We start from the raw sequence: 144,179 nt of genomic DNA, 5'->3' as shown, positions 1-144,179 counted from the left end.
AAGTTGGTCAAAATTTTATTAGCAATTACCAAGTATAAGTAAATACCAACCCAATTAAGTAGTAGAACAAAAGTGATAACAACACCTGCGATGCAATGCATATGACAAATTGAATTTAGTTTCATAAATTAATCATGTGAGGGTCCGAGCTGCTCATGACCATGAGCACGATTGATATACCAATTTTACACTCTACAGAGGTTGCACATCTTTACCCACAAGTCATGTTACCCATCTGCCAAGAGAAGGCCAATCCCATACACCTCTACCGAGGAGGCGAGGCAGGGTAACATTACGAGGCCTTTACAAAGTTCTACTAGCTTCATAAAACCCGCTACAGTTTATAGGAAGCTCTAATGCAGGGATCCCTCGCCTGACCGCCATCGCAACAAAATCAAACCAAGGACCTCCCTACACTGACCACTCCCCTACTGCCCTTGCCCCTTTCGGGTAAGGTAGTCATCCACTAGCTTTCATAATTATTCAGCCAAGGGCGTCCCATACCACCCTTGTGGTAGCACTGTTTTCTCGGGTGGTCGCTCCATGTTCCAATTAACATATTGATCTTAACATGAACAGTAATAATAATCTGATAATAAAAGTGTGATCACGAATAATGTATCTCCATACCCAAAACCACATAAAGAAATAGCATGCACTACCCAAAAAGTTTAGTGGAGTCAAGGTATAAAGATAATCAAACTAGGGTAACCTAAAGGGTCCCATCAAAATTAACCTATGCAGATCATTATGATTAATAAGAACATGATTGGGTAAAAGAAGTGATCAAGGGCACAACTTGCCTAGGACTTGAGATTCCAGGTACCAAGATGATCTTCAGATCCTCGTGACCTCACTGCTAGTCGTAGCAATACAAACAAACAGTGTGTCGGCAAAATTAACATTACATCAAACATAAGTACAAACTGAATAATAATGATGTACGCGAAGCTACGAGATCGTGGGTTCGCGAACCACTAAAATAAGAGTTATGATTAAAGAATTATGATTTATGGTAGATCAATGTGATTTAAGTATTAAACCATATTATAAATTAATTAGTATACATCATATGGGATAATATCTTATAAATAATTAAGTCAACTTTAATCTAAGTCATTATTTGATTATAAATCATCTTTTAGGCCAAAGATAACCATAAGATCATGATACTATATTAATATTAGAATAAGCTAATCCATAAAACATAGATTAATCAAATTAGTTACCTAATATAAAAGTATGGGATGTCATATAATCAATGTTGCTACTGCATAGTAAATATTTATACGAAGCTAACGCAACTTGAACAGATTGAATCAGAGTTAAAATGAATTAGTTATGATTTTATGAAGTTTTAAGTGGTAGATACAACACAAATCAAGCACATAAATTTAGCCTTATGTTTCATACTAAACTAAGGTTACCAGAGGATGAACAATATTATTATGAATTTATTACAACTAGAATGGATCAATTTGGAGTTACAGATTGCGAGTTATGAATTTCTGAAGTCCTTATGTGTTTGGTACAAACATAATTGCGTGATAAATTTTAATATAGTTTCAACGCTAGAACAGTGTTACTTAGTGATAGACAATATCATTACCAAATTTTAGGAACTGGAATGAATTAAAAAGGAGCTAGTATGAATTTTCTATGAATTATACAAGTTTCTCCAATTAATTTCATACTAGAAATCAATTTCCATATTTATTTATTCATTTCACTGACTTCTGGACTGCGCGCGTAATAAACAGAGAGTGCAGGTGAAAGGGAAATAGGGTCAAACCTTTTCCTAAATGATTTTGGTGGTTGAAATGCCCAACACAAATAATTGGACTAACTAGTTTGTTCTAGATTATATATTCTACAGGTGCCAAAGGTTCAACACAAACCAATAAAAAGATCAAAGTTAGGGTTCAAAAGAAAGGAGCAAAAGAAACTAAAGAAAACCTTGGTGTGGCACACCGGACTGTCCGGTGTGCCATCGGACAGTGTCCGGTGCACTAGGGGCGATCGACTCAAACTCTTCACCTTCGGGTTTCTGGAGAGCCACTCCGCTATAAATCACCGGACTGTCCGGTGGGTCACCAGACTATTTGGTGTGCCAGCTGTAACACCTCAGGTGTTACCATGGCTAGAGCACACCTTGGTACTAAGGACTGTGATCACATGTGATAGAAACTTAAGGAGAACATAAGAACCTTGGAGACCATGTGTTAATCAAGATTGTTAATGACCTAAGAGCATCACTCAAGCTTTTGTGCACTTACTACCTTGGGCAAGAGGAGGGAAAACCCTAGACCTCTCTTGAACCCTATCTTCCAAAGCCATGGTTGAGAGGGGGGGGGAGAATAAGCAATTGTGCAAACCATGAGTTAATCTTTAACCAAACTTTAAGTAACTTTATAACCAGCAATTGTGGGAAGGAAATATTGCAAAAAGACCCCTGGAGAAACCCCAAATCCATTCCCTAAGTGGAGAGAGAGCTAGAGCTCTCTAATTCTCTCTAAGTCAAAAACTACACCTACACTAAAGATCAACCGTGTTCACCTTGAAGATGGCACCAAAACCACCTATTTTCTATACCAAAAATGTGGCATACCACCTAGGGCACCCACTGAAAAAAGTTGAGCCCGAGACCTTGACGTTTGACATGCCTTGGCATGGTTTTTGTCGCGAGGTGGGCAGAGTGACATACCTGATTTGGCGACCAAAGATCTCCCTACCTAGGCCATGTCTGCCATGGCGACTCACGGATGAGAGACAGCCCTAGGTGCCAGGAAAAGACTCGCGTCGGATTTTTGCCAAGATTCGCACGTTAGCGACTTGGGCGAGCTGTGGAACACGGGCAGAAGAAAAGCTCCACGTGTTCGACGCGCTCTGTGCACGCCAGAGCACGCCCGCGCGCGCCCCGCGTCGCGCCAAGGGCCAGCCAACGCCATGACCCGCGCCCGCGCCTATAAAGCCCACTCAGGCGTCGACCACACTCTTCCGCGCATGCTCAAACCTCACCGGAGCTCAACTCACCGTCGTTTGCCCGTGCACGGCGTGTCCGCGGCCACCCGAGCCCCTGCCGCCGTAGACCGACCAGCCCAGCCTTTCCCAACCCCGTCCAACCCTCGGAGACGAGTGAGCACACCTCGGTGAAGCTCCCCGAGTGAGGAATCGAAGTCTGCTTCGCCGGAGAGGCCAGTCCACGGTCGCCGGAGTTCACAACCCCGCCGGAGTGCGTGGACCGGGTAATCCACTGAACCATTTTCCGATTCCTTGTGCACACAGTCCATACGTCACCCCGTGGAGCTCACCGTGCCATTGGATTGAACCAGATCGCCGTGATTTGGCCGGCACACCCGCCGCCGACGAGGACACCCGCCTGTGCACGTGGACCGAGCGAGTCCGGCCATCCCCGCCATCGAGTCGTACATCGCTGTGACCGCCAGAGCCTCCCCGAGCCAACCCTGCCCCTCGCCGGACCTCCCTCGCCGCCGGTAAGCCGCACCACCCTTTTCTTTACCTGCGGGTACTGTTTAAACCTAGGGAAGGACCGCGGGGGAGAAGGAAGGAAGTCTGGGGGGTTTTGTGAAATGTCAGAGACTCAAATGAATAGTAGCGCAAGGGTATAACTGAGAGAGTTAGTTTGGAAATAACCCAGGGTCCTCGGTGTAAACTGCTTTTCCAGGAAACCTTTATTAAATCTGATTTTAAATTTGAACAAAACTTTAATAATTCATAACTTCTGTTTTATTCATCCAAATTTAGTCAAACCAATTTTGTCAGACTCTAAATAATGTAAACTACTTAGGAAAAATATAAACCCCCATGTACTACAGAAAACTTTAGGGTTCTGATTTAATTATTGTTTTAACCAAAAGCTAAATAATAGGGATAAAAATAGTTGCACTATTTGACTAGGTTTAGAAAAATTTGGAGAAATTTATATCCACCTACTGACCGGTTTAAAAATGCTAAACATTCCTGTCCAACCCATTAAGTTAGTTTTTGCCATTTAATTTACAATATGCTTAAGGTTAAGAAAATATAAAAGGTGACTTAAATAATGAACCAGAGGGCACCCCTATTTTTGTTAGAGTACTTATTCAATGTAGTTTACTAGAAAAATCTATTATACCCTGGTTTAGTATGAAATAAGTAGGATGCCTTTTATTTTAAGAAAACAAGGAAAACTTAAAAAAACCCTACAAAAATAACCCCAAGGTGGAAACATCCCAAACCTTGGGATAATTAATATTTTGTTAATAAGAACTTAGGAAAAATATGAAATCTGCTATTTGACATTTTTCAAATAACAATGTAGTAGAAAGTGCCTTCTTGGCATTTAACTTTAGAAAATCACAACTCAATGACCATCCCTTAGCTTTCTGTGATTTTTGGCACAGAAGCCTATTATTACTGTTAGATACCAACAAAAATAACCCTTAGGGCAGAACCCAACCCTAATTAAGAGATGTAGTGCAAAGTGGCCCATTTTACCCAACTTTTGTTATTTTTGTATAAAGCATAGCCTTTTTATTTTTAAACCTCAAATTCCTAGAACAAGCTATAATGACCAATGGCAACCCACTGTAATTTTTACAGAATTTTTGGAAAATATTAAACCACTGTCTTAGTTCAAACCTACACTAGAAACCATAAATAGAAAATAAAGAAAGGGAAAAATGAATAATAGGAAATTAGTGTCATCCTAAAACCCTTTATAACTTGTCCACTGAAATATATAGAGGCAATGCCAATTCCCTATGCATGTCCCTAGCAAAACCTAAACCAAGAGTGATAATCATAAACCACTAAAAGCCACGTATGACTAAGAAACCCTAAGTTACTCATTAACTTAGTTTTTCTTCCTTTAGCATAATGTTATTAAATCCTGCATAATTATGACATACATGTTCATTGCATCTCGATAGACTGTAACCTCGCTGACGGAGAGTACGTCCTCGTGCCGGAGCAAGGAGCTGCCCAGGAGGTAGCCCCGGATCCAGCACCCGAGTCTGCACCAGAGGATCTGCCTGCCACAGCCTTGGAAGGCAAGCCCCGGTTTATGCATAACCTGTTATTTATGCTATTTTACTATACTTAATGATTGTAGGATTGATTGTGCACTTAAGTGTAGGAGTTGTTTGAAACCCTAGTTGCATGATCTCAGGAATCCCATTGAGATGAATACTAGTATGCTAAGTCGAGTAGCTGCTTTATTAATTAGGATCTCGGTAGAAGTCGAGTGATTTTTCCAGCACTCGCGCGAGGTCAGGAATTAGCTGTGTCCACTTTCTTATCATATTGATGTTGGTTTGTGGGCAACAATCCATGGGGATTGGTTGTCTACAGAATAAAAATTGGAATAAGGATTAAGGTGTGGTACCGTGAGTCAAGCGTTTGAACGTACTAAGCACATGCCGAGAAATATGGTAAATCAGTAAGCCTAGTACCTGATTGAACCTGGCAGTAGACTTTACCCCTCACGCGACCTGAGACGTGGTCTCCCATTCCGGTTATGGTGGGTACAAGTGCGGTCACTGCACGACGGCAGTTGGGGTCAGTGAGGCATTGTACGCCAAGGCAGTGAGCCCTGATCTACTGACGGGGAATCGATGGGGACGGTTGATGTGCGTGGGGACGGAGTGCCTCGCCACGTCATGTGTTTAGGTTTACCATGCAAGGATAAAAACTCGATTCGAATCGTCTGCTTCTCGCAGCTAATGAGACTGCTTGATCCATGCTGCTACATTGAGTAACAAGTGGAAATATGATGAGTTGATATAAGATGTTGATTGCTAATAATGTTTGCTACTATGTATGAGTAGATAGTACACATTTAGCCTTAAGAGAGTCACACTTAAATTGACAAAGTTAAAACTTAACTTAGAATCTCAGCTAGTGCTTTTGGCAACCAATCCCCACAGCCAAACAGCTGCATGTCTAGAGGTAGAGGAGTAGACTCCTCACACCGGGTAAGTCTAGCTGAGTATTAGTATACTCAGCCTTGCTTGTGGCATAATTTTACAGGTTCTCTGGAGGACATGGTTGCTGGAGTGACTTGGCCGTCCATCTTGCCACCGGGTTGGACTGTCGAGTGGGACCCTACCTCGGCTGAGGAGGAGCATGAGGAGTGATGGGACAGGCTTCCCCATCTCTCTGTTTATTTACCGTTAGTTTTATTCCGCTGCACTTCGAACAATGATGACTACTTTTGCAAAACTCCGATGATGATGTAATAATTTAATACTCTTTAATGCATGGTTTTATGCTTTATTGTATTTGCTCTGTGACTCACCATCGAGTGAGATTGTGGTACTTGATCCTGTCAGTGGCCGTGTCGGACTAGATCCGAGGGATTGACGGGTTATTCCCATTTAAGTGTGGTCTAGCCTTTAAGGCGGGACTTAGGCACTTAAGTTGGAATAATTCGGGCAGTTCCACCACAGCTGGTGTTAGGGACTTGTTCTCAAATGCTATGAATTAAGAACAAGGCAACACAGAATGTTAAATGCTAGTGCCCTTCGTCCTACGAAGCATTATTTCCCTTAGGATATAATGATCTTCAGACGAAGGTTATGAAGGACATACCTTCATAATCGCAGTATATGTTAATAAGAGAAAAAACATATGAAATATAAGGGACAATATAAACAATCATTATCAACTCATTTTATATTACTATTATGGAAAAATAGAAATGATATCCAATTACAAATGTACCTTCGGCTTAAAGGAAGGTAAAAGAGTACAAGCGCGACGCAAGAGCAAAATGCCAAGTCCGCGTGAACAGTACGGGGGCACTGTTCACCTATTTATAGGCACGGGACACAGCCCATATAAAATTACACCCATGCCCTTTACATTTGGTAGTAATTCTATAGTAATCCACCGAGGTCTGAATAGCCTTTTCATCTTTAAGTCGGTTTCCTTTTCTGCTATCACGCCGAAGCTTTCCTGCTCACATCTTCGGCGCTGCATCAACCTTCGTATTATTTGGGCTTCTCCTACTGTGATGTCCGAAGATACCTGTTCACACATTATACTCCAGAAACACTTGTTAAATCATGTTTTTGAGGACCTTCGGAAGCCGAAGGCCCCCAACAGTAGCCCCTCGCAATATTAATTTGTTAGAATGATAAATTTAGATTGCGACATGGACGAAGGCCTTAAGCCGAAGGTCCGAAAAAACACCTTCCCTTTGCTAGAATAGCAACATTCACTGACAAGCGGGGTCTTTCAATTTTCAATGCACTGGGCGTATAAATAAGAGCATACCGCGAGCTCATTTGATACGCTCTCTTGCCAGCTGCTCTTGCTTACTCAATTTTTAGCTCTTGCGCACCAAGACTTGTTTAGCTTTTTAAGTTTTTAAGCTTCGGCTTTGAAAACAGTTTTTTAGCGTTTTCGAAGATGTCTGAAGATAAGAAGGCTGCTGCCGAGATGAAGCTGAGTCTCTCTAAAGAGAAGAACCTGGGGTTTCTTATAGCAATGTCGAAGACCAATACAGAAAAAATCACCAAAGAGATTTTAGAAGGTTTATCTGAAGATACTGATGACAGCGACAGTTATGATGTGGATAGTGGTGAAGACTCCGAAGATCGCCCCTGGCGACCAAGCCATGCGGTTTTTGGCAAATCAAGTATCAAAGAAAATCATCTTGTCAACATGAGGGGAAGATATTTCTGGGACTTATCCATTGTGAGAGCCGACGAAGGAGAGAAGACTTGCCCGTCCCCTGAGGAAAATGAAGTCGTAGTGTTCCGAAGCTTTTTAAAAGCTGGACTACGATTTCCCCTGAGCAGCTTTGTCATAGAGGTGCTGAAAACATTTGAAGTCTATCTTCACCAACTTACCCCCGAAGCAATCATAAGGATGAATATCTTCGTGTGGGCTGCGAGAAGCCAAGGTCTGGAACCTGACGCAAAAAGTTTTTGCAACATACACGAATTGTTATACGAAACAAAACCCTGGGGTAAGGAGCAGTATCACAACAACTTTGGCTGCTATAGCTTCGGCTCTCGCTCTGGGTCAAGCTGCCCAGTGCCGACCTTTCGCAAGAGGTGGCCTGGCGACTGGATGACGGAATGGTTTTATGTGAAAAATGATTTGAACTCTCGAGAAGATATAAAGAAGGTCATTATGCGCCCCATCTGGCAAAGCTTCAGCCTGCGAAGACCGAAGGTGGAAATGAACGAAGCAGCCGAAGAATGCCAGAGAGCCTTCGGAATTGTTTGCTCTTTTATTGGAACGAGGGATTTGGTCCAAGAACATATTGCCTTCAGAGTATGGCCGCTCACGGAAAAATGGGAAATGCCGCAAGAGACCATAAAGGAGGCTGACGAAGGTGGACTTATCAGGCTGAAGTATACTTTCAAGTTCGGAGATAAATTCGTTGAGCCAGATGATGACTGGCTAAAAAACATTGAAAATGTAAGTGATGAACTACTTGGGGCTTATTCAAATGCCGAAGATACTGCATTGTCGGCAGCCTTCGGAGGCCGGAAAAAGAAAAGACTGAACCGAGTGTTCGACGCCATCGGGTTTGTCTACCCTGACTATCGTTATCCCATTCGAGGGCAGAAAAGAAAAGGCACGACTTCTGCGAAAGAAGAAGCTACAGCTGTTCCTAGTGAGCCAGCACCGAAAAGAAAAAGGATAAAGGTCCTGACACATCGGCCACGCTATATTGAACCAGCCTCGGTGCCTGAGTTCACCGGAGAGACCTCTTCGGCCACCGAGGCTGAAGAGCCAACCTTGCTGCCAGAAGTCGCAGAAATGGCCGAAGCGCCAACAACAACAGAATTGGAGGAACCAAAGATTTTATTACCAGAAACCAGAGAGATGGCCGAAGCGCCATCGACAGAAAAGATGGAAGAAGCAAAAGGATCAATTGAGGGATCAAAAATATCAGAAATTTTAAGTCCTTCAGTAGAAATTGAAGTAGCAGGAATTAAGAAGGGGCCAATAGTGACCCCAAAAAGAAAAAGAATGGTCAATGTGCTAGATGTTCTGGAGACAATTAAGTCCTCAAGCACAACTCCGAAGAAGACTGTTGAAACTTCCGAAGCGGAAACTAAAATTTTTGATACTCAAGCTCCAAAGCAACAAACTGAGGCTGAAGCTGGGCCTTCAGAGCCCACGAAGGTAAAATCCTTGGAAACCGAGGAAGAAAAAATGACGGAGCCAATCTTTGTTGAAGAAATCAGTGCTGTTGCCCCCGAAGCATCCCCCAAAGTTCTTGATTATATTGTTCGACATGCTTCGGGGAAAAAGTTGTCTGAAAAAGAAAAACAAGAGGCCCAGTTTTACGCCCAGAAACTGAAATATCCAAAGGGGGCGTTGATATTCAACGGCAGCGGAGAAGAAGACTTCTTGTATTGTCTCCCTGACAGCAAGGAGATTTCTGTCTGCCGGGAGATGAGCAAGAGCTTTGGATTCCCAACACTAGAAGACGGGCTCTCGGTGTTGTCGAAAAACGAGCTGGCCGACAGCTTGGCGTATAATAGCTTAAAGGTACAAAAAATGAGGTCTTTGTATTTTTTCTTGAAACCAAATTTTTTTCGTTTGCTTAAATTTATTGACGCACACACATTTTTCTTTGCAAGGCCTTATACTTAGCAATGCCCTCAGGGCCCAAAAATATGCCGAAGACGAAGGATGTGCTATGGCCCTAAGCAACCTTCGTTCCGAAGTAATTGAACTAAGGAACGAAGGTCTCGAGAAAGATAAAATATTACATTCATTGATAAATAGAATAAAAGAAGACGAAGCTACTTTTAAAGGTCAAGCTGAGGCTCAGAAGCGTGAAATTGAAGATCTTCGAAAACAACTAGCCAGAGCTAAGGAGGAACGCATACTTGAAGAAACGAAGCGAGAACTTAGCGACCAATGGGCAAATCATTTAGAAGGAACTGTTGAAGAGCTCCGCTCGTCCAAGAAAAGATGCTATGTCAAATCTATGGAGTGTGTTAAGAAAATGAAAGCTAGCTTCGCCAGCGTTGGCGCATTCTCGAGCGAAGAAAACTTTACAAGAGGCAACCCCGAAGGTCCCATCGAATGGATTAATCATGAAGCTGAGGCCTTTGAGGAAATTTTAAATAGCTGCGGAGACATATGTGCTTTTTCGGGTGCCAGGGGGATTGCCACCATTTTGGAGAAAAAGGGCTGTGAGCATGTAAATATTTTAGCGCAATCCGAAGCTACCTTGTCCTTCGAAGATGCAAAAGATCCTTCAGCCGAAGCTAGCATGGTTGGTGGAAAATTTTTCACCGATGTCTGGGACAATGGTGGTCGAGAAATGGCCCGAGAAATTATCCAAAAAAGCGAAAAGGGCATCCATGATGCTAGAAAAGTGGCAGAAGCTGCTGAGAAAAGCGCAGAGCCCGAAGGGCAAATAGGTATTAACTAATGGTTTTTATTGTGTTGTAATTTTTAATTTTAAACTTCGTTCGCAATTTGTAATAGCAATATAGCTGTATCCTGTCCTCCCTCAGATCCTACTAAAGCGTCTCCGGGCCCTCCCCCGAAAGATGACGATGAAATTAAAAAGATGGCTGAAGCTATCATGGATCAGGTTGTCAATCAACTCCTGAATGAAGCTGCGGAAGTAGTACTTAGGGAAGACTAAGTGTTATTTTAAAAACTTCTGAAATGTAACATGTGTGATATCTTGTAACTCTGAATGTAATATACTTGTTTTTATGGTTCAATTCTTTACGATGCATGAAATTTTACATACGTACCTTTTTTGAGTCTTTGACGAAAAAAACACATTCCCTTCTTTTCATGCTTCGTGAAGAAGAATTTTCATTTATCACAACAAAATACTCATAGTGTTCTGATGAAGAATATCCAAGCTTCGTGAAAATATTCTCCGAAGCTACATTCCGAAGATCAATATTGTATCTCCTTGTGACTTAACATGTTTTCCCTTTTTCAAAGCATTCTTCCGAAGATCGATATTGTGTCCCCTTCTTGTGCCATATGCAGCATGATGTATGATGCTTATGCTATGCGAAATGATATGATGATGTTATGCTATGTAAAATGGTATTTATTCCGAAGATACACGCACATCCCTGCAATAAAACACACAATCTTTTTAAATCAGCGTTGACTTTTCGCTCTAAGCCTCCCTTAGGAGCTTCTTCGCCTTTTACTTCAGCGGAATCAGCGTTTATTTTTCGCTGTAAGCCTCCCTTAGGAGCTTCTTCGCCTTTTACTTTCGGCGGTATTCGCATTGACTTTTCGCGCTTCGCCTTTTACTTAGGCGGTATCAGCGTTGACTTTTCGCTGTAAGCTCTGCATTCCCTTTGGAACGACTTTGGAGCAGAAAACTTACACTGCGCTCCCTTTGGAACGGCTTTTTGTAACTTCAGCAAACTTACTCTGCGTTCCTTAGAACGACTTTTTGTTGCTTCGAAGAAGTCATACCGTGCCTTTTAAAATAAATTTTTGATAATTCGAAGGTCCTCTTTGCTATCGCAAATCTTTAAGCTTCAACAGCTTAAGCGTGTGGGGAAGATATATTTTGCTTGTGGCAAACAATGAAACTATTACATGAGATCTAGAAAGTGTCCTTTATTACACAGAAAATAAAACTGAATGGAAAAGACTACTATCAAGGTAGGATATTTGTCAATAAATGTGCTTCGACTCAGGCACAGTGCTATTGACTGTGCGAGCTTCGGACTGTTCTCTGAAGTCCCTTTGTTGTTGAGCATATTGGCCCCCTTCTGGCTGCTGGCCTTGTTGCATCGGTGGTGGAGGCGGAGGCTGTTGCCAGGAAGCTTGAGGTTGACTCGCCGAAGCAACAGAAACTGCAGGGTGGTTGCCTACATATTCTGGGATATAAGGCGAATGATACGAAGCAGTGTGCATGACCTGCTTCGGCTGACCCTGTTGTGCTGCAGCTTCGGCTATCTCCTTTTGCTTCTGGATGGTAACATGGCACATCCTGGTGGTATGGCCCTTGTTTTCACCACAGAACAAGCAAAATATTCTCCTTGGTTGATCTCCAAATCTTCCGCCGAAGCCCCTGGCGCCTCTGCCTCTTGGAGCTGGCGGCCGGAAGGAGCTTTGCTATTGCCCCGAAGCCTGTGAGGAGCACTGTGGCCTTTGCTGCTGACTCCCCTTATCATCATTTTGATTAGAGTTGTGAATTGACCTAACATGCCTCGGATAAAATCTTCCTCCGAAGCCCCTAGTCATTTTGGAAAACCTGAAAGCCTCCTCCCTTCTTTGACGAAAATCGTTGTCGGCACGAATATACTCGTCCATCTTCTGGAGTAGCTTCTCCAAAGTTTGAGGAGGCTTCCTGGCAAAGTACTGAGCTGAAGGTCCTGGCCGAAGTCCCTTGATCATGGCCTCAATGACAATTTCGTTGGGCACTGTTGGTGCCTGTGCCCTCAAACGCAAGAACCTCCGGACATACGCCTGAAGGTATTCTTCGTGATCCTGGGTGCACTGGAATAGAGCTTGAGCAGTGACCGGCTTCGTCTGAAACCCTTGGAAGCTGGTTAACAACATGTCCTTCAGCTTTTGCCATGAAGTGATCGTTCCTGGTCGAAGAGAGGAATACCAGGTTTGAGCAACACTCCTGACAGCCATAACAAAAGATTTTGCCATGACTGCAGTATTGCCACCATACGAAGATATTGTTGCTTCGTAGCTCATCAAAAACTGCTTCGGGTCTGAATGGCCATCGAATATGGGAAGCTGAGGCGGCTTGTAGGATGGAGGCCAAGGTGTAGCCTGCAACTCAGCAGACAGAGGAGAAGCATCATCAAAAGAAAAATTTCCATGATGTAAATTCTCATACCAGTCATCTTTGTTGAAGAAATCCTCCTGATGAAGGTCCTTATGCTGAGGCCTTCGGTTCTGCTCATCCTGAGTAAGATGACGAACTTCTTCAGAGGCTTCGTCTATCTGCCTTTGCAGTTCAGCTAGCCTGGCCATCTTTTCCTTCTTCCTCTGCACCTGTTGATGAAGCATCTCCATGTCTCTGATTTCTTGGTCTAGCTCATCCTCTGGCGGTGTCAGGCTGACAGCCTTCCTCTTCTGGCTTCGAGCCTCCCGAAGGGAGAGAGTCTCCTGATTGGGGTCCAGCGGTTGCAGAGCTGCAGCCCCAGCTGCTGAAGCTTTCTTCGGCGCCATAGCGAAGGTTTATGATTGCCGAAGGTGTTCAAAACTCAAAAGGTGGAAGTGAGTTCACCGGAGGTGGGCGCCAATGTTGGGGACTTGTTCTCAAATGCTATGAATTAAGAACAAGACAACACAGAATGTTAAATGCTAGTGCCCTTCGTCCTACGAAGCATTATTTCCCTTAGGATATAATGATCTTCAGACGAAGGTTATGAAGGACATACCTTCATAATCGCAGTATATGATAATAAGAGAAAAAGCATATGAAATATAAGGGACAATATAAACAGTCATTATCAACTCATTTTTATATTACTATTATGGAAAAATAGAAATGATATCCAATTAAAAATGTACCTTCGGCTTAAAGGAAGGTAAAAGAGTACAAGCGTGACGCAAGAGCAAAATGCCAAGTCCGCGTGAACAGTACGGGGGCACTGTTCACCTATTTATAGGCACGGGACACAGCCCATATAAAATTACACCCATGCCCTTTACATTTGGTAGTAATTCTATAGTAATCCACCGAGGTCTGAATAGCCTTTTCATCTTTAAGTCGGTTTCCTTTTCTGCTATCACGCCGAAGCTTTCCTGCTCACATCTTCGGCGCTACATCAACCTTCGTATTATTTGGGGTTCTCCTACTGTGATGTCCGAAGATACCTGTTCACACATTATACTCCAGAAACACTTGTTAAATCATGTTTTTGAGGACCTTCGGAAGCCGAAGGCCCCCAACATCTGGTATCGGAGCTTGTACCACCACAGAGGAATCAATAAAATATAAATACCATCCTTTTCCGAAGTAAAACTTGATAGAAACAATGTTGGATAGATAGTAGGACGAGTAGGATAGACCTAGGACGTGAAGCCTTAGGATGATAGAAGGGTAGCTAGGTGGCTAAGTGATTAGGCCCTACATGACACTTTAAGGGACGAGAGTTCTTCCCTATTCCCTTTTCATTGCTGTGAGGTCGTTCAAGACGAGCATGCATGCATTCTTAATTAAGCAAATGGATAATTGAGTAAAGACTTAAAAACAAAATGATGACCAACTAAGTATCCTAATACCGTTTTTTAAATATAGTTGGAGAGAAGCTAAGTTTTATTTTGCTTGTTCTTTTTATAATTCTTTTACTTTTACTTACGCTTAACCGTACACAGAATGGCTTCCCACGGATCCTCAGACGACGGAATTGCGCTGTCCCACACTAACGGGCTTGCACGAGAGGGCTTTCCCCGCATTTTGTGGGAGGTACTTCAGGGGGCCGGATACACAACGCCTCCTCAGTACGCGGTGCAGCAGTTCGAGAAGCATCGAGTGCCCCGCTGTATGGTGAGGATGACCCTGGAGCCTCATCCCCTACAGCCAGGCTGGCGTTCATTGGACTCTGAGTCTTTTGGATACCGGGCTGAGGACACGATAGAGGCGATTGCTCTGCACGGGTTGACCACTTTCTGCGGATTCCATCCCTTGGAGCTGTCTACCCACCCCATTGGCTTGTTCCCCGCGGAAAGGGAGGACGACCCAATGTGGAAGGATCGGGTGGAGCATGCCAAGGACATCTGGGCCATCTACCCAGGACAAACTGCACACTTGACCGTACGGTGCATGAATGCTCTGTACCGTCTGCAAGTGATGCGTGGTGAGGCGATGTCCCATCTGATGGCACTATTGGAGGCGACAAAGATCACTTTGGACAACAGAGAGGAGCTTGTGGTTGATTTGTCCACTGAGATGGTGGAAAAGGATTTGCAGGTGGAGCAGCTATCCAATGATATCCAAGAGTTGGAGGAATTAGTGGGGACCAGGGAGAACACCATCGAGGTTCTCGAGGATCAGCTCCTTAACACTCAGCAACAGCTGGCTGAGGCTAATGAGCACCTGGATATGCATCACCAGGAGATCCAGGACATGGAAGCCAACGAGGACGTCGACATTGAGGGAGGAGAGGAGCCTGCCTCCAGCGTGGACACTGCTGGCTCCGGGAGACCACCTTCCCCTGAGTCGAGTGTTGCCTCGTTCGCTCACTAGGTGTCAGGAATAGAGTTAGAAGTCGGTGATGGTAGGACTCCTCGCAGCTAGCTTAGCTTTTGCACCCATAGGGTACTAGGCTAGGTAGAGTTGAGTCTTTTTGGGACCATTGATGTAACCGTGATAAACATTTTTGGAAGCTTGGTTGATGGATGATGTCAGTTTTAAATTTGGAAGGAAAGTTTATGCCTTTTGAAATCCTTTTTGGTTTATGTCGGAATCTATCAATTTGCTTTTGACTCTTTCGCCGCGATTAAACCTTGAACTTGGAGATATGGTATTAAGTATATATGTGATTTTTCAGATGGCCGGGAGACAGCACCGTGGCCAGAATGAGCGCGTTCCTCCACCGCCGCCACTGCCTCCCACTCTGTAGGAGCTAATGGCTCAGCAGAATGAGATCTTGAGGCAGCTAGCTCAGCGTCAGCCACCACCTCAACATTATGGTGGTGGGGACCATCAGTGTCACCCCGCGGCAGCTACCTACCAGGAGTTCCTCAGTACCCAGCCTCCATTGTTCACCAGGGCAGAGGACCCACTTGATGCAGATGTGTGGTTGAGGGTAGTGGAATCCAAATTCCTGCTACTCCATGGAGCTTGTTCAGAGGTCACTAAAGTCAGGTTCGCCACCCAGCAGCTTCGCGGACCCCCAAGGACTTGGTGGGACCATTTCCTCGCCATGCAGCCAGAGGACCGAGAGGTGGAATGGAGAGAGTTCAAGGCAGCTTTTAGGGGACACCACATACAAGCCGGGATTATGGACCGAACGCTCAACGAGTTTCTGGCACTCACTCAGGGCAACATGACAGTTTTGCAGTATGCTCAGGCTTTTAATGACCTGTGCCAGTATGCTGGGTATCATGCAAATACGGACGAGAAGAAGAGAGACAGGTTCAGGATGGGGCTCAGCACTAAGCTCCGTGACCGTCTCAACACCGTCAGGGCCAACAGCTACAATGAGTTGGTCAACATGGCTATCTCCCAGGAGGACTGCATCACAGCTCGACAGGCAGAAAAGAAGAGGAAGACCCCTGTGGCAGGACCCTCCGCTCAGCCACAGTGCTTCAGGATTGTGTCCGACACTCAGAACAGGGGACCCCAGCAGCAGCAAGGGAGGTGGGTGATCCGACCCCAGCAGCAGCCGCAGCAGGCACCCCGCCGCACACAGTTTCCAGCTCAAAGGAACAATCAGCAGCAGCAGCAGTCTCGCCAGGCAAATGATAACAGGTGTTTCACATGCGGCAACACCGGACATTATGCCAAGAATTTCCCCAGGAACCAGCAGAGGCAGGGGCAGAATGTTAATCAGAATCAAGGCAAGAGGCAGAAGGTGCAAGTGAGGCGGGGCAGGCTAAACTTCACCACCATGACTGATATTCCAGAGGGAGCACCCGTCATGACTGGTATCTTTACAGTTTTGAATTATCCTACTATTATTCTTTTTGATTCTGGTGCATCGCATAGTTTTATCAGTGCCAAATTTAGTGCCAAGTGCCAGTTGCCTTTTCACCACACCAATGGGGGTATCACAATTTCAACACCAGGGGGTAGGATTGCCACCTATCAAGTCAACAGACATGTGCCCATAAAGTTTGGTAGTCTAATAATTAAAACCACCCTCCTCATTTTGGGTTTGGATAGCGTGGATATTATATTGGGAACTGACCGTTTAACCAGGCACCAAGCAGTTATTGATATTGCAGCTAGGGCCATTGAGGTGCACTCACCAACTTGTGGTGAAACTACACTATATTTGCCCGACCAGGGATGCACCCGTTCTTGTGCCTTCGTTATGATAGAATCCCCAGTGGAAAAGATCCCAGTGGTCTGTGGCTACCCAGATGTTTTTCCGGATGAATTGCCCGGGATGCCGCCTGACCGAGACATTGAGTTCGCCATAGAATTGCAACCCGGGACTGCTCCTATCTCCAAGAGACCCTATAGGATGCCTCCCGCGGAATTGGCAGAACTGAAAAGCAATTGCAAGAGTTGTTGGACAAGGGGTTCATTTGCCCAAGTACTTCACCATGGGGATGCCTAGCCTTATTCGTGAAGAAAAAGGATGAGAGTTTGAGAATGTGTGTTGACTACCGCCCTCTCAATGCGGTGACTATCAAGAACAAATACCTAGTGCCCCGCATTGATGTTCTGTTCGATCAGTTGGTAGGAGCCAAGGTATTCTCCAAGATAGATCTTCGCTCAGGTTACCATCAGATCAAGATCCGTGCCAGTGATATTCCCAAGACGGCTTTCTCAACCAGATATGGGCTTTATGAGTTTTTGGTGATGTCTTTTGGGCTGACCAATGCCCCGGCCTATTTTATGTACCTAATGAACTCAGTATTCATGCCAGAGTTGGACAAGTTCGTGGTCGTTTTCATTGATGATATTCTGGTCTATTCCAAGAATGAAGACGAACATACTGAGCATCTGCACATCATGCTTCAGCGGCTACGCGATCATCATCTTTATGCTAAGTTGTCTAAATGTGAGTTTTGGCTGAAGGAAATTAAATTCTTGGGTCACACAATTTCTCAGGATGGGATATCAGTTGATCCTGAGAAGGTGCAAGAGGTAATGGATTGGAAACCCCCGACTACAGTGAGGCAAATTCGGAGTTTTCTGGGATTGGCAGGGTATTATCGACGATTTATTCCGGATTTCTGCAGAATTGCCAAGCCAATGACTGAACTGTTAAAGAAGGGAGTCAAATGTGATTGGAGCCAAAAGTGCGAAGATGCCTTTCATACTTTGAGGCAGCATTTGACAACAGCCCCAGTGCTGGCTCAACCTGATAACACCAAGCCATTTGAGGTTTATTGTGATGCTTCTGGTACGAGATTGGGATGTGTCTTAATGCAAGATAACAGAGTCATTGCTTATGCTTCCCGAGCACTCAGGCCCCATGAGCAGAACTACCCTACACATGATCTAGAGTTAGCAGCTGTGGTTCATGCCCTTAAGATATGGAGACACTACTTGATGGGAGCTCACTGTAACATCTACACTGATCACAAGAGTCTCAAATACATCTTCACTCAGGCAGATCTGAACATGAGGCAGAGGAGATGGTTGGAGTTAATCAAGGATTATGATTTAGAGGTGCATTACCATCCTGGTAAAGCCAATGTTGTGGCAGATGCCTTGAGCAGAAAGGCCTAGTGCAATTGTATGAACATGGATGTGAGAGTTACCACCCTGTGTGATGAGTTGTGCAAATTGAACCTGGAAGTTGTTTCTTCAGGTGACTTAAACTATATCTCGGTGGAACCCACATTACAAGAGCAAATAGTCAGGGCACAGATTGAAGATAAGGGTGTTCAGGTTATCAAAGACATGATCAAGCAGAAGGCAGAGAAATACAAGTGCTTTCGTCAGGACAACAAGGGAATTCTATGGTTTGGAGATCGATTGGTTGTTCCCAAGGACCCTGAGCTCAGAAAGAAGATATTGGATGAAGCTCACCTTTCCAAATTCTCCATGCACCCAGGTAGCAACAAAATGTATCATGACCTCCGATCTTTATATTGGTGGACCAGGATGAAGAGGGAAATTGCCAAGTACATATCCGAGTGCGATACCTGCCAGAGAATCAAGGCCAGTCATTTGAAGGCAGCAGGCCCTTTACAACCCCTTCCCATACCATCTTGGAAATGGGAGGACATTTGCATGGACTTTATCGTGGGATTGCCCAATACCTCCAGGCACCATGATTCTATTTGGGTTATTGTGGACAGGTTGACCAAGACCGCTCATTTCTTGCCAGTACACACCACCCACAGGATAGAGAAGTATGCAGAAATCTACATTGACCAGATAGTGCGATTGCATGGTATTCCAAAGACCATTATATCTGACAGAGGAGCACTGTTTGTGGCACGCTTTTGGGAGCAGCTGCAAGAATCACTTGGGACCCAAGTAATACGAAGCTCGGCATACCATCCCCAAACAGATGGCCAGACGGAGAGGGTAAATCAAATTTTGGAAGACATGTTGTGGGCATGTGCACTACACTACGGAAAAGATTGGGACAAGTGTCTTTCCTTGGCAGAGTTTTCTTATAATAACAGCTATCAGTCCAGTCTAAAGATGGCACCTTTTGAAGCTTTGTATGGCAGAAGATGCAGGACCCCGCTGAATTGGTCCCAAGCAGGAGAAAGGGAGATATTTGGGCCAGATTTGGTACTTGAGGCAGAGGAAAAGGTCAGGGTTATTACAAAGAACTTAGAAGCTGCTCAGGCCAGGCAAAAGAGCTATCATGACAAGAGGCGGAAGCCTCTACAGTTTGAGGTGGGAGATCATGTTTATCTTAAGGTATCACCCACCAAGGGTGTCCAGAGATTCGGAATTAAGGGCAAGTTAGCTCCTCGCTACATTGGACCCTACGAGATCAAGGAAGCTTGTGGACCCGTAGCCTATCAATTGGAATTGCCACCTCACATGTCAGCAGTTCACAATGTGTTCCATGTATCTCAACTGCGGAAATGTGTTCGCCTACCCACTGAAGTGCTACCGAAACCAGACATTGAGATAGAACCAGACTTGTCCTATCAAGAGTACCCCGTCAAGGTATTGGATCAGAAGGAGAGATCAACATGGGCAAGGTCAATCAGAATGTATAAAGTTCAGTGGAGTCACCATTCAGCAGAAGAAGCTACATGGGAAACTGAGGATTTTCTACGCTCTCTCTTCCCCGACTTTCTGCCCAAAGGAGTCGGTATGTAACCCAAAACCCCCACCCCCACCTGCCCTTTGAATACAATTATAAGAAAAACTTAGATAGCAAGGATAGTCTAAGTTGTGGATTTAACTTAAAAAGGGATTCCTTCTGAAGTTGCAAAGAGAATGACATTCGAAGAGCAGTTAACTAGAGAAACTTGAACAAAAGAAGGAACATCACACCAACGTGCCTTCGTAGCACCCCTCTAGAGGACACTGCCTAAAATCTCGGGACGAGATTCCTTTAAGGGGGGAGGGCTGTAACACCTCAGGTGTTACCATGGCTAGAGCACACCTTGGTACTAAGGACTGTGATCACATGTGATAGAAACTTAAGGAGAACATAAGAACCTTGGAGACCATGTGTTAATCAAGATTGTTAATGACCTAAGAGCATCACTCAAGCTTTTGTGCACTTACTACCTTGGGCAAGAGGAGGGAAAACCCTAGACCTCTCTTGAACCCTATCTTCCAAAGCCATGGTTGAGAGGGGGGGGGAGAATAAGCAATTGTGCAAACCATGAGTTAATCTTTAACCAAACTTTAAGTAACTTTATAACCAGCAACCAGCAATTGTGGGAAGGAAATATTGCAAAAAGACCCCTGGAGAAACCCCAAATCCATTCCCTAAGTGGAGAGAGAGCTAGAGCTCTCTAATTCTCTCTAAGTCAAAAACTACACCTACACTAAAGATCAACCGTGTTCACCTTGAAGATGGCACCAAAACCACCTATGTTCTATACCAAAAATGTGGCATACCACCTAGGGCACCCACTGGAAAAAGTTGAGCCCGAGACCTTGACGTTTGACATGTGGCATGGTTTTTGTCGCGAGGTGGGCACAGTGACATACCTGATTTGGCGACCAAAGATCTCCCTACCTAGGCCATGTCTGCCATGGCGACTCACGGATGAGAGACAGCGCTAGGTGCCAGGAAAAGACTCGCGCCGGATTTTTGCCAAGATTCGCACGTTTGCGACTTGGGCGAGCTGTGGAACACGGGCAGAAGAAAAGCTCCACGTGTTCGACGCGCTCTGTGCACGCCAGAGCACGCCCGCGCGCGCCCCGCGTCGCGCCAAGGGCCAGCCAACGCCATGACCCGCGCCCGCGCCTATAAAGCCCACTCAGGCGTCGACCACACTCTTCCGCGCACGCTCAAACCTCACCAGAGCTCAACTCACCGTCGTTTGCCCGTGCACGGCGTGTCCGCGGCCACCCGAGCCCCTGCCGCCGTAGACCGGCCAACCCAGCCTTTCCCAACTCCGTCCAACCCTCAGAGACGAGTGAGCACACCTCGGTGAAGCTCCCCGAGCGAGGAATCGAAGTCTGCTTCGCCGGAGAGGCCAGTCCACGGTCGCCGGAGTTCACAACCCCGCCAGAGTGCGTGGACCGGGTAATCCACTGAACCATTTTCCGATTCCTTGTGCACAAAGTCTCTACGTCACCCTGTGGAGCTCACCGTGCCATTGGATTGAACCAGATCACCGTGATTTGGCCGGCACACCCGCCGCCGACGAGGACACCCTCCTGCGCACGTGGACCGAGCGAGTCCGGCCATCCCTGCCGTCGAGCCGTACATCGCTGTGACCGCTAGAGCCTCCCCGAGCCAACCCAGCCCCTCGTCGGACCTCCCTCGCCGCCGGTAAGCCGCGCCACCCTTTTCTTTTCCTGCGGGTACTTTTTAAACCTAGGGAAGGACCGCGGGGGAGAAGGAAGGAAGTCTGGGGGGTTTTGTGAAATGTCAGAGACTCAAATGAATAGTAGCGCGGGGGTATAACTGAGAGAGTTAGTTTGGAAATAACCCAGGGTCCTCGGTGTAAACTGCTTTTCCAGAAAACCTTTATTAAATCTGATTTTAAATTTGAACAGAACTTTAATAATTCATAACTTCTGTTTTATTCATCCAAATTTAGTCAAACCAATTTTGTCAGACTCTAAATAATGTAAACTACTCAGGAAAAATATAAAACCCCCATGTACTAAAGAAAACTTTAGGGTTCTAATTTAATTATTGTTTTAACCAAAAGCTAAATAATAGGGATAAAAATAGTTGCACTTTTTGACTAGGGTTAGAAAAATTTGGAGAAATTTATATCCACCTACTAACCTGTTTAAAAATGCTAAACTTCCCTGTCCAACCCATTAAGTTAGTTTTTGCCATTTAATTTACAATATGCTTAAGGTTAAGAAAAATAGAAAAGGTGACTTAAATAATGAACCAGAGGGCACCCCTATTTTTGTTAGAGTACTTATTCAATGTAGTTTACTAGAAAAATCTATTATACCCTGGTTTAGTATGAAATAAGTAGGATCCCTTTTATTTTAAGAAAACAAGGAAAACTTAGAAAACCCTACAAAAATAACCCCAAGGTGGAAACACCCCAAACCTTGGGATAATTAATATTTTGTTATTAAGAACTTAGGAAAAATATGAAATCTGCTGTTTGACATTTTTCAAATAACAATGTAGTAGAAAGTGCCTTCTTGGCATTTAACTTTAGAAAATCACAACTCAATGACCATCCCTTAGCTTTCTGTGATTTTTGGCACAGAAACCTATTATTACTGTTAGATACCAACAAAAATAACCCTTAGGGCAGAACCCAACCTAATTAAGAGATGTAGTGCAAAGTGGCCCATTTTACCCAACTTTTGTTATTTTTGTCTAAAGCATAGCCTTTTTATTTTTAAACCTCAAATTCCTAGAACAGGCTATAATGACCAATGGCAACCCACTGTAATGTTTACAGAATTTTTGGAAAATATTAAACCACTGTCTTAGTTCAAACCTACACTAGAAACCATAAATAGAAAATAAAGAAAGGGAAAAATGAATAATAGGAAATTAGTGTCATCCTAAAACCCTTTATAACTTGTCCACTGAAATATATAGAGGCAATGCCAATTCCCTATGCCTATCCCTATCAAAACCTAAACCTAGAGTGATAATCATAAACCACTAAAAGCCACGTATGACTAAGAAACCCTAAGTTACTCATTAACTTAGTTTTTCTTCCTTTAGCATAATGTTATTAAATCCTGCATAATCATGACATACATGTTCATTGCATCTCGATAGACTGTAACCTCGCTGACGGAGAGTACGTCCTCGTGCCGGAGCAAGGAGCTGCTCAGGAGGTAGCCCCGGATCCAGCACCCGAGTCTGCACCAGAGGATCTGCCTGCCACAGCCTTGGAAGGCAAGCCCCGGTTTATGCATAACCTGTTATCTATGCTATTTTACTATACTTAATGATTGTAGGATTGATTGTGCACTTAAGTGTAGGAGTTGTTTGAAACCCTAGTTGCATGATCTCAGGAATCCCATTGAGATGAATACTAGTATGCTAAGTCGAGTAGCTGCTTTATTAATTAGGATCTTGGTAGAAGTCGAGTGATTTTTCCAGCACTCGCGCGAGGTCAGGAATTGGCTGGGTCCACTTTCTTATCATATTGATGTTGGTTTGTGGGCAACAATCCATGGGGATTGGTTGTCTACAGGATAAAAATTGGAATAAGGATTAAGGTGTGGTACCGTGAGTCAAGCGTTTGAACGTACTAAGCACATGCCGAGAAATATGGTAAATCGGTAAGCCTAGTACCTGATTGAACCTGGCAGTAGACTTTACCCCTCACGCGACCTGAGACGTGGTCTCCCATTCCGGTTATGGTGGGTACAAGTGCGGTCACTGCACGACGGCAGTCGGGGTCAGTGAGGCATTGTACGCCAAGGCGGTGAGCCCTGATCTGCTGACGGGGAATCGATGGGGACGGTTGATGTGCGTGGGGACGGAGTGCCTCGCCACGTCGTTTGTTTAGGTTTACCTTGCAAGGATAAAAACTCGATTCGAATCGTCTGCTTCTCGCAGCTAATGAGACTGCTTGATCCATGCTGCTACATTGAGTAACAAGTGGAAATATGATGAGTTGATATAAGATGTTGATTGCTAATAATGTTTGCTACTATGTATGAGTAGATAGTACACATTTAGTCTTAAGAGAGTCACACTTAAATTGACAAAGTTAAAACTTGACTTAGAAACTTAGCTAGTGCTTTTGGCAACCAAACCCCACAGCCAAACAGCTGCATGTCTAGAGGTAGAGGAGTAGACTCCTCACACCGGGTAAGTCTAGCTGAGTATTAGTATACTCAGCCTTGCTTGTGGCATAATTTTACAGGTTCTCTGGAGGACATGGTTGCTGGAGTGACTTGGCCGTCCATCTTGCCACCGGGTTGGACTGTCGAGTGGGACCCTACCTCGGCTGAGGAGGAGCATGAGGAGTGATGGGACAGGCTTCCCCATCTCTCTGTTTACTTACCGTTAGTTTTATTCCGCTGCACTTCGAACAATGTTGACTACTTTTGCAAAACTCCGATGATGATGTAATAATTTAATACTCTTTAATGCATGGTTTTATGCTTTATTGTATTTGCTCTGTGACTCACCATCGAGTGAGATTGTGGTACTTGATCCTGTCAGTGGCCGTGTCGGACTAGATCCGAGGGATTGACGGGTTATTCCCATTTAAGTGTGGTCTAGCCTTTAAGGCGGGACTTAGGCACTTAAGTTGGAATAATTCGGGCAGTTCTGCCACACCAGCGGAGCAATGGCTAAGAAGCGCAATGGTCGACTCCAATGGTCGCCTACAAACGTGAACAGTGCGCGGACAGTTCGCGCAGAGTCAGAGCAGCGCCAGAAGGCGCACCGGACACTAAACAGTGCCTGTCTGATGCCCCAAGATGTCAGAGCTCCAACGGTCGAAACCGTCAGAACCCTATCAGTTGGGTGACATGGCTTGCGCACCGGACTGTCCGGTGCACCCATCGACAGACAGCCTCCCCAACAATTGGTTTGGTGGTTGGGGCTATAAATACCCCCAACCACCACCACTCCAGGCATCCAAGTTTTTCAGACATCTCATTCAATACAAGAGCTAGTGCAATCAATACAAGACACAATTCAAAAGAATCAAAGCCTCTCCAAGTACCAAATACACTCCAAACACCTAGTGACTAGAGAGAGAGTTTTGCTCGTGTTCATTGAGCTCTTGTTCTTGGATCACTTTCTTCTTCCTCATTCTTGTTCTCAAGACACTTATAATCAAAGAAGGAGACACCAAGTTGTGGTGGTCCTTGTGAGGGGTCTAAGTGACCCGTTTGATTAAGGAACTGGTTTGAGAGAGGGATAGGGTTGAAAGAGACCTGGTCTAGGTGACCACCTCAACGGGGACTAGGTTCTTTGGAAGCGAACCTCGGTAAAACAAATCACCGTGTCATCCGCTCTATTTCTTTGGTTGATTTGTTTTCCCCTCTCTTTCAGACTTGGTTTTATTTCTAACGCTAACCCCAGCTTGTAGATTGTGCTTAAAGTTATAAATTTCAGATTCCGCATATTCACCCCCCTCTAGGCGGCTTTTAATTGGTATCAGAGTCCGGTACTTCATTAAGAGTCTAACCACTCGAAGTGATGTCGGGAGGATCTGCCAAAAGGGAGATGGAAACAGCCATAAGCCACGGGAAGGCTCCATCAAGAGAGTCCAGCGCCAAAGGAAGGGAGGAATCACCTCCGCGTGTCAAGTCGCATCGGAGTGGCGACAAGAAGAAAAGATGAAGAAATTGGTCTACTACGAGACCGATTCTTCGTTGCCCTCCACCTCCAGCTCCGATGCTCCGTCCGTCACTTCTAAGCGCCATGAGCGCAAGAAGTTTAGTAAGATCCCCCTACGGTATCCTCGCATTTCTAAACGCACTCCTTTACTTTCCGTCCCATTAGGCAAACCACCGGTTTTTGACGGTGAAGATTATTGTATGTGGAGTGATCAAATGAGGCATCATCTGACCTCACTCCACGCTAGCATTTGGGACATTGTTGAGTTTGGAGCGCAGGTACCATCCATGGGGGATGAAGGCTACGACTCAGATGAGGTCGCCCAAATCCGGCACTTCAACTCCCAAGCCACTACTATACTCCTCGCCTCTCTATGTCGAGAGGAGTATAATAAGGTGCAAGGGTTGAAGAGTGCCAAGGAGATTTGGGACGTGCTAAAGACCGCACATGAAGGGGATGAGGTGACCAAAATCACCAAGCGGGAGACGATCGAGGGGGAGCTCGGTCGATTCATCCTCAACTAAGGAGAGGAGCCACAAGCAATGTACAACCGGCTCAAGACCTTGGTCAACCAAGTGCGCAACCTCGGGAGCACCAAATGGGATGACCATGAAATGGTCAAGGTTATTCTAAGATCACTTGTTTTTCGTAATCCTACACAAGTTCAATTAATTCGTGGTGATCCTAGATATAAGCTAATGTCTCCCGAGGAGGTTATAGGAAAGTTTGTGAGCTTTGAGTTAATGATCAAAGACTTCAAACAAATCGTCGAGCAAGGCGGCACCTCCACACCCGAGGTGCAACCCGTCTCATTCAAAGCGACGGAAGAAAAGAAAGAAGAGTCTACATCAAGTAGGCTCCCCATTGACGCCTCCAAGATCGACAACGAGGAAATGACGCTCATCATCAAGAGCTTCCGCCAAATCCTCAAGTAAAGGAGGGGGAAGGATTACAAACCCCACTCCAAGAAAGTGTGCTACAAATGTGGTAGGCCCGGTCATTTCATAGCTAAATGTCCGTTATCTAGTGATAGTGACAGGGGCGACGACAATAAGGGAAAGAGGAAGGAAAAGAAAAGATACTACAAGAAGAAGGGCGGCGATGCCCATGTCTGCCAGGAATGGGACTCCGATGAGAGCTCTACCGACTCCTCCTCCGACGAGGACGCCGCCAACATCGCCGTCAACAAGGGCCTCTTCTTCCTCAACGTCGGCCACAAGTGCCTCATGGCAAAGGACGACAAAAAGAAGAAGGTAAAATCTAGAGCCTCCACTAAATATACGACATCTAGTGATGAGGGTAGCTCTAGTGATGATGAAGATGAATATGATTTGCTTGCCCTTTTTGCCAACTTAAACATGCAACAAAAAGAAAAATTGAATGAATTGATAGATGCCATTGATGAGAAGGATGAACTCTTGGATAGCCAATAGGAATTCCTTATTAAGGAAAACAAAAAGCATGTTAAAGTTAAAAATGCTTATGCTCAGGAAGTAGAGAAGAATGAAAACTTGTCTAAAGAGCTTAGCATTTGCCATGACACTGTCTCTAACCTTAGAACTGAGAATGCCAAATTACTTGCTAAGGTTGAGAAGTTAAATGGTTGTGATGATTCTCTTGTCAATCTTAAAAATGATAATGCTAGTTCAATTGCTAAGATTGATAAATTGAATGAATCACTTTCTAGCCTTAAAATTGAAAATAACAAATTAATTTCTAAGGCTAAAGATTTAAATGTTTGCAATATCTCTATTTCCAATCTTAGAAATGAGAACGCCATTTTGCATGCTAAGATTGATGAATTAAAATCTTGCAAACCTTCTGCATCTAGTGTTGATCATGTTTCTATTTGTACTTGATGTAGAGATATTAATGTTGATTCTATTCATGATCACCTAGCTTTAATTAAAAAACAAAATGATCACATAGCTCAACTAACTACTAAAATTAATGAGCATGAGATAGCGAACGAAAAATTTAAATTTGCTAGAAGCATGCCCTATAATGGGAGACGCCCTGGCATTAAGGATGTCATTGGTTTCCAACAGGGAAGCAATGTCAAGCTTAATGCCCCCAAGAAATTGTCTAATTTTGTTAAGGGTAAGGCTTCCATGGCTGAGGATAACGAGGGTTACATTTTATATCCTGCTGGTTATCCTGAGCACAAGATTAGGAGAATTCATGCTAGGAAGACTCATTCTGTTTCCCATCATGCTTTTATGTATAAAATGAGGCTTCTAGCTCTAGGCATTCTAACCATGTTAAAATGCCTAAAAAGAAATCTCATGTTGCATCAAATGATCATAACATTTCATTTAAGACTTTTGATGCTGATTATGTGCTTACTAACAAATTCGGCAAAGTAGTTGCCAAATATGTTGGGGGCAAACACAAGGGCTCCAAGAATTATGTTTGGGTACCCAAGGTGCTTGTTTCTAATGTGAAAGGACCCAAGACCGTTTGGGTACCTAAGAACAAGGCCTAAACTTGTTTTGTAGGTTTATGCATCTGGGGGCTCAAGTTGGATCATTGATAGCGGATGCACAAACCACATGACAGGGGAGAAAAGGATGTTCTCCTCCTATGAGAAAAATGATGATCCCCAAAGAGCTATCACATTCGGGGATGGAAATCAAGGTTTGGTCAAAGGACTTGGTAAAATTGCTATATCACCTGACCATTCCATTTCCAATGTTTTTCTTGTAGATTCTTTAGATTACAATTTACTTTCTGTTTCTCAATTATGCAAAATGGGCTACAACTGTCTTTTTACAGATATAGGTCTTGCTGTCTGTTGGGGGCCTTCGGCTTCCGAAGGTCCTCAAAAACATGATTTAACAATGTTTCTGGAGTATAATACATGAACAGGTACCTTCGGACTCGGATTAGAACCACGGTGTGAAGAAGCACATGGAATACGAAGGTTGGCGCAAAGTCGAAGCTATGTGCGGGAAAGCTTCGGCTCGATGGCAGAAAATGAAACCGACTTAAAAAGGAAAAGGCTATTCGGACCTCGATGGGTTACTATAGAATCATTAGCAAATGTAAAGGGCATGGGTGTAATTTTACATGGGCTGTGTCCCGTGCCTATAAATAGATGAACAGTGCTCCCGTACTGTTCACGCTGACTTGTCATTTGCTTTTGCGTCACGCTTGTACTCTTACCTTCTTCAAGCCGAAGGTACATTTTTAACTTGATATCATTTCTATTTTTCCATAATAATTAAATAGAAAGGATTTGATAATAATACATAATTGTTTATGTTATCTCTTATATTTCATATGATTCCTTCTTCATTATTATATGTTGTGCTAATGAAGGTATGCCCTTCATTACCTTCGTCCGAAAATCATTATATCCCAAGGGAAATAATGCTTCGAAGGACGAAGGACTTTAACATTTAACATTTCTTGTGTTGCCTTGTTCTTAACTCATAGCATTTGAGAACAAGTCCCCAACATTGGCGCCCACCTCCGGTGAACTCTTTTCGACCACCTTCGGCAAGCATTGACCTTCGTCATGCCACCGAAGAAAGCTTCAGCAACAGGGGCTACCGCTCTGTAGCCGCTGGACGCGAACCAAGAGGCCCTTTCTCTTCGAGGGGCCCGAAGCCAGAAGAGGAAGGCCACTAGTCCAACACCCCAGGAGGATGAGTTGGACCAAGAAATCAGGAATATGGAGATGCTTCATCAACAAGTACAAATGAAGAAGGAAAAGATGGCTAGACTAGCCGACCTTTAGAGGCAGATTGACGAAGCTACTGAAGAAGTACGCCATCTCGCTCAAGATGAGCAAGAGCGAAGGCCCCAACATAGGGAGCTTCATCAAGAAGGCTTCTTCAACGAGGATGAATGGTATGAGAATTTCCATCATGGAAATTTTGCTTTTGATTATGCTTCTCCTCTGTCAGCAGAACTGCTGGCTACACCTTGGCCCCCATCTTACAAGCCACCCCAGCTCCCCATGTATGACGGGCACTCAGATCCGAAGCAGTTTCTGATGAGCTACGAAGCAACCATATTCTCATATGGAGGCAATACTGCAGTCATGGCAAAATCTTTCGTCATGGCAGTCAAGAATGTTGCGCAAACCTGGTACTCCTCTATTCGGCCAGGAACAATCACATCATGGCAGAAGCTGAAGGACATGTTGATCACCAGTTTCCAAGGGTTTCAGACGAAGCCAGTTACCGCTCAAGCTTTGTTCCAGTGCACGCAAGATCACGAAGAATACCTCCAGGCGTATGTCCGAAGGTTCTTGCGTCTGAGGGCACATGCGCCAATGGTGCCCAATGAGATTGTCATTGAGGCCATGATCAAGGGGCTTCGGCCGGGACCTACGACCTAATAATTCGCTAGGAAACCCCCTCAGACCCTGGAGAAATTGCTTCAAAAGATGGATGAATACATCCACGCTGATAATGACTTTCGTCAAAGAAGGGAGGAAGCCTACAGGTTCTCTGAGATGACCAGGGGCTTCAGAGGAAGAATCCACCCAAGGCACGTCAGATCAATCCACTCCTCCCAGAATGACAACAGAGGAAGCCAGCAACAGAGGCCACAGTATTCCTCGCAAGCTTCGAGGCAGCAACAAAGCTATCTTCGGCCGCCAGCTCCATGGGGCAGAGGTGCCAAGGGCTTCGGAGGAAGGTTTGGGGATCAGCCCAGGAAAATTTATTGCTTATTTTGTGGTGAGGACAAGGGCCATACTACAAGGATGTGCCTTGTCACCATTCAGAAATAGAAGGAAATAGCAGAAGCTGCAGCTCAGCAGAACCAGCCGAAGCAGGTCATGCATACTGCTTCATATCACTCGCCCTACATACCAGAGTATGTGGGTAACCATCCTGCAGCATCTGTTGCTTTGGCCAGTCAGTCACAGGCATCTTGGCCACAGCCTCCACCTCCGCCACCACTACAACCTGCATATTCGCGCGGTCAACAGCCAGAAGGGAGTCAACAGAACCATCATCAGAGAGACTTCAGGGAGGAGTCCGAAGCTCGCACAGTCAACAGTACTGTGTCAGAGTCTAAGCATATCTACTAAGAGATATCCTACCTCGGAATCAGTTTTTACATTTATTGCCATTCTCTTTCTTACTAAAGAACAATTGTTGAAAATTTAGTTTTCTTGGCGTTTTTAATTCCTTGTAATAGCTTCGTTTTTGCCATAGTGAAAATATATCTTCTCCACAGACTTACAGATTCCAAAAAGTCGCCGAGGCACAAAAAGCCGTTTCCAAGGCACAAATATCTTCGAAGCTACAAAAAGTCGTTCTACAGAACGCAGCGTAAGTTGCCGAAGCTACAAAAAGTCGTTCCTAAGGGAGCGCAGTGTAAGTTTTCTGCTCAAAAGTCGTTCCAAAGGGAATGCAGAGCCAAATACCGCCGAAATATAAGGCGAAGAAGTTCAAAAGACGTTCCTAAGGGAATGCAGAACTTATAGCGAAAAGTCAGCGCTGATACACCGAAAAATAAGCGGTGAAGCCAAAAAATAAATGGCAAAGAGATTGTGTATTCAATTGTGGGAATGTGTGTGTGTCTTCGGCACAAATATCATCTTGCACAGCATAACATCATCACATCATTCTGCATAACATAACATCATACATCATGTCGCATCAATGGCACAAGAAGGGGGTACAATGTTAACCTTCGGAGAATGCTTCAAAAAAGTGAAATTGTGCTAAGGCACAAAATAAGTTCTGAAGAGATACAGCCTTATCAGCTCCGAAGTGGAGAGGAAAGTCTTTTATTGACGAAGTATCAGTGTTATGGCGACGCTTGGAGCATTTTTATAAAGCACTCTGACATCAAGGAAGAATTTTTCATGAAGCATGAAAGCTCTTCTTTACGAAGCATGAAAAGAAGGGAAGGTGTTTTTTCGCCGAAGGCTCAAAAACGGTATGTACAATAAAAATTTCATGCATCGCAAAGAAATAGATTACAAAGTCATATACACATTACATTAAGAACTCATGAGTACCAAATATTACAAGCATAGTCTAGCAAATGTTGCAATAATATTTTGGCAATATTTTTACAATATCTATTATTCTTCTCTCAAAACTTTGTCTGCAGCTTCGGTCAGAAGTTGAGTAACGACTTCGTCCATAATGGTTTCAGCCATGCTAATAATTTCTAATGATTCTTTTGTCTCTGCTTTGGCCAGTGGCTCGAAAGGCTCCGGGGGAGGAGATAGTTTGGCTGTGGTAAAAAACGTAAATAAGTTCGAAGTCACAAAAATAAAAAATTAAAGTTAAAAGCTATTAAGCAATACCTATCCGTCTTTCGAGTTCTGCAGCTTTTTCAGCTGCCTTCGTTGTTTCCCTAGCATCGTGAGTATCTTTTTCACTTTTCTTTATTATCTCGTGAGCCATCCCTCGACCGCCATTTTCCCATATACCAGTAAAGAATTTTCCACCAACTAAGCTTGCTTCGCCCGAGGGGTCCTTCGTGTCATCAATAGATAAGGTAGCTTCGGTTTGGGCCAAAGCTTTCACATGTTCGCATCCCGCTTTCTCCAAAATAGCTGCGACCCCTCTTGCACCAGAAAAGGCGCAGTCGTCCCCGCGACCATTCAAAATCTCCTCAAAGGCGTCGGCCTCGCTGCTGATCCATTCAATTGGACCTTCGGGATCGCCCAGTACAAAGTTGTCTTCGCTAGAATATGCGCCAATATTGGCGAAGCTAGTTTTTATCTTTTTTACACATGCTACAGATTTTTCATAACATCTTTCTTTTGAAGAGCGAAGCTCTACAACAGTTTTTTCCCAGTAATTTTTCCAATAGTCACTGGCGTCTCGGTCAGCTTCAGCAATAGAGCATTTCAATTTTGCTTCAGCCAGCTGTTTCCGAAGATCTTCAATTTCGCATTTCTGAGCTTCAGCTTGGGTTTTGAAAGTAACTTCGTCTTCTTTTATTTTGTTGACTAATGAATTTAGGATTTTATCTTTTTCAAGACCTTCGTTCCTTAGTTCAATTACTTCGGAACGAAGGTTGTTCAGAGCTATAGTACATCCTTTGTCTTCAGCATTTTTCTGAGCCCTGAGGGCATTACTAAGAATCAGGCCCTGCAAAAAGAAGTGTGATATTAAGTATAAGCATATAAAACAAATTTTTTAAATACAAAAAATTCATTCTCATACCTTTAAACTATTATATGCTAAGCTGTCCGCCAGTTCATCTTTCGATAGCACCGAAAGCCCATCTTCTAGTGTCGGAAATCCAAAGCTTTTGCCCATCTCCCGGTAGACAGAAATCTCCTTGCTGTCTGGGAGACAATACAAGAAATCTTCTTCTCCGCTGCCGTTGAATATCAATGCCCCCTTTGGATATTTTAATTTCTGGGCGTAATATTGAGCTTCTCGCTTTTCTTCTTCAGATAACCTTTTTCCCGAAGCATGTCGTACAATATAATCAGGTACCTCGGAAGATGCTTTGGGAGTTGAAGTGACAGTTCTTTCAGGCATAATTTGTTTTGCAGCTTCTTTTTCCATTTCTTTTTCTTCGGTTTCCAAGGATTTCTCCTTGGCAGGCTTTGAAGGCCCAGCTTCAGTCCCGGCCTGGCTCTTTGTAGCATCGGCTTCAGTTAGCTTTGTCTTAGCCTGCGTTTTTGAAGCTTCGGCAGTTTTCCCTAGAGTAGAGCTTGAACTCTTTATCGTCTCCAGTACATCTAGTACATTGACCATCCTTTTCATCTTGGGGTCGCTATAAGATCTTTTTGTGCCTTTGGCACTGTCACTTCTGCCAAAGGGCTCAAAACTTCTGATATTTTTGTTTCTTCGATTCTAGGTTCTTCAATTTTGTTAATCTTCGGCATTGTAGCCGGTTCTTCAATCTTCTGCGTGAGGGCAGGTTTGTCGGCTTTAGTAGCCAAAGATATTTCACCACCGAATTCAGGCACTGTGGCCGGTTCAATGTAGCGGTTGGTGAGTAAGTACCTTTACTTTTCTCCTCTTCGGTGCGGGCTCACTCGGAGCAGCTGAAGCAACATCCTTCCCATAAGTTGCACTTTTTCTCTTTTGCCCCTTCGGCGGGTAGCGGTAGTCAGGATACATAAATCCGATGGCATCAAAAACTCTATTTAGCCTCTTCTTTTTCCGGCTCCCGAAGGCCGCAGATAACGCATTATCTTCCGCTTTAGAGTACGGCCCAAGCAGTTCATCACTTGTAGCTTCGATACATTTCAGCCAGTCATCATTTGGCTAATCAAATTTATCTCCATATTTGAAGCTGTATTTCAGTAGAACCAGCTCTCCTTCGCCGGCTTTAGTAACCGTCTCTTCCGACATTTCCCACTTCTCTAAAAGTGGCCACACTCTGAAGGCTATATGCTCCTGAATTAGGTCCCTTGTCCCGATGAAAGAGCAAACCGTGCCGAAGGCCCTTCGGCATCCTTCGGCTGCCTCATCAATCTCTACCTTCGGTTTTCGGAGGCCGAAACACTGCCAGATGGGGCGCATGATGATGTCTTTAATATCTTCTCTTGTCTTTAAGTAATTTTTCACGTAGAACCATTCCTTCATCCAGTCGCCAGGCCACCTCTTCCGAAAGGTTGGCACTGGGCAGCTTGAGCCTGAACGGGCAACGAAGCTGTAACAACCAAAATTGTTATGATATTGCTCCTTACCCCAGGGCTTCGTCTCATATAAAAGCTCGTGCATACTGCAGAAACTTTTTGCACTTGGCTCCAAGCCCTGACTCCTCACGACCCAGACGGAGATTCCCATTCTTATGATTGCTTCGGGAATAATTTGGTGAAGGAAAATCTGATATATCTTCAAAACTTCAACCACAAATCTGCTTAAGGGAAGCCGAAGCCCAGCTTTGAAAAAGCTTCAGAAGATCACGACTTCATTCTCTTCGAGAGTAAGAGCGGTCTTGTCTCCATTGCCAGCCCTCACAATAGACATATCTTGAAAATATCTTCCCCTCATATTATCGAGATGACTCTGTTTAATAGTTGATTTTCCGAAAATTGCATGACTTGGCTGCCATGGCCGATCTTCGGAGTCTTCACCCCCACTTTCCACATCATAACTGTCGCTGTCATCGGTATCTTCAGATAAGCCTTCCAGAATTTCTTTTGTAATCTTTTCTGTGTTGGTCTTTGCAATTGACTCGATGAATCCAGCAGTTTTTCCTAAAGGAGCTTCTCCTCCTCGCTCAGCTTCGTTTCAGCAACAGCTTTCTTATCTTGAGACATTTCTTCGGAAATGGTGAAAATGTGCTCTTAAAGCCGAAGCTTAGAAAATCTAAAAAGCCAGGCAAGCGTTGGTAGGCAAGAGCTAAAAATTGAGCAAGCAGAGCAGATGGCAAAAAGCGTGCCAAATGAGCTCGTGGTGTGCTCTTATTTATACGCCTAGTGCGTTGCAAGTTGGAGGGCCTCGCTTATCATTGACTGTTGCTATTCTAGCAAAGGGAAGGTGTTTTTTCGGACCTTCGGCTTAGGGCCTTCGTCCATATCGCAATATGAATTTATCATTCTAACAAATTAATATTGAGAGGGGCTACTGTTGGGGGCCTTCGGCTTCCGAAGGTCCTCAAAACATGATTTAACAATGTTTCTGAAGTATAATACATGAACAGGTACCTTCCGACTCGGATTAGAACCACGGTGTGAAGAAGCACAAGGAATATGAAGGTTGGCGCAAAGCCGAAGCTATGTGCAGGAAAGCTTCGGCACGATGGCAGAAAATGAATCCGACTTAAAAAGGAAAAGGCTATTCAGACCTCGATGGGTTACTATAGAATCATTAGCAAATGTAAAGGGCATGGGTGTAATTTTACATGGGCTGCGTCCCGTGCCTATAAATAGATGAACAGTGCTCCCGTACTGTTCACGCTGACTTGGCATTTGCTTTTGCGTCACGCTTGTACTCTTACCTTCTTCAAGCCGAAGGTACATTTGTAACTTGATATCATTTCTATTTTTCCATAATAATTAAATAGAAAGGAATTGATAATAATACATAGTTGTTTATGTTATCTCTTATATTTCATATGATTCCTTCTTCATTATTATACGTTGTGCTAATGAAGGTATGCCCTTCATTACCTTCGTCCGAAAATCATTATATCCCAAGGGAAATAATGCTTCGAAGGACAAAGGACTTTAACGTTTAACATTTCTTGTGTTGCCTTGTTCTTAACTCATAGCATTTGAGAACAAGTCCCCAACACTGTCTTTAGAAGAAGTGATGATTCAGTAGCATTTAAGGGAGTATTAGAGGGTCAGCTATACTTAGTTGATTTTAATAGAACTGAACTCGATACTTGCTTAATTGCTAAGACTAATATGGGTTGGCTCTGGCATCGCCGACTAGCCCATGTTAGGACTAACCAATGTTCATTTTGAGAAAGACATGGTTTGTAGCGCATGTCAAGCAGGGAAGCAAGTTGGTACACATCATCCACACAAGAACATCATGACGACCGATAGGCCGCTTGAGCTACTCCACATGGATCTATTCGACCAGATCGCTTACATAAGCATCGGCGGGAGTAAGTATTGTCTTGTAATTGTGGATGATTATTCTCGCTTCACTTGGGTGTTCTTTTTGCAGGAAAAATCTCAAACCCAAGAAACTTTAAAGGGATTCTTGAGACGGGCTCAAAATGAGTTCGTATTGAGAATAAAAAAGATAAGAAGCACAACGGGACGGAGTTCAAGAACTCACAAATAGAAGGCTTTCTTGAGGAAGAGGGCATCAAGCATGAGTTCTCTTCTCCCTACACCCCTCAACAAAATGGTGTAGTGGAGAGGAAGAATATAACTCTATTGGACATGGCAAAAACCATGCTTGATAAGTATAAGACTCCTGACCAGTTTTGGGCTGAGGCGATTAACACCGCCTGCTACTCCATCAACCGGCTCTACCTTCACCGAATCCTTAAGAGGACATCATATGAACTCCTCACCAGTAAAAAGCCCAATGTTTCATATTTTAGAGTCTTTAGTAGCAAATGCTTTATTCTTGTTAAAAGAGGTAGAAAATCAAAATTTGCTCCTAAGGCTGTAGAAGGCTTTTTACTAGGATATGACTCAAACACAAGGGCATATAGAGTCTTCAACAAATCCACTGGATTAGTTGAGGTTTTTTGTGACGTTGTGTTTGATGAGACTAACGACTCCCAAGTGGAGCAAGTTGATCTTGATGAGCTAGATGATGAAGAGGTTCTGTGTGTCGCGCTAAGGAACATGTCCATTGGGGATGTGTGTCCTAAGGAATCCGAAGAGCCTCCACAAGCACAAGATCAACCGTCATCTTCCATGCAAGCATCTCCACCAACCCAAGATGAGGATCAAGCTCAAGGTGATGAAAATGAAGATCAAGAGGATGAGCCATCTCAAGAGGAGGACAATGATCAAGGGGGAGATAACGATGATCAAGACAAGGAAGATGATCAAGAAGTACAGGATCAAAGACCGCCACACCCAAGAGTCCACCAAGCGATTCAAAGAGATAACCCCGTGAACTCCATCCTCGGCGACATTCATAAGGGGGTAACAACTCGATCTCGAGTCGCTCATTTTTGTGAACATTACTCTTTTGTTTCCTCTATTGATCCATACAGGGTAGAGGATGCACTAAGAGATTCGGATTGGGTGTTGGCAATGCAAGAGGAACTCAACAACTTCACGAGGAATGAGGTATGGCATTTAGTTCCACGTCCTAACCAAAATGTTGTAGGAACCAAGTGGGTATTCCGCAACAAGCAAGATGAGCATGGTGTGGTGACAAGGAACAAAGCCCGACTTGTGGCCAAGGGCTATTCACAAGTCGAAGGTTTGGATTTTGGTGAAACCTATGCACCCGTAGCTAGGCTTGAGTCAATTCGTATATTACTTGCCTATGCTACTTACCATGGCTTTAAGCTCTATCAAATGGACGTGAAAAGTGCCTTCCTCAATGGACCTATCAAAGAAGAGGTCTATGTTGAGCAACCTCCCAGCTTTGAAGATAGTGAGTACCCTAACCATGTGTATAAACTCTCTAAGGCGCTTTATAGGCTCAAGCAAGCCCCAAGAGCATGGTATGAATGCCTAAGAGATTTCCTTATCACTAATGGCTTCAAAGTCGGAAAAGTCGATCCTACACTCTTTACTAAGACCATTGCAAATGATTTGTTTATATGCCAAAGTTATGTTGATGATATCATATTTGGGTCTACTAACAAATCTACATGTGAAGAGTTTAGTAGGATCATGATTCAAAAATTCGAGATGTCAATGATGGGGGAGTTGAAGTATTTTCTAGGATTTCAAGTAAAGCAACTCCAAGAGGGCACCTTCATCAGCCAAACGAAGTACATTCAAGACATACTTACCAAGTTTGGAATGAAGGATGCCAAGCCCATCAAGACACCCATGGGAACCAATGGGCATCTCGACCTCGACACGGGAGGTAAATCCGTAGATCAAAAGGTATACCGGTCGATGATAGGATCTCTACTCTATTTATGTGCATCTCGACCAGATATTATGCTTTCCGTATGCATGTGTGCAAGGTTCCAAGCTGATCCTAAGGAAGTTCAGCTTAGGGCCGTGAAAAGAATCATGAGATATTTAGTTTATACACCTAAGTTTGGTCTTTGGTACCCCAAGGGATCCACCTTTGATTTAATAGGATATTCAGATGCTGATTGGGCAGGGTGTAAAATTGATAGGAAGAGCACATCAGGGACTTGTCAGTTTTTGGGAAGATCCCTGGTGTCTTGGGCTTCAAAGAAACAAAACTTAGTAGCTCTTTCTACCGCCGAAGCCGAGTATATTGCTACAGGCCATTGTTGCGTGCAATTGCTTTGGATGAGGCAAACCCTTAGGGACTATGGCTACAAGTTGAGCAAAGTCCCTCTCCTATGTGATAATGAGAGTGCAATCTACATGGCAGATAACCCCGTTGAACACAGCCGCACTAAGCACATAGCCATTCGGTATCACTTTTTGAGAGATCACCAACAAAGGGGGGATATCGAGATTTCTTATGTTAGTACAAAAGAACAATTAGCCGATATCTTTACCAAACCTTTAGATAAGAAAACCTTTACCAAACTTAGGAATGAGCTAAATATTCTTGATTCTAGAAACTTTGATTGAAACTTTGCACACATAGCTCATTTATATACCTTTGATCATATCTCTTTTATGTCTATGACTAATGTGTTTCCATGTGTATTCCTATGCTAAGTCATAGATTGAAAGGGAAATGGAGTCTTCGGTGAAGACAAGGCTTCCACTCCACTCTATCGGTATTATTTACCCTTCGCCGTCACTCCGCATCATTCTCTCCACTTTTGTATAATCTTCACTCTTATTACTCATACCAATGGGGAGAAAGTAAAAAGGGCTCTCAAACGTCTCCGTTTTTGGCGATTAATGCCAAAGGGGCAGAGAATATAGCCCAAAGCAAAAGGATCGCACCACCACCAATTTCAAATTGTTCGAAACAAAGTTTTCAATTGTTATCCATATTTCAAATTGATATATTTAAAGGGGGATTTTACAATTGGTATCTAAATCTTTTTCATATTGGTAAAACCCTCTTAAAACACTAAGAGGAGAATTTCATCAAGGGGGAGTTTTGTGTAAGTCAAAGGAAAAGCATTTGAAACAGGGGAGAAAATTTCAAATCTTAAAAATGCTTCTTGCAATCTTATTCATATACCTTTGACTATTTGCAAAAAGACTTTGAAAAGATTTTTCAAAAGAATTTGCAAAAACAAAACAAGTGGTGCAAATGTGGTCCAAAATGTTAAATAAAAGAAAGCAATCCATGCATATCTAGTAAAAGTAAAAATTGGTTTAATTCCAAGCAACCTTTGCACTTGCCTTATGCAAACTAGTTGAATTCTGCACTTATATATTTGCTTTGGTTGTGTTGGCATCAATCACCAAAAAGGGGGAGATTGAAAGGGAAATAGGGTCAAACCTTTTCCTAAATGATTTTGGTGGTTGAAATGCCCAACACAAATAATTGGACTAACTAGTTTGCTCTAGATTATATATTCTACAGGTTCCAAAGGTTCAACACAAACCAATAATAAGATCAAAGTTAGGGTTAAAAAAAGGAGCAAAATAAATTGAAGAGAACCCTGGTCTCGCGCACCGGACAGTGTTCGGTGCACCACCAGACAATGTCCGGTGCACCAGGGGCGATCGACTCAAACTCTTCACCTTCGGGTTTCTGGAGAGCCACTCCGCTATAATTCACCGGACTGTCCGTTGTGCCTGCGGAGCAACAGCTAAGAAGCACAACAGTCGACTCCAACGGTCGCCTGCAAACGTGAACAGTGCGCGGACAGTTCGCGCAGAGTCAGAGCAGCGCCAAAAGGCGCACCGGACACTGAACAGTGCCTGTCCGGTGCGGCACCAGACTGTTCGGTGCCCCAAGATGTCAGAGCTCCAACGGTCGAAACTATCAGAACCTTAACGGTTGGGTGACGTGGTTGGCGCACCGGACAGTGTCCGGTGGCGCACCGGACTGTCCGGTGCGCCCATCGACAGACACCCTCCCCAACAGTTGCTTTGGTGGTTGGGGCTATAAATACCCCCAACCACCATCACTCTAAGCATCCAAGTTTTTCAGACATCTCATTCAATACAAGAGATAGTGCAATTAATACAAGACACAATTCAAAAGAATCAAAGCCTCTCCAAGTCCCAAATACACTCCAAACACCTAGTGACTAGAGAGAGAGTTTTGCTCGTGTTCTTTGAGCTCTTGTTCTTGGATCGCTTTCTTCTTCCTCATTCTTGTTCTCAAGACACTTGTAATAAAAGCAAGAGACACCAAGTTGTGGTGGTCCTTGTGAGTGGCCTAAGTGACCCATTTGATTAAGGAGAAAGCTCACTCGGTCTAGGTGACCGTTTGAGAGAGGGAAAGGGTTGAAAGAGAACCGGTCTTTGTGACCACCTCAATGGGGACTAGGTTCTTTGGAAGCGAACCTCGGTAAAACAAATCATCGTGTCATCCGCTCTATTTCTTTGGTTGATTTGTTTTCCCCTCTCTTTCGGACTTGGTTTTATTTCTAACGCTATCCCCGGCTTGTAGATTGTGCTTAAAGTTATAAATTTCAAATTCTGCCTATTCACCCCCCTCTAGGCGACTTTCAGCATGGGCTATCCCATAAATGTCCAAGGCATAAATAGAATTATTTTGCACTGGCAGGGTGTGGCGGAACCGCTTGAATTTTTCCAGCTTAAGTGCCCAAGTCTCGCCTCAGAGGCAACGACACACTTAAATCGGAATAACCCGTCAGTCCCTCGGATCTAGTCCGATAAAGCCACTTATCCAGGATCGAATACCACTAGCTCACTCGAAGGTGAGGCACAGAGAAATACAATAAAACATAATACCACAAATTTAATAAGTATCAATATTGATTACATTATTGGAGTTTCAGAAATAATAACAATAGGTTTTAATGCAGCGAAATAAATAACGGAGAAAACCGAGTAACATGGCGAAGCCTGGCCACACTACTCCTCCTGGTCCTCTCCTGCGGAAGCAGTAACCCTCTTGACCATCTCTTCCGGTGGCAGGGATGAAGGCCAAGTCACACCATCAACCAAATCAAGGAGGTACCTGCAAAAATTATACCACAAGCAAGGCTAAGTATACTAATACTTAGCTAGACTTACCCGGTGTGAGGAGTCTACTCCTCTACCTCTAGACCATGAAGCTGTTTGACTAAGGGGTTTGATTTGCCAAAAGCACTAGCTAAGTCTAAAATCAAGTTTTAGCTTTTCAAGTTCTAGAATAATAATTTTAGACTAGATGAGAACCTATCTATTCATACATGGTATCAAACATTATGTCAATCAACATCTTTTTCCAGTCATCACATTTCCACTTATTACTCAATGCAGTACAATGGATCAAGCAGTCTCATTAGCTGCGAGAAGCAGACGATTCGAATCGAGTTTTAACCTTGCAAGGTAAACCTAAACACACGACATGTCAGGGCACTCCGTCCCCACACACGTCAACCGTCCCCATCGATTCCCCGTTCGCGGCCAGGCCTCACCGCCTTGGCATACAATGCTCCACTGACCCCGACCGCCGCCGTGCAGTGGCCGCACTTGTACCCACCATATCTAGAATGGGAGACCCAGTCTCAGGTCGCGTGAGGGATAAAGTCCGCGCCCGGCTTCACTCAGGTACTAGGTTTACCGGTTACCATATTTCCCGACATGTGTTTAGTACATTCAAACGCTTAACACAGGTATCCGCACGTTAATCCTTATTCCAATTTTGTCTCATAGACAACGCATCCCCATGGATCCGTGTCCACAGACCATCATCATTCCGTTATCAAAAATGGATACAGCCAATTCCTGACCTCGCGCGAGTGCTAGAAAAATCACTCGACTTCTACCGAGATCCTGATTTAGCATAGCAGCTACTCGGCCTAGCATACTAGTATCCATCTCAAAAGGAATCCTGAGTTCATGCAACTAGGGTTTCAGGCAACTCCTACACTTAAGTGCAAAGTACAAGCCTACAAACATTAAGTGTAGTAAAATAGCATATATAAACGGTTATGCATAAAACCAGGGCTTGCCTTTAATTTAACACTTAGATAGTGTTTGCTGGGGGAGGTACTCGCTTGGCGAGCATCCACTGGTCATGTCCATCATTCTTCAGGTCGTCCACCAACTGCATCTTGTGGTTGGCACCACATCAGTTGCACGATCATCATCTCTCGGTCCTAAATGAGATGCAAGATGCATATGTATGAATATAATGAAAAATATCACAAGACAATCCCAAATAGACGGTAGCGAACTAAACACTAAATAGCGAGACATCGTGAACAACCACACACTAGCATTAGTTACCTACACGTCATCGGGCATACGTAATCAATACCACTAGAAAGACGACAAATACTTTCTAGAATTAACCAGCGCAAAACAGCATCACACGTGTAAGCATTTATCACATTCACTCTAATTTTTCATTAGTTCCTTTATTATTACACTAGTTAAGTACACATCAATTTGCCATGGCTTCTATATAGACAAACTTAGTTGAAAATAAATTAGTCACTTAATTGGGCTTTACAATCATTCATAAGGCAAACACTTATTAGACCTTAACCAATTTAGTTCACTAATTTAGCGAGACGTGTACTAGTTACTTCTATACTCAGGCTTAATCACATTGGTTATATTATCATTGTTGCGTGTTCAACCCAAATCAAAATGAGGAAACAGTCGACCCGAGCCAAACACAACAGAGTAGAGCAATCCATCAAACATAACAAAATTAGGACAGCAGCACAACAGTTGCTTGTTTCAGTCATAACTCACAAATATTTATCTAACAATAGTGAACAAATACTTTTTATAAAGATTAGAAAACGTTCTACAACTTTGGTATTATCATCTCAACATGATTAGACTCTTAGCAAGGTTGAATTGTGCAAGAATAACAGCTCTGTCCAGATTTGGACAGATTCAGACTTGCGACTTCAAAAATTCACAACTAAAGATTCAGACATCCGAACAAAGTGATCCTAGACTTTTTGCAAATATAATGAAATTGTCTACAAATCATTTATAAACATCTCAAGGTTATTCAATATGCAATTCAGGATAAGAGACATTAGAAGGCTTTGCTGTCCAGAACTAGACAGATTCAGTCTTCACAGTTAAAACATCCATAACTTAATCTTCAGACCACCAAAAAGAGTGATCCAAGACTTTTTGGAAATCTTGGCAAAAACAATAAATAACTTTTATAATCACCAAGAAGTGATTACATGTTTAATCAAATCAACTAATTCAGTTTTTGAAATCTGTTCTGAGAGTGGACAGAACAGAGCAACCACTTTGTAAAAATTCATAATTCTTAATCTATCAGACCTATGGTTATGAAATTTTAACACAAACAATATAAGAAAAGCATCTACAACTGTCTTATAACGACCATGAACAGATTGTAACATTAACTTAAGCAAACAATTCAATCTCTGAAATCTGTACATAAATTGGACAGATTCAGTTACTGAATTTGTGAACAGCACAACTTTTAAACGATCAGACTTATGGCAGTAAAATTTTAACACAATAAAGATAATAACGTTATCTATAACTTTTCTATATGGATTTTCTACAGAAAACATAATTTAGTGCATCAAACAAACAGCACGACGAAAACAGTGCGTGCAGTCCAAAACAGCAACTATAAATTTCAGCTCCTATTTACTTCAAGAATTGTCATGTTTAGAGACTAAAATTATTCTAACACTTTACCTATTTATTAGAGTTGAAACAAACAAATTAGGACCAACAAGTCACTTACAAATTTCATCTGAGTCATTTCGTGCGATAGAGTTATTACCACACAATTAACAAACAAATGCACTAAAATAAAGTACTTCGGCACACATATCCGACATCACAAAAAATTGTGATGAAGTACTAATATTTAACTTCAGACCATCATGACATAACCATTTAAACTCTAATTGGTTTTAAGGTGTAACTCAAGCATTCCATGAAACATGCATGATTTTATTTTCTCCTAAATTTTCACTAACTCTTGTAATTATAAAAGGGGTGTTATTTTAGCACCATATGAAACTATCTAATTTGGGGCTGGAATTTTTATGAGGCATAGGTAATAACAATTTATGACTAATGTATAAATTTCACATGCCCAGGTTTTATATTTTATTTACTACAAAAATAACAAATTTTTAATGCAATAAAGCTTGTGAGAGCAAGTTAATTCTAAAATTAATTCTTTTCTGTGGATGCATGACCATATTAAGTTTTCTTAGGCTACTATAATATCATGCAAGGACAGTGGAACACCATTTTCCATTTTTACATCCATATATTATTTATAAACCATTTAAAACTACTTAATATGCATTAAACAAGTTAAATCACTAACTTAATCATACTTGCACCACAATTCATGAAACTTTTACCAGTCACCAAGCATCACACCAAGCGTCTACTGTAAATATTTCAACCCACTTAGAGCACTAGATCTACAGATTCAAAAATAAGAAGCAAATAAATCTTCTTTTTCCTATTTAACATGATTTAATTAGCCCATCAAGAAAACAGTGAACAACATATATGTTTTATATTTTTCTTAGCTAGAGTATAACAACATCTAACCAACAAAACAAGTTTCATCATTTTTGGATTTTTATAAATAAAACTATGGAGAGAAGCAAGTTCGTTTATTCTCTACACCAGTTTTTAAATACAAATTTCTACAGAAAAACTTTTCCACCAAAACATGCCAACCTATAGATCCAATAGTTAGAGCATTTCATAAGGAAGCCAACAAAATAAATTTCATGATTTTAGGGGTTACCAAACTCAAGATATGATTTTTTGAACACAATTGTCGGCGTTTTGACCCCGGGGGGTCCCTAGACCGACGAGTAAATTGTTGCTGCGTATCCCAGCCCAGATGGGTCGGCGCGAGATGGAACACAAGGGGGAACAAAAGAGGGAACCGCGGCTCGTGTTATCCTGTGCTCAAGGCGGATGCACTTGCAGTAGGGGGTTACAAGCGTTCGCGAGGGAGAGAAAGAGAGAGAGAGAGAGAGAGAGCGAGAGCCTGCCCGTCAGCCCGTTTGGCGCCAACTGTCGGCGTTTCGACCACGGGGGGTCCCTGGACCGACGAGTAAATTGTCGCTGCGTGTCCCAACCCAGATGGGTCGGCGCGAGATGGAACACAAAGGGGAACAAAAGAGGGAACCGCGGCTCGTGTTATCCTGCGCCCAGGGCGGATGCGCTTGCAGTAGGGGTTACAAGCGTTCGCGAGGGGGAGAGAGAGAGAGCGAGAGCCTGCCCGTCAGCCCGTTCTCCCGCACGGCCACCCTCTCGTACGAGGGCCCTGGACCTTCCTTTTATAGACGCAAGGAGAAGGCCTAGGTGTACAATGGGGAGTGTAGCAATGTGCTAACGTGTCTAGCAGAAAGGAGCCAGAGCCCTATGTACATGCCGACGTGGCTGTCGAAGAGGTGTTGGTGCCCTGTTCATGTGATGTCGTGGCCGTCGGAGGAGCGCTTAAACCCTGTAGAAGTACAGTTGTCGGGGCTGTCGGATCCTTGATGACGTCTCCTTGCTTCCATAGGGGGCTGAGAACCGCCGTCGTCATGAAGCACGCGGGGTGCCATCATTACTTGTTTACCGGGGCGAGCCAGATGGGATGCCGGTCTTGTTCCCTGTAGCCTGAGCTAGCTAGGGGTAGGGTAATGATGTACCCCCCTGCGGTGTGGTCGGTCCGAGCCCGAGGTCGGGCGAGGCGGTGACTCCTCCGAGGTCGAGGCTGAGTCCGAGCCCTGGGGTCGGGCGAGGCGGAGACCGTCTTCCGAGGTTGAGGTTGATTCCGAGCCCTGGGGTCGGGCGAGGCGGAGACCGTCTTCCGAGGTCGAGGTGGAGTCCGTGACCTGGGGTCGGGCGAGGTGGAGACCGTCTTCCGGGGTCGAGGTTGAGTCCGAGCCCTGGGGTCGGGCGAGGCGGAGACCGTCTTTCGGGGTCGAGGTTGAGTTCGAGCCCTGGGGTCGGGCGAGGCGGAGCTTCCTTGGCACCCGAGGCTGGACTTGGCTGCTGTCAGCCTCACCCTAGAGGGTGGCACAACAGTCGAAGCAGGGCAGGCGGCGCTGTTTTCCTGTCAGGTCAGTCAGGGGAGGGGCGAAATGACTGCGGTCACTTCGGCCCTGTCGACTGAGGAACACACGTCAGGATAAGGTGTCAGGCGATCCTTGCATTGAATGCTCCTGCGATACGGTCGGTTCGCGTGGTGATCTGGCCAAGGTTGCTTCACGGCGAAGCCTGCCCGAGCTGGGCCCCGGGCGAGTTGAAGGAGCGCCCGTTGCTTGAGGAGGCCCTCGGGCGAGGCATGAATCCACCTGGGTCTACTGTTCCTGTCCGAGGCTAGGCTCGGGCGAGGCGAGATCACGTCCCTTGAGTGGACGGAGCCTTGACCTGAATTGCGCCCATCAGGCGTTTGCAGCTTTGTGCTGATGGTGATTACCAGCCGAGTTTAGGAGTCTTGGGGGTACCCCTAATTATGGTCCCCGACAGTAGCCCCTGAGCCTCAAAGGGAGTGTTGGTACTCGCTTGGAGGCTTTGTCGCACTTTTTTTGCAAGGGGACCGACCTTTCTCGGTTACACTTTGTTCTAGTGGGTGCGCGCGAGCGCACCCGCCGGGTGTAGCCCCCGAGGCCTCGGAGGAGTGGTTTGACTCCTCCGAGGTCTTAGTGCCTTTCGTGACGCCTCGGCCGGTCTGGTTGTTCCCTCATGCGATCTGATCATAGTCCGGGTGCACGGTCAGGTTCCGAGTTCTCGGGCTGGTATGTTGACGCTGTCAACGGTTTGGCCGGAGCTCGGTTTGCGAGAGCAGCCCCCGAGCCTCCGCACAGATCAAGAGGACGGTCAAGGATTGACTCGGCTTTTATCATACGCCCCTTCGTCGCCTTTCCGCAAGGAGGAGGGGGAAAGCGCCATGTTGCCCTCGGAGGGCGCCGAACATGGTGTCTCCGGTGAGTTGCTAAAGGGTGATCCGAGTGGACGCCCGTGCCCTGTTCGATAAGGGTCAGCTAGTGGCCCAAAGGCGCGCTCCAAAAGTACCTGCAGGTGATTTGCCGGACTTGGTCCCGTTTGATAGGGTCTGAGGGCTCGATGCCTCCCTCTGATGGGATTCCGTTACAAAATCGCTCCTACTGGTCTCAGAAATGTCCAAGCGTACCTCGGGAGCGTAGCCCGAGCCTCGGCCATGTATCGGACGTACCCAGAGTCATCCCTCGCTCTGCGTGTTTTGAGGCGGCTGTCGAACCCTTTGGGGGGCCAGCCTTCGAACCCCTGATCAGTAGTGGGCGCGGAGCCCGAGTGGCCTGAGGCGGCTGTAGAACCCTTTCGAGGGGCCTGCCTTCAAACCTCTGATCAGTAGGAGGGCTCGGAGCCCGAGTGCTCTGAGGCGGCTGTCGAACCCTTCCGAGAGGCCAACCTTTGAACCTCTGATCAGTAGGAGGGCTCGGGGCCCGCTTCCTTCGCGGAGAAGGATCCCTTTCGGAGTATCCCCTTTCCCGGTCCCTGTAGCAAGAGAGAGAAAGGGGAAGAGGAAAAGGATACGAAATTGAACGACGTGGCGCACCTTTTTTGACGCGGTCATCATGGCGGAGGTGAAGAGTCGCCCGCTTCGCCTGCCCTGTCGCAGAGTTAATGCGACGGGATGAGTGGTTCGTGGGGCAGCCGTTGTGCATGCGCGAGCCATTCGAGGAACGGAACACGGGCGTGTCGTCTTCACGCCGTGGGAGAGGACTCTCTCGCTGTCCTAGGCGGGGACGTGAGCCTGCAGATGATTTGACTGCTGCTTCCGTCTGCCTACCGCTGCCATTACTACCGGCCCACTTTTGGCCATATCGGCCGTCGCGCCTTCTCCCGCGGCTGACTGACCCGTGACCGATGTGCTCGGTTTGGCACTGTTGGGCCATGCGCAGGGTTGCCTCTAGTCGCGGCACCGGTTCCGCAGCCGAGAAGGCGCGGTACTGGCGCAAGAGGCGGTGCAGTTTTTCGCACGTAGTAACCGGCGTGCCGGTTACATGACGTGTGGGCCTGGGCCTTCATGCTGGACGCGTCGAAGTCGAAAGGGTGTGCCCCTATGGTGCAGTTGCATGCCGCCTGCATGGCGGTCCGCCCTTTCACCCGTTGGTTTAGGTGAAGATGGAGGAGTGCTTGTAACCGCTGGGCGGTTACACGCTCCGCGCGCGGCGGTTTGGCTTCTTCTGTCCTGGGCCAGCTCGCATGACGTGTGGGACCCAGCCCCCGTGTCGTAGGGGGAGGACCTTGGAGCGTGTTGGTGAAGACTTAGTCCGCGACGCCTGAGGACGCAAGTGGGGAGAGTCGCGTTTAAAAAGGGGGCGACCCCCTTGGGTGGCAGCCATGCCTTCGCACTCCCCTCATGCATTGCGCCCTTCCACCTTCCGAGCCCCCGGATGGGGAGCGCCCGCGTTGCTTTCGTCTTGCTGTTGTTGGAGGAGCGCAACTTCACGGAAGTTGGTACCTTTCAGCCATCGCTCGGCTTCAAGGATTTTCATCAGGCAGCCCGACTGCATCCCCTCACCAATGGTCACCCAAGACGGTGACCACCAGTTTGATGGTGGGGAGAAGCAAGCCGGGCTGCGGCCTCTGCCCTGCCCTCAGCTTCAAGGATCTTCATCATCCTTGCTGGGGAGGAGGGCGAGGCGAGCCGGGGCCTGCCTTCGCGTGAGCTGGCCTCCCGCTTCTTCCTCCAGCTTCTGGGGGTGGAAACCATCCTCCAGCTTTGCGGAGGAGGCGCCCTCCAGCCATGTCGGGGAAGGCAAACTGCTGCTGCCCAGCTAGGGTGCAGCATTCCTTCCTCTGTCCGGGCGACGGTGGCCAGCCACGCCGGGGGGTCTCACAACACGTCGTACGCCACGAGGGCGGTACTCGTGTTCTGGGATGGTCCCATTCTCGTTTTCGTGGCGAGGACGGGAGTGAGGACCTGTCGGTGCGCTTTGGGGCGGCCAGCGCCCGCTGGTGTGGTGTTGGTGGGCAGGTGGACGCCGCCGCCGGTGCTGAGGTGGTGGCAGCAGGAGAAAGCTTCTCCGCCGACGAGACCGTCAGCGCCTCCCGCGGACCGACCTCCGGTTCTTTGGCTTTAATGTCTGGTTCTCGTCCCTCGAGTGGGGACGTGAACGAGAGCCTTCCAGCGGTAGCGTCCGTCCTGGGACCATTGCTGCTGCTGCAGAGGTCGCCGGCGAGTCACCCGGAGTTTGTCGTCCCGCAGGCTCTCCGATGTGGAGGTTGTTCATACTCGCGGGAGTGGAACTGGAGTTCCGTTTGTAATGGCACCTTAAGTGCCGGTGTCTGTTCATTGTGGCTGTCGAGGCCTGAACATCTAGGTATTCTGGGTGTAATACCGTGTTTCTTCCTTGTTTCGAGCACCAGGACTCGCCTGTCGGCTAGATAGACCGCTTAACCAAGTGTGAGTTGCCCTGTGCGGAAGGTGACGAGTGAGGTATCCGTATCCCGGAGGCGTAGGAGTCCCTTGGCTCGGTCGGCCTTGCCACCCAAGGCTTCTCTTGTTTAGTTAAAGGAAAACCTCGGCTGCTCTGCGATGAGCCGGAGCCGGAGGCAGCGGTGTGAGCGTGGACAGAGGCGGAGTCGGCTGGAGAAGAAAACTTCATCGGCCCAGGAGCAGGGGACTTCCCAGGCCGAGGAGGCGTAGCAGCAACAGCTGGAACCTTGTCAGGTCGTCCACTGGCGGGACCAACCCTGGAGTCGGGCTGCCGAGGCCATGAGCCGGGCTGATGTCCTCGGGGGTCAGTTGGCTGAAGCTACGGAGCGGCTGATCAAGCCGTCTGCTTGGGCCTGGTTCCTGGAGGAGACCCTGGCGGCGATGGCCCAGGCACGGTGCTGACATCTTCCTTCGAGGTGGAGATCCTCCGACCGTGTCGCCGTTCGAGGCCGGGCCGGATTCCGCCGAAGGTGGAGTCGACGCTGAGGGTGCTGCTGCCCCCCCATTGATGTCTGAACCTGCAGGATCAGTTTGTCTGTAGTATGCGTATGTTTTTTGCGGCCGCCGAGGCCCAAACATACCGTCGTCGTGTTTTAAAGCTATGTTTCTTTTCCTTCCGTTTCGAGTATCCGGACTTGTTTGTCGGTAGCAGAATCGCTCATCCGAGCGAGAGTTACTTTTCTCGGAAGGTGATGAGTGAGGTATCCATATCCCGGAGGCGTAGGAGTTCCTCGGCTCGGTCGGCCTTGCCGCTTACGTGTACTCTTACTCGTCCGCAGGATTCTGTTATCGATATAGTCGAGAAGGCACGAAAAATCGTTTCGGCAGAAAAGTTTTCGAGCGTTAAGACTTGTTCGGTCAGCGGAATCGCTTATCCGAGCGTGAGTTACTTATCGCAGAAGGTGATGAGTGAGGTATCCGTATCCCGGAGGCGTAGGAGTCCCTCGGCTCGGTTGGCCTTGCCGCTTACGTGTACTCCATCGTTTTCAGGATCCCACTATCGAACTAGTCGAAAAGCGCGAAAGACGTTCTGACAGAAAGACTTTTTCCGAGGAAAATTTTGACACCGAGGGGGTTCCCCCCTTCTAGCCCCCGAGGGAGGGTCGGGCTTTGCCGAGGCAAGGCTGACCCTTCCTTGTTGGTTAGACTTTATTTGTGTATGTAAATAGAACGAGGCATATGAACGACTTGAAAACATCTTAAGGGTAAAAGCGACGTAGCTGTCGGATGTTCCAAGCGTTGTTGTAGACCTCGCCTTGAGTGTTGGCCAACTTGTATGTTCCAGGCTTCAAAATCTTGGCGATGATGAATGGCCCATCCCAGGGAGGCGTGAGCTTGTGGCGCCCTCGAGCGTCTTGTCGTAGCCGAAGCACCAAGTCCCCCACCTGGAGGTCTCGGGACCGAACCCCTCGGATGTGGTAGCGTCGCAGAGACTGCTGATACCTTGCTGAGTGTAGTAAGGCCATGTCCCTAGCCTCTTCCAACTGGTCCAGTGAGTCTTCTCGGCTGGTCTGGTTGCTTCGGTCGTCGTACGCCCTTGTCCTCGGGGAACCGTATTCTAAGTCTGTGGGCAAGATAGCCTCGGCCCCATAGACTAGAAAGTACGGCGTGAAGCCCGTGGCTCGGCTTGGCGTCGTGCTCAGACTCCAGACCACCGAGGGGAGTTCCTTCATCCATCGCCTGCCGAACTTGTTGAGGTCGTTGTAGATCCTTGGCTTGAGTCCCTGTAGAATCATGCCGTTGGCACGCTCTACCTGCCCATTCGTCATGGGGTGAGCTACGGCGGCCCAGTCCACCCGGATGTGGTGGTCCTCGCAGAAGTCCAGGAACTTTGTTGGGTCTATGCTTCGTCGCCGAAGGTCTTCAAGGGAGAAGCAGTTTTCGGCTGAGGCTGTTTGCATGAGATGGCCGAAGGTTCCTTTCCATGAAGCTTCGGCATTATAAACCGACTTAAAGATAGAATGACCTTTTAGTCCATAAATGTCTGAGTCAATGTTGTAAGTTTTTATAAGGGGCATACTTGTAATTTCTCACAGGCTGTGTCCTGTGCCTATAAATAGTGAACAGTATTCCGTTACTGTTCACGCATTCTGATATTTGCAACCGCATCTCTCGGAATACAACCTTTGTCAAGGCATAGGTATCATTGTATTTAATGATTCAATATATTAAGTGAATATAATATAATGCATCTGTGATTCATTCATCCATTTTATGCCGTTTATTTCGCATTATCTTACAATGTTTATTGAAAGTTTATTATGAAGGTTCAACTTCGTAATAATACTATCATCAACCTTCGTCCAAAACCCATTATCCTCAAAGGAATAATGCTTCACGGACGAAGGACAGTATCATTTAACATTTTATGTTGCCTTGTTCTTAATTTATAGCATTTGAGAACAAGTCCCCAACATTGGCGCCCACCTCCGGTGAACTCACTTCCACTTTTTGAGCTGATGGCTTCGTTCAACAACCAAGCTGGAGCTGCTTCGGACCCGAAGCTGGTGCTCCCGATCACAGGTGGCTCGTCCTCAGAGCCAGCTAACAAGAAACAGAAAAAGGAAGCACAGAGAAGGGTACAGCATGTTGGGGTGCAAGGACCCTTCATCAAGTCAAGATGGTCTCACATTCCTATTACCTTCTCCCAAGAGGACCTTCAGCTCAAAGATTATCCACACAACGATGCCATGGTTATCTCTTGTGTTATCAAGGGATTTCTGGTTCACAATGTCTTGGTTGACACAGGTAGTGCAGCTGACATCATATTTGCTAAAGCCTTCAGGCAAATGCAAGAGCCAGAAGATAAGATTCATGATGCTACACATCCTCTTTGTGGCTTCGGAGGGAGACAGATTGTAGCACTGGGAAAGATCACTATGTCAGTGACCTTCGGATTCATCAATAACACTAGAACTGAGCAAATCGTGTTTGACATTGTTGACATGGAATACCCTTATAATGCAATTATTGGTCGTGGCACCCTCAATGCCTTCGAAGCAATCCTTCACCCCGCTTATCTTTGCATGAAGATACCTTCGGATCAGGGACCCATCACTATTCATGGAAGCCAGGAAGCTGCCAGAAGGGCCGAAGGAAACTGGACTGATTCAAAAGCAATCCATAACATAGATGGAGCTGAAGCTTGCGAACAATACAAATTCAGAAGGGAGAAAGCAGCTTCAGCAGATCAGCCGAAGCCCATGCTCTTATGTGAGGATGTAGCAGAACAGAAGGTGCTGTTGGGCTCTCAGTTATCCGAAGCACAAGAGAAAACCTTGCTAAAGTTCTTGTTCAACAACAAAGATGTTTTTGCATGGTCAGCCAATGATCTCTGCGGAGTTAATAGGGACGTTATTGAGCATTCGCTCAATGTCGATCCATCCTTCAGACCCAGAAAGCAAAGGCTTCGGAAAATGTCAGATGATAAGGCCGAAGGTGCTCGTAATGAAGTCAAAAGACTCCTCAGTGCAGGAGTTATCAGAGAAGTAAAGTATCCAGAGTGGCTAGCTAATACTGTTATGGTAAAAAAGGCCAATGGCAAGTGGCGAATGTGTATCGATTTTACAGATCTGAACAAGGCTTGTCCGAAGGATGAATTCCCATTGCCCAGGATAGATTCTTTAGTTGATGCAGCAGCTTCTTCAGAGCTCATGAGTTTGTTAGACTGCTATTCAGGCTATCATCAAATCTGGATGAAGAAGGAAGATGAGCCGAAGACTAGCTTCATAACTCCAAGTGGCACGTATTGCTATCTTCGGATGCCTGAGGGGCTCAAAAATGCTGGAGGAAGTTTTAGCAGAATGACTGTGAAGGTTCTCCAGTCTCAGATAGGCAGAAATGTGCTAACTTATGTTGATGACATCATTGTAAAAAGCACGAAACAGGAGAATCATATTGCTGATTTGCAGGAGACCTTCGCCAAATTCAGACAAGCTGGCTTAAAATTGAACCCAGAAAAATGTGTTTTTGGAGTAAAGAAGGGGAAATTTCTTGGATGTTTGGTTTCAACAAAGGGAATCGAAGCTAATCCAAGTAAAATCGAAGCTATACTTCGGATGGAGCCACCAACTACAAAAAAGGGGCTCAAAGATTGACAGGAAGATTGGCATCTCTCAATAGATTCATATCCAGATCAGCAGAGAGAAACTTACCATTCTTCGAAGTGTTGAAGTCAACCGAAGTCTTTCAATGGGGACCAATCCAGTAGAAGGCCTTCGAAGAGCTGAAGCAGTATTTAATAGATCTAACAACATTGACTCCACCAATGCCAGGGGCTCCTTTGCTATTATATGTGGCAGCTTCGCACTCAGCGGTAAGTGCAGCGCTTGTCCAGGAGAAGCTTGATGGCCAGGTTAAAAAGCAGGTTCCAGTGTATTTTGTATCTGAAGTTCTTAGTATATCAAAGAAAAATTACACAGAATTGGAGAAGGTGTTGTATGCTGTTTTGATGGCATCCAGGAAGCTTCGGCACTACTTTCAAGCATATAATATTGTCGTTCCTTCTTCACAACCGTTGAAGGACATTATGAGAAATAGAGAAGCTACTGGAAGGATTGGAAAATGGGCTGCAGAGCTCAACGAATTCTGTATTGAATATGTTCATAGATCTTCGATTCAGTCTCAGGCATTAGCAGATTTCATTGCTGACTGGACGCCAGGGGCTCAGGAGGAAGAAACAAATAAAGATGCCGAAGCATGGACAGTGTTTTGCGATGGATCTTGGGGAACCTTCGGAGCAGGAGCGGCTGTTGTGTTGGTTTCACCTTCCAAGGTTAAAACTTGTTATGCGGCAAAGCTTGACTTTAGTTGCACAAATAACATTGCCGAGTACGAAGCCTTGCTTTTAGGTCTTCGGAAGTTAAAAGCAATGGGAATAAGAAGGGCCATACTTAAAACTGATTCCCAGATTGTTTCGGGTCATGTTGACAAGAGTTGTAAGGCTAAGGATCCGAAGCTCGAAAAATATCTGGATATGGTTCGAAGAGTTGAAGCTTCCTTCGAAGGGTTTTCTGTCAAAAATATCCCTAGAGGACAAAATGAACATGCTGATTTACTAGCTAAGTCAGCAGCACAGGGGCTGCCCTTACCTTCGGATGTATTCTTTGAAACAATAAAAGCTCCTTCGGTAGAACTTCTTGAAAGAGCAGTTCTCAACATATCTCCTGTTTATAGCGAGGATTGGAGAACTGAGATCATCTCTTACCTTCAGGGAAAATTCCTTTCAGATGACGAAGCTTATAACAGGAGGATAGAGGCAAGGGCCCGTCCATATGTCATGATAGAAGGAGAATTGTACAAGCATGGAGTTTGTGCTCCGCTACTCAAATGTTTATCCAGAACCGAAGGAATTGAGTTGATGAAAGAAATACATGCAGGCCTCTGCGGATCTCACATTGGATCCAGGCCATTGCTTGGAAAAATTTTCCGACAAGGATTTTATTGGCCGAAGGCAGCTTCGGATGCAGCGGAGTTAGTTCAAAAGTGCGAAGGTTGTCAGAAATGTGCAAGAGATCAAAAACAACCTTCGTCCTTAACACAGCTCATACAACCCACTTGGCCATTGCAAAGGTGGGGCCTTGACTTGTTAGGTCCGTTACCACCGGCCCAAGGGAACCTGAGATATGTTGTAGTAGCTGTGGAATATTTTTCTAAATGGATTGAGGCGAAGCCTTTAGCCACAATAACTTCGGCCACCGTCCAAAAGTTTTTCTGGCAGAATATTGTTTGTCGTTTCGGGGTGCCAAAAGCCATCACTGTGGACAATGGGACACAGTTTGACTCCGAAGCTTTCAGGGACTTATGTAACCAAATTGGTACGAAGATTCATTTTGCATCAGTCAGGCACCCGGAGTCAAATAGACTCGTTGAAAGAGCCAACGACATTATAATGACAGGAATAATGAAGGTAATCTTCAATCAACCTAGAGGAAAATGGCCAGATCAGCTAACCAAAGTGGTGTGGAGCCACAACACGACAACATCAAGGTCTACAGGCTTCACTCCATTCAAGTTGTTATTCGGTGACGAGGCAATAACTCCAGAGGAAGCTAAAGCCGGATCAATAAGGATAGTAGCTTCGGCAGAATCAGATTCCGAAGCTGCTTATTCTATAGAAAAAGATGCTTTAGAAGGGATCAGACTGCAAGCCGTGGAGAATATCAATAAATATCAAGCTGAAACAGTCAAATGGTGGGATAGAAAGGTCCGGCTAAAAAATATTGAGCCAGGGCACTTGGTGCTTCGGAGGGTGGCCAACCCGGAAACAGTGGGCAAATTGCAGTTGAAATGGGACGGGCCTTTCTTAGTAACATCTTCGTCAAGACCCGGTTCATACAGATTGAAAGATATGGACGGCAATGACATTCCTAGGTCTTGGAATGCGGATGAGCTTCGGCGATATTATGTATAATTCGATGTAATTTTTCATATTTTTTATTTTTCCTTTCATGGCACCCTTTTCCTTTCCAAAGGGGGAGAAAGGTTTTTAATGGGGCCAGCATATGTAATTTCCTTTTTTAGTTCTATAAGAGCAAAATCCCCCAAAGAATGTAAATGTAAAAGCTGAGAGCGCACCATCGAGTGCCAAAAAGTAATGGCGAAGAAGCTCCAAAGTCGTTCCTAAGGGAATGCAGAGCTTACAGCGAAAAGTCAACGCTGATTCCGCCAAAAGTAAAGGCGAAGAAGCTCCAAAGTCGTTCCTAAGGGAATGCAGAGCTTACAGCGAAAAGTCAACGCTGATTCCGCCAAAAGTAAAGGCGAAGAAGCTCCAAAGTCGTTCCTAAGGGAATGCAGAGCTGAGGTGTGATTGTTCTTAAAATGGTTATGAATATGACTTCGGATACGTGCTTGGCCATGCATTTGCACATCACATTACATCATAACATTTGCATTCATAAACATTCATCTAGGCATAAGTAGGATAGTCATCTTCATGGCATAAATGGTTGTTTCAGCAAAAAGAGGAAAAAGAAGGGGAAGAAGGAGCTTCGTGCACAAAAAAGAGAGCTTCGGAAAATGTTGTTCTCTATGCTTCGCTGCGTACGAAAAGAAGGGAAGGTGTTTTTTCGCCGAATGCTCAAAAAAGGAAAAAATTTCGTCCACATCAAAGCATTTCCTATACAGCAATGGGAGGGTAAGGATATATAATAAGGTATGAACAGAATTCATTAAAGACCTTCGGCATTGTTTACATTTACAAAAGTTACGTTTCTCAAGCATTGTTTCTCAAAAGTTTCTCAAGCATTGTTTACAGTCTACTATCTAATCCTCAAGGAGCTTCGGCTTCGGCGGCTTCGGCGGCTTCGTCTTCCTACATGAATAAGATCGTTGTAAGTCAAAATCGAGCTTACAAGAAAAGGTAAACACAAAGTCTGATTTCTTACTGGTTCAAGGTGGCTACGAGCTTCGTCTCCTGCCTTTTCTCGCACACCTTTTGTCCATATCATTTTTATAAATCTATTCGAGATGCTTCGGGCAAGATCAGGAATGTCGTCCAGGATTGATGGCGACAAAGTAAAATTTGGCCTATTCACAACCCTTCCATGCTCGCAGCCAGTCTTCAGGAAAGCCGCAGCAGTGCCTCGAGAAGCCACCCAGGCACAGAAGTCACCATGCCCAGCTATAACTTCGTCGAGCTCGTCAATCTCCCCCTCAATATGTTCGAAGGTTTTTGGTAGATCTTCAGCTGAGGGGGTAAATTTTCCACTGCTGGCTCCAACTGAGTAAAAAATCTTTTTTAACCGATGAATGCATCTGTTGCTGAATTCCAAGCAGTTTTCTTGAAGACTTGCCAGTAGTTTTCTCAAATCTAAATTCTTTTGAGCTTCGGCTTTAAGTTTTGCATTAAGATCTTGTTTTTCTTGTTCGAACTACTCAGACTGGCGGAGAAGCTTTGTGTTCAGTTCTGTTATTTTTGCTTGAGCTTCCGCCAATAGTCCTTCGGTTGCTTGGAGCTCAAAGTTCTTTTTCTCGAAGGCATCTGATTGTTCCTTTATTTTGCTTTCCAAATTTTCAATTATGACTTCGTGCTTTTTGTCTTCAAAATCTTGTTGCATCTGCAAGGCTTTGCTCAGAAGCATACTCTGCACAAAAAAAAACAAAAAAAAAACCTTCGTCAGATATGTTTTCGTTCTTAGAAATAATAAAGGTTTAAGGAAAAGCAGTTCACCTTGAAGTTGGAATAAAATAAGCTGCCAACGACATGTTGTCGTCGGTAGCGGCTGATGTCCGTTTCTAGCTTCGGAAATCCGATATTCTTGGACAAAGTACTGATAATTTTGGCTCCAGTTTGATCTCGGATACAGCCCAATTTTTCATCATCAACGCCTCCGAAGAGGAGTGCTCCAGGCTTGTATCCGCAGAATTTGGCGTATTCTTCAAGCTCTTTTATTTCCGCTTTTGATAATTGTTCTCCGATTAAGTTCCGGAACATGAAAATTTCGTTCTCCGAAGCTTCATCAGCAATTTCTTTTCCTTTCGCCGACGCTACGGTCGTGGCTTCTTCGGCGGTGGTAGTAACTTCTTCTGTAGTCATGTCTTGCAGTATTTGATCAATATGTTCAAATGTGCTCTCTAGGTTCAGATCTTCAACTGAGACAGCTTCGGCGGCTGTGACCTCCGAAGGTGCAATTTCAATATTTGTCTCTTCAGCAGCCGCTGGTATTTTTTGAGCTGAAGCTCTTGGCGGTGTCTTGTCGATAACTTCTGTCACACCGATCATCCTCTGTCTTTTTACTTTAGTTGTTTTCTTCATTCTTTCGGGCTCCTTTTCCTTCGGAAAAAATTTTGTCAGTCGAGGCCCTAGTGGACTTAGCTTCGCAGGCATGGATTCAGTCATTACCTGCAGAATGGCCTCTATATCAGTGGTAGAGGGTGATGCGGGGGATTTTTCTTCATCAGATATTTTTTGTTTCGGAGAAGATGTTTTCTTCTTCTTTGAAATCTTCTTCTTCGGTGTCTCTTCTTCATCTTTGATTGAAGCTTCGGTTGTCCTCTTCCTTTTCTGGCCTCCGGCATTTTTGTTTAAATTCTCATAGTCTGGGTATTCAAACTCCAGAGCGTCCAACACTCGATTTAGCCTTCGCTTCGGACGGGTGCCGAAGGCTGCGGTCATCAATTGATCTTCTTTTTTGGAATAATTGCCAAGAATTTCATTACACATTGCTTCAATCGTATCTAGCCACTCTTGGCAAGGTGCTTTAAAGTACTTCTTAAACTTGAAGTAGTAAGGTAAACGTACGAGTTCACCTTCTTTCTTTTCCCCTTGTAGCTTCGGCATTTCCCATTCTTTCAAACTGGGAAAAACTTTGAATGCTAAGAACTCTTGAACCAGGTCCCTTGTGCTGATATGCTCTGCAATAATTCTGAATTCACTCATTGCTTGTTGTGTTGGACCTTCGGGTGTCATGTTGCAGCGAGGACGGGTTTCTCCGAAGATTAATTCCAGCGGGCTTTGTACAAGCTTTTCCTTGTCGTCATCAACCTTGACATAGAACCACTCTGATTTCCAGCCTGCTGCCCACTTGCTTCGGTAGCTAATTACAGGGAACTTCGTAGTTTTCCGATAAGCAAAATTATAGCACCCAAAATTGTCATGTAATCCATCCTTTCTAGCCTTTGTCTGATAGTGTAGTTCATGAACCCGGCAGAAGCTGTCCGCAAATGGTTCCACTGCTTGGCTTCGGAGTGCCCAGATATAAACAATAAGCCTAACGATAGCGTTAGGGGTCAGCTGATGAAAATAGATACCGAACCTCTTCAGCACCTCTCCAATGATCCCATGTAGGGGGAATCTTAGCCCAGCCTTTAAAAAGCTCTTGAAAATAACAATTTCATCTTTCTCCGGTTTTGGGGTAGTATCTTCTCCCCCGAAGCGCAGAAGCTTCTTCTGATTTTCAGTGAAAAAGCCTGATTTTACCATCTTGGACAGATCAGCCTTCGAAACAGTAGATTTTCCGAAGTCCAAGTGGCTCGGCTTGCTTGGCATGGCAATGCGGTAATCATCTTCGGAATCAGTTTCCTCAATATCTTTTTCCTCTGCCTCAGCGATTGCTTGTTCTGCTTGTTCTGCGCCATCATGAGGGATCTTTTCCGAAGTCACAAGACCCGATCGTCGCATGGCTTTGGAGATGGGGAGAGTCTCCGAAGCTTCAGTTTCCTCCCCCTCGCGCTCAACCCTGGCGGTAGAGCGGACTCTGGCCATTCAATTATGAACTTGTGAAACTTTAAAATTTTCTTCTTCCGAAGCAGGTTTCAAACTGGAGCTTCGTTCGATTCTAACAGACAAGCTTCGGCGATGGTTAAAAATTTTGGCAGGAAAACAGTGCAAATAGCAATGAATGCTGTGGTAACTTCACACCTACTCGTCTGTTTATATAGTGATGCAGGTAAGAAGGCGAAGCGCCATAGTTTTTACACCAGGCGCACACCCGCTTGCGCTCGCTGCGCGGTGGACCGCAAGGACAAACAGTAAACTCTGCAAGGTGGGACCGCTACGTGCTGGGAAATTAAATCGTTTCTCGGCAACGAGCTCAGGGAAGGTGTTTTTTGGACCTTCGGCTCCCCGAAGCTTAAGAGACTTTTTTCACGGATCAAGCTCGTTACGAAAAACGATCTAGCACCGCGAAAAGGGCTACTGTTGGGTCTATGCTTCGTCGCCGAAGGTCTTCAAGGGAGAAGCAGTTTTCGGCTGAGGCTGTTTGCATGAGATGGCCGAAGGTTCCTTTCCATGAAGCTTCGGCATTATAAACTGACTTAAAGATAGAATGACCTTTTAGTCCATAAATGTCTGAGTCAATGTTGTAAGTTTTTATAAGGGGCATACTTGTAATTTCTCACAGGCTGTGTCCTGTGCCTATAAATAGTGAACAGTATTCCGTTACTGTTCACGCATTCTGATATTTGCAACCGCATCTCTCGGAATACAACCTTTGTCAAGGCATAGGTATCATTGTATTTAATGATTCAATATATTAAGTGAATATAATATAATGCATCTGTGATTCATTCATCCATTTTATGCCGTTTATTTCGCATTATCTTACAATGTTTATTGAAAGTTTATTATGAAGGTTCAACTTCGTAATAATACTATCATCAACCTTCGTCCAAAACCCATTATCCTCAAAGGAATAATGCTTCACGGACGAAGGACAGTATCATTTAACATTTTATGTTGCCTTGTTCTTAATTTATAGCATTTGAGAACAAGTCCCCAACAAACTTCCTGCCAGTGAACTGGGTGCCGTTGTCGGTGATGATGGAGTTCGGGACCCCAAATCGATGGATGATGTTGGTGAAGAACGCCACCGCCTGTTCGGACCTGATGCTGTTTAGGGGTCGGACCTCAATCCACTTGGAGAATTTGTCGATAGCGACCAGCAGGTGCGTGAAGCCCCCGGGTGCCTTCTGCAAGGGACCGACGAGGTCCAGACCCCACACAGCAAACGACTAGGTGATGGGTATTGTTTGCAAGGCCTGAGCGGGCAGGTGCGTCTGCCTTGCGTAGAATTGACACCTTGGCAGGTGCGTACAATCCTAGTGGCGTCGGCCACCGCAGTTGGCCAGTAGAAACCTTGTCGGAAGGCGTTTCCAACGAGGGCTCGAGGTGCTGCGTGATGACCTCAAGCCCCCGAGTGTATTTCTTGCAATAGCTCCTGACCTTCGGTGATGGATATGCATCGCTGGAGGATGCCTGAGGGGCTGCGGTGGTAGAGCTCCTTTCCGTCACTCAGCAAGACGAACGACTTGGCACACCGCGCCAGTCGCCGAGCCTAAGCTCTGTCAAGATGTAGCTCTCCTCGGTGGAGATATTGCAGGTATGACGTCTGCAAGTTTTGATTAGGTGTGACCCCATTCCGCTCTTCCTCGACGCGCAGTGCCTCACCCTCGGGGGCCGAGGGTGCCTCAGGCTAGGCCGAGGCCTCCTCGGGCTCGGGCGTGTCGTCGGTCTTGACGGAGGGTTGATGTAGGTCTCGGGAGAAGACGTCCGGGGGAAGCGTTGTCCGCCCCGAGGCTATTTTAGCCAGCTCGTCCACAGTCTCGTTGTATCGTCGAGCGACGTGGTTGAGCTCGAGCCCGTAGAACTTGTCCTCCAGGCTCCGAACCTCGTCGCAGTAGGCTTCCATCTTCGGGTCGCGGCAATGGGAGTTCTTCATGACTTGGTCGATGACGAGCTGCGAGTCGCCACGAGCGTCGAGGCGCCGAACCCCTAGCTCGATGGCGATGCGCAACCCGTTAACGAGAGCCTCGTACTCGGCCACGTTGTTGGACGCCGGGAAATGGAGGCGCAACACGTAGCGGAGGTGCTTCTCGAGGGGTGAGATGAAGAGTAGGCCCACGCCCGCTCCTGTCTTCATCAGCGACCCGTCGAAAAACATGGTCCAGAGTTCCGGTTGGATCGAAGCTGCTGGAAGCTGGGTGTCGACCCATTCAGCCACAAAGTCTGCCAAGACTTGGGACTTGATGGCTTTCCAAGGAGCGAACGAGATTGTCTCGCCCATGATCTCCACTGCCCACTTTGCAATCCTACCCGAGGCCTCTCGGCACTGGATGATCTCCCCCAGGGGGAAGGATGACACCACAGTCACTGGATGAGACTCGAAGTAGTGTAGCAACTTTCGCTGCGTCAGAATTACTGCGTACAGTAGCTTCTGAATTTGCGGGTAGCAGATTTTGGTCTCGGACAGTACCTCACTGATGAAGTAGACCGGCCTCTGGACGGGCAATGCATGTCCTTCTTTTCGTCTCTCGACTACGATCGCGGCGCTGACCACCTGAGTGGTTGCGGCTACGTAGATCAAGAGGGCTTCTCCGGCAGCGGGGGGCACCAAGATGGGCGCGCTTGTAAGGAGCGCCTTTAAGTTCCCAAGGGCTTCCTCGGCCTCGGGGGTCCAGGTGAAGCGCTCGGTCTTCCTTAAGAGGCGGTACAGGGGTAGGCCTCTTTCTCCGAGGCGAGAGATGAAACGGCTCAGAGCCGCAAGGCATCCCATGACCCTCTGTACTCCTTTCAAGTCCTTGATGGGCCCCATGTTGGTGATGGCCGCGATTTTCTCCGGGTTGGCCTCGATGCCCCGCTCGGAGACGATGAACCCCAGGAGCATGCCTCGGGGGACTCCAAAGACACACTTCTCGGGATTGAGTTTTACGCCTCTCGCCTTGAGACACTTGAATGTCGTTTCAAGGTCAGAGAGGAGGTCGGAGGCTTTCCTCATCTTGACTACGATGTCATCAACGTAAGTCTCGACTGTTCGGCCAATGTGCTCTCCGAACACGTGGTTCATGCACCTTTGGTATGTCACGCCTGCATTCCTCAAACCAAATGGCATAGTGATGTAGCAATACATGCCAAAAGGTGTGATGAAAGAAGTCGTGAGCTGGTCGGACTCTTTCATCCTGATTTGGTGATACCCTGAGTAGGCATCGAGGAACGACAGGGTTTTGCACCCAGCAATGGAATCCACGATTTGATCGATGCAAGGCAGAGGGTAGGGAACCTTCGGACATGCTTTGTTTAGACCAGTGTAGTCTACACACATCCGCCATTTCCCACCTTTATTTTTCACAAGCACAAGGTTGGCTAGACATTCGGGATGGAATACCTCTTTGATGAACCCTGTAGCCATCGGCTTGTGGATCTCCTCGCCTATGGCTCTGCGCTTTTCTTCGTCGAATCGGCGCAGAGGCTGCTTCACGGGTCGGGCTCCAGCTCGGATATCCAGCGAGTGCTCGGCGACATCCCTCGGTATGCCGGGCATGTCCGATGGACTCCACGCAAAAACCTCGGCGTTTGCGTGGAGAAAGTCGACGAGCACTGCTTCCTATTTGGGGTCGAGCTCGGAGCCGATCCGTACCTGCCTGGAGGCGTCGTTGCTAGGGTCGAGAGGGACGAACTTAACCGCCTCAGCTGGCTCGAAGTTGCCGGCGTGGCGCTTCGCATCTGGCACTTCCTTGGAGAGGCTCTCCAGGTTGGCGATGAGGGCCTCGGATTCGGCGAGGGCCTCAGCGTACTCCACGCACTCCACATCGCATTCGTACGCGTGTCGGTACGTGGACCCGACGGTGATGACCCCGTTGGGGCCCGGCATCTTGAGCTTGAGGTAGGTGTAGTTGGGGACGGCCATGAACTTGGTGTAGCATGGTCTCCCCAGCACTGCGTGATAAGTTCATCGGAACCCAACCACCTCGAACGTGAGGGTTTCCTTTCGGAAGTTGGAGGGAGTCCCGAAGCAGATGGGCAGATCGAGTTGCCCAAGGGGTTGGACGCGCTTCCCGGGGATGATCCCGTGAAAGGGCACCGCACCGGCCCCGATTGTGGACAGATCGATCTGCAAGAGCCCGAGGGTCTCGGCGTAGATGATGTTGAGGCTGCTGCCTCCGTCCATGAGGACCTTGGTAAGCGTGACGTTGCCGATGACGGGATCGACAACAAGCGGGTACTTCCCCGGGCTCGGCACGCGGTCGAGGTGGTCGCCCTTGTCGAAAGTGATGGGCTTGTCGGACCAGTCTAGGTAGACTGGCGCGCCACCTTCACCGAGCAGACCTCCCGGCGCTCTTGCTTGCGGTGCCGAGCCGAGGCGTTCGCCACTTGCCCACCGTAGATCATGAAGTAGTCGTGGACCTCGGGGAACTCCTCTGCCTTGTGGCCCTCCTTCTTGTCGTTGTCGTGGGCTCTGCCACCTTCTACCGGGGGCCCGGCCTTATGGAAGTAGCGCCGAAGCATGACGCACTCCTCAAGGGTGTGCTTGACGGGACCCTGATGATAGGGGCACGACTCCTTGAGCATCTTGTCGAACAGGTTGGCGCCTCCGGGAGGCTTCCAAGGGTTCTTGTGCTCGGCGGCGGCGACAAGGTCTGCGTCGGCAGCGTCGCGTTTCGCTTGCGACTTCTTCTTGCCCTTATTCTTGGTGCCGCGCTGAGCGGACGCCTCGGGGACATCTTCCGGCTGGCGCCCCTGAGGCTGCTTGTCTTTCCGGAAGATGGCCTCGACTGCCTCCTAACTAGAGGCGAACTTGGTGGCGATGTCCATCAGCTCGCTCGCCCTTGTGGGAGTCTTGCGACCCAGCTTGCTCACCAGGTCGCGGCAAGTGGTGCCGGCGAGGAACGCGCCGATGACATCTGAGTCGGTGATGTTGGGCAGCTCGGTGCACTGCTTCAAAAATCGCCGGATGTAGTCCCGCAGGGATTCTCCCGGCTGCTGGCGGCAGCTCCGGAGATCCCAGGAGTTTCCAGGGCGCACGTATGTGCCCTGGAAGTTGCCGGCGAAGGCTTTGACCAGGTCGTCCTAGTTGGAGATCTGCGCAGGAGGCAGATGCTCCAGCTAGGCTCGGGTGGCGTCGGAGAGGAATAGGGGGAGGTTGCGGATGATGAGGTTGTCGTCGTCCATTCCACCCAGCTGGCAGGCCAGCCAGTAGTCCGCGAGCCACAGTTCCGGCCTTGTCTCCCCCGAGTACTTAGTGATGGTACTCGGGGTTCGGAACCAGGTCCGGAACGACGCCCGTCGTATGGCATGGCTGAAAGCCTGCGGACCGGGTGGTTCGGGCGAAGGGCTCCGATCCTCCCCGCTGTCGTAGCGTCCCCCACGCCTGGGGTGGTAGCCTCGGCGCACCTTCTCGTTGAGGTGGGCTCGATGGTCGCGATGGTGTTGCTCGTTGCCGAGGCGACCCGGGGCCGCAAGCGCTGTGTCCCGCGTGCGCCCGATGTGGACCGAGGCTTCCCGCATGAATCGGGAAGTCGCGGCGCGATGCTCCGGGAGGTACCCTTGCCTTCGGGAGGCAGAGCTTTCGGCCCGCCGGACCGCGGCATCCTCCAGGAGATTCTTGAGCTCTCCCTGGATACATCGCCCCTCGGTGGTGGATGGTTCCGGCATCGCTCGGAGTAGTATTGCTGCTGCAGCCAGGTTCTGGCCGACCCCACTAGAGGCCGGGGGCAGCCTTGCTCTGGCATCGTCGGTGATGCGGTGCTGGACGTCCTGGGCCAGATGACGCGCTTCTCCGGCTGGTGCTCGGCCTGCCCACTCCTGCCCGATATTCTGCTGGAGCTACACAAGTTGCTCTGCTTCCTCGTCGAGCCTGGCCTGCATCTCGCGGATTTGCTCGAGCTATGTGTCCTGACCCCCCGTAGGGACTGGGACCACAGCTAGCTCCCGAAGGATGTCAACGCGAGGCGCAGGCCTAGGGGGATCGCCGTCCTCCGGCATACCAAGGTGGTTGCCTTCGTCGAGGCCACCTAGATCGACGTGGAAACATTCGCGACTTGGGCCACAGTCCTCGTCGTCAAGGCTGTGGCCATCATCGGAGTAATCGAAGAGGCAGTAGTCACATGCGGTCATGAAGTCTCGCATGGCACTGGGGTTACCGAGCCCGGAGAAATCCCAACCAGAGTCGGGCTCGTCATCTTCCTCAGAACCCGGGGGCCCGTAGGTCGAGACGACCGTCAGTCGGTCCCAGGTTGACCACATATGGTACCCCGGAAGGTTTGGATATGCCTTTATAAAAGCGTCCACCGAAGCGGGATCGCTTGGTGGGTCGAAGCTGAATCTAAAAGGCACAGGATGGAAAACGGACGTTACCTCTTGATCGACGGATGGTGACGAAGTCGCATCGGGGACGGACTGCACCGTTATCTCAGGTACGAGGCTAACGCCCAGCAAGTCCTTCGCGAGCGTGCTGGCGTCGTCCGTCTGCTTGGGGTTGGTGTGTTGCAGGGAAACGACGCTCGTCTTCATCTCAGACGCGAGGTCAACGTCCGCCGTGTCCCCCGCTAGGGCGCCGGCGTCGTCGACTCGCTCGACAGCCAACGAGGTGCCGCCTCCTGCTTGGCCATGGTTGCCCTGCCTCCTCCTCCGTCAGCGGGGAAGGTGACGGGACAGACCCGAATGCTGCTCTTCCGTCACGCGGGGAAGACGTCGTCGATTCCGCCACCGTCGGGCGGGCTGACGGCCGTCGTTGTCGTTGTCGCGCGGCTGAGGAAGGAGTACCATGTCGTAGCTGCCGTCGAGGGACATGAACTCGAGACTCCCGAAACGGAGCAGCGTCCCGGGCTGGAGAGGTTGCTAGAGACTACCCATCTGGAGCTTGACGAGAAGCTGTTCGTCAACACGCAGCAGGCCCCTACCTAGCGCGCCAACTGTCGGGGTTTTGACCTCGGGGGGTCCTTGGACCGACGAGTAAATTGTCGCTGCGTGTCCCAGCCCAAATGGGTCGGTGCGAGATGGAACACAAGGGGGAACAAAAGAGGAAACCGCGACTCGTGTTATCCTGCGCCCAGGGCGGATGTGCTTGCAGTAGGGGGTTACAAGCATTCACGAGGGAGAGAGAGAGAGAGAGCGAGAGCCTGCCCGTCAGCCCGTTTGGCGCCAACTGTCGGCGTTTCGAACCCGGGGGGTCCCTGGACCGATGAGTAAATTGTCGCTGCGTGTCCCAGCCCAGATGGGTCGGCGCGAGATGGAACACAAGGGGAACAAAAGAGGGAACCGCGGCTCGTGTTATCCTGCGCCCAGGGCGGATGCGCTTGCAGTAGGGGGTTATAAGCGTTCGCGAGGGAGAGAGAGAGAGCGAGAGCCTGCCCGTCAGCCCATTCTCCCGCGCGGCCACCCTCTCGTACGAGGGCCCTGGACCTTCCTTTTATAGACGCAAGTAGAAGGCCCAGGTGTACAATGGGGAGTGTAGCAATGTGCTAACGTGTCTAGCAGAGAGGAGCCAGAGCCCTATGTACATGCCGACGTGGCTATCAGAGAGGTGTTGGTGCCCTGTTCATGTGATGTCGTGGCCGTCGGAGGAGCGTTAAAACCCTGTAGAAGTACATCTGTCGGGGCTGTCGGATCCTTGCTGACGTCTCCTTGCTTCCGTAGGGGGCTGAGAACCGCCGTCGTCATGGAGCATGCGGGGTGCCATCATTACTTGTTTATCGGGGCGAGCCAGATGGGACACCGGTCTTGTTCCCCGTAGCCTGAGCTAGCTAGGGGTAGGGTAATGATGTACCCCCCTACGGCGTGGTCGGTCCGAGCCCGAGGTCGGGCGAGGCAGTGACTCCTCCGAGGTCGAGGCTAAGTCCGAGCCCTGGGGTCGGGCGAGGCGGAGACCGTCTTCCGAGGTCGAGGTTGAGTCCGAGCCCTAGGGTCGGGCGAGGCGGAGACCGTCTCCCGAGGTCGAGGTGGAGTCCGAGCCCTGGGGTCGGGCGAGGCGGAGAACGTCTTCCGGGGTCGAGGTTGAGTCCGAGCCCTAGGGTCGGGCGAGGCGGAGACCGTCTTCCGGGGTCGAGGTTGAGTCTGAGCCCTGGGGTCGGGCGAGGTGGAGCTTCCTATGGCGCTCGAGGCTGGACTTGGCTGCTGTCAGCCTCACCCTGGCGGGTGGCACAGCAGTCGGAGCAGGGCAGGCGACGCTGTTTTCCTGTCAGGTCAGTCAGGGGAGGGGCGAAATGACTTCGGTCACTTCGGCCCTGTCGACTGAGGAACGCGCGTCAAGATAAGGTGTCAGGCGATCCTTGAATTGAATGCTCCTGCGATACGGTCGGTTGGCGTGGCGATCTGGCCAAGGTTGCTTCACGGTGAAGCCTGCCCGAGCTGGGCCCTGGGCGAGTTGAAGGAGCGCCCGTTGCTTGAGGAGGCCCTCGGGCGAGGCGTGAATCCACCTGGGTCTACTGTTCCTGTCCGAGGTTGGGCTCGGGCGAGGCGAGATCGCGTCCCTTGAGTGGACGGAGCCTTGACCTGAATTGCGCCCATCAGGCCTTTGCAGCTTTGTGCTGATGGTGATTACCAGCCGAGTTTAGGAGTCTTGGGGGTACCCCTAATTATGGTCCCCGACAACAATACATAAATCTAAAGTTTTCAGCACACTCACATCCGTCCCTGGGCCCACTTGTCATAGAGAGGGGGGTCATCTTCTTCCTTGACGTTACTGCAGCATGCTGAAAGAGGACGGCTGAGCAGCCATGGGGAGAGGAGCTCGGCTCAACGCGGAAGGGAGCAGAGAGGGGCGTCGGTCTGCCCTTCTCGAGGAGGAAGAATGGCGCCGCTGGGACTTCCCTAGCTGGTACACTACTGCGTCCAAGGAGCCGAGCAGAGGGGCAGCTCGCCATGGCCATGGCGAGCGGCAGTGAGCTGGAGCTCGGCTGCCAGAGAATTGCAGGGTAGCCACGCCATGGAAGATGGAGATGGGGCGCCAGCTGCTGTGAGGGAGAGGGAGAATGGCGTGGGGGAGAAGAAGAGGGCAGGGGGCTGCCATGTATAGAGCCAAGCTCTGGACATGGCAGACTGCACCAGCAGGTGGCAGGTATGACAGTGCCAGCATTGGGCGGCAGTTTTCATCCTTTTCTGTTTGGAATCGGACCCTGATCACTGTAGAACATTTGTTCCTTGATGTATACTCTACAAATCGTGTACAGAACTTGAGGTGATTAGAGCATTGGTTAGAGAGTTATAGACCCACGAAAACTGGTTTGTCAGTGGGTTAGAAATCATTGGAAACTCGTGAAAACTGAATGTCAAAGCATGTCAAACGAAATTGGATGAATGCCATATTTTAATATGTTGTGGCCCTATTAGTTATTAACAACTTTTATATTTGGGAAAACTTGAGTTGTTCAACAAAAATTTGGGAACGCGAGACGTCGACCCGAACGATGCTGATTTCAGACTTATAAGAATTCGAATCCTGAAATCAGATTTTTATTCTGTCTTGATGGCACTGTTTGAGATACTTAGAGATTGAATCAAGACTTGGTTTAAATATAATATTTGTTGTATAAGACCTGTTCTCCAACTTTTATTAAAGGTCAAACCCTATATCTTGGTTAGAAATTGAAATTCCACTTTGGTCAATGTATTATCATTATAAAGCTCAAATTATATTTTTAAGGCAATCGAGGTATTTTCTCGACATTTTCATGGCACGGACCCTTAATAACTTTTGTTGTAAAGTTTATATAGAGTGTTTTGGTAAGGTTGGCATAACTTGTTAAAGTTTGAATTTCTAAATTTGCTTTTACTTAATCGAGCAGTTTTAAGGAAGCGTATGATTTATAATTTCATACAAATATTTGGTTCAAACTTTGAGAAATCTTTAAAATACACTTGATAGATAGAGATGAATGATGACATAAATATAACAAGCTGAATTGCATAAGAAATAATTAGAGGTTGACACTATAGAGATTTCGATGGAGAATGCGGATTCGGATTAAGTATTTGGACGTAGACCGACTATCGAGAAAGCGGATTCAGACACTGATTGGATAACATAACAACTATCGAGAGTCTGAATAAATGAGTCTGGACGAGAGTTGCGAGATGAGATTGACTTTCGAATCTGCATTCGTTTCAAGAGACAAAAGTTTTAAAAGGCTCCAAATTTGGTTGTTTCTCACGATCGAATAACTTCAAAATTCGGTGAAACCTTCACAAGTAACTTGATAAAAGAAGATAGATGCGATCGAGAAATAGAAATTTTTACTGAGTATCTGAGATTAGGATAAATCCACGGCATAACATGAAATAGACATCTGGGGTGTCACGGCCTTCCCCCCTTAAAAGAATCTCGTCCCGAGATTCGAATGAGGATCTTGAAGGGTGGAGAAGCATGTAACTCCCAGGCTGAAGATAGATGCAAATTCATGAGATGGTATCTGACACGATACGAAAGATAGATTTGGACAGAATACCGTGACATATTGAGACAAAATGCCACGACCACTTTGAGAGAATGTCCACAAAAGATAGCACATCAGTTAACCGCGATACCAGCGCGTGCCGAGCAGCTCAACCATGTGTGCACCATAGTAGGCTCTCGGTTTCGTCGCGGCACCATCAGTCGTTAGTCATAATACCATTATCAAACGCAACAAACGATAAATCCACATGACATAAATAGATGGAGCCCATGAGAGTATGGCTCAGAATATAAGATTGTGATCGGAGTTGAAGCAGAGATTGTTGACAAAAGAGCATCACATGAGAATTTTCTTCAACTCAGAGAATTATTTTATGATTAACATGGAGATTATTAGGTCAGAGATTTATACGAGAGTAGATATGAGGGGAACCAACCATGAGATCAAGATTGGCAACTTGCCGAGACATGAGAGAACTAAAGTCAACAGCATAATCCATTGAACCAAAAGGATACACTGCTTAGAGATAAAATCGATAAAACAGCGTCATGATCCTCAGAGAAGGGGTATGAGAATGACCAGAAATGAGAGATTTAGGCAAGATCAACATCTAATACTTGAAAATGGGTTATAGAAAATAACCAGATAATGGGGCAGTATCATTAAGGGATCTGGAGATTCAGATGATAAAGCTAACATGATTCACAAAGGTAAAGGTTTACTCGATCCAGGTGAAAACAGAGATCATCAACCCAGATGGCTTCTAGGTTGAGCAGAGGAGAATTTAATGAGGATTTTGGACAAGGTTTCCAAAAAGAATTTGAGGATAGACATGGTTTGCATGAACAGACAATAAACCCTTTTTTTAACATAAACAAGTGCACAAGGAAGCTTTAGTTGATTTAGGGGTCAAACCATGGGTGTCTATAAGTTGTGCAAGTGTAAATTCAAGGGTAAACACACAAGGGTCAGAAACACCAACACAAGCATATGATAATTTTTTAAAGGTTTTACTTGCTAACCAAAAGGCTGTTTGGGGGGGGGGTCTTTTCATGAGCAGAACAAAAAACATTTTTTGTAAAAAGGGTTGAAAAATTACAATACCACCTAAATAGCAAGACGAGAAACACATAACATGACCTAACAAGACTTACCAATCTGACACGAGGTAAGGCATTTCTAACATAACAGTACATCACATTATTCACAAGTTCTTATTATTGGAATAAAGGTGAGAGAAGCATGTTGATGCACAAAAGACAATTATAATGCGACAATCATGATGCATGCTCATTCTAGTCGTCTTCGCAGACCTAACTAATTTTTCGGGTGCTTGCTACAACATCCTTCCTAGTAGTAGTAGTAGCCTTTATGGCCTATATAAATAGCCACCTAGCTACCCATCTATTTCCTAAGGCTTCACGTCCTAAGTCTATCCTTATCGTCCTGATATCTATCCAACTTTGGTTTCTAAGCAAGTTTTACTTTAGAAAAGGTTGGAAATCATGACTTATTGCCTTCTCTGTACTGGTATTCGCTCCGATACCAGCTGTGGCGGAATCGCCCAAATTATTCCAGCTTAAGTGCCCAAGTCTTGCCTCAGAGGAAATGACACACTTAAATCGGAATAACCCGTCAGTCCGTCGGATCTAGTCCGATAAAGCCACTTATCCAGGATCGAATACTACTAGCTCACTCGAAGGTGAGGCACAGAGAAATACAATAAAACATAATACCACAAATTTAATAAGTATCAATATTGATTACATTATCGGAGTTTCAGAAATAATAACAATAGGTTTTAATGCAGCGGAAATAAATAACCGAGAAAACCGAGTAACATGGCGAAGCCTGGCCACGCTACTCCTCCTGGTCCTCTCCTGCGGAAGCAGTAACCCTCTTGACCATCTATCCCGGTGGCAGGGATGAAGGCCAAGTCACACCATCAACCAAATCAAGGAGGTACCTGCAAAAATTATGCCACAAGCAAGGCTGAGTATACTAATACTCAGCTAGACTTACCCGGTGTGAGGAGTCTACTCCTCTACCTCTAGACCATGAAGCTGTTTGGCTGAGGGGTTTGGTTTGCCAAAAGCACTAGCTGAGTCTAAAATCAAGTTTTAGCTTTTCAAGTTCTAGAATAATAATTTTAGACTAGATGAGAACCTATCTATTCATACATGGTATCAATCATTATGTCAATCAACATCTTTTTCCAGTCATCTCATTTCCACTTATTACTCAATGCAGTACAATGGATCAAGCAGTCTCATTAGCTGCGAGAAGCAGACGATTCGAATCGAGTTTTAACCTTGCAAGGTAAACCTAAACACACGACATGTCAGGGCACTCCGTCCCCACACACGTCAACCGTCCCCATCGATTCCCCATTCGCGGCCAGGCCTCACCGCCTTGGCATACAATGCTCCACTGACCCCGGCCGCCGCCATGCAGTGGCCGCACTTGTACCCACCATATCTAGAATGGGAGACCCAGTCTCAGGTCGCGTGAGGGATAAAGTCCGCGCCCGGCTTCACTCAGGTACTAGGTTTACCGGTTACCATATTTCCCGACATGTGTTTAGTACGTTCAAACGCTTGACATAGGTATCCGCACGTTAATCCTTATTCCAATTTTGTCTCATAGACAACACATCCCCATGGATCCGTGTCCACAGACCATCATCATTCCGTTATCAAAAATGGATACAACCAATTCCTGACCTCGCGCGAGTTCTAGAAAAATCACTCGACTTCTACCGAGATCCTGATTTAGCATAGCAGCTACTCGGCGTAGCATACTAGCATCCATCTCAAAAGGAATCCTGAGTTCATGCAACTAGGGTTTCAGGCAACTCCTACACTTAAGTGCACAGTACAAGCCTACAAACATTAAGTGTAGTAAAATAGCATATATAAACGGTTATGCATAAAACCGGGGCTTGCCTTTAATTTAACACTTAGGTAGTGTTTGCTGGGGAGGTACTTGTGGGGGATAGATATCCCCCGGGTCCACTAAAGGAGTAAAATACCTCACGAAAGGCCCAAGGGCCCAATAAATAGTAAGGTCATTCTTTCGTGGGCCTGGGGAGAAACAACCAACAAAGCAGAGCGACGTGATACCTGATTGGTGCAAACTCGGATGGCCCACAACGTCGAGCGAGTAAATCGCAACAGAGACCCGACTTTCCCGCGTTGAAGCCCCCATGCAACGGAGCCATGCGAAGATAAGTCGGCGAGGGTTACGTAGGGATAAACTCAAGAGGTTCACTACCTTTTAGCTACTTGTTGTTATCATATCCACGTGTACTGCCCCACGGTCGATTATATAAGGCCTAGGGGGCACCCCTTCAGAACAATCGACCCTATCTTACTTCGCCACCCACATCAACTCTCTGTGTCTTCAACCCAGAGAGCCCTCTTGTAACCACACTCACCAAGCATACTCACCAGGACGTAGGGTGTTACGCGTCTCTAAGCGGCCCGAACCTGTAAATCTTGTCCACTGTCCCTCGTGCGATCGACACGAACCATTTTGCTATAGTCGTCGACACCGTCCTACTCCTAGAAACACCTTGAGGGGCAACCCCGGGTGTGCGGTCGGACCCAAAACACCGACAGCTGGCGCGCCAGGTAGGGGGTGTGTCGACGATCCAAGCTAGCTCAATGGCCGTCACCTTCAACAGCAAGATCACCATGTGTCCCGGATCCGTATTCTGCTTTGGGACAATCTCATATGTAGCGGTCGAAGAGGGAATTCTACACCTTATCGCGGATCCGCCGAAAAAGAAGTCTCCTCCAACGAACTCTGAAAATGCCGGAGAGGTGCAACCTCCAGCTCTTCGGAAAAAGATCATCTCCGAAAAGTCGGGGGCCGAGGGCTCGCTGACCCGGAAGACTCCGCTGTCTACTTCCTCGACAAAAGAATGGACACGGACCACGAGGAAGAAGGAGACCAGGGAAAAGCAAGTCGTTCTTTCCGTTCCTCCGGCCTCAAAGGAGAACGGAAAGAAAGTCGCCACGACAGCAGCACCATTCTACCCCGACGTCCTCTTCATCGGGAGAGTGGAGTCGCCCACCGTCTCTGACGACGAACCGACCGCGCCCGGAGAAGAACCGCCTCAACGAGAATCCCGCCGACGGAGGAACCGGCGCAGGAACGTTCGACGACATCACGCGGCCGGAGAACGGGATCCGGAGCAGCCTATCTCGCGAGACGAGGTCTCGGAGATAGGAGAAACTCCAGAAGAACGCGTCTTCAGAGAACGAAGGAACTCCCGACGACGTGATCACCGACGGGCTCAGGAACAAGCCGAGCAAGATGCAAGGCAACGCCGAGAGAATCCGCTCTTCGGGCGCAACCTGAATCCCGACTTCGCTCGAGCTATGAACACGCCGAGTGAAGTCGGAGGGGTACTAGCTCGGATAGCTGACGGACTTCCTCGAACTCCCGACGCCGAAGGATACCGACGCCTGTTCACCCAGGCAGCCAACCATCTTCTACCGCTCGCTCACCCGCCGAACGATCTACGACACGCCATCAACAGTCGCCGAGACGCGCGAAGCTCCATCAATGCTTCGCGCGAACGGCGGCATGAGAACGAGATTCGCCGTCGGGAGGAGTACGACCAGGATCATGGCATCCCGACTAAGAGCCAGGCCACCAGGACTGAGTCGGCAACGGCCTCAACTGGCGGTACCACCCGGGGACGGTCGAGGAACCACAATCACAACTCCCCTCCCCGGGACAGACATCGTCCCCGACGACAGGAGGACACATGCGGGGTGTCCGCTCTTACTCCGCGCCTTAGGGCCATCCAATGGCCTCCCAACTTCAAGGTATCCAATGTCGACAAATATGAACCTAAGCAGGATCCAGGGGGTTGGCTAGCCATCTACACCATCGCTGCTCGAGCTACCGGGGCATCTAAGGACGTTATGACCGTGTATTTTCCCATCGTCCTTGGGCAAGATGCGCTACAGTGGCTACGACATCTACCCCGACACTGCATCGACGACTGGGGAGACTTCAGTCGACGTTTCACCGCCAACTTCCAGTCTCTCTCCGACAAGCCGGCGCAACCGTGGGACCTCAAATCCATCAAGCGCAGGGGGGATGAGACTCTCCGGTCGTACCTCAAAAGGTTCTAGACCATGAGAAATCGCATCCCCGAGGTCACGGAGGCGGCCGTGATCGAGGACTTCTACAGAGGATCCAACGACTCGGCTTTTGTCCGAGCCATACTGCAGAAGGCGCCGACTACTTCCGAGGAGCTGTTCCGGGAAGCCGACCTCTACATCACCGCCGACGAGCGAGCTCAGGACCTCATCGGAGGAGCAAAGCCTGCACCGGCAGCACCACGACGCGACGCAAACCAGCCACCCGACAAACGCTGGGAGAAGAGGCCTCGCGAAGAAGTACACGCCGCCGGACCACCTGTCTCTCGCGCCCGAGGAGGACCTCGCGGAGGCGAGCGCACGCTGGACGACATCCTCGACGCCCAGTGCCCATACCACAAGGACATGCGCCACACTCTCCGCAACTGCCGGGACTTCAAGCACTCCGTTGGGCATGGACGACCCTTCCGACCTCTACCTCCTCCTCCGCCGAGGGGAGGACCGGATGAACCACGACAACCTCATCAGTCGAAGGAGGGAGGAGGAGGAGCTTTCCCACGCGTCGACAGGGAGGTCAACGTCATCTTCGGCGGACATGGGTCGCAGGAGAACAAGAGACAACAAAAGCTCAACGACCGCCAGATACTGGTGGCGACCACCGGTCCTCCCGCCCCATACCGGTGGTCAGAACACCCGATCACTTTCACTCGGGAGGATCAATGGCTCAACTTCGACCATCCGGGCAAATACCCGCTCCTCGTCGATCCGGTGATCCGAGAGAGCCGGGTGAAGAAGGTGCTAGTGGACGGTGGGAGCAGCATCAACGTCACCTTCCCCCGGACACTCCAAGGCTTGGGGGCTCACCTCAAAGAGCTCCACAAGTCGGACACTCCTTTCTTCGGCATCGTGCCGACGGAGGGGGAATACCCGCTGGGCCACATCTACATGCCAGTCACCTTCAGAACTCCGGAGAACTACAGAACCGAGTTCCTGAGGTTTGAAGTGGCAAACTTCGACTGCGGGTACAACGCCATCATTGGAAGGCCGGGATTGGCCAAATTCATGGCCATTCCGCACTATACATACATGATACTAATGATGCCAGGACCGCAAGGGATCATAACTGTGCGCGCCGACTTCCAAGGCGCCGCAGAATGTTTCCAAGTGGCCATCCAAGCAGCCCTCACCACCAAGCCGTCAACGGTCCCTTCTACACTGGCGAATTCTAAGCCTGAGGAGGACCTCGCCGTACCGGCAAACGAAGTTCAGACCGTGACCTCTATGCGGCCGACTGAAGAAACCAAGCGAATTAACCTGGGGTTCGCTGATGAGCGCAAGACAGCCATCATCAGCTCCAGCTTGGACGACAAATAGGAAAGCGCGCTCGTCCAGTTCCTGCAAGATAACCGAGATGTATTCGCATGGCAACCTGCGGATATGCCGAGAGTCCCAAGAGAACTGGCCGAGCACAAGTTGAAGGTTTATCCCCAGGCGAGGCCGATCCGGCAAAAGCTACGTCGTTTCACGCCCGACAAGAGAGAGGCCATTCGCGCCGAGTTAGCTCGCTTGGTTGCGGCTGGATTTATTAGAGAAGTATTACACCCCGAGTGGTTAGCCAACCCTGTTCTTGTACTCAAAAAGAATAAAGTGGATTGGCGCATGTGCGTCGACTATACTGATCTCAACAAACACTGTCCGAAGGGTCCCTTCGGGCTCCCGAGGATAGATCAGGTGGTGGACTCCACCGCTGGATGTTCTGTGCTGTCTTTCTTAGATTGTTATTCCGGGTATCATCAGATTAGTTTGGCAAAAGAAGACGAGGAAAAAACGGCGTTCATCACTCCGTTTGGTGCTTTCTGTTATACCTCCATGCCGTTCGGCCTCAAAAACGCTGGAGCGACTTATCAGAGAGCTATTCAAACATGCTTAGCCGATCACTGGGGAAAGCGTTGGAGGCTTACGTAGATGATGTGGTAATCAAAACAGAAAATTTGGAAAACTTCATCGAAGACTTACAGCTGGTTTTCAACAGCTTGAGACGATATAGATGGAAGCTCAATCCCGAAAAATGTGTTTTCGGGGTACCAGCAGGAAAATTGCTCGGGTTTATTGTCAGCCACCGGGGAATTGAGGCTAATCCAGATAAAATTGAAGCTATCATGAAGATGGAAGCTCCTCGGTCACAAAAGAAGGTTCAGCGACTTACTGGATGTATGGCAGCTCTGAGCAGATTTATATCCAGGCTGGGAGAAAAATGTTTGCCATTTTACAAGCTACTCAAGAAGGTGGATAAGTTTCAATGGACTTCAGAAGCACAAGAAGCTCTAGATGCACTGAAGAAATTCTTGACAACACCACCAGTACTGAAACCACCCCGGCGAGCTACGTCGACTCAACCGGCTGAAGATTTGCTACTGTATATCTCTTGCACGACTCACGTGGTAAGCACCGCGTTGGTAGTCGAGCGAGTAGAAGAAGGACATGCCTATCCAGTACAACATCCCGTTTACTTCATCAGTGAAGTTCTAGGCCCCTCGAAGAAAAAGTATCCTCAGGTTCAGAAGCTATTATACGCAGTACTTCTAACTGCCCGCAAGCTGCGTCACTACTTTGATGACCACAAAGTCATAGTAGTCACTGGTTTCCCAATAGGGGATATTCTTCACAACAAGGAAGCCATTGGCCGAATAGCCAAGTGGGCTTGCGAGTTGGGATCCCACGACATCGAGTTCCGACCTCGTACTGCCATCAAAACTCAAGCACTGGTTGATTTCGTATCAGAGTGGATAGAACATCAAGTACCGGATAATCCAGAAACCGCAGAAGTATGGCGAATGTATTTTGATGGCTCGCTGAAGCTGCAGGGAGCAGGAGCAGGGATTCTCTTCACCGCACCTGGAGGCGAACACCTCAAGTACGCCCTCCAGTTGCTATTCCCAGCCTCTAACAATGCAGCCGAGTATGAAGCTTTGATACACGGATTGAACATCGCCATATCACTGGGCGTCAAGAGATTGATGGTATACGGAGATTCTCTGGTAGTCATCAGCCAGATAAACAAGGAATGGGATTGTTCAAGCGATTCAATGGGAAAATATTGCGCTGCCGTCCGAAAGCTGGAAGATAAATTCGAGGGTCTGGAATTTCATCATATAGAAAGAGATCGGAACACAGCAGCCGATGTACTGTCCAAGCTCGGATCCAGTCGAACTCAGGTCCCTCCCGGAGTCTTCGTGCAAGAAATTCTGCAGCCGAGTATCTCAATGGATCAAACAGAAGAGTGCAATATCATAGATCAACCCGAGTCAGACTCTGATGACTGGAGAAGGCTGATTATTAAGTATATAAAGGATGAAGAAGAACCAGACGACAAGAACTCGGCAGAGCGCATTGCCAGGCAGTCGGCTCACTATACACTCATTGGGGAGGTATTGTACAGAAGGGGCGCATCAGGCATCCTCATGAAGTGCGTTCTCCCGTCCACTGGGAAGCAACTTCTGGAGCAGGTCCATGCAGGGCAATGTGGAATACATGCGGCATCCAGAACACTAGTCGGGAAGGTTTTCAGGTCAGGATTCTATTGGCCGACAGCGAAGAACGATGCAGCCGAGTTAGTGCAGAGGTGTGAAGCTTGCCAATACTTGTCAAAGCAACAACACATGCCAGCACAGCAACTACAGACCATACCAGTAACCTGGCCTTTCGCATGCTGGGGACTGGATATGATTGGACCTTTCAAGAAAGCTCAAGGGGGATATACTCATGTATTGGTGGCGATTGACAAATTCACTAAATGGATAGAGTTCAAGCCCATTGCTTCTTTAACCTCTGCTAAGGCCGTGGAATTCATACAAGACATAATATTCAGATTCGGGATACCAAATAGCATCATCACCGACTTAGGATCCAACTCCACCAGCTCAGAATTCTTCGACTTCTGCGAGCAAAAGAGCATTCAGATCAAGTACGCATCTGTAGCACATCCAAGAGCCAACGGGCAGGTTGAGCGAGCCAACGGAATGATATTGGAGGCACTCAGGAAAAAGGTCTTCGATAAGAATGAAAAATTCGCAGGAAAGTGGATAAGAGAATTGCCTTATGTTGTTTGGAGCCTAAGAACCCAACCTAGCCGAGCTCTGCATGGAAACACCCCTTTTTTCATGGTCTATGGGTCGGAGGCAGTGCTACCTGCTGATCTCAAGTTTGGGGCGCCAAGGTTGATCTTCGGAAGCATAGCAGAAGCTGAAGCCACCAGGCTGGAGGACATTGACGTACTTGAGGAAGAACGGCTGAATGTGGTAATCCAATCAGCACGGTACCAGCAGACTCTAAGGCGCTATCACGACAAGGCTGTGCGACAACGGTTCTTTTCAGTAGGAGACCTCGTCCTCCGCCGAATTCTAACGGGGGAGGGACGGCACAAGTTATCACCCTTATGGGAAGGACCCTTCATAGTAGCAGAAGTCACTCGGCCCGGATCGTATCGCCTCACTCAGATGGATGGCACAGAAGTTGGGAACTCCTGGAACATAGAGCACCTCAGAAAGTTTTATCCCTAGCTGTATTTCAAAACTGCTGGGGCGACAATGTATTCTGTAAAGTGGAAATATGTCATCAATAAAGAGAGATTTCAAAGATACTCGGCTCGTTTACGATTGACTTGCATTCTTACTTAACTCGGGGTGACCACTATGCCCTACAAACGGAGCAATCGACTTAAGTCGGCAACGACTTAAGGCGGTGCAACATGCTCACGCTTACTTAACTCGGGGTGACCACTATGCCCTACAAACGGAGCAATCGACTTAAGTCGGCAACGACTTAAGGCGGTGCAACATGCTCACGCTTACTTAACTCGGGGTGACCACTATGCCCTACAAACGGAGCAATCGACTTAAGTCGGCAACGACTTAAGGCGGTGCAACATGCTCACGCTTACTTAACTCGGGGTGACCACTATGCCCTACAAACGGAGCAATCGACTTAAGTCGGCAACGACTTAAGGCGGTGCAACATGCTCACACTTACTTAACTCGGGGTGACCACTATGCCCTACAAACGGAGCAATCGACTTAAGTCGGCAACGACTTAAGGCGGTGCAACATGCTCACGCTTACTTAACTCGGGGTGACCACCATGCCCTACAAACGGAGCAATCGACTTAAGTCGGCAACGACTTAAGGCGGTGCAACATGCTCACGCTTACTTAACTTGGGGTGACCACTATACCCTACTAACGGAGCTATCGGCTAAAGTCAGTGGCGGCTTAAGCCGGTGCAACATACTCGCGCCTATGTAATTCAGGGGATGACTTCCATATCCCGCAAACAAATTTCATAATCATCAGGCGTCATTACCACAAATTTATGAACCAATAAATTCTGATACAATAAGAGAGTAATTATGTCATTCGAATGATAAACTGATGTCCTCTAACAAATACTCGATCATGCTAACCGCGCGCTCAGAGCACGCAAAATGTTTCTCTATTTCGCAATGTCTTTCTCTGGAGCGACCGACGAAGAAGGACGACTCGAGGAATCGGGGGCAGCATTCACGTCAGCCTTTATGTCTTCAGGAACAACCACGCCGGGTCTCCTCATTAAGATTCGTCCAGCCCGAATAGCCTTGTCCATGGCTTTATCGCGCTGGGCTTTGAGAGTAGCAGCAGTTTCTTCGGCAACTTTAGCAGCCAGCCAAGCAGCCTCTAACTCCTGGGCAATGGATTTCTTGGAAGCTCGGAGTTCTTTGATGGTGGCATCCTTCGCTGATATCAATTGCTTAAGGCGGGTCACTTCGTCCGCAGATTCTTGCAGCTTACAACGCTGATTGTCCAGTTCCTCCATTGTAAAGCGGTGACTCCTCTCCAAGATTGACAGCGAGCTGCTAGAATCACGATACAATCTGTCTAGATTGTCACGAGAAGCAGCAAGGATACGTTTTTCTTCCTGCAAACAAAAATCAACTCCTTCAGAAACCAAGCAAGTAATAAGAGCATAGCAAGGCAAGGCACAGTTTTGTAAGTTACCTTTTCAGAGTCAAGCCGAGCATGAAGAGAAGAACTCAGGGCATTGGCGTCATCCAAGGCAGCGGAGACCTGATTTAGTTCAGTTTGGCTCTGAGAGTACTTCTCCTCGAAGTCAGCGCACCGTTGAACCATTTCAGCCTGATCTCGGGAATGTTTTTCCTCAAGAATTGCAATCTGCTGAGTCATTCCTAGCAAGAGGTAATCAAACAAAACGAGGTCAGAAGGTAAAACAGTCCATAACAAAGGCGAAGAGAAGAAAAAGGGCACTAACCGGCGTTAGTTGCCTCCAACTCGGATACACGACGATGAAGTGACACTGGATTCCAACACGCAAGAGACGAAGCCACTTCTGGGACGGAAGCACCCTGCAATCTCAGCTGGCTGGCCATCCCATCCACCAAAGCCTGATGAGAAGAACAGATGAACATAATGACAAAAGTTCATGCAACATAAAGAACAAGCTAAAATACAGCACAGTACTTGGAGGTTGGAAAAGAACGAAGGGATCCCCAAATCAGGAGAAATCAGCTGATAACCAGGCGCAAGGCCACCACCCGAAGCAGCTTGCAACGGACCAGTAGGAATGAGCTCAGTGCCTTCAACAGAGCCAAACGCCCGATCAACGGGGACGCTGCCCTCTAAAGCGACTCCCTGGTCCAAAGTTTGGGCTACCACCATGCAGCCAGAGTGTGGAGGTGATCCCGCGTGAACGTCCATGGAAGTGCAGGAAGGAGACCCTGCTTGGGCACCCTCGAGGGCTGGGTCATAGTTGGCACTGCCCACTTGAGCCGGATCATCCCCGGCAGCACCCTCGGGGGCTGGGCAGTGGCTTACACTCTTCACCCGAGCTAAGTCATCCCCGGCGACATCCTCGGGGGCTGGACATGTGTCAGCACCATTCTTGAGGTCCAGGCTATCCGCAGTAACCACCTCTAAGGTTGACGGGCCTTCAGCCACTTCCATGGGACCAGGACAATCCAAGTCAGCATCCCGACTCTCGAGATCGCGCTCTAAGGTCGACGAGGCACGGGATGACCTCAACCCAGCATCAGGCACGGCAGCGCAAGCCTCCGTTGCATCATCATCCACTGGCTCTGATAACAAGTCCTCTGGGACCATATCCTCAAGAGTTTGATCAAAGTTGGCCAGGGACAGTTCTTGCAGACCAATGAGGGCAGACAAAGCAGGAGAAGGAACTCCACTACTTTCACCGCTGGCGATGAACTGCTGACTGTTTTTCCGAGTTAAAGGAGCTTCATTTTCTTCCTCCTCATCTTCCACAGTGACAACACAAGCAGCACCCCCATTGGGATCAGCAACAGATGGAGCACCCACATTGGGATCAGTAGCAGTTTGGGTACACCCATTGGGGTCAGCGTCAGTAAGTCCAGTCGCAGGCACTTCTTCAGTAGCAGGAACTGAGATACCAGCGTCCTCATCAAAACTGGATACTCGCCGGAGGCGTCTTCTTTTCTTCTTTTGCTCATCAGCAGACGGCTCAGGCTGACTAGCTCGGCTAGGGCGCCTCGGGCGAGTACTGATAGGTTTCTGGACATCCAAAGTTGTATCAACCTCTGGAAGGGGCACCACTGCCAACGTACCAGTAGGAGCAGCGTCGGAGGAATCCTCAGCTAGCAGATCAAGCATGGCATTTATATCCGCATCACTAGGGTTCAGGGGCACCTCAAAATGGACCTGTCGTTCGTCATCAGGAATCTCCCCAAGCGAAGCAACCAAAGTACTGACTTCCTCAGCAGAGGGTCGCACTCTAAGGCCCAAATTGCCATCAGTCACAGGCGGATTTGACACAAAAAGGGTGAAGGCTTTGGGAGGAGGCAGGTTCCAGGCTGAGTATGCCACTGGAGCACCAACATTTGACACCTTACCCCTGAGGATCATTTCAAGTCGGCTTACCAAGTCTACAGAAGGAATTCTCCTATTGGTAACCCGAGTTGAGTCGGCTAGCCCTCGATACAGATATGCTGGATAGGCCCTGTCTTTCAGTGGCTGAATGTTCTTGAAAATAAAGTCAGCGACCACAGCTTCAGCAGTCAGACCTCTCTCTTTCAGCAGTCCAACTTCAGTTAGCAACACACCTGCCTCAGCCACTTCCTGATCTGTGGGAGACTCGGTCCAGCTCGGAGTGCGAACGTCTGGCTGTCTTCCCGACCGGGAGGGGAGAGAATTTCCATAATTATCAACTATGAACCACTCTAGACGCCACCCCTTAATACTATCCTTGAGGGGAATCTCAAGATACTCAGTTTTCCGCCCGCGACGCATCTCCAAACTGGCACCTCCGACCAACTGATGTTGTCCCCCGACCATCCCAGGGCGACAATGATACAAATACTTCCATAAACCGAAATGCGGCAGCACGCCAAGAAAGGCTTCGCATAGGTGAACGAAAATGGAGATTTGCAGAATGGAATTAGGGTTCAAATGGGTCAAGTTAATGTGGTAGAAATCAAGGAGGCCACGGAAAAAGGGAGAGATGGGAAGGCCGAGGCCGCGGAGAAGAAAAGGAGCGTAAACTACAGACTCGTGGGTATCCTCTGTCGGGACAGTAGTCCCGTGGCAAATCCGCCAAGAACAGAGTTCCCGCGGAGGAAGAACCCCGATGGATACGAGGTGGAGAAGTTCAACTTCGGAAATGATGGACATATGGTTACCTGCGAAAGGCAACTGGCTGTTGGGGTCGATTGGAGGGATCACCGCAGCAGACGAGCTCGCAGTTTTCCTCTTGGGCGCCATCTCGATTTTCACCGGCGAACAGAGTAGGAGGCGAATGGCAGAGAGGATTCGGAAGTGGGAATGCAAGAACTAGGGCACGGAAAGCAAAGGCGGCTAAAAGCGCAGCACTTATGGGATATTCTTGAGCCAGATACCGTTTCAAAAAGTGCCCAGTCATCACCCGGCGGTTATTTTTGAAACCCCAGCATGCCACGCGGTCATCCGGCAGTTATTTCCAAAAAGCCGATGCGCCACCTCATCACTCGGTTATCATCCTCAAAATAACTCATGCGGCCGGCTATCACTCGGCGTTGACTCTAAAACGCTGATTTCATATTCAGTAGCTCGGCATTACCTCTAAAATGCCGACGTCACCATCCAGTCACTCGGCGTTGCCTCTAAAACGCTGATCTCGTGTTCAATCGCTCGGCATTACTTCTAAAATGCCGACGTCGACCTTCAATCACTCGGCGTTGCATCTAAAACGCTGATCTTGTGTTCAATCGCTCGGCATTACTTCTAAAATGCCGACGTCGACCTTCAATCACTCGGCGTTGCATCTAAAATGCTGATCTCGTGTTCAATCGCTCGGCATTACTTCTAAAATGCCGACGTCGACCTTCAATCACTCGGCGTTGCATCTAAAACGCTGATCTCGTGTTCAATCGCTCGGCATTACTTCTAAAATACCGACGTCGACCTTCAATCACTCGGCGTTGCATCTAAAACGCTGATCTCGTGTTCAATCACTCGGCATTACTTCTGAAATGCCGACGTCGACCTTCAATCACTCGGCGTTGCATCTAAAACGCTGATCTCGTGTTCAATCGCTCGGCATTACTTCTAAAATGCCGACGTCGATCTTCAATCACTCGGCGTTGCCTCTAAAACGCTGATCTCGTGTTCAATCGCTCGGCATTACTTCTAAAATGCCGACGTCGACCTTCAATCACTCGGCTTTGCCTCTAAAACGCTGATCTCGTGTTCAATCGCTCGGCATTACTTCTAAAATGCCGATGTCGACCTTCAACCACTCGACGTTGCCTCTAAAACGCTGATCTCGTGTTCGATCGCTCGGCATTACTTCTAAAATGCCGACGTCAACCTTTAATTGCTCGGCGTTGCCTCTAAAACGCCGATACCGACTACAAGATTACTCGGCAGCTACTTCTGGAAGCGTCAGTGTGATGCCCAAGTTATTCATCTAATGTCTCAAAAGAATCAGTTTTATAATCAAGCAAAGCGAGACATCAAGAAGAAGCCAACGTCACTCTTTCATTAAGGGAAGACAATAAGTTTACAAATCAACTCTTTGCGAGTTGATGCTTCCCTACTATTATTACATTACATTACTACTACTACTATACTACACTATACTACTCTACATTACTACTACATTATTCTAACTACACTATACTAATATCTAAAGACCAGTGGCGTTTAGCCACTGGCCTTGCTGCTGCTGCCACCGCCGCCGCCCCTGGTGCTGCCATTGCTGCTGCCGCCTCTGGTGCTGCCCTTGCTCCCGTCGCCGCCGCCGCTGCCCCCGCCGCTGCCGCTGCCGTCACCATCGCCGTCGCCACCGTCGTCGTCGTCATCGTCGTCCTCGCCGCCGTCCGAGTCCTCCTCATCCGAGGAGTACTCCGACTCATCTGAGCCCTCGAGCCCGGAGCGCTCGACGGCCCGGATGTATGTCCAGACTTCCGCGGCAATCCCCTGGGAGTCGTCTGAATCATCAGACGACGCCGGGGGAGAGACGGGAGCCGGAGACCCCTCGGACTCGGAGGAGAACTCCTCCTCCGAGTATTCCGAGTCGCCGAAGTCCTCCGGCGGAGGAGTCGGCTCGCGCTTGCGTTTGTTACTCTTGCCCATGGCGGAAGCAGACGGGATAGAAGAGAAGGATGCAGTAAAGAACAGCGAAGAGATGTGAAAAAACCAGAAGGGCAACGACGTTATTTATAGAAGGGAAAGGCAACCGCTCACCTCCAACCGTGGTCACTGAACAGTCGCAAAGCATTCAATAAGCACTTCCACCCGTCTGAAGACACGTCAGACGGCTGACGCCGTTTCATGCAACACTACACCCATTGGGACTCCAGTCAACAGCGCAAAGGATATGATTACACTCACCGTCCCATCACATTACTACTCAGAAGCAGCCGGCTAAAACACTCAGCGTACCAAGCCATCCCTTGCCCACACCCATTGGGGGGGGGACGCCCAGGGATTATCAGTATATTTTTCAAAACGGTCACATTTGTGCAGGGCACGCAGTGAATACCTCAAGACAAAAATGAGATATCAGTAAGGATCAGAGGAAAGCCAAATATAGCCAGCGAAGTACAATATATGGCCGACAGAAGCGACGTGAAGACTACACAGAGAACGTCCATCAAACGTCCAATCAGTCACAGAAGCGAATAAATTGCACTACCTAGCAAGATATGGATGGATTGCAAACTCAGCTGCTAAAGACAAAATATATGCTGACCTCTGCAGCAAAATATTGATGACATAATGCTGACCTCCAAAGCGTAATGCAAATAGCTTCATGCCAATTTCTACAAACGAAAGGGATAATTTTCAGCAAAGAGGCACGAAAGGAAGACCTTCGAATGGATTATCCTTAAAAAATCCATTTGAAGGTCGGGGGCTACACCCATTGGGTGCACCTCCGGTGCACCCCATGGATTATCATTCCAAGCCGAGATAGTGCCGACTTCTAAGGCGTGGGACAAGATTAAAAGACCAACCCTCAACCAAGATGCAGGAGCACAAATGGAGATAATTTCTGGGGAAGACCTTCGAGTAGATTGTTTTCTAAAATCTACTCAAAGCTCGGGGGCTACACCCATTGGGTGCACCTCCGGTGCACCCAATGAAGTTCAAAATCCTACAAAATTGAAATGCCGACCTCTAAGGCACAAGCATGAAACCAAGCTTCGGTCAAATGAGTGATCGGAGCAAGAGAAGACAGCAGGAAGACGTTCTTCTTCAAAACACCCGCAAGTCGGACCTGGGATCTTTGGGCTGATTACTTCTAAACTAACCCAAAGATCGGGGGCTTGTGGGGGATAGATATCCCCCGGGTCCACTAAAGGAGTAAAAGACCTCACGAAAGGCCCAAGGGCCCAATAAATCGTAAGGTCATTCTTTCGTGGTCCTGGGGAGAAACAACCAACAAAGCAGAGCAACGTGATACCGGATTGGTGCAAACTCGGATGGCCCACAACGTCGAGCGAGTAAATCGCAACAGAGACCTGACTTTCCCGCGCTGAAGCCCCCATGCAACGGAGCCATGCGAAGATAAGTCGGCGAGGGTTACGTAGGGATAAACTCAAGAGGTTCACTACCTTTTAGCTACTTGTTGTTATCATATCCACGTGTACTGCCCCACGGTCGAGTATATAAGGCCTAGGGGGCACCCCTTCAGAACAATCGACCCTATCTTACTTCGCCACCCACATCAACTCTCTGTGTCTTCAACCCAGAGAGCCCTCTTGTAACCACGCTCACCAAGCATACTCACCAGGACGTAGGGTGTTACGCGTCTCTAAGCGGCCCGAACCTGTAACTCTTGTCCACTGTCCCTCGTGCGATCGGCACGAACCATTTTGCTACAGTCGTCGACACCGTCCTACTCCTAGAAACACCTTGAGGGGCAACCCCGGGTGTGCGGTCGGACCCAAAACACAGACAGTACTCGCTTGGCGAGCATCCACTGGTCATGTCCATCATTCTTTAGGTCGTCCACCAACTGCATCTTGTGGTTGGCACCACATCAGTTGCACAATCATCATCTCTCGGTCCTAAATGGGATGCAAGATGCAGATGTATGAATATAATGAAAAATATCACAAGACAATCCCAAATAGACGGTAGCGAACTAAAAACTAAATAGCGAGACATCGTGAACAACCACACACTAGCATTAGTTATCTACACGTCATCGGGCATACATAATCAATACCAATAAAAAGACGACAAATACTTTCTAGAATTAACCAACGCAAAACAGCATCACACGTGCAAGCATTTATCACATTCACTCTAATTTTTCATTAGTTCCTTTATTATTACACTAGTTAAGTACACATCAATTTGCCATGGCTTCTATATAGACAAACTTAGTTGAAAAGAAATTAGTCACTTAATTGGGCTTTACAATCATTCACAAGGCAAACACTTATTACACCTTAACCAATTTAGTTCACTAATTTAGCGAGACGTGTACTAGTTACTTGTATACTCAGGCTTAATAATATTGGTTATATTATCATTATTGCGTGTTCAACCGAAATCAAAATGAGGAAACAGTCGACCCGAGCCAAACACAACAGAGTAGAGCAATCCATCAAACATAACAAAATTAGGACAGCAGCACAGCAGTTGCTTGTTTCATTCATAACTCACAAAATATTTATCTAAAAATAGTGAACAAATACTCTTTGGAAAGCTTAGAAAACGTTCTACAACTTTGGTATTATCATCTCAACATGATTAGACACTTAGCAAGGTTGAATTGTGCAAGAATAACAGCTCTGTCCAGATTTGGACAGATTCAGACTTGCGACTTCAAAACTTCACAACTAAAGATACAGACATTCGAACAAAGTGATCCTAGACTTTTTGGAAATATAATGAAATTGTCTACAAATCATTTATAAACATCTCAAGGTTATTCAATATGCAATTTAGGATAAGAGACATTAGAAGGCTTTGCTGTCCAGAACTGGACAGATTCAGTCTTCACACTTAAAACATCCATAACTTAATCTTCAGACCACCAAAAAGAGTGATCCAAGTCTTTTTGGAAAGCTTGGCAAAAGAAATACATAACTTTTATAATCACCAAGAAGTGATTACAGGTTTAATCAAATCAACTAATTCAGTTTTTGAAATCTGTTCTGATAGTGGACACAACAGAGCAACCACTTTGTAAAAATTCATAATTCTTAATCTATCAGGCCTATGGTTATGAAATTTTAACACAAACAATATAAGAAAAGCATATACAACTTTCTTATAACGACCATGAACAGATTATAAAATTAACTTAAGCAAACAATTCAATCTCTGAAATCTGTACAGAAATTGGACAGATTCAGTTACTGAATTTGTGAACAGCACAACTTTTAAACGATCAAACTTATGGCAGTCAAATTTTAACACAAGTAAGATAATAAAGTTATTTACAACTTTTCTATATGGCGTTTCTACAAAAAACATAATTTAGTGCATCAAACAAACAGCACGACGAGAACAGTGCGTGCAGTCCAAAACAGCAACTATAAATTTCAGCTCATATTTACTTCAAGAATTATCATGTTCTAGAGACTAAAACTACTCTAACACTTTACCTATTTATTAGAGTTGAAACAAACAAATTAGGACCAACAAGTCACTTACAAATTTCATCCAAGTCATTTCGTGCGCTAGAGTTATTACCACACAATTAACAAACACATGCACCAAAATAAAGTACTTCGGCACACATGTCCGACATCACACAAAATTGTGATGAAGTACTAATAATATTTAACTTTAGACCATCATGACATAACCATTTAAACTCTAATTGGTTTTAAGGTGTAACTCAAGCATTTCATGAAACATGCATGATTTTGTTTTCTCCTAAATTTTCACTAACTCTTGTAATTATAAAAGGGGTGTTATTTTAGCACCATATAAAACTATCTAATTTGGGGCTGGAATTTTTATGAGGCATAGGTATAACAATTTATGACTAATGTATAAATTTCACATACCTAGGTTTTATATTTTATTTACTACAAAAATAAAAAAAATTTAATGCAATAAAGCTTGTGAGAGCAAGTTAATTCTAAAATTAATTCTTTTCTGTGGATGCATGATCATATTAAGTTTTCTTAGGCTACTATAATATCATGCAAGGACAGTGGAACACCATTTTCCATTTTTACATCCATATATTATTTATAAACCATTTAAAACTACTTAATATGCATTAAACAAGTTAAATCACTAACTTAATCATAATTGCACCACAATTCATGAAACTTTTACCAGTCACCAAGCATCACACCATGTGGCTACTGTAACAATTTCAACCCACTTAGAGCACTATAGCTACAGATCCAAAAATAACAAGCAAATAAATCTTCTTTTTCCTATTTAACATGATTTAATTAGCCCACCAAGAAAACAGTGAACAACATATATGTAAGAAAACAAGTTTCATCATTTTTGGATTTTTATAAATAAAACTATGGAGAGAAGCAAGTTCGTTTATTCTCTAAACCAGTTTTTAAATACGAATTTCAACAGAACAACTTTTCCACTAAAACAGGCCAACCTATAGATCCAATAGTTAGAGCATTTCATAAGGAAGCCAACAAAATAAATTTCACGATTTTAGGGGTTACCAAACTCAAGATATTATTTTTTCAACACAATACATAAATCTGAAATTTTCAGCACACTCACATCCGTCACTGGGCCCACTTATCATAGAGTGGGGGTCATCTTCTTCCTTGACGTTACTGCAGCATGCTGAAAGAGGACGGCTGAGCAGCCATGGGGAGAGGAGCTTCCTAATATATAGGATATCGTTGTAACAGATAAGTACCAGATTAGATGAATCATGTAACAGATTTGGGTTCGAGTTTGTTAGAGTTCCTAATATATAGGATATGGTTGTAACAGATAAGTACCAGATTAGATTTATCATATAACCGCCCACCTCCCATCCTATATAAATACATGCCACCATAACACATCAAGCCATCAATCAAAGACTCATATCATCCATAGCCTCGCAACAGCCACTGCTCGCCGGTGATCCTGCCACCGCGGGTAGGATGCCACGACCCCGTTGCCCTGGCCGTCGACCCAATGATGAGCGCTCACGATTGAATCTCAAATACCCCATCCTAATCGAAAATCGTAGCCATTGATCTCAGATCTATTGGCAAGATCAGATCGCGGGATTCTTTAATCTCGAGCGTTGATTTTAGATCCGACTGTTGTGTTAGAATGCCGGTTCAGGTGAGATAAGTTTCTGATCCCTGCTGTCGGATTTGGATCCCACGGCTAGCAATCCATCGTACCCCTTTGCCATGTTTATTTTTCCAAACGAGACCCTAGAGAATTAGCTAAATAACCCGTCGTCCACCCCTGAATAATATCCGTATAGTTAGGTCCTAAGTTTTGTGTTTTAGACCATGAAAGTCGCATAGAGGGGGGGTGAATAGGCGAAACCTGAAATTTATAAACTTAAGGCCGGAGTTAGCGTTAAATTAAATCCAAGTGTGAAAGATTGTTTCTCTTGCTATGAGTTGCTCAAATTGATGTGTATGACTTTGGGAGCAAACTCAAATCAATATTAGCAAGGAAACTTTAGAGAGAGGAAAGAGGGCAAACAAATCAAGCTAAGATCAATGCAAGTGAACACGATGATTTGTTTTACCGAGGTTCGGTTCCAAAGTACCTAGTCCCCGTTGAGGAGGCCACAAAGGCCGGGTCTATTCCAACCCTTTCCCTCTCTCAAACGGTCACTTAGACCGGATGAGCTTTCTCCTTAATCACTTAGGTCACTAAGACCCCGTAAGGATCACCACACACTTAGGTGTCTCTTGCTAGCTTTACAAAGCACTTATGAGAATAAGAATAGAGGAGGAGAAAGCAATCCAAGTAACAAGAGCAACAAAAGAACACAAATAATCATCTCACAAGTCTCTAAGCACTAGAGTTGATTTTGGGAGTTTGGAGTGGATTGAATGCTTTGAATGTTTCTTGGAGTGTTTGGCTTTGTTCTTGCAATGAATATGGAGTTCAGAAAACTTGGATGCCATTGAAGGAGGTGGTTGGGGGTATTTATAACCTCCAACCACTTCCTAGTCGTTGGCTGTTTTTGCTGGCGATGGGCACATCGGACAGTTCGGTGGTGCACCGAACAGTCACTGTTCACTGTCCGGTGCGTGCCACGTCAGCACGCCCGTTGGGGTTTGGAGCGAGTTGACCGCTGGAACCCTTGTCCTATAGTTGCACCGGACAGTCCGGTGCCACACTGGACATGTCCGGTGCGCTCTGACTTCTCTGCTCTGAATCCTAGTGTGGCGGAACCACCCGAATTATTCCAACTTAAGTGCCTAAGTCCCACCTTAAAGGCTAGACCACACTTAAATAGGAATAAAACGTCAGTCCCTCGGATCTAGTCCGACGAGGCCACAAACAGGATCAAGTACCACGTACTCACTCGAAGGTGAGGCACAAAGCAAATACAATAAAGCATAAAACCATACATTAAGGAGTATTTAATTTATTACAACATCATCGGAGTTTATCAAAAGTAGAGATCATTGTTCGACATGTAGCGGAATATAACTACAGTAAATAAACGGAGGGATGGGGAAGCCTGGCCCATCACTTCTCATGCTCCTCCTCTGCCGAGGTAGGGTCCCACTCGACTGTCCAACCCGGTGGCAAGATGGATGACCAAGTCACTCCAGCAACCATGTCCTCCAGAGAACCTATAAAATTATGCCACAAGCAAGGCTGAGTATACTAATACTCGGCTAGACTTACTCGGTGTGAGGAGTCTACTCCTCTACCTCTAGACATGCAGTTGTTTGGCTGAGGGGTTTGGTTTGCCAACAACACTAGCTTAGTCTAAAATCAAGTTTAGCTTTTTAAGTTTTAGTGTGACTCTCTTAAGACTAAAGGTGTATCTATCTAATCATACATGGTATCAAGCATTTAGCAATCAACATCTTTTGCCAAGTCAACACATTTCCACTTGTTACTCAATGTAGCAGCATGGATCAAACAGTCTCATTAGCTGAAGAAGCAGACGATTCGAATCGAGTTTTTAAACCTTGCAAGGTAAACCTAAACACATGATATGGCGAGGCACTCCGTCCCCACACACATCAACCGTCCCCATCGATTCCCTGAAAATAGAAAGGGGCTCACTGCCTTGGCGTACAATGCCTCACTGACCCCGACTGCCGTCGTGTAGTGACCGCACTTGTACCCACCATAACCAGAATGGGAGACCACATCTCAGGTGGCGTGAGGAGGGCAATCTGCGGGCAGGTTCACTCAGGTACTAGGCTTACCGATTTACCATATTTCTCGGCATGTGCTTAGTACATTCAAACGCTTGACACACGATACCACACCTTAATCCTTATTCCCATTTCCGTCTCGTAGACAACGCATCCCCATGGATCATTGTCCACAGACCATCATCATTACGATATAAAAATGGATACAAGGAATTCCTGACCTCGTGCGAGTGCTAGGAAAATCACTCGACTTCTTCTGAGAGCCCTAATTAGTAAAGCAGCTACTCGACCTAGCATACTAGTATCCATCTCAAAAGGGATCCTGAGTTCATGCAACTAAGGTTTCAAACAATTCCTACACTTACGTGCACATTACAAACCTACAACCATTAAGTGTAGTAAAATAGTATATAGAATAGGTTATGCATAGAACCGGGGCTTGCCTTCCAAAGCTGGGGCAGGCAGATCCTTGATAGCAGGCTCTGGTGCTGGCTCCTGGACTACCTCCTGAGCAACTCTTTGCTCTAGAACGAGGATGTATTCCCCGTCATCGAGATTACAGTCTATCGAATGCAATGAATAAGATATATGCATATTAATGATATGAAAATTTGTCAAGGCTATGCATAGTAAAACAGTACTAAATTTAGTGGTACTTTAGGGTTTCCTTTGGTTATCTTTGAGGGTTTTTATACCTTCATTTTTGGGGTTTTGAAATAAACTTAAAATTTCAGTCCTCCCTTAGAGGTTTGTTTTGGCTCTTGGAAGATTCAAGGTTGCACCCCACTGTTCTTTCCAAATTTCTTATTTTAATTTCAATTATGCCTCTTAGTGAGTGCTTTTACACTATCATGGCAAGTTAACATTTTCCAAAAATGTTATAAAAATTACAGTGGGTAAACATTTACCTTTGTGGGTTATTCTAAAAATTTGAGGTTGAAATTAATTCAGATGCTCCTTGTGCTAAATTAACAAAAGTAAGGGTAAAAGGGCACTTTACACTATAGCTCTTATCTCTGGGAGGTTTATGGGTCAACATTTATTTTTGCCAAGATTCCTAGGGAATAATAGGTCTTTGTGTTAAAAATCACAGAAAAAGGCCTACTGGATATTTAGTTGTGATTTTCTAAAGTTCAATGCCAAAAGGTACTTATAACTAACTTGTCATTTGAAAAATGTCAAACAACAAAAATTATATTTTCCTAGATTCATAATATATTATTAGTTATCCTAAGGTTTGGGGTGGTTTCTCCTCAGGATTATTTTTCTAAGGTTTTTCCAAGTTTTCCATGGTTTTCATAAAATAAAAGGTAGTGCATTTCTTCTGTACTAACAGAGGGGTTAACAAAATTTTCTAGTGAACTATGTTAAGAAAGTAAGCTAGCAAAAATGTGGTTGGCCTCTGATACTTATTTTTAACTCCCTTTTTCATTTTCTTTAAGTTTAAGCCCAAAACAAGTTCTAATGGTAAATCTCTCCCTAATCTAGTGTACTGAGGGGTTTATTATTTTTAAACAAGGTAGTTAGTGGTTAAGTATCTCTCTAATTTTTCTTGACCTCAGTCTAACAGTGTAGCTATTTTCCCTTCTTTCTTTAGCTTTTGGTCAGTTCACTAATTAAATCTAAATTGTAAAATCTTCTGCAATACTTAGGGTGTTTTGTATTTTTCCTAAGTAGTTCATAATATTTAGAACCTAGCAAAATTGGTTTGACCAACTGAAGTTATGAATTTTACAAGCTCTGTCTGTTTTTAAATGAATAATGTTAAAAAGGTTTAATGAAAACCAGTTTACACCAAGGACCATGGGTTTTTGCTAAACCAACTCTTTAACTTATGCCCCCTGAGGAACTATTCACTTGAGTCTCTAACTGTTCAAACCCCCCGACTTCTTCTCCTTTCTCCCCGAGATCCATCCCCCCTTCGAAACAGTAACCGCGGAAGTAAACAGGGCAGCGTGTCTTACCGACGGCGAGGGAGGTCCGGCGAAGGGCAGGGTTAGCTCCGGGAAGTCCTTGCAGTCACGTCGAGGTACGTCTCGTCGACGGTGATGGCCGGACTCGGTCGGGCCATGTGCGCAGGCGGGCGGGCTCGTCGGTGGCGTGTGCTCCGGCCTGCTCACGGTGGTAGGGTTCAATCCAAGGGCACAGGGAGCTTCACGGGGTGTTAAGGAATCTACCCGTGCAAGGAATCGAAGAAAGACTCACCGTGGAGCTCGGTCCACGTACACCGGCGATCTGGTGAAGTCCGACGACGTTGATCCGGTGTCTCCGGTCAGGTAGAGCTTGATTCCTGGCTCTGGAAGCTTCATCGGGACACACAGAGGCTCTCTCGAGGGTCGGAAGGGGCGGGGAATGGCTAGGGTGGCCGATCTACGGTGGTCGGGTCTCGCGCGGCCGCTGGCACGCCGTGCGCAGAGCAAACGCCGGTGAACTTGCGCTCCGACGAGGTTGAGAGCAAGCGGGGGCGCATGGTCGAGGCCTCGGTCGGCTTTATAGGCACGAGCGCGGGTGTGGGCACGGGTTTGGCTTAGCGCGGCGTGGTGCGCGTGGGTCCGAGTGTCGGTGTTTTGGGTCCGACCGTGCACCCAGGGTTACCCTCAAGGTGCTTTTAGGAGTAGGACGGTGTTACCGACTGTAGCTCGATGGTTCGTGCTGGGCGCACGAGAAATAGTGGACAATGATGTACAGGTTCGGGCCGCTTTGAGATGCGTAACACCCTACGTCCTGGCGAGAGTGCTTTATGTGATGGGTTACAAGGGAGTTCTCTAGTGCTGGAAAACATAGAGAGCGAGGTGAATGGCTAAGTAATGAGTGATTGTTCTGAAGGGGTGCCCCTAGGCCTTATATACTCGACCGTGGGGCATTACATGCGGATATGATAACAACGCGTGCCTAAGAAATAGTGAACCATCTGAGTCTATCCTCCTATAATTCAGCCGACCCATCCTCGCTTGGTTTCGTTGTACGGGGCTCCTGCGCGGGAAGGTCGGATCACTGTTGTGATTACTGCTCGAATTTGTTGGGCCGTCTGGGCTTGCGCCGACCTGGCCTTGCGTTAATCCGTTCCACTGATCGTTCCTCCCAGGCCCACGAGGGGATGACCTTACGAATCTTGGGCGTTTCGTGAGGTCTTTTATCCTTCTAGTGGACCCGGGGGATATCTGTCCCCCACAAGCCCCCGATCTTTGGGTTGATTTTGAAATAAACGGCCCAAAGATCCTAGGTCCAGCTTGCAGTCTTTGATTTTATCAGGGAATGCTTTGGAAATAAGTCTGTCGGGCCACTGCTTCTGAATTCTGAGTGATCCGGTTAAAACGATTTTTTTACTGTCTTCTTCTGCTATTATTCCTCGAAATTTGGTGTTCTGTCTCAGGTTCATGCTTCGGAGGTCAGCATTTTGTACTGTTGGACTTCGAACTTCATTGGGTGCACTGAAGGTGCACCCAATGGGTGTAGCCCCGAGCTTCGAGTGGATTTTTGCAAACAATCCACTCGAAGGTCTTCACTTCAAGTATTATCAGAAATCACTTTCATCTTCCACTTGTGCTTTTTCAGAGGTCAGCCTTGTCTTAATTTTGCATTATGCTTTAGAGGTTAGCATTTTGCTTCTTCGGGGATGATGATTTATTGGGTGCACCGAGGGTGCACCCAATGGGTGTAGCCCTCGAGCTTCGCGTAGATTTTTGAAAATAATCCACTCGAAGGTCTTCATTTCATGCCTTTTTCTGGGAATCATCCTTTCTTTTTGTCGAATGCCTTTAGAGATCAACATTATATTATTAACACTATGCTTTAGAGGTCAGCACACATTTTTGTCTTTGAGGCTGAGTACACGATCTGCCCATATATTGCTAGGTCCTGCAATTTATTTGATCTGTGACTGATTGGACGTTCGATAGATGGCCCTTGACTAGTCTTCATGTCACTTCGTGCTTTGATGCTTCTGTCGATTAGACTTGTACCTTATCGGCTATATTTGGCTTTCCTTTGATCCTTGCTGATATCTCTCTTCTGTCTTGGAGTATTCATTGCATTAACTGTACGGATGTGACAGTTTTGGAAAATATACTGATAATTCCTGGGCGTCCCCCCAATGGGTGTAGGCAAGGGACAGCTTGGTACGCTGAGCGTTTAGCAAACTGCTTCTGAGTTGTAACTTGATGTGACCGCGGGTGTAATCATATCGCCCGCACAGTTGACTGGAGTCCCAATGGGTGTCGTGTTATGTGAAACGGCGTCAGCCGCCTGGCGTGTCTTCAGATGGTTTGAATTGCATATTAAATTTTTGCGACTGTTCGGTGGTTGTGGTAGGAGGTGAGCGGTTGCCTTCTTCCTCTATAAATAGTGTTCTTGCTTCTCCGGCATTTTCACATTTCTTGCTGCTGCTTGCTGTTTCATCTCCTCTTCTTCCTTCCACTCCACCATGGGCAAGAGCAAGAAAGGTGGTGGCTCTTCGCATCACTCCGGCGATAAGCGCAAGCGCGAGCCGACTCCTCCCTCAGAGGACTTCGGCGACTCGGAGTACTCGGAGGAGTTCTCCTCCGAGTCCGAGGGCTCTCCGGCTCCTGCCTCTCCCCTGGCGTCATCTGATGATTCAGACGACTCCCAGGGGATCGACGCAGAGGTATGGACTTACATCCGGGCCATCGAGCGCGCCGGGCTTGAGGGCTCGGATGAGTCGGAGTACTCCTCGGACGAGGAGAATTCCTCCGACCCATCCGAGGAGGGCAGCGGCGGCGGCGGCGACGGCAGTGACGGTGACGACGACGAAAGCGACAGTGACGGCGGCGGCGATAGCGGCAAGGGCGGTGACGGCAGCGGCAAGGGTGGCGGCAGCAAGGGCAGCAGCAAGGGCAGCAACAAGGCCAGTGGCTAGACGCCACTGGTTTTAGGTGTTAGTGTAGATTAGTAGTAGAAATAGTATTAGCGAAATAATGTAGCAGTAGCTAGTAGTATAGTTAGTGAAATGTAATGTAGTAGTAGTAGGGAAGACATCAGCTCATAATGAGTTGATTTGTAAGTTTCGTAATGCTTCCCTTATGAAGAATGATTTCGTCCCACTTCTGTGTTCATTATTTTGCCTTCTGGTCAGTCGCCGATCATTGTAATATTTACTGTCGATGATGTTTTCTGTCTGCAACGCTTGAGTAGTAACTTGGAGTCATCGGATCACGCTTCAGACTGCTTTATTTGCGACGTCAGTGCTTTGGTAGTAGCGACCGAGTTATTATTGGTGATGTTGGCGCTTTTTGAAGTAATGGATGAGTGATAGCGGGCCACGTCGGTGTTTTAGAAGTAACGACCGAGCTGTTACTGGTGATGTCGGCGTTTTAGAGGTAACAACCGAATCCTTTGGAGCCACGTCACCGCTCTAGGAATAACAACCGAGTGACTGATGGCGACATCGGCATTTTAGAGGTAACAACCGAGTGATTGATGGCGATGTCGGCGTTTCAGAGGTAACAGCCGAGTGATAACGGGCCACGCCGGCCGCTTTGGAAACAATGGCCGGGTGAAGTCTGGTAGCATCAGCGTTTTTAGAAATAACCGCTGAGTTAAAATGGGCCGCGTCGGTCGTTTTGGAAATAACGACCGAGTGATGATGTGGCACGCCCGTGTTTTAGAAATAACAGCCGGGTGATGACATGGCGTGCCAACGTTTTGGAAGTGGCGCCTGGCCCGGAAAAACCCCATATGTACTGCACTGTCGCACGCCTCCACGTTCCGTGCCCTAGTTTCTGCTTTTCTGCATCCAGGCTTTCTCTGCTCTCTTGCAATATTCCTTCCGCTTCTCTCGCTAGCAAGGTTGAGATGGTGCCCAAGCGGAAAGCTTCGAGTTCGTCTATCGCAATCATTCCCCCCATCGATCCCAACAGTCAGTTGCCTTTCGCAGGTAACCATATGTCTGTTGTCTCTGAATCCGACCTTCTTCATCTCGTTTCTATCGGAGTTCTTCCTCCGAAGGAGCTCTGTTCGTGGCGGATCTACCGTGGGGTCACTGTTCCGACAGAAGACACCCACGAATCCGTCATTTACGTTCCTTTTCTTATCCGCAGACTTGCTCTTCCCATTTCTCCTTTCTTCCGCGGTCTCCTTGATTTCTATCGCTTGAATCTGACCCATCTGAATCCCAATTCAATTATGCAAGTTTATGTTTTTGTTCATTTATGCGAAGCCTTCCTTGGTGTTTTGCCTCACTTTGGCCTTTGGAAGTATTTGTACCACTGTCGGCCTGGGATGGCCGGAGGGCAGCACCAGCTGGTGGGGGCGCGAGCTTAGAGATGCGCCGTGGGAGGAAGACTGACTACCTCGACATCCCACTCAAGGACAACATCAAGGGATGGTGCCTAGAATGGTTCATCATGGAGAATCATGGGAATTCCCTCCCCCCACGGTCAGGGAGACAGCCGGATGTTCGCACTCCGAGCTGGACCAAATCCCCCACAGACCAGGAGGTGGCTGAGGCAGGGGCTCTGCTAGCTGAAGTTGGATTGTTGAAAGAAAGGGGTCTGACTGCAGAAGCTGTGGTCGCTGACTTTGTTTTCAAGAACATTCAGCCGCTGAAAGACAGAGCATATCCGGCCTATCTGTACCGAGGCCTGGCTGATTCAACCCGGGTAACCAACAGAAGAATTCTTGCTGTGGACTTGGTGAGCCGGCTCAACATGATACTCAGAGGCAAGGTGTCGAACATCGGTGCTCCTGTTGCGTACTCAGCCTGGAATCTGCCTCCTTCCAAGGCCTTTACCAGTTTTGTGTCGAATCCTCCTGCCGGTGATAGCGGTTTAGGCCTTAGAGTGTGACCCTCTCCCGAAGAAGTTAATGCTTTGGTTGCCCCACTGGAAGAAATTCCTGACGACGAGAGGTAGGTTCATTTTGAGGTGCCTTTGAATCCCAGTGATGCAGAGATAAGTGCCATGCTGGACAGGTTAGCTGAAGATTCCTCTGATGCAGCCCTTGCTGAAACACCGGTGGTAGCACCCCTCCCAGAAGCTAGCGAAGCTTTGGATATTCAGAGGTCTGACAGTATTCACCCGAAGCGCCCTCGCCGAGCCAATCAGCCCACTTCTCCTGCTGAGGGGCAGAAAAAGAAGAAGAGACGTCTTCGTCGAGTGTCTAGCTTGGATCAAGATGCCGGTCCTTCTGTTCTTGTTGCTGAGGAAGTGCTAGTGCCTGCCTTTACTGAAGCTGAAACCAATGGTCGTGATTTGACCGCTGCTGACCCCAATGGGTGTGATCCTGCTGAAGTTTCACCCAATGGGTGTACTGTCCGTGTTGTTGATGAAGATGATGAAGAGGAGGATGAGATCCCTCTGATTCGGAAGAACAACCGGCGTTACATAGCTAGTGGGGAAAGTAGTGGTGTTCCTTCTCCTACTTTGTCTGCCCTCATTTGTCTGCAAGAATTATCTCTGACGAACTTCGATCAGACTCTTGAAGACATGGTTCCAGAAGATCTGTTGTCAGAGCGGGCAGATGGTGGCGCGATGGATGTTTGTGCTAATGTGCCCGATGCCGGGTTGGGGTCATCCCGGGCAGCGTCCCGCGCCTCATCGACCTTAGAGCGCGGTCTTGAGGGTCAGGACGCTGGTCTGGATTGCATTGCTCCCACGGACGTGACTGAGGATCTTTCAGCCTTAGAGGTGGCTGTTCAAGAGAACTTGGCCCTCAAGGATGGTGCTGGCGCTTACCCAACCCCCAAGGGTGTTGCCGGAGATGATCCGGCTCAGATGAGTAGTGCGAGCTGTGACCCAGCCCCCGAGGGTGTCCGAGTGGGTTCTCCCTCCCACACTTCCATGGATGTTCACGTAGGGTCTTCTCCTCCACATTCTGGTTGCATGGCGATAGCCCAAACCTTGGGTCAAGGAGTCGCTTTAGAGGCCAGCGCACCTGATGACAGAGTTCTGGCTTCTGCTGATGACACTGAATTGGTTCCCACTGATGCATTGCGGGTTGTTCCGGTTGGTGATCCTTCATCGAGCCGTCAATTAACTTCCCACGACTTGGGAGTTCCTTCGTTCTTTTCCAACCTCCAGGTAACTTGGTTTTTACTGATCTGGCAGTACCCCAGGCGTGATATTGTTCTGATACTCATTTGTTTTTAATGTCAGGCGTTGGTTGATGAAATGGTTGGTCAGCTGAGGACGCAGGGTGCTTCTATCCCGGAAAGGGCTCTATCTCTGGCACATTGGAATCCAGTACTGCTTCAGCGGCGGGTGTCTGATTTGGAGATGGCAAATGCTTGTTAGTGCCCTTTGTTTCTTCTTTGATTACTTGATTAATTCTGTTTTTTAACTGAACACCTTTGCCTGACTATTTCTTGACAGATATGGCTCGGCGGTTTTCTGATCTTGAAGAAAAATATTCTCAAGGTCAGACTGAACCGTCCCGGGTTTCTGCTTCTCTGAATGATGTTAACACGCTGAACTCCACTCTCAATGCTCAGCTTGACTCTGAAAAGGTAGCTACTGAATCAAACTTTTGGTTGCCCTTATCTGCTATGTTCTTGATGTTTACTTGACGTTGGAGAGATTGATTCTCAACTGCAGGAGGAAAAGCATGCTCTTGCTACTTCTTGCGATGATCTTGACAAGTTATACCGCGACACCAGTAACTCACTGATCATCTTGGAGAGAAGTCATTGTTTCACCATGGATGACTTGAATAATCATCGTTATAAGCTGCAGGAGTCCTTGGATGACGTGATTCGCCTCAGACAATTGGTGTCGAGCAAGGATACTATCATCAAGGATCTGCGTGCTTCCAAGAAGTTAGTCGTTCAGGAGCTAGAAGCTGCTCGGTTGGCTATCAAGGTTGCTGAAGATACTTCTGCTACTCTGAGGGCCCAGCGCGACAGAGCTATGGACAAAGCCATTCGTGCAAGACGGATCTTGATGAGGAGGCCCGGCGTGGTTGTTCCTGACGACATAGTGGCAGATGTGAACGCCGCTCCTGATTCCTCAAGTCGCCCCTCTTCGTCGGTTGCTCCTGAGAAGAACATTGCCAAATAGAAAACACTGTATGCTTTGAACGCGTGGTTAGTGTGCTCGGATACTTCGTTAGAAAACGTTTCCCAGTACTGAATGTCGTTATTGCTTTCCTGTTGTCAGTACTTATAATCGTAAAAGTAAATGCAGTATGATGGTTTTGAAATTTCTTCGTGGAGCATAGAGGTCGCCTTAGGATGAGTAGTTGCAAACGTGCTGGTGTTGGACTAAGTAGGCGTGAGGGTACCGAGCCGATTTTAGTCATTAACGACTTCGACCGATTGTCCCGTTATAGGGTATAGTGATCACCCCGAATTAAGTAAGTGCGAGCATGTCGCACCGCCTTAAGTCCTTGTCGACTTAAGCCGATTGCTCCATTGGTAGGGTATAGTGGTCACCCCGAGTTAAGTAAGCGCGAGCATGTTGCATCGTCTTAAGTTGTTGCCGACCTAAGCCGATTGCTGCGTTAGCAGGGTATAGTGGTCACCCCGAGTTAGGTAAGCGTGAGCATGTTGCACCGTCTTAAGTCGTTGCTGACTTAAGCCGATTGCTCCGTTAGCAGGGTATAGTGGTCACCCCAAGTTAGGTAAGCGTGAGCATGTTGCACCGTCTTAAGTCGTTGCCGACTTAAGCCGATTGCTCCGTTAGCAGGGTATAGTGGTCACCCCGAGTTAGGTAAGCGTGAGCATGTTGCACCGTCTTAAGTCGTTGCCGACTTAAGCCGATTGCTCTGTTAGCAGGGTATAGTGGTCACCCCAACTTAGGTAAGCGTGAGCATGTTGCACCGTCTTAAGTCGTTGCCAACTTAAGCCGATTGCTCCGTTAGCAGGGTATAGTGGTCACCCCGAGCTAAGCGAGTACGCAGATTGACAGTTAAACAATTTGAGTGCCTTTGAAGTCTTTTTATTGATGATACATTTCTCAGCTTATAGAGTTCATTGTCATCCCGGCAGCCTTTGAGATATAGTTAGGGGTTAAACTTTCTGAGATGCTCTATATTCCATGAATTCCCAATTTTCGTGCCGTCTATCTGAATGAGACGATATGATCCAGGCCGAGTGACTTCTGCTACTATGAATGGTCCTTCCCATAGTGGTGATAATTTGTGCCGCCCTTCCCCCGTTAGAATTCGGCGGAGGACGAGGTCTCCCACTGCAAAGGATCGATGCCGTATGGCCTTATCATGGTAGCGCCTCAGAGTTTGTTGATATCGGGATGACTGTATTACCGTGTTCAGTCGTTCTTCTTCGAGTACATCAACGTCTTCCAGCCTAGTAGCTTCAGCTTCTGCTATGCTCTCAAAGATCAACCTTGGTGCCCCAAACTTGAGATCAGCAGGTAGCACTGCCTCCGAACCGTAGACCATAAAGGGAGTATTTCCATGCAGAGCTCGGCTAGGTTGAGTTCTCAGGCTCCAAACCACATACGGCAGCTCTCTGATCCACTTTCCGGCGAACTTCTCATTCTTGTCGAAGACTTTCTTTCTGAGTGCTTCTAATATCATCCCGTTGGCTCTTTCTACTTGCCCGTTGGCTCTTGGGTGCACCACCGAGGCATATTTGATCTGAATGCTCTTTTGCTCGCAGAAATCAAAGAACTCTGAACTGGTAAAGTTGGATCCCAGGTCAGTTATGATGCTATTCGGTATCCCGAACCTGAATATTATGTCTTGTATGAATTCCACTGCCTTAGCTGAAGTTAGAGAAGCAATGGGTTTGAACTCTATCCATTTAGTGAATTCGTCGATAGCAACCAGTACATGAGTGTATCCTCCTTGAGCTTTTTTGAAAGGTCCAATCATATCCAATCCCCAGCACGCGGACGGCCAAGTTACGGGTATAGTTTGCAGCTGCTGTGCTGGTAGATGTTGCTGCTTTGACAAGTACTGGCAAGCTTCGCACCTCTGGACTAACTCGTTTGCATCACTCTTTGTTGTTGGCCAGTAGAAACCCGACCTGAAGACCTTCCCAACCAGGGTCCTGGATGCTACGTGTACTCCACATTGCCCAACATGGACCTCATCCAGAAGTTGCTTTCCAGTAGCTGAGAGAATGCATTTCATGAGGACTCCTGATGCGCCCCTTCTGTATAGTGTTTCCCCAATGAGTGTATAGTGAGATGACTGTCTTGTGATGCGCTCGGCTGCATTCTTGTCATCTGGTTCCTCCTCATTCTTTATATATTTGATGATCGGCCCCCTCCGGTCATTAGAATCTGACTCTGGTTGGCTCAGAGTATTACATTCCTCTGCCCGATCCAGTGAAATGCTTGGGTGTAATATTTCTTGAACAAAAACTCCAGGCGGGACCTGAGTTCGACTGGATCCTAGCTTGGACAATACATCAGCTGCCGTGTTTCGATCTCTCTCTATATGGTGAAATTCCAGACCTTCAAATTTGTTTTCTAGTTTCCGGACAACAGTGTAGTATTTTCCCATGGAATCGTTCGAACAATCCCATTCTTTATTTATCTGACTTATGACCACCAGATAATCTCCATATACCATCAGTTTTTTGATGCCCAGTGATATGGCAATGTTCAGTCCATGAATCAGAGCTTCATATTCTGCTGCATTGTTAGAGGCTAGAAATAACAACTGAAGGGCATATCTGAGGTGTTCACCTCCAGGTGCAGTAAAGTGGATCCCTGCGCCTGCTCCCTGCAGCTTTAACGAGCCATCGAAATACATTCGCCATACTTCTGCGGTTTTTGGGTTATCCGGTACCTGTTGTTCGGTCCACTCCGATACGAAATCAACCAGTGCTTGAGTTTTGATGGCAGTGCGAGGTCGAAATTCAATGTCTTGAGATCCCAACTTGCAGGCCCACTTGGCTATTCTCCCGATGGCTTCTTTGTTGTGAAGAATATCTCCTATCGGAAATCCAGTGACTACTATGACTTTGTGGTCGTCGAAGTAGTGACGGAGCTTGCGTGCAGTTAGAAGTACTACATATAATAACTTCTAAACTTGAGGGTATTTCTTCTTCGAGGGACCCAGAACTTCACTAATGAAATAAACAGGATGTTGTACTGGGTATGCATGTCCCTCTTCTGCTCGCTCGACTACCAACGCGGTGCTCACCACGTGAGTCGTGCAAGAGATATATAACAGCAGATCTTCAGCTGGTTGAGTCGGCGTGGCTCGACGCGGTGGTTTCAGCACTGGTGGTGTTGTCAAGAACTTTTTCAACGCATCTAGAGCTTCCTGTGCTTCTGAAGTCCACTGAAATTTGTCCACCTTCTTGAGTAACTTATAAAATGGTAAACCTTTTTCTCCCAACCTGGATATAAATCTACTCAGAGCTGCCATCCATCCGGTGAGTCTTTGCACTTTCTTTTGTGATCGTGGTGCTTCCATCTTCATGATGGCCTCAATCTTTTCTGGATTGGCTTCAATTCCTCGGTGACTGACAATAAACCCGAGTAACTTTCATGCTGGTACTCCGAAAACACATTTTTCGGGATTAAGCTTCCATCTGTATTGTCGTAGGCTGTTGAAGACCAGCTGTAAATCCTCAATGAAATTTTCTGAATTTTCTGTCTTGATCACCACATCATCCACGTAAGCTTCCACACGCTTGCACCAGTGATCGGCTAAGCATGTCTGAATAGCCCTCTGATAAGTCGCTCCAGCGTTTTTGAGGCCAAACGACATGGAGGTATAGCAGAAGGCTCCGAACGGGGTGATGAAAGCTGTTTTTTCCTCGTCTTCTTTTGCCAAACTAATCTGATGATACCCAGAGTAACAATCCAAGAAAGACAAAATAGAACACCCAGCGGTCGAGTCCACCACCTGGTCTATCCTAGGAAGCCCGAAGGGGTCCTTCGGACAGTGTTTGTTGAGATCTGTATAGTCGACGCACATGCGCCAATCCACTTTATTCTTTTTGAGTACAAGAACAGGATTAGCTAGCCACTCAGGATGCAACACCTCTCTAATAAATCCTGTCGCGACCAAGCGAGCCAACTCAGCACGGATGGCTTCTCTCTTGTCGGGCGTGAAGCGACGTAATTTTTGCCGAATCGGCCTCGCCTGGGGGTAGACCTTCAATTTGTGCTCGGCCAGTTCTCTCGGGACTCCCGACATATCCACAGGTTGCCATGCGAATACGTCTCGGTTATCTTGCAGGACTGGACGAGCGCGCCTTCCTATTTGTCATCTAGGCTGGAGCTGATGATGGCGATTTTGTGTTCATCAGCGAACCCAAGGTTGATCCTTTTGGTTTCTTCAATCGGTCGCATAGAGGTCGCAGCTTGAGCTTCATTCGCAGGTACCGCGAGGTCTTCTTCAGGCTTTGAGTTCGCCTGCGCAGAAGAAGTCGCCGATGGTTTGGTGGTGAGGGCCGCCTGAATGGCCACTCGGAAACATTCTGCGGTGCCTTGGAAGTCAGCGCGCACAGTTATGATCCCTTGCGGTCCTGGCATCTTCAATATCATGTATGTATAATGCGGGATGGCCATGAACTTTGCCAATCCAGGCCTCCCGATGATGGCATTGTACCCGCAGTTGAAGTTTGCCACCTCGAACCTTAGGAACTCGGTTATGTAGTTCTTCGAAGTTCCGAAGGTGACCGGCATGTAGATGTGGCCCAGCGGGTATTCTCCTTCAGTCGGCACGATGCCGAAGAAAGGAGTGTCCGACTCGTGGAGCTCTTTGAAGTGAACTCCCAAGCCTTGGAGTGTCCAGGGGAAGGTGACGTTGATGCTGCTCCCCCCGTCCACTAATACCTTCTTTACCCTGCTTTCTCGGATCACCGGATCGACGAGGAGCGGGTATTTGCCTGGGTGGTCGAAGTTGAGCCACTAATCTGCTCGGGTGAAGGTGATCGGGTGCTCCGACCACCGGTATGGGGCGGGAGGACCGGTAGCCGCCACCAGTATCTGACGATTGTTGAGCTTTTGTTGTCTCTTGTTCTCCTGCGATCCGTGTCCACCGAAGATGACATTGACCTCTCTGTCGACGTGCGGGAAGGCTCCACCTCCTCCCTCCTCCTGCTGCTGGGGTTGTCGGCGGGGTAGGAGGTAGAGGTTGGAAGGGTTGGCCGTGCCCGACGGAGTGCTTGAAGTCTCTACAGTTCCGAAGGCTGTGGCGCATGTCCTTGTGGTACGGGCACTGGGCGTCGAGGATGTCGTCCAGCGTGCATTTGCCTCCACGAGGTCCTCCTCGGGCACGAGAGGCAGGTGGTCCGGCAGCGTGGACTTCTTCGCGAGGCCTCTTCTCCCAACGCTTGTCGGGCTGCTGGTTCGTGTCGCGTCGCGGTGCCGCTGGTGCTGGCTTCGCTCCTTCGATGAGGTCCTGAGCTCGCTCGTCAGCGGTGATGTAGAGGTCAGCTTCCCGGAACAGCTGCTCGGAGGTAGTCGGTGCCTTCTGTAATATGGTTCGGACAAAAGCCGAGTCATTGGATCCCCTGTAGAAGTCCTCGATCACTGCTGCCTCCGCGACCTTGGGGATACGATTTCTCATGGTCTGGAACCTTTTGAGGTACGACCGAAGAGTTTCGTCCCCTCGGCGCTTGATGGATTTGAGGTCCCATGGTTGCGCCGGTTTGTCGAAGAGAGACTGAAAGTTGGCGATGAAGCACCGACTGAAGTCGCTGCAGTCACCGATGCAGTGTCGGGGTAGGTGTCGCAGCCACTGCAGTGCGTCTTGCCCGAGGACGATAGGCAAGTATGCGGTCATCACGTCCTCGGTTGCCCCGGCAGCTCGAGCAGCGGTGGTGTAGACGGCCAGCCAGCCTCCCGGATCCTGCTTAGGTTCATATTTGTCGACGTTGGATACCTTGAAGTTAGGGGCCATTGAATGGCCTTGAGGCGTGGAGTAAGTGCCGATACTCCACACGTGTCCTCCTGTCGTCGATGGTGATGTCTGTCCCGGGGAGGGGAGTGGTTGTCGTGGTGCCCCGACCGTCCCCGGGTAGTTGAAGCCGTGGCTGACTCGGTCTTGGTAGCCTGACTCCGTGCCGGGATGCCGTGATCTCGGTCGTACTCTTCCCGGTGACGAATCTCGTTCTCGTGTCGTCGTTCACGTGAAGCATTGATGGAGCTCCATGCGTCCCGGCCACTGTTGATGGCGTGTCGTAGATCGTTCGGCGGGTGAGCGACGGGTAGAAGATGATTGGCTGCTTGAGTGAACAGCCGCCGATAGCCCTCAGCGTCAGGAGTCCGAGGGAGGCCATCAGCTATCCAAGCCAACACCCCTCCGACTTCACTCGGCATGTTCATGGCTCGGGCGAAGTCGGGGTTCAGGTTGCGCCCGAAGAGTGGATTTTCCCGACGTTGTCTTGTTTCCTCTTCGGCCTGTTGTTGAGCTCGTCGACGATTACGTCGTCAGGAATTCCTTCTTTCCCTAAAGACACGTTCTTCCAGAGTTTCTCCCATCTCCGAGACCTTGTCTCGCGATACGGGTTGTGCCGGGTCCCGCTCTCTAGCTTCGTGATGCCGTCGGATATTTCGGCGTCGGTTCCTTCATCGGCGGGATTCCCGCTGAGGAGGTTCCTCTTCAGGAGCAGTCGGTTTGTCGTCGGAGATGGGGGGCGATTCCACTCTTCCGATGAAGAGGACATCAGGGTAGAAGGGAGTCGTTGTCGTGATGATCTTCTTCCTGTCTTCCTTAGAGGACGGAGGCACAGGAAGAGCAGCTTGATGACCCGTGGCCTCATTTGCTTCTTTCCTCCTTGTGATCCGTGTCCATTCTTCTGTCGGAGAGGTGGACAGCGGAGTTCTCCGAGTAGACGGACCCTTGGTTCTTGGTTTGCTGAAGGCGGTCTTTTTTCGGAGCGCTGGAGGTTGCACTTTTTCCTGCCTCGCCCCGATTTTCTCGGAGATTTCTGAGGAAGGCTTTCTCTCTGGTGGATCCGCGATGCAATGCAGAGTTCCCTCTTCATCCGCTACAGATGAGATTGTTCCAAAGCAGAACATGGAGCCAGGACGGATGGTGATCTTTTGCCGGAAGGTGACGACCATTGAAATAGCTTGGATCGATGACACACCCCCTACCTTGCGCACCAGCTGTCGGTGTTTTGGGTCCGACCGCACACCCAGGGTTACCCCTCAAGATGCTTTTAGGAGTAGGACGGTGTTACCGACTGTAGCTCGATGGTTCGTGCTGGGCACACGAGAAATAGTGGACAATGATGTACAGGTTCGGGCCGCTTTGAGATGCGTAACACCCTACGTCCTAGCGAGAGTGCTTTATGTGATGGGTTACAAGAGAGTTCTCTAGTGCTGGAAAACGTAGAGAGCGGGGTGAATGCCTAAGTAATGAGTGATTGTTCTGAAGGGGTGCCCTCTAGGCCTTATATACTCGACCGTGGGGCATTACATGCGGATATGATAACAACGCGTGCCTAAGAAATAGTGAACCATCTGAGTCTATCCTCCTATAATTCAGCCGACCCATCCTCGCTTGGTTCCGTTGTACGGGGCTCCTGCGCGGGAAGGTCGGATCACTGTTGTGATTACTGCTAGAATTTGTTGGGCCGTCTGGGCTTGCGCCGACCCGGCCTTGTGTTAATCCGTTCCACTGGTCGTTCCTCCCAAGCCCACGAGGGGATGACCTTACGAATCTTGGGCCTTTCGTGAGGTCTTTTATCCTTCTAGTGGACCCGGGGGATATCTGTGCCCCACACCGAGCCCCGAGGTGTGCTCTGGCGCGCCAGAACGTGTCGAACACGTGGGCGTTTGTTTCTGCCTCTATTCAAACGCTTGCAGAGATCGCAAACGTGCGAATCTCGCCAAGGGTCTTGTGCAAATCTCTTCCTGGAACCTAGGGCTAGCTATTATGTGTGAGTTCCAATGGGAGATATGCCCTAGTTCAAAAGATATGCGGAAGCCAAATCGGGTCTGTCGCACTGTTCACCCTGAGACAAAATGGATGTCAAATCATGTCAAAAGGTCTTGGCTTCGTTTCAAATTTTTCCAGGGTACTCCTAAGGTAATTTGGCTCCTTTTTGCTATTTATACCTTATGGTTTTGGCGCCATTAAAAAGGTGAACACTTCTGATCATTGGATTAGGGTAGTTTTGGGGACTTAGAGAGAAAATGGAGGGCTCTAGTGTGCTCTCTACTTAGTGAATTGATTTGGGGTCTTTGAGGGGCCTTTTTGTAATAATTCTTTTACTAAGTTTTGTAGATATATTAGTGTACTTAATCTTTGGTAAAGGGTTTAAGTCATGAAATGTGCATTTGCTTATCCTTTCCCTTCATCTAGTGTTTGGGAGCAAAAAGGCTCAAGAAGGGGGTCTAAGGTTTGAGCCTCTTCTGCCCAAGGTGAGAATTGCATAAAATGCTTGGGTAATGCTTTTTTCATAACATTATTTAGTTAATCCATGGTTTCCAAAATTTTGGTGCTCCTTCTCCTCCACTTAAACACATGTGATAACAGGTCATGAGTGCATGTATTGGGCATTTGGGCCAGGGCCTTGGGTAACACCTGGGGTGTTATAGCCCTCCCCCCTTAAAGGAATCTCGTCCCGAGATTGGGTAGGGATCCTTTAGTGGGGTACCAAGAAGGTCTAAGTTGGTGTGTTGCAGTTTCCTTTAACCAAGTATCTCTAATTAACTGCTCTTCGAATGTCATTCTCTTTGCAACTTCAGAAGGAAGTCCTTTTAGAGTTATTTCCAAAACTTACTCTACTCTTAATAACTAGGTTTTCCTTATATTTAGATTCAAAGGGTAGGTGGGGGTGGGTGTGTTGGGTTACGTACCGACTCCCTTAGGCAGAAAGTCGGGGAAGCGAGAACGCAGAAAATCCTTAGTCTCCCACGTAGCCTCCTCTTATGTGTGGTTGCTCCACTGAATCTTATACATTTGAATTGACCTTGCTCGAGTTGATCTTTCCTTTTGGTCCAATACCCTGACGGGGTGCTCTTGATAAGACAAGTCTGGCTCTATCTCCAATTCTGGTTCAGGTAGCACTTTCGTGGGTAAGCGGACACACTTTCGTAGCTAAGATACGTGGAATACATCATGGATTGCTGACATATGAGGTGGCAACTTCAATTTATAAGCTACAGGTCCACAAGTCGCTTTGATCTCGTAGGGCTCAATGTAGCGAGGAGCTAACTTGCCCTTGATTCCAAATCTCTGAACACCTTTGGTGGGTGACACCTTAAGGTATACATGATCCCCCACTTCGAATTGTAGAGGCTTCCTCCTTTTATCATGATAGCTCCTCTGTCTTGCCTGAGCAGCTTCCAAGTTCTTCCTAATGATTCTGACTTTCTCCTCGGCTTCAAGTACTAGGTCAGGCCCAAATATTTCCCTCTCTCCAGCTTGTGACCAATTTAGCGGTGTCCTACACCTTCTCCCATACAAGGCCTCAAAAGGTGCCGTCCTTAGACTGGACTGGTAACTGTTGTTATATGAGAATTCCGCCAAAGAAAGGCACTTGTCCCAATTCTTCCCATAGTGCAGCACACATGCCCTCAACATGTCTTCCAAAATCTGATTTACCCTTTCTGTCTGACCATCTGTCTGAGGATGGTACGCTGAGCTTCTTATCACATGGGTTCCAAGTGACTCTTGCAACTGCTCCCAGAAACGTGCTACGAACGGTGCTCCTCTATCTGACACGATAGTCCTTGGTATTCCGTGCAAACGCACTATCTGGCCAATATAGATCTCTGCATACTTCTCTGCCCTGTGGGTGGTATGTACTGGCAAGAAATGAGCTGTCTTGGTCAACCTATCCACAATGACCCAAATAGAATCGTGGTGTCGGGATGTGTTGGGTAAACCCACAATAAAATCCATGCAAATATCCTCCCATTTCCAAGCTGGTAAGGGAAGAGGCTGTAAGGTACCGGCTACCTTCAAATGACTAGCTTTGACTCTCTGGCAAGTGTCGCATTCAGATACATACTTAGCAATTTCCCTCTTCATTCTGGTCCACTAGTACAAGGATCTGAGATCATGATACATTTTGTTACTGCCGGGGTGCATGGAAAATCTGGAAAGATGAGCTTCATCCAATATTTTCTTCCTGAGTTCTGGATTTTTAGGAACCACCAAACGATATTCAAACCATAGAACTCCCTTGCTGTCCTGATGGAAGCATTTGTACTTATCCACCTTCTGTTCGATCATTTCCTTAATGACTTGAACACCCTTGTCACCGATCTATGCCATGACTATTTGCTCATGCAAATTGGGCTCCACTGAGATATAACTCAAGGTACCTGAGGAAACAACTTCTATGTTCAGCTTGCATAACTCGTCACACAGAGTGGCGATCTTGGAGTCCATAATCACACAGTTGCACTGGGCCATCCGACTTAAGGCATCTGCCACAACATTGGCCTTGCCAGGATGGTAATGTACTTCAAAATCATAGTCCTTGATTAATTCCAACCATCTTCTCTGCCTCATATTAAGGTCAGCCTGAGTGAAGATATATTTGAGACTCTTGTGATCAGTATAGATATTACAATGAGCTCCCATCAAATAATGTCTCCATATCTTCAGAGCATGAACTACAGCTGCTAACTCCAGATCATGTGTGGGGTAGTTCTGCTCATGAGGTCTGAGTGCTCGGGATGCATAGGCAATAACTCAGTTGTCTTGCATCAAGACACATCCCAAAAGAGTGCCTGAAGCATCACAATAAACCTCAAATGGTTTGGTGTTGTCAGGCTGAGCTAGCACAGGTGCTGTTGTCAGATGCTGCCTCAATGTATGAAAGGCATCCTCGCATTTCTGACTCCACTCAGACTGTACTCCTTTCTTCAACAGTTCAGTCATTGGCTTAGCAATCCTGGAGAAATCTGGAATGAATTGTCGATAATATCCTGCCAATCCCAGAAAACTCCGAATCTGCCGTATAGTGGTAGGGGGCTTCCAATCCATCACTTCTTGCACTTTCTCAGGATCAACCGATACCCCATCCTGAGAAATGGTATGACCCAAAAATTTTATTTCCTTCAGTCAAAAATCACATTTGGACAACTTAGCATATAAACGATGATCGCTCAGCCTCTGAAGTACTGTATGCAAGTGCTTGATATGGTCGTCTTCATTATTTGAGTATACCAAGATATCATCAATGAAGACCACTACAAACTTATCCAGCTTTGGCATAAACACTGAGTTCATGAAATACATGAAATATGCCAGGGCATTGGTTAGCCCAAAAGACATCACCAAGTACTCATAAAGCCCATATCTGGTAGAGAAAGCCGTCTTTGGAATATCACTGGCCCTGATTTTGATCTGATGATAGCCAGAGCGAAGGTCTATCTTAGAAAATACCTTGGCTCCCACCAACTGATCAAACAATACATCAATACAGAGCAATGTATACTTATTTTTGATTGTTACCGCATTGAGAGGGCGGTAATCAACACACAATCTCAGACTCTCGTCTTTCTTCTTTACGAACAAGTGAAAGGGAAATGTGCCCTTGGGCCATTTCTAAGTATTTTGGTGATTTAGTGTCCAACAGAAGTGCTTAAGTGATAAACTATGCCAAATGGTGGATAAGGTGCAAATCAACACAAAGGTATAATTCTAGACTTAGTACATTGTTTTTTGTGTACTAACATGATTTTCTAAGTGCTAGAATCAGAGAAAATACAATTGGAAAATGTTGGCTCGAAGCAGCCAAGAGTCTGCTCAGTCTGGGTACACCGGACTGTGTCCGGTGCGCCAGGCTGGCTCTGGCGAACTGGCTGCTCTCGGGACTTCAACGGTGGCGTACGACTATAAATCAACGGACTGTCCGGTGAGCCAACAGTCGGCCCAGCCAACGGTCGGCCGCGTAATTAACGCGCGACGCGTGGCAGAGCCAACGGTCAGAAGGGGGCACCGGACTGTCCGGTGTGCACTGGACAGTGTCCGGTGCGCCAACGACTCTGAACCGCCAACGGTCGGCTTCGCCAAAGAAGGAAAGAAATCCGCACCGGACTGTCCGGTGCGCTAGGCGACAGAAGGCAAGAATTGCCTTCCTGGAATGCTCTCGACGGCTCCTAGCTGCCTTGGGGCTATAAAAGGGACCCCTAGGCGCATGGAGGAGTACACCAAGCATTCTCTAAGCATTCCTAAGCACCAAGACATCAATTCCGCGCATTCGATTCTTTGTAATAGCAACTAGAGCTCCATTTGAATAGAGAACTCTTTGAGTTGTGTTGAGAGCTCGTGTTGTGACTTGTGTGCGTATTGTTGCTCTGATTTTGTGTCTTGTGTGTGTTGCTCATCCATCCCTTACTCCATGCTTCTTTGTGAACATCTTTGTAAGGGCGAGAGGCTCCAAGTTGTGGAGATTCCTCGCAAGCGGGATATAGTAAAGTGAAAGCAAAACACCGTGGTATTCAAGTGGGTCTTTGGACCGCTTGAAAGGGGTTGAGTGCAACCCTCGTCCGTTGGGACGCCACAACATGGAGTAGGAAAGTGTTGGACTTAGCCGAACCACGGGATAAACCACTGTGCCATCTCTGTGTTGATATTCTTGTGGTTATCGTGTTGTGCAAGAATTCTTCTCTAGCCACTTGGCTTTATTGTTCTAACTCCTAACCAAGTTTTGTGGCATTAAAGTTCAAGTTTTTACAGGATCACCTATTCACCCCCCTCTAGGTGCTCTCAATTGGTATCAGAACCGTTCTCTTCAAGAAAGGGACTAATCGCCCGAAGAGATGGATCCTAAGGGCAAGGGGATGGTGGTCAATGATAAGGAGAAGGAGTCCTTCGTCAATGATCCAAAGGATGACAAGCCTACTGACTCAGGCTCGGGCCACAAAAGAAAAGACGGGAGGAAGAAGAAAACAAGGCGCATCAAGGAGATAGTCTACTACGACAGCGACAAATCTTCCTCTTCCCAAAAGGACGACGACAATGACTACGAGAAAAAGAAGATGATTAATTCAAACTTTTCCTTTGATTATTCTCGTATTCCGCAAAGTTCCAATGCTCATTTGCTTTCCATTCCCCTCGGTAAACCCCCCCACTTTGATGGAGAGTGTTGGGGACTTGTTCTCAAATGCTATGAGTTAAGAACAAGGCAACACAGAGAATGTTAAACGATAAAGTCCTTCGTCCTTTGAAGCATTATTTCCCTTAGGATATAACGATCTTCGGACGAAGGTCATGAAGGACGAACCTTCATCATCACATTATACATTAATGAAAGACGAAGCATATGAAACATAAAAGATAGCATGAATAATCATATAACATCATCAATTTAACTTTATTATATCATCATAGAAAAATAGAGACAATATCGAATTACAAATGTACCTTCGGCTAGGAAGGAGATGAAAATACAAGTGTGACGCAAAAGCAAATGCCAAGTCAGCGTGAACAGTACGGGAGTACTGTTCATCTATTTATAGACGTGGGACGCAGCCCATGTAAAATTACATTCATGTCCACTACATTTGCTAATGACTTATGGGGATCTGTCAGGGCCTAAGTAGTCTTTTCATCTTTAAGTCGGTTCCCCTTTCTGCCACCATGCCGAAGCTCCCCTGCGCATAGCTTCGGCTATGCACCATCCTTCGTACAGCTTGGTGATCAGCCCGTCCTTCATCTCAATCCTCCTTCGTCTAGCTTAAGCTTCGTCCTGATCGTACTTCATGTTCATAATCTGAGTCCGAAGATACCTGTTCATACATTTCACTTGGAAAATATTGTCAAATCATGTTTTTTTGAGGACCTTCGGAGGACGAAGGCCCCCAACAGTAGCCCCTCGCAATATTAATTTGTTAGTGATAAATTTAGATTGCGATATGGACGAAGGCCTTAAGCCGAAGGTCCGAAAAAACACCTTCCCTTTGCTAGAATAGCAACATTCACTGACAAGCGGGTCTTTCAATTTTCAACGCACTGGGCGTATAAATAAGATCATACCACAAACTCATTTTGGTACGCACACTTGCCAACTGCCCCCGCTTACTCAATTTTAGCTCTTGCGCGCAAAAATTTACTGAGCTTTTAGTTTTGAAGCTTCGGCATTGAAAACAGTTTTTAGCATTTCCGAAGATGTCTGAAGACAAAAAGGCCGGTCCCGAGATGAAGCTGAGTCTCTCTGAAGAGAAGAACCTGGGGTTCCTTATAGCGATGGCGGAGACCAATACGGAAAAAATCACCAAGGAGATCCTGGAAGGCTTGTCTGAAGATACTGGTGACAGCGACAGTTACGATGTAGAAAGTGGTGGGGAAGAGTCCGAAGATCGGCCATGGCGGCCAAGTCACGCGGTTTTCGGGAAAACCACCATTAAGCAGAGTCATATTGATAATATGAGGGGGCGGTATTTTCGAGATATATCTATTGTGAGAGCTGATACTAGAGAAAAAACTTCTCCCACCCCCGAAGAAGATGAAGTCGTAATCTTCCGAAGCTTTCTCAAGGCTGGGCTTCGATTCCCCCTAAGCAACTTTGTTGTTGAAGTTCTGAAATCATTTCAAATCTACCTTCATCAAATTACTCCCGAAGCTATCATAAGAATGGGGATGTTTGTCTGGGCTGCGAGAAGCCAAGGTTTAGAACCAAATGCCAAAAGCTTTTGCAACATTCATGAGTTGTTATATGAGACGAAGCCCTGGGGGAAAGAACAATATCACAACAACTTTGGGTGTTACAGCTTCGTTGCCCGCTCCGGGTCAAGCTGCCCTGTGCCGACCTTTCGGAAGAGATGGCCCGGAGCCTGGATGACTGAATGGTTCTATGTAAAGAATGACCTAACAGCGCAAGAAGATGTCAAGAGTATCATTATGCGCCCCATCTGGCAACGCTTCGGACTTCGAAGGCCGAAGGTTAAAATGGATGAAGCAGTCGAGGAATGCCAAAGAGCCTTCGGCGTAGTCTGCTCTTTTATTGGAACAAGGGACTTGATTCAAGAACATATTGCCTTCAGGGTGTGGCCACTTGCAGGAAAGTGGGAAATGCCGAAGGAGACCATCAAAGAGTCCGACGAAGGCGGACTGGTCAGACTAAAATACACATTCAAATACGGGGATAAATTTGTTGAACCTGATGACGACTGGTTGAAAAGCATTGAAACATTAAGTGACGAACTGCTTGGGGCATATTCGAAGGCCGAGAACACTGCATTATCAGCAGCCTTCGGAGGCCGAAAGAAGAAAAGACTCAACCGGGTATTTGACGCAGTCGGGTTTGTCTACCCTGACTATCACTATCCGGTATTGGGTCGCAAAAGAAAGAATACTTCTCCTGCAACAGAAACTACCACAAGTGCCACTAATGAGCCAGCGCCGCAAAGGAAAAAGATGAAGGTGCTCACCCACCGAGCGCGCTTTATTGAGCCAGCCACAGTGCCAGAATTCATTGGTGAAGTTTCCTTGGCCTCTGAAGCTACAGAACCAGCTCCAGTGTTGAAGATAGAAGAGAAATCTGAAGCGCCTTTAGCAGAGAAGGCGGAAAAACCGAGAATTGAAGGACAAAAAATATTGGAAATCTTAAGTCCTTCAGCAAATGTCGAAACAAGAAAAATCCAAAAGGGCCCACTGGTGACCCCAAAAAGAAAAAGAATGGTGAACGTACTAGATGTCTTGGAGACAATTATGTCTTCAAGCACAACTCCAAAGAAGACTGTTGAACTTGCTGAAGCGTCTACTGAAGCTTCGAAGCAACAAGCTGAAGTTGAAGCTGAAGCTGAGGCTGAAGCTGAAGCTGAAGATGAAGCTGAAGCTGGGCCTTCAGAGCCCACCAAGGAACAATCTTTGGAAACCGAAAAAACATCAGAACCAGTTTTGGTTGAGGAGACTGACACTGCCGTCCCCGAAGCTCCTGCCAGCACATGCGATTATATCATACGACATGCTTCGGGGAAAAAATTATCTGAAGAAGAGACTTATGAAGCCAATCACTATGCCAGAGAGTTAAAATATCCAAAGGGAGCAGTGGTGTTCAATGGGACAAATGAGGATGACTTCCTATATTGCCTCCCTGATAACAAAGAATTATCTGTCTGCCGAGAGATGGCTAGAAGTATGGGGTTCCCGAAGCTCGAAGCTGGATTATGTGCTATGACGAAGGAGGATCTCGCGGACAGTCTTGCGTATAACAGCCTAAAGGTATGGAAATTAGACGTTTTGAAAAAATTTTACAATACGTAATTCCTTCTTTTATTCTTATACCAAGTCTTTATATATAGGGTTTAATCCTAAGCAACGCATTAAGAGCACAAAAGAGTGCCGAAGATGAGAGCTATGAAATTGCGTTCAACAACCTTCGGTCAGAAGTTATTAAACTGAGAAACGAAGCTCTGGAAAAGGATAAAATTCTGCTTACATTGGTAGACAAGGTAAAAAAGGACGAAGCTGCCTCAAAGATCCAGGCCGAAGCCCAAAAACGTGAGATTAAAGATCTTCAGAAACAACTAGCTAGAGCTAAAGAGGAACGTGTGCTTGAAGAAACAAAACGAGAGCTTAGTGATCAGTTGGTTAATCATTTAGAGTTAAGTGCTCAGGAGCTTCGTGCATCCCAGAGGAAATGCTATGTTAAATCTATAGAATGCGTCAAAAAGATAAGATCCAGCTTCGCCAGCGTTGGCGCATTTTCTAGTGAAGAAAGTTTCTCCAGAGGCAATCCCGAAGGTCCATTGGAATGGATTAGTCATGAAGCAGAAGCTTTCGAGGAAATCCTGAGCAGCCGCGGTGATATCTGCGCATTTTCGGGCGCCAGAGGAGTTGCTACTGTTCTAGAGAAGAAAGGTTGTGATCATATTAAGCTGCTTGCGCAATCCGAAGCCACTTTATCCGCTGAAGATATTAAAGACCCCTCGACCGAAGCTAGCCAAGTTGGTGGAAAATTTTTCACCGACGTCTGGGATAATGGTGGCCGAGAAATGGCAGGAGAAATTATTCAAAGAAGTGAAAAGGGCATTCACGATGCTAGAGAAGTGGCTAAGGCTGCTGAAAAGAGCGCAGAGCCCGAAGGTCAATTAGGTATTAATTAATAGTTTGTATCGTGTTGTAATTTTTATTTCAAACTTTGTTCGCGGTTTGTAATAGTAATGCAAAAATATTCTCTTCCCTCAGAACCTGCTGGATCGTCTGCTGACCCTCACACAAAAGGGGATGACGAAATTAAACAAATGGCCGAAACTATCGTGGATAAAGTTGTTGAACAGCTTCTAAATGAGGCTGCCGAAGTAGTATTAAGAGAAGACTAGGTGTTATTAGGAAAAACATTTGAAGTGTGATTTATGTAGTATTTTGTACATTTGAATGTAATATACAAGTCTCTTTTCATTATTCAATTCTTTACGATGCATGAAACTTTACATACGTACCGCTTTTGAGCCTTCGGCGAAAAAACACCTTCCCTTCTTTTCATGCTTCGTGAAGAAAAAAAAAATTTATGTATCACAACAATGTCCATAGTGCTCTGATGAAGAATATCCAAGCTTCGTGAAAACATTCTCCGAAGCTATACTCCGAAGATGAAGATTGTGTCTCGTTGTGACTTAACACGATTTTCACTCTTTCAAAGCATACTTCCGAAGATCAATATTGTGTCCCCTTCTTGTGCCATATGCAACATGATGTATGATGCTTATGCTATGCAAAATGATGTGATGATGTTATGTTATGTAGATGACATTTGTTCCGAAAGATACACACATATCCCCACACAATATTTTTGTATCAGCGCTGACTTTTCGCTGTAAGCTCTGCATTCCCTTAGGAACGACTTTGGAGCTTCTTCACCTTTTACTTAGGCGGTATAAGCTCTGCATTCCCTTAGGAATGTCTTTGGAGCTTCTTCGCCTTTTACTTAGGCGGTATAAGCTCTGCATTCCCTTAAGAACGTCTTTGGAGCAAAAAACTTACACTGCGCTCCCTTTGGAACGGCTTTTTGTAATTTCAGCAACTTACTCTGCGTTCCTTAGAACGACTTTTTGTTACTTCGAAGGATTTTTAATAATTCGAAGGTCCTCCGCAAATTTTCAAGCTTCAGCAACTTAAGCCTTCGGAGAAAATAGATTTCCCTTATAACCAACCACAAAACTATTACATGAAAATCGAAATGTTCTTTATTATACAGAAAATAGAACTAAATGGAAAAGACTGCTATCAAGGTAGGATACTTGTCAATAAATGTGCTTTGACTCCGGTACGGTGCTATTGACTGTACGAGCTTCGGACTGCTCTCTGAAGTCCCTTTGGTGTGGAGCATATTGGCTCCCTTCTGGCTGTTGGCCTTGTTGCAGCGGTGGTGGAGGCGGAGGTTGTTGCCAGGAAGCTTGAGGTTGACTTGCCGAAGCAACAGAAACTGCAGGGTGGTTACCTACGTATTCTGGGATGTAAGGCACATGGTACGAAGCAGTATGCATGACCTGCTTCGGCTGAGCTTGTTGTGCTGCAGCTTCGGCTATCTCCTTTTGCTTTTGGATGGTAACATGGCACATCCTGGTGGTATGGCCCTTATTTTCACCGCAAAACAAGGAAAATATTCTCCTTGGTTGATCTCCAAATCTTCCGCCAAAGCCCCTGGCGCCTCTACCTCTTGGAGCTGGTGGCCGGAAGAAGCTTTGTTGTTGCCCCGAAGCCTATGAGGAGGGCTGCGGCCTGTGCTGCTGACTCCCCTTATCATCACTTTGAGTAGAGTTATGGATGGACCTGACATGCCTCGGATAGAATCTTCCTCCGAAGCCCCTGGTCATCTCAGAAAATCTGAAAGCCTCCTCCCTTCTTTGGCGAAAATCATTGTCGGCACGAATGTACTCGTCCATCTTTTGGAGCAGCTTCTCCAGAGTCTGAGGAGGCTTCCTAGCAAAATATTGAGCTGCAGGTCCAGGACGAAGCCCCTTGATCATGGCCTCGATGACAATTTCATTGGGCACCGTTGGTGCCTGCGCCCTCAAACGCAAGAACCTTCTGACATACGCCTGAAGGTATTCTTCATGATCCTGAGTGCACTGGAACAAGGCTTGAGCAGTGACCGGCTTCGTCTGAAACCCTTGAAAGCTGGTTAACAACATATCCTTCAGCTTCTGCCATGAAGTGATTGTTCCTGGTCGAAGGGAGGAATACCAGGTCTGAGCAACACTCCTGACAGCCATAACAAAAGATTTTGCCATGACTGCAGCATTGCCACCATACGAAGACACTGTTGCTTCGTAGCTCATCAAGAACTGCTTCGGGTCTGAATGGCCGTCGAAGATGGGAAGTTGGGGTGGCTTATAGGACGGGGGCCAAGGTGTAGCCTGCAGTTCAGCGGACAGAGGAGAAGCATCATCGAAAACAAAATTTCCCTGATGGAAATTGTCATACCAGTCATCTTCGTTGACGAAGCCCTCCTGATGAAGGTCTTTCTGCTGAGGCCTTCGGTTCTGCTCATCGTGAGAAAGATGGCGAACTTCCTCAGAGGCTTCGTCTATCTGCCTTTGCAACTCAGCTAGTCGGGCCATCTTCTCCTTCTTCCTCTGCACCTGTTGATGTAGCATCTCCATATCCCTGATTTCTTGGTCTAGCTCATCCTCCTGAAGCGTCGGGCTGACGGCCTTCCTCTTCTGGCTTCGGGCCTCCCGAAGAGAGACAGTTTCCTGGTTAGGGTCCAGCGGTTGCAGAGCTGCAGCCCCAGTCGCTGAAGCTTTCTTCGGTGCCATAGCGAGGGTCTAAGGCTTCCGAAGGTGTTCAAAAAACTCGAAGTGGAAGTGAGTTCACCGGAGGTGGGCGCCAATGTTGGGGACTTGTTCTCAAATGCTATGAGTTAAGAACAAGGCAACACAGAGAATGTTAAACGATAAAGTCCTTCGTCCTTTGAAGCATTATTTCCCTTAGGATATAACGATCTTCGGACGAAGGTCATGAAGGACGAACCTTCATCATCACATTATACATTAATGAAAGACGAAGCATATGAAACATAAAAGATAGCATGAATAATCATATAACATCATCAATTTAACTTTATTATATCATCATAGAAAAATAGAGACAATATCGAATTACAAATGTACCTTCGGCTTGGAAGGAGATGAAAATACAAGTGTGACGCAAAAGCAAATGCCAAGTCAGCGTGAACAGTACGGGAGTACTGTTCATCTATTTATAGACGTGGGACGCAGCCCATGTAAAATTACATTCATGTCCACTACATTTGCTAATGACTTATGGGGATCTGTCAGGGCCTAAGTAGTCTTTTCATCTTTAAGTCGGTTCCCCTTTCTGCCACCATGCCGAAGCTTCCCTGCGCATAGCTTCGGCTATGCACCATCCTTCGTACAGCTTGGTGATCAGCCCGTCCTTCATCTCAATCCTCCTTCGTCTAGCTTAAGCTTCGTCCTGATCGTACTTCATGTTCATAATCTGAGTCCGAAGATACCTGTTCATACATTTCACTTGGAAAATATTGTCAAATCATGTTTTTTTGAGGACCTTCGGAGGACGAAGGCCCCCAACAGAGAGGACTACAGATTTTGGAGTCACAAAATGCGTAGCCACTTGTTCTCTCTCCATCCAAGTATATGGGAGATAGTAGAAAATGGAATGCACTTTGATAGTACGGATAGTCCCATGTTCATTAATGAGCAAATTCACAAAAATGCACAAGCTACTACTGTTCTTCTAGCTTCATTGTGCAGGGATGAATACCATAAAGTGAGCGTCTTGGATAACGCTAAGCAGATTTGGGACACCCTCAAAATCTCACATGAGGGGAACGACGTCACCATGCTCACCAAGATGGAGTTCGTGGAGGGTGAACTTGGGAGATTCGCAATGATCAGGGGCGAGGAGCCAACCCAAACGTACAACCGGCTCAAGACCCTCGTCAACAAAATAAGGAGCTATGGAAGCACGCGATGGACGGACCATGACGTCGTCCGCCTAATGCTAAGGTCTTTTACTGTCCTTGATCCACATCTTGTGAACAATATTCGTGAGAATCCTAGGTACACCAAGGTGACGCCCGAGGAGATACTTGGAAAGTTTGTAAGCGGGCGGATGATGATCAAGGAGGCAAGATACCTTGACGATGCGTTGAACGGCCCAATCCACGAACCTCAAACCATTGCTCTCAAAGCAACGAGGAGCAAGGAAGTGCTACCTAGCAAGGTGGCACAAGTTGAGGCGGCGGGACTCAATGAGGAAGAGATGGCCCTCATCATTAAGTGTTTCAAGTCAGCGCTAAGGGGTCGCAAGGAGCATCCCAACAAGACCAAGACGAAGGGAAAGCGCTCATGCTTCAAATGTGGTAAGATTGGTCATTTTATCGCTAATTGTCCCGATAATGATAGTGACCAGGAACAAGGGAACAAGAGGGAAAAGAAAAAAGGCTTACAAGAAGGCTAAGGGCGAGGCACACCTTGGAAAGGAATGGGACTCGGATTGTTCGTCATCCGACTCCGACAACGAAGGACTCGCCGCCACCGCCTTCAACAAGTCGGCCCTCTTCCCCAACGAGCATCACACCTGCCTCATGGCAAGGGAAAAGAAGGTAAGCACTCGTGATACTAGTACTTATGCTTCCTCAAGTGATGAAGAATCCAGCAATGATGAAATAGACTATTCATGTTTATTCAAGGGCCTAGATAGAACTAAGGTTGATAAGATTAATGAATTAATTGATGCATTGAATGATAAGAATAGGTTATTAGAAAATCAAGAGGATCTTTTGTATGAAGAACATGATAAGTTTGTAGAGGCACAAAAATCCCTTGCTTTAGAAATTAAAAGGAATGAAATGCTTTCTTGTGAATTGTCTACATGCCATGACTCTATTTCTAGCTTAAAGAGCATAAATGATGATTTGACTGCTAAGTTAGAAATAGCTAATAAATCAACATCTTGTGTAGAACATGTTGCAATGTGCAATAGGTGTAAAGATTTTAATGTTGATGCTTGTAGTGAACATCTAGTTTCAATTTCTAATTTGAATGATGAAGTGGCTAGTATTAATGCCCAACTTAAGACTAGCAAGAGTGAATTTGACAAACTAAAATTTGCAAGGGATGCCTACACGATTGGTAGACACCCCTCAACTTAAGCAAGAACTTAACAAGCCATAAGGCTTCCATCTCCGCCAAGGAGATAGGGAAGGCCCCTATGGCTAGTAGTGCTCAAAAGAACCATGCTTTCATGTGTCATGATAGGAGACATTCTAGGAATGTTTATAGAAGTTATGATGCTTTTAATTCTCATGCCATGATTGCTTCTAGTTCTTCTATTATGCATGATAGAAATTTGGCTAGGAAAAATGTTGTTCATCATATGCCCAGAAGAAATATTGTTCATGTTCCTAAGAAAGTAATGAATGAACCTTCTACAATTTATTATGCTTGCAATGCTTCCTTTACTATTTGTAGAAAGGATAAGAAGGTAATTGCTAGGAAATTAGGGGCCAAATGTAAGGGAGACAAGACTTGCATTTGGGTCCCTAAGACTATTGTAACTAACCTTGTAGGACCCAACATGAGTTGGGTACCTAAGACCCAAGCCTAAATTTGCCTTGCAGGTTTATGCATCCGGGGGCTCAAGCTGGATTATCGACAGCGGATGCACAAACCACATGACGGGGGAAAAGAGGATGTTCTCTTCCTACGTCAAGAACAAGGATCCCCAAGATTCAATCATATTCGGTGATGGGAACCAAGGCAAGGTGAAAGGGTTAGGAAAAATTGCTATTTCATCCGAGCACTCTATTTCTAATGTGTTCTTAGTTGAGTCGCTTGGATATAACTTGTTGTCTTTGAGTCAACTTTGTAATATGGGATATAACTGTTTATTCACAAATGTAGATGTGTCTGTCTTTAGAAGAAGTGATGGTTCATTAGCTTTTAAGGGTGTACTAGACGACAAACTTTATTTAGTTGATTTTGCAAAAGAGGAGGCCGGTCTAGATGCATGCTTAATTGCTAAGACTAGCATGGGCTGGCTGTGGCATCGCCGTTTAGCACATGTGGGGATGAAGAATCTTCACAAGCTTCTAAAGGGAGAACACGTGATAGGTCTAACTAATGTAACTTTCGAAAAAGATAGACCTTGTGCAGCTTGTCAAGCAGGTAGACAGGTGGGAAGCTCTCATCATGCCAAAAATGTGATGACAACATCAAGACCCCTGGAGTTACTTCATATGGACCTCTTCGGACCCGTCGCCTATCTAAGTATAGGAGGAAGTAAGTATGGTCTTGTTATAGTTGATGATTTTTCCCGCTTCACTTGGGTATTCTTTTTGTAGGATAAATCTGAAACCCAAGGGACCCTCAAGCGCTTCCTAAGGAGAGCTCAAAATGAGTTTGAGCTCAAGGTGAAGAAGATAAGGAGCGACAACGGGTCCGAGTTCAAGAACCTTCAAGTGGAGGAGTACCTTGAGGAGGAAGGGATCAAGCACGAGTTCTCCGCTCCCTACACACCACAGCAAAACGGTGTGGTAGAGAGGAAGAACAGGACGCTCATAGACATGGCGAGGACAATGCTTGGAGAATTCAAGACTCCCGAGCGGTTTTGGTCGGAAGCCGTGAACACGGCTTGCCACGCCATAAACCGGGTCTACCTTCATCGCCTCCTCAAGAAGATTTCATATGAGCTTCTAACCGGTAACAAACCCAATGTGTCTTACTTTCGTGTATTTGGGAGCAAATGTTACATTCTAGTGAAGAAAGGTAGGAATTCTAAGTTTGCTCCCAAAGATGTAGAAGGGTTTTTGTTAGGTTACGACTCAAATACAAAGGCGTATAGGTTCTTCAACAAATCATCAAGGTTGGTTGAAGTCTCTAGCGACGTTGTATTTGATGAGACTAATGGCTCTCCAAGAGAGCAAGTTGTTGATCTTGATTATGTAGATGAAGAAGACGTTCCAACTGCCGCAAGACGTACCATGGCGATTGGTGATGTACGACCATAGGAACAAAAGGAGCAAGATCAACCTTCTTCCTCAACAATGGTGCATCCCACAACTCAAGACGATGAACAGGTTCATCAAGAAGAAGCGTGTGATCAAGGGGGAGCACAAGATGTTCATGTGATAGAGGAAGAAGCACAACCGGCACCTCCAACCCAAGTTCGAGCGACGATTCAAAGGGATCATCCCGTCGACCAGATTTTGGGTGATATTAGCAAGGGAGTAACTACTCGCTCTAGATTAGTTAATTTTTGTGAGCATTACTCTTTTGTCTCTTCTATTGAGCCTTTCAGGGTAGAAGAGGCCTTGCTAGATCCGGACTGGGTGTTGGCCATGCAGGAAGAGCTCAACAACTTCAAGAGAAATGAAGTTTGGACACTGGTGCCTCGTCCCAAGCAAAATGTTGTGGGCACCAAGTGGGTGTTCTGCAACAAACAAGACGAGCACGGGGTGGTGACAAGGAACAAGCACGACTTGTGGCAAAAGGTTATGCCCAAGTCGCAGGTTTGGACTTTGAGGAGACTTTTGCTCCTGTGGCTAGGCTAGAGTCAATTCGCATACTGTTAGCCTATGCTACTCACCATTCTTTCAGGTTGTTCCAAATGGACGTGAAGAGCGCTTTCCTCAATGGGCCAATCAAGGAGGAGGTGTACGTGGAGCAACCCCTGGCTTTGAGGATGAACGGTACCCCGACCACGTGTGTAAGCTCTCTAAGGCGCTCTATGGACTTAAGCAAGCCCCAAGAGCATGATATGAATGTCTTAGAGACTTTTTAATTGCTAATGCTTTCAAGGTTGGGAAAGTCGATCCAACTCTTTTTACTAAGACTTGTGATGGTGATCTTTTTGTGTGCCAAATTTATGTCGATGACATAATATTTGGTTCTACTAACCAAAAGTCTTGTGAAGAGTTTAGCAGGGTAATGACTCAAAAGTTTGAGATGTCGATGATGGGTGAGTTAAGCTATTTCCTTGGGTTCCAAGTGAAGCAACTCAAGGATGGGACCTTTATCTCCCAAACGAAGTACACGCAAGACTTGATCAAGCGGTTTGGGATGAAGGACGCCAAGCCCGCAAAGACTCCAATGGGAACCGACGGACACACCGACCTCAACAAAGGAGGTAAGTCCGTTGATCAAAAGGCATACCGGTCTATGATAGGGTCCTTACTTTATTTATGTGCTAGTAGACCGGATATTATGCTTAGCGTATGCATGTGTGCTAGATTTCAATCCGATCCAAGGGAGTGTCACTTAGTGGCCGTGAAGCGAATTCTTAGATACTTAGTCGCTACGCCTTGCTTCGGGATCTGGTATCCAAAGGGGTCTACCTTTGACTTAATTGGATATTCAGACTCCGACTATGCTGGATGTAAGGTCGATAGGAAGAGTACACCGGGGACGTGGCAATTCTTAGGAAGGTCCCTGGTGTCGTGGAGTTCTAAGAAACAAACTTCCGTTGCCCTATCCAACGCTGAGGCCGAGTACGTTGTCGCAGGACAGTGTTGCGCGCAACTACTTTGGATGAGGCAAACCCTCAAGTACTTTGGCTACAATCTGAGCAAAGTCCCACTCCTATGTGATAATGAGAGTGCTATCGCATGGCGGATAATCCTGTTGAACACAGCCGCACAAAGCACATTGACATCCGGCATCACTTTTTGAGAGACCACCAGCAAAGGGGAGATATTGAAGTGTTTCATGTTAGCACCGAGAACCAGCTAGCCGATATCTTTACCAAGCCTCTAGATGAGTCGACCTTTTGCAAGCTGCGTAGTGAGCTAAATGTCTTAGATTCGCGGAACCTGGATTGATTTATAGCATACATGTGTTTTATGCTTTGATCATGTTCCTTAATGCATTTTGTTGTTTTTTTATGGTGCTCAAGTTGTACAAGCACTCCCCGGACCTCACAAGTCCATTTGCAAGTGATGCACATATTTAGGGGGAGATGTGCTACAACTTGACCCTTTGAGACTAACTATGTGCTTGAGTTTGCTTAATTTAGTCACAAAGGAGGTTTGAAAGGGAAAAGGTGGACTTGGACCATGCAAGACTTCCACCTCACTCCGATGAGAGAGAAACTAATTCCAAGTTCATCTTTGTACTCTTATTGCCTTTTTACTCTTAGTTGAAGATTTTGGTGAGGCAATGGGGTTAAAGGGCCAGGATTGATCCCGTTTTGGTGCTTGATGCCAAAGGGGGAGAAAATAAGGCCAAAGCAACAAATGGATCAGCTACCACTTGAGAATTTTGAAAATAGTAGAATAGAGCTTTTGGTTTGGCAAAAATCTCTTATTGTCTCTTTTTGTCAAAAGTTGATCTCTTGTGGGGAGAATATTTGATTATGGGAAATAGGGGGAGTTTTTTGAAATCTTTGATCAATTTCACTTGGAACAACTCTCTTTATGTCTCAACAAGTGTGTTTGACTTAGAGATAGGAAATTGAGGTTGATTTGCAAAAACAAACCAAGTGGTGGCAAAGAATGATCCAAATAAGCCAAATTTGAATCAAAACAAATTTGAGTTTTCATTTGCATTGATGTTGCACTTCTTTTAGTTGCTTTTTATTGTGTTGGCATAAATCACCAAAAAGGGGGAGATTGAAAGGGAAATGTGCCCTTGGGCCATTTCTAAGTATTTTGGTGATTTAGTGTCCAACACAAGTGCTTTAGTGATAAACTATGCCAAATGGTGGATAAGGTGCAAATCAACACAAAGGTATGATTCTAGACTTAGTACATTGTTTTTTGTGTACTAACATGATTGTCTAAGTGCTAGAATCAGAGAAAATACAATTGGAAAAGGTTGGCTCAAAGCAGCCAAGAGTCTGCTCAGTCTGGGTACACCGGACTGACCGGTGGTGCACCGGACAGTGTCCGGTGCGCCAGGCTGGCTCTCGCGAACTGGCTGTTCTTGGGACTTCAACGGCGGCGTACGGCTATAAATCACCGGACTGTTCGGTGGTGCACCGGACTGTCCGGTGAGCCAACAGTTGGCCCAGCCAACGGTCGGCCGCGTAATTCGCGCGCGACGCGTGGCAGAGCCAACGGTCAGAAGGGGGCATCGGACTGTCCGGTGTGCACCGGACAGTGTCTGATGCGCCAACGGCTCTGAACCGCCAACGGTCGGCTTCGCCAAAGAAGGAAAGAAATCCGCACCGGACTGTCCGGTGCGCCAGGCGACAGAAGGCAAGAATTGCCTTCCTGGAATGCTCTCAATGGCTCCTAGCTGCCTTGGGGCTATAAAAGGGACCCCTAGGCACATGGAGGAGTACACCAAGCATGCTCTAAGCATTCCTAAGCACCAAGACTTCAATTCCGCGCATTCGATTCTTTGTGATAGCAACTAGAGCTTCATTTGAATAGAGAACACTTTGAGTTGTGTTGAGAGCTCGTGTTGTGACTTGTGTGCGTATTGTTGCTCTGATTTTGTGTCTTGTGTGTGTTGCTCATCCCTCCCTTACTCCGTGCTTCTTTGTGAACATCTTTGTAAGGGCGAGAGGCTCCAAGTTGTGGAGATTCCTCGCAAGCGGAATATAGTAAAGTGAAAGCAAAACACTGTGGTATTCAAGTGGGTCTTTGGACCGCTTGAAAGGGGTTGAGTGCAACCCTCGTCCGTTGGGACGCCACAATGTGGAGTAGGCAAGTGTTGGACTTAGCCGAACCACGGGATAAACCACTGTGCCATCTCTGTGTTGATATTCTTGTGGTTATCGTGTTGTGCAAGAACTCTTCTCTTGCCACTTGGCTTTATTGTGCTAACTCCTAACCAAGTTTTGTGGCATTAAAGTTCAAGTTTTTACAGGATCACCTATTCACCCCCCCCTCTCGGTGCTCTCAACAAGGCTGTACATCCCCATGGAGAAGTACTTGGACGAATGAACCCCTTGTCCAGCAACTCTTGTAACTACTTTTTCAATTCTGCCAACTCCGCTGGAGGCATCCTATAGGGTCTCTTAGATATAGGGGCAGTTCCTAGTTGCAACTCAATTGCAAACTCTATGTCTCTATCGGGTGGCATCCCTGGCAATTCATCTATGAACACATCGAGGTACTCACAGACCACTGGAATTCATTCGACGGTTGACTCTATCAGGGTGAAGGCACATGAATGGGTACAACCCTGGTTAGGCAAATATAATGTAATTTCACCACAAGTAGGTGAGTGTATCTCAATAGCCCTTGCTGCAATATCAATTATTGCCTTATGCCTTGATAACCAGTCAGTTCCTAATATGATATCAACACTATCCAATCTCAAGATAAGAAGGGTGGTTCTAATTACAAGACTACCAAATTTTATATGCACTTGCCTGTTGATTTGATAGGTGGCAACCCTGCCTCCTGGTGTTGAGATGGTAATGCCCCCATTTGTGTGGTGGAAAGGTAACTGGCATTTGGCACTAAATTTTGCACTGATAAAACTTTGTGAAGCACCAGAATAAAAAAGAATGACTACAGGATAATTCAAAACGGAAAAGATACCAGTCATGACGGGTGCTCCCTCTGGAATGTCAGCCATGGTGGTGAAGTTCAGTCTGCCTTGCCTCACTTGCACCTTCTGCCTCTTGCCTTGGTTCTGATTGGAATTCTGCCCCTGCCTCTGCTGGTTCTTGGGACAATTCTTTGTGTAGTGTCTAGTGTTGCCACAAGTGAAACATCTGTTGTCAGTGGTCTGACGGTACTACTGCTGTGGCTGATTGTTGTTCCTCTGAACTGGGGGCTGAGAACAGTTGAGTGCCTACTGCTGCTGATGTGGTCGGATCACCCATCGTCCTTGCTGCTGCTGAGGTCCCCTGTTCTGAGTGTCAGACACAACCCTGAAGCGCTGAGGCTAAGATGAAGGTCCTGCCACAGGGGTCTTCCTCTTCTTCTATGCCTGGCGAGCTGTGATGCAATCTTCCTGAGAAATGGCCAGGTTGACTAACTCATTGTAGGTGTTGGCCCTGACTGTGTTGAGACGGTCGTGGAGCTTAGTACTGAGACCCCTCCTGAACCTGTCCCTTTTCTTTTCATCTGTGTCAGCATGATAGCCTGTGTACTGACACAGGTCATTGAAGGCCTGAGCGTACTGCAACACAGTACGATTCCCCTGAGTAAGTGCCAGAAACTCATTAAGCTTGCGGTCCATGATGCCCGCCGGTATGTGATGTCCTCTGAATGCTGACTTGAATTCTCCCCATTCCACCACGTGGTCAACTGGCTGCATAGCGAGGAATTGATCCCACCATGTCCGCGTGGGTCTGTGAAGCTACTGGGTGGCAAAACAAACCTTGGCCACATCTGAACAAACTCCATTAAGCAGTGGGAATTTGGATTCCACCACTCTGAGCCATACATCAGCATCAAGGGGATCCTCTGCCTGAGTGAACAACGGCAGCTGAGTGCTGAGGAACTCCTGATAAGTGGCCACTGCTGGGGGACGCTAATGGTGATCACCACCACTATAGTGCTGAGGTGGTGGCTGACGCTGAGCCAACTGTCACAAAATCTCATTCTGCTGAGCCATCAACTCTTGCATGGTAGGAGGCGGTGGTGGTGGTGGAGGAATGCACTCATTCTGTCCACGGCGCGCTCTTCCTGCCATCTGAACATTTAGGATGCTCTTAATATCATACTTTTGACATTAGGGTTCACACAAGGTAAAAGATTTGAAAGGACAAAGTTTGCAGAATGCCAAACATTTCCTTGCATTTTTTTACAAAAGATACCACATGACATAAAACTTCCTTCATAACTTAAAGTTGACATCATCCATCATTCATAAGTCCAAAAGAGTTTTCTAATGGTTACAGTAGTGCTTAAAAGACTAAACTCTTTCTAGCCTAGTACCCCAAAGGTGCAAAAGCTAAGCTAGTTCTGAGGAGTTCTACTGCCGCACACTTCTAACCCTATCTCTGAAACCTAATGAGCAAATGAGGCAATGCTAGACTCTGTTGGCTAAGTATTCTTGAACTAAATCCCTAGTTCCAATATGTTCAGACACAACTCTAAACTCGCCCACAGCATCTGAGCATGGTGCCCCCGGTGTCATGTTGCACTGAGGCCTAGTCAGCCCAAAGGTTAGCTCCAGCGGGCTCTGAACTAGCTTCTCCTTTTTCTCATCAATCTTAACATAAAACCATTCAGATTTCCAACCGGTCGGCCATTTGGTGCGATAGCTAACCACCGGTGTCTTCATGTCTTTGCGGTAAGCAAAATTATAGTAGCCAAAGTTCTCATGCAGTCCGTCTTCTCTAGCCTTCGTCTGATAGTGAAGTTCGTGTACTCGGCAGAAGGCTTCGGCGAGCGGTTCCACCCCTTGGCTTCGGAGAGCCCAGATAAACACGCTGAGCCTAACGATAGCGTTAGGGGTCATCTGATGAAGATAAATCTCAAAAATTTCCAAAACATCTGCAATCATCCCGTGCAGAGGAAACCTCAACCCTGCTTTGAAGAAGCTCTTAAAAACTACCACTTCATCATTTTCTGGTTTCGGGATAGTCTCTTCCCCGCCAAAGCGAATCAACCACTTCTTGGCTTCTCTAAAGTAGCCTAGCGTCGTCATCATGGGCATATCAGCTTCGGACACAGCCGACTTCCCAAAATCCAAATGGCTGGGCTTGGATGGCATAGCGGTGTTATAATCAATCTCTTCTTCACCAGTATCGCCCTCTTCAATATCTGCCTGCTCGGCTTCAGTAGCAGGTGTACCTTCGTCAGAAGCACCCTCTGTCACAACTAGTCCCGACCACCTCATAACTTCGGAGATCGGAGCAGTTTCAGCAGCTTCGGTTTCCTCTCCGTCGCGTGTAACCCTAGCTGTTGAGCGCACCCTGGCCATTTGATGTTGAATTTCTTGCGTTTTGACGAAGTTGATTATTTTTTATCTTTGCCGAAGCTCCCTCTTGTCACGAAGCTAGAGCAAAATGATCCTTTGATTGAGAATATGGTGAACAAGCTTCGGCTGTGGTCAAATTTTTCGGCAGCACAACAGTGCAATAGCAGTAAATGCTATGGTAACTTCACATCTACCCGTCTGTTTATATAGTGCTGTAGGTGGGAAGGTGAATTGTCAAGCCGCTCGCACCCGCTGAACAGTCACCCGCACTCGCTGAACGGTGGACCATAGTGCCCAAGAAGCTGAATCACCAGATCGCGCGTACCCGTTGTATGGTGGGACCGCCCTTCACTCGGAATATTTAAATCGTTTCTCCGCAATGAGCTAAGGGAAGGTGTTTTTCGGACCTTCGACATTCCGAAGCCTGAGAGAGTTTTTCACGGGTCGAGCTCGTTATGAAAAACGATCTGGCACCGTGAAGGGGCTACTGTTGGGGGTCTGCTTCGTCGCCGAAGGTACCATAAGAAGAAACACCTTCGGAAGATTGACACAAAGCCGAAGCTAGCAATCAGAGAGCTTCAGAGTACATTTCCAGATGCACCGACTTAAAGATGAAATGACCAATCGGCCCGTGATAGCTTGTATTATGATTGTAAACATTTGTAAAGGGCATGAATGTAATTTCTCATAGGCTGCGTCATGTGCCTATAAATAGATGAACAGTACCCCTGTACTGTTCACGCTATCTTGTATTCGCTCGTGCGCAACGCTCGGATTTTTGCCTTCTGTCAAGCCGAAGGTACAAATGTAATTAAATATCGTCTTTAACTATCCAAGTTTATATAATGAAGATATGTGGATGATGTTATATGATTATTCTTGTTATCTTTCATGTTTCATATGCTTTGTCTTTCATTATCGTATACCATGATGATGAAGGTACGTCCTTCATGACCTTCGTCCAAAGATCGTTATATCCTAAGGGAAATAATGCTTCAAAGGACGAAGGACATTAACATTTAATACTTTGTGTTGCCTTGTTCTTAACTCATAGCATTTGAGAACAAGTCTCCAATAGTCTCAATAGAGGACACAAAAGAGTAATGTTCACAAAAATGAGCAACTCGAGATCTAGTGGTTACCCTCTTGTGAATGTCACCAAGTATGGATTTGACGTGGTGATCTCTTTGAATCGCTTGGTGGACTCTTGGTTGTGGCGGTCTTGGATCATGGACCTCTTGATCATCTTCCTTATCTTCATTATCATCATCTCCCCCTTGATCAATGTCCTCCTCTTGAGGTGGCTCATCGTCTTGATCTTCATCTTCTTCTTCTTGAGCCTGATCCTCATGTTGAGTTGGTGGAGATGCTTGTTTGGAAGATGATGGTTGATCTTGTGCTTGTGGGGGCTCTTCAAATTCCTTTGGACACACATCCCCAATGGACATGTTCCTTAGTGCGACGCACGAAGCCTCTTCATCATCTAATTCATCAAGATCAACTTGCTCTACTTGAGAGCCATTAGTCTCATCAAACACAATGTCACAAGAAACTTCAACTAATCCAGTGGACTTGTTGAAGACTCTATATGCCCTTGTGTTTGAGTCATAACCAAGTAAAACGCCCTCTACTGCTTTAGGAGCAAATTTAGAATTTCTACCTCTTTTAATAAGAATAAAGCATTTACTCCCAAAAACTCTAAAATAAGAAACATTGGGCTTTTTACCAGCGATGAGTTCATATGATGTTTTCTTAAGGATTCGGTGAAGATATAACCGAATGATGGAATAGCAGGCGGTGTTAATCTTCTTCGCCCAAAACCGATCCGGTGTCTTGTACTCATCAAGCATGGTCCTTGCCATGTCCAATAGAGTTCTATTCTTCCTCTCCACTACACCATTTTGTTGAGGTGTGTAGGGAGAAGAGAACTCATGCTTGATGCCCTCCTCCTCAAGAAATCCTTCAACTTGTGAATTCTTGAACTCCGTCCCATTATCGCTTCTAATCTTTTTGATTCTCATTCCGAACTCATTTTGAGCCTGTCTTAAGAATCTCTTTAAGGTCTCTTGGGTTTGAGTTTTTTCCTACAAAAGAATACCAAAGTGAAGCGAGAATAATCATCCACAATAACTAGAAAATACTTACTCCCACTGATGCTTATGTAAGCAATCAGGCCAAATAAATCCATGTGGAGTAGCCTGTCGGTTGTCATGATGTTCTTGTGTGGATGATGAACTCCAACTTGCTTCCCTGCTTGACATGCGCTACAAATACTGTCTTTCTCAAAATGAACATTTGTTAGTCCTAAAATGTGTTCTCCCTTTAGAAGCTTATGAAGATTCTTCATCCCAACATGGGCAAGTCGACGATGCTAGAGCGAGCCCATATTTGTCTTAGCAATTAAGCAAGTGTCTAGTTTAGCTTTGTTATCATTAAAATCAACTAAATATAGCTGACCATCTAACACTCCCTTAAATTCTATTGAATCATCACTTCTTCTAAAGACAGAAACACCAATATCAGTAAAAGTACAGTTGTTGCCCATTTTGCATAATTGAGAAACAGAAAGCAAATTGTAGTCTAAAGAATCTACAAGAAAAACATTGGAAATAGAATGGTCAGGAGATATAGCAATTTTACCCAAACCTTTGACCAAATCTTGATTTCCATCCCTGAATGTGATAGCTCTTTGGGGATCTTCATTCTTCTCATATGAGGAGAACATCCTTTTCTCCCCTGCCATGTGGTTTGTGCACCCGCTATCGATTATCCAACTTGATCCACCGGATGCATAAACCTACAAAACAAATTTAGGCCTTGTTCTTAGGTACCCAAACGGTCTTGGGTCCTTTTACATTAGAAACAAGCACCTTGGGTACCCAAAGACATGTCTTTGGACTCTTGTGTTTGCCCCCAATATATTTGGCAACTACTTTGCTTGATTTGTTAGTTAGCACAAAAGATGCATCAAAGGTATTAAATGAAATGCAATGTTCATTTGATGCACTAGGATTTTTCTTTTTATGTATTTTGGTATGAGTTGAATACCTAGAGCTAGAAGCCTCATTCTTATACATAAAAGCATGATGATAAACAATGTGAGGTTTTCTAGCATGAATCTTCCTAATCTTACTCTCATGATAGTTTGGAGGATATAAATTGTAGCCCTCTCTATCCTGAACCATGGGAGCCTTAGCCTTAACAAAATTAGACAATTTGTTCTTGGGGGCGTTAAGTTTGGTGTTGCTTTGGCTCCTTTATTGGAAGCCAATGCCATCCTTAATGCCTGGGCGTCTCCCATTATAAAGAATGCTTCTAGCAAATTTATTTTTTTTCATTTTTTAGCTCATACTTGGCAATTTTAGCAGTTAATTTAGCTATGTGATCATTTTGTTGTTTAATCATGGCAAGGTGATCATCAATAGCTTCAATATTAACATTTCTACATCTAGTGCAAATAGTGACATGTTCAATAGTAGATGTAGAGGGTTTGCAAGCATTCAATTCCTCTATCTTAGCATTTAAACTAGCATTCTCATCTCTAAGACAGGAAATTGAATCATTGCATTTGCTAAGCTCTATAGTTAAGTTTTCACTTTTTTCTACTTCTAGAGTATAAGCATTTTTGAACTTAACAAATTTTTTATTTTCTTTAACGAGCAAGTCCTCTTGGCATTCCAAGAGATCATCCTTCTCGTTAATGGTTTCTATTAATTTATTTAATTTTTTCTTTTGGTCCATGGTAAGCTTGGCAAAGAGAGAAATTAAATCATCATCATCATTATCACTAGAGCTACCCTCATCATCAGATGTAGTGTATTTGGGGGTATCTCTAGAATGTACCTTCTTCTTCTTGTCGTCCTTAGCCATGAGACACTTGTGGCCGACGTTGGGGAAGAGAAGGCCTTTGTTGATGGCGATGTTGGCGGCGTCCTCGTCAGAGGAGGAGTCGATGGAGCTCTCGTCGGAGTCCCATTCCCGCCCCATGTGCGCCTCGCCACCCTTCTTCTTGTAATACCTTTTCTTCTGCATTTTCTTCTTCCCCTTCTTGTCTTTGTCCCTATCACTATCACTTGTATATGGACATTTAACAATAAAGTGACCGGACTTACCACACTGGTAGCACACCCTCTTGAAACGAGGCTTGTAGTCCTTCCCCTTCCTTTGTTTGTGGAATTGACGAAAGCACTTAATGATAAGAGCTATCTCCTCATTGTCAAGCTTGGAGGCGTCGATTGGTAGCCTACTTGGTGCAGACTCCTCCTTCTTTTCTTCCATTGCTTTGAATGCAACGGGTTGCACCTCAGGTGTATACGTGGCGCCTTGCTCCAAGTTGACAATGTGTTTGGAGTCTTTGATCATAAGTTCAAAGCTCATAAACTTGCCAATCACCTCCTCGGGAGACATCTGTTTATATCTAGGACCCCACAAATTAATTGAACTTGAGTGGGATTACGAAAGACAAGGGATCTTAGAATAACCTTGACCATTTCATGGTCATCCAACTTAGTGCTCCCGAGGTTGCGCACTTGATTGATCAAGGTCTTGAGCCGATTGTACATTGCTCGCGGCTCTTCTCCATTGTTGAGGATGAATCGACCGAGCTCTCCCTCGATCGTCTCCTGCTTGGTGATCTTGGTCACCTCGTCCCCTTCGTGCGCCGTTTTGAGGACGTCCCAAATCTCTTTGGCATTTTTCAACCGTTGCACCTTATTATACTCCTCTCGACACAAGGATGCGAGGAGTATAGAAGTTGCTTGGGAATTAAAATGCCTAATTTGGGCGGCCTCGTCCGAGTCGTAGTCCTTGTCGCCCACTTATGGTGCCTACACTCCAAAATCAATAATGTCCCATATGCTTTCGTGGAGTGAGGTTATATGGTGCCTCATTTTATCACTCCACATACAATAATCTTCACCATCAAAATATGGTGGTTTGCCTAGGGGTACCAAAAGTAATGGAGCGCGTTTAGGAATGCGAGGATAGCGAAGAGGCATCTTACTATACTTCTCACGCTCGTGGCGCTTCGAAGTTGTAGACTCAGCGCCGGATGTGGATGGTGATGAAGAGTCAGTCTTGTAGTAGACCACCTTCTTCATTTTCTTTTTCTTCTTGTCACCCTTCCTATGTGACTTGATAGAGGAAGAGGATTCCTCCTTGTACTTGTCGCTGGACTCCCTTGATAGAGTCCGTCCCGAGCCTACGACCTTGTCGCCGGTGACGATCTCCATCTTTGGCGTGATCTCCAGACATCACTTCGAGTTTGTTAGACTCTTAATGTAGCACTGGCTCTGATATAAATTGAAAGTCGCCTAGAGGGGGTGAATAAGCGAAACCTGAAATTTATAAACTTCAACTTGCACTAAGGCCAGGGTTAGCGTTGGAATTAAATCTGAGTGCGGAAGATTGTTTCTCTTGCTATGAGTTGCTCAAACTGATGTGCATGACTTTGGGAGCAAACTCAAATCAATATTAGCAAGGAAACTTTAGAGAGAGGAAAGAGGGCAAACAAATCAAGCGAAGATCAATGCAAGTGAACACGGTGATTTGTTTTACCGAGGTTCGGTTCCAAAGAACCTAGTCCCTGTTGAGGAGGCCACAAAGGCTGGGTCTATTCCAACCCTTTCCCTCTCTCAAACGGTCACTTAGACCGGATGAGCTTTCTCCTTAATCACTTGGGTCATTAAGACCCTGCAAGGATCACCACACACTTAGGTGTCTCTTGCTAGCTTTACAAAGCACTTATGAGAATAAGAATAGAGGAGGAGGAAGCAATCCAAGCAACAAGAGCAACAAAAGAACACAAATAATCCTCTCACAAGTCTCTAAGCACTAGAGTTGATTTTGGGAGCTTGGAGTGGATTGAATTCTTTGAATGTGTCTTCGAGTGTTTGGCTTTGCTCTTGCAATGAATATGGAGTTCAAAAAACTTGGATGACATTGAAGGAGGTGGTTGGGGGGTATTTATAGCCTCCAACCACTTCCTAGCCGTTGGCTATTTTTGCTGGTGATGGGCACACCGGACAGTCCGGTGGTGCATCGGACAGTCACTGTTCACTGTCCGGTGTGTGCCACGTCAGCATGCCCATTGGGGTTTGGAGCGAGTTGACCGTTGGAACCCTTGTCATGTAGTTGCATCAGACAGTCCGGTGCCACACCGGACATGTCCGGTGCGCTCTGACTTCTCTGCTCTGAATCCTGACGCGCACTATTCACTTTGCAGTCGACCGTTGCCGCCATGTTACCGTTGCTCCGTTGGCTCACTGGACATGTTCGGTGCACATCGGAAAGTCTGGTGTATTATATCGGAGCGCACCCCAGAGAAACCCGAGAGTGGCATGTTCGCTTGGTGCTCGGCCTGGTGCACCGGACACTATCCGGTGCGCCACTTGGCAGCACACTCTCAAGTCTTGCTCCAAATTTATTTGAGCCCCCAACTGAAATTCTTTCTTGGCTTGTGTTGAACCTTATGCACCTGAGATAAATGACATCTAGGCAAACTAGTTAGTCTTCGTGGTTTGTGGTGGACGTCAACCACCAAAATCGATTATAGGAAATGATTAAGCCCATTTCCCTTTCAGACCCTAATCTTTGTGGTATTAATGCCCGGAGTCCAAATAAATCTCAGATTTAATAAAATAAACCAGAAAATGATTTCTAGTATAAAACTAATTCCAGAAACTTGTTTAATTCATAAGTAATTCATTTTAACTCCTTTTCAATCCGTTCGAGTTGCATTAGTCTTATATTAATATTGTTTATCATCTAGTAACCTTGTATTACTATGAAACCTATAGTTAAAACCTTGTATCTCACTTGTTTTATAGTAAACACCTAAACCTTTGGAAAATCACAACTTTATATATAACCGTAACTCCAATATTGGTTGTTCTTGAACCTAGGATCTAGTTACTCCGCGTAGATCATTATTATGCAATTTGTTCTTATGTTTGGTGTGATGTTAATTTTGCCTATACCATGTTTGTTTGTATTGCTACGACTAACGTGAGGTCACGAGTCACTTGAAGAGCAAGTTGGTACCTTGAATCTCGAGTCCCAGGCAAGTTGTGCCCTTGATCACTCCTTTTTACCTAATAATGTTCGCTATTAATCACTGTGACATGCTCAGGTTAATTTGATGGGACCTAATAGGTTTCCCTAGTATTGTTTATTCCCCACCTTACAAACAGACAAATTATTGGGTAATATTTGCTATTGCTCTACCTGGTTTTGGGAATCTAATGTTTCATTATGATCATGTTCCAATTATGTTGCTGTTTAGTTATTGTTCATAATAAGATCATATTGTTAATTGGAACATGGAGAATCACTCGAGAAAACAGTGTTACCACAAGGGTGGTATGGGACGCCCTTGGCTGACTAATTAGGAAAGCTAGTGGATGACTACCTTACCCGAAAGGGGCAAGGGCAGTAGGGGAGTGGTCAGTGTATGGAGGTCCTTGGGTTGATTTTACTACGATGGCGGTCAGGCGAGGGATCCCTGCATTGGAGCTTCCTATAAATTGTCTCAGGTTTTTTAAGCTAGTGGAACTTTGTAAAGGCCTCGTAGTGTTACTGTGGCGGAACCGCCCGAATTATTCTAGCTTAAGTGCCCAAGTCGCACCATTAAGGGCAGCAACACACTTAAACAGGAATAACCCGTCAATCCCTCGGATCTAGTCCGATAAAGCCACTTACCAGGATCGAATACCACTAGCTCACTCGAAGGTGAGACACAGAGAAATACAATAAAACATAATACAACAAATTTAATAAGTATCATTAGTGATTACATTATCGGAGTTTTAGAAATAATAACCATAAATTTTAATGCAGCGGAAAAAAACTAACAGAGAAAACCGAGTAACATGGCGAAGCCTGGCCACGCTACTCCTCCTGGTCCTCTCCAGCGGAAGCAATAACCACTCGACCATCTATCCCGATGGCAGGGATGGAGGCCAAGTCACACCATCAACCAATCAAGGAGTACCTGCAAAAATTGTGCCACAAGCAAGGCTGAGTATACTAATACTCAGCTAGACTTATCCGGTGTGAGGAGTCTACTCCTCTACCTCTAGACATGCAGCTGTTTGGTTGAGGGGTTTGGTTTGCCAAAAGCACTAGCTGAGTCTAAAATCAAGTTTTAGCTTTTCAAGTTTTAGTATGATCCTTTTTAAACTAGATGAGTACCTAGCTATTCATACATGGTACCAAACATTTTTAGCAACCAACATCTTTTGCCAGTCAACTCATTTCCACTTATTACTCAATGCAGCAGCATTGATCAAGCAGTCTCATTAGCTGCGAGAGGCAGACGATTCGAATCGAGTTTTAAACCTTGCAAGGTAAACCTAAACACACGACGTGGCGAGGCACTCTGTCCCCACACACATCAACCGTCCCCATCGATTCCCTGGGAACAGATCAGGGCTCACCGCCTTGGCGTACAATGCCTCACTGACCCCGACTGCCGTCGTGCAGTGACCGCACTTGTACCCACCATAACCGGAATGGGAGACCACGTCTCAGGTCGCGTGAGGGGTAAAGTATGCGGGCAGGTTCACTCAGGTACTAGGCTTACCGATTTACCATATTTCTCGGCATGTGTTTAGTACGTTCCAATGCTTGACACACGGTACCACACCTTAATCCTTATTCCAATTTCTGTCTCGTAGACAACGCATCCCCATGGACCGTTGTCAACAGACCATCATCATTCTGATATAAAATGGATACAATCAATTCCTGACCTCGCGCGAGTGCTAGAAAAATCACTCGACTTCTACCGAGATCCCTAATTAGCAAAGCAGCTACTCGACCTATCATACTAGTATCCATCTCAAAAGGAATCCTGAGTTCATGCAACTATGGTTTCAGTCAACTCCTACACTTAAGTGCACAGTACAAGCCTACAAACATTAAGTGCAGTAAACTAGCATATATAACGGTTATGCATAAAACCGGGGCTTGCCTTTAATTTAACACTTAGATAGTGTTTGTTGGGGGTACTCGCTTGGCGAGCATCCACTGGTTATGTCCATCCTTCCTTGGGTCGTCCACCGACTGCATCTTGTGGTTGTCACCACATCACTTAAACGATCGTCATCTCTCGGTCCTAAATGAGATGCAAGATGCATATGTATGAATATAATGAAATAGCACAAGATACTTTAAGTACACGCTAGCGAATTAAACACTAAGTAGCGAGACATCACAAGCAACCACACACACTAGCGTTAGCTAACTACATATCGTCGAGCTCACAACATTAACACCACTAAAAAGACGACAAACATTTTGGATATTTACGCCAAAGCAACCAGTTTGTAAAATCTATTCTGATAGAGGACAGAACAAAGCAACCAGTTTGTAAAATTCATAACTCTTAAACTGTCAGGCCTACGGTTATGAAATTTTAACACAAGGAAGACAAGAAAAGCATCTACAACTTTCTTATAATGACCATGAACAGATTGTAAAACTAAATTGAGCAAACAATGCTGTTTCTGAAATCTGTACAGAATTTGGACAGATTCAGTTACTGAATTTGTAAAAAGCATAACTTATAAACTGTCAGACCTATGGCTGTCAAATTTTAACACCAACAAGATAATAAAGTAATCTACCACTTTTCTATAGCACATATCTACAGAAAACACAATTTAGTTCATCAAACATACAATACGGGGAAATCACTGCGTGCAGTCCAAAACAACAACCAATAAATTTTAGCTTCTATATAATTCAAGAATTGACATGATCTAGAGACTTGAGTTATTCTAACACTTTACCATTCGTTAGAGTTAAATTAATCAATGAGTACTAACAAGTAGACTTACTAATTTTTATTCTTGTCATTTTGTATTACTAGCTTAATCATTCTACACATATAAGTCTATTACACCTGCCTCGCTCGAAAGACAATCCTCAAGCCCGACATTTATCACACATATATAATGTACTTAGATCACAATACCAGCACCAATAAATCATATGATGCGTCTATTTCATTTCTTATATACATCCAGTTAGCATATACGATGGGTATCACGGCGAAGGCATAACACATCTAGACCCGACTCATAACCGGGGGGGACTACTTGGTCACGTCACTACTTCATTACCCAAGCCGAAACAAATTTCCTAGCCACATCAACCAAACTTCTAATTGAGTAAAACCTACACCTCCTTGTCACGAATACAACCATACACTATATGCAACGTGAAATTTCATGAATGCCTAATGGTATTGACTCGATTTATAAACATAGGGAACCGATGACTACTTTGGCATGTCACCACCTCACCTCACACGCAAAACATTCTTAATTGGACTGACCAATTTGAATGACTGTCCTTCCAATTAGTATTATTAATCCACACACCTAGATCAGCATAATTTCAACTCAAACTGCCCATAATTTAAATTTCGGCATAAGCTTGGCTATTGGTTAATGCCGTGACTATTTTCTAATTACTAACATACACCAACTTTCACCATTTTCGGATACTCGTACGATACGCAGTTATTCTAATACATCACAAGTACATTCAACCCCATTAGTAAAACACCAGCATATTTCCGAAAATTCCCCGAGACTACGACGACAAGGCTTCGATCCGCCATACAACAAAAATCATGATGAAGCCGATAGGTGCTATCAACTAATCGTTTAAAAAAATATTAGACTTACTTCTCGCTTTGCCACTACAACACCCTTTAGTCACATGACCATCGGAAGCATCCTTCACACGGTTATACGACAGCAATCTAACGTTGTGTTACACAAGACATACATCTCCCTTCGTTGCGAGTATAACCATATTACGGCATATACCCTCACACCTCAATCAATTATCTTACACCACCACTATTATAATACACCACGACACAGACACACATACGTGTACTAATTCAATCCTCACATAACTTGTATTTCCAGCTTACTCATCACATAAATTTCCATCGATGCATTTCTCACAACATAATCGGCATTTTAAAAACTATCCTCACAGCAAACCACACATCAAATACATTCTTACCAAAACTAAAAAACATCCGAGCCCTCTTTCTACTCGTTTTCTTTCACCACAAACTTCAATCCATACCAATACAATTTTTAAACATGCACCACATCGACCAATTTATACGAATCATCAACCACCAATTTCTAACTCAAAATCATGAGCACAACCATACTACGACCTACCGCCGAATATTTCAACCACATCTATATAATTTATTAATCGAGTTGATCGAGAGCGACATGCATCGGCTCACCATAAACAAACCCAATCAGTGTTTGTAAGGACAATGGCGATTCCGATTTGTGCATCGCTCCGAACATCCGATGAGCGTTGAACGACTTGCCTTCTCCACGCAAAACACAGGATTCCTCTCCTCCACAAAACAAAACAAAACAACACATATACACAATTAATCACCGAAGAATAATGTCGATGTCGAATCAAACAAGGATTGTCGTGGTCTCACCGGGGGTGAAC

This window comes from Zea mays, chromosome 3, assembly GCF_902167145.1.
Source record: "Zea mays cultivar B73 chromosome 3, Zm-B73-REFERENCE-NAM-5.0, whole genome shotgun sequence".
Lineage (NCBI taxonomy): Eukaryota > Viridiplantae > Streptophyta > Magnoliopsida > Poales > Poaceae > Zea > Zea mays.
Note: the sequence above shows the minus strand (reverse complement) of the source record.